The 144,179-nt window shown below is 34.0% G+C and overlaps 1 non-coding gene and 2 pseudogenes across 2 annotated transcripts; all 3 read left to right on the top strand.

Annotated features, from left to right (window-relative positions):
• The first annotated feature begins 47,323 nt into the window (after positions 1 to 47,323).
• Positions 47,324 to 50,409, top strand: LOC149534481 (uncharacterized; annotated as a pseudogene).
• Positions 50,410 to 63,421: 13,012 nt separating this feature from the next.
• LOC149534479 (uncharacterized) lies at positions 63,422 to 134,234 on the top strand (annotated as a pseudogene). The gene is made up of 4 exons (XR_016357190.1): positions 63,422 to 64,785; positions 129,828 to 131,177; positions 133,232 to 133,365; positions 133,461 to 134,234. The product of XR_016357190.1 is annotated as an uncharacterized LOC149534479 (transcript).
• Positions 97,378 to 97,453, top strand: LOC149534480 (small nucleolar RNA SNORD36). Its single transcript, XR_016358206.1, has one exon. It is a non-coding gene; the product is annotated as a small nucleolar RNA SNORD36 (small nucleolar RNA).
• Positions 134,235 to 144,179: the final 9,945 nt, after the last annotated feature.

Raw genomic sequence — 144,179 nt, 5'->3', positions numbered from 1 at the left:
CATGGCCCTATATAGTATATCCCCAACTAGTAAAGAAAAATCTTTTAGAGAACAACAAGGAATATAGGATAGTAAATGATGCATTTATATTTGCAACTATCTAGTTTATTGAGGGGATATATGCGAATAGGATGTTAGAGGAGGCATCAGCAAAGATTTCAAAAGTCAGAGCCTATTACATCTAATATCAAATATTCACTTATTTGAGGGTAGTAGGTACAACGATCAATCCCAAGAAGCTCCCTAGATATCCAAGTGATAGACTTATATTGTTGGAGATCACTCAATAACTCTTGTCTAGATACAACAGAGTAAGGAAGCAATACAAAATAACCTGGGTGTGGCCCATTACTATAGGACCATTGAGTGTGGTCTAGAGATAGGATATTCCATCTTTTGAGCCTAAGTAGAATCAATATCCTTGGATGAATATAACTCTCCTCTCCTTTAAATTGATAACATTGGAAGAGTATAGTATTTGGCTGGAAAGACATTTTAACATGAAGATGCAATTGAGGACCACTGGATGAATGTAGTAGATGACTATGATATTCATATAAGGGATTATTGGAGGATGAATCTCTATCCAAAGAGTAGTGCCTTGAAGATAAATATTCCTTTGAAGGTTATGTAGTAGGATACTGAGGATGTCCTTGATCCATTGTTCAATAGGGACAAGATTGGTGATCGACCCATTATGAATGCTGAGATTCATAAGGAAGAAAGCTTAGATATTAATCATAGGGCTTGTCATGTCATTAAACTAACCAAGGATTGGGTCAAGAGACCTTTAAAATTGGATCCAATTCCTCAAGTAGTAGTCATGCACACTATAGCCTATCCAAAAAAAGGTAGAGGAGCTAAGGTCACAGTGCCTACTTTTACAGCTCAGTCCCCAATGAGGTCAAAAAATAGTGCACCAACTTGACAGAGAATTTGGATATTATAGGGCTCAGAAAGGTAAAGGAAAGATGAAGAGAACTTCTCCCCAATAATTTGAGCTAAAATAGGAACCAACTCAAGCACCACCAAAGCCTAGGGCAAAAAATGTACAAGGATCTGAGAATGTTGAAGCTACACAGACTAGGACAATCCTCAAGTGCCACCAACTAAAAAAGGGAAAGGACGAGCTGAAGTAGAAGTACAAGAAGTGTCTCCACCTAAATAAGAGGTAAATTCCTCCCCATCCACTCCTAAGTGAAGAAAGATCAAGACTCTGATCAAGAGGAGAAAAAAGGTGATTAGGAGAGTTATTCATTTCCCATCAGTATTGAAATTTATCCTAGAAGGAGAGGAAGAAGAGGATGATAAGGACAAAAAAGATAACTTTCCTTTGAATAGAAGGACTCATCTTGCTAGAGACATGCAGTTGGAATGGAGAAGAAACTCCACAATTAATCTACCATCCATTCTTGAGTAGCCTATTTAGTCTACTACATCAGAAGATGAACTGCAATAATAGATTGATGTACAGGAGGGTGAAGGCACTAATGTCTTCTAGATATCAATTTTTTATTTTATGTTAGTTGACACTAAATTGGTGGGAGAAAAAATAGGGAAATGCCAACTAATCAACCTTAGTAGGAGGATTGGACTCAGTTACCATCATAGCCACAAGGACTTGAAGTAGCTCCGCCATCATTAATTCAAGTTACATTTTGTGTGGATAAAGGCTCAGATACTCCTCTTCCACCAAGAGATGAAGATCAATAGGTTCAAGAAGAATAGGAGGAAGATCCACAAAAAATATTTGTTGATGAAGTGTCAGAGGAAGGTAAAATATGTGAGCAACGTTCACAGACTACCCAAGACACAGAGGTGAGAACTATGGACTCCACAGATATAGAGATTGTTGGTGTGGATCTCTCACAAAAGGAGAAGACTCCAAAGAGGAGTGTTAAGGGGAAGAGCATAGCTGATCAAACTCATTTTTCATCAAAAGGAAAGTCTCTAATGGAGCATATTCCAAGATGGCTAAGAAAAGAGGTGATTAGAAACAAAAGGCAGTGATATGATGATGAGGAGGAAGGAATAAAATAATTGATTGAAGTTCTCAAAAAACCTGAGTCGCTGCCAAAAGATGCACATGCATTGGCCTTTATTATGAGTGATCAAAATCAATATTTATTTGATCATGTTTCTATCCCTCTTCTACATGTAGATGTTGAGGAATTTACTACAAAATATTATCAAATCAGGGAAGTTATGCATGGGAAACCAATGTTGGACACTGCTAAGTTGATGTTGACAACTAGGATTAAAGAAGTGTTTAGGCACTTAGAATAGGATGATACAAAATTGATAACACTTTAGAAATAGAATTAGATCCTAAAAGATATCTGAACAAATTTTTTGGTCCTTTAGATCCTAAAAATCTAGAAGAGACTTTGAATGCAGCATTGGAGAAAAGGGATAAGGTGACTATATAGTTGGATCCATTTTCTAAAGCTTGTCAACAATTGCGAGAAAGTTTTGAAGAAAAAGGTGTGTAGATTATATAGGGAAATCTTAAGCTACTACACCATATGTAGGATAATTTGGATAAGCTAGTGGCCATTTTGAATCAAGATTTTGGTTTGATGGACAAAGTGCATACCTAGGGTGAGGACATGCAAGTATTAAAATCAATCAAAGGCCAAATGTATCAGATGTTAATGGAAGAATATACAGAAGAAGAGTTAGATAAAATTGATGAATGGATAGAGAAGATTGTGTGTGGCAATAAAGTAATAGAAAAATTACATGCAAAGATTCATAAGCTCAAAGATCAAACCCAAGAGAAAATTTTGGAAGTAGAGAAACATTATAGTGATATGCACTTAGATATTTTTGAGGATGATTTAAGAGACAAATTGATGTCTATGGAATAAATTGTTGAATAGTTCTAAATGAATTTTAAAGAAGCTTGTAATGATGATGATATCAAAAAATTATTTAGAACTGAAGAAGCATTACTAGATTTAGATGTGAAACTGGCAGATTTTGTAGAGACTCACATCGAGGTGGGAAACTATAGGCAAAAAGTGAAGGACAAATATGAAGCCTTAGATTTTCTAGATTCAATTCAATTCACCAAGATTATTGAGAAATTCAAGAGAAAATATCCATACATAGCTTTGGTATGAAGGTGAACAAAACCCAGAAGCTAGAATTTTAGTTTTGACACTTGGTGAAATTTTGCATTTTTTGAACTTGCTTCCCAAGTGCACAAGTGCACTACTTTCAATGTGTGCTTTTTTAGAGGTGCAGAAATTTTTTTTGAAGAAGTAAGAGGTGCACCAATAGTTAACTACCAGTTTAGATTTAGAGCTTTCCATGCATCAAAAACGCATTCTGACGGCAATTTAACTCCGACAGACACCTAGTGAAGATGGAGCTTATATTTTCAGCACTTCTAGACACTCCTACATCATCTAAAGGCTTTCTTCTTCTTATTTTCTCATGTTTTCTTTTTAAGACATGTAAAGGCTCATGCATCCATTTAATGATATAAATATGGATGGAGTCCTACTTAGCACCAGTTAGATAGTTAGTTTGTACATAAATAGATTTGCATTATTAGTTTAGAAGCATATGTTTGCATAAAGATATCTCTCACTCTCAGCACAAATGAAGGAAAACATTTCTTATAAATTGAGGAATGTAATATGTATCCTAGGCCATCATTATTTTGATGCAATAATATATGCTTTTGGTGCTCGCATTTGGAGTGTCGTGATTCTTGCCTAAGTGTGTTATATTTTGTGAATGTACATTCATGAAGTGTAATTGAGCCAATAGTTTTATTGCATTATTCTAGTTGTGCGATCTTTTAATTCTAGTGTTTTCTATGGGTCTACAAATCCACTGATGTATTTAGTTTGAGAAGAGATCACCATATTGTTCCCATCGACGATTGCATTAGTGAAATTAAGGAAGCACTACTCCTATTTTCATTGGTTACCTACCAATCTTTCCAAAGTCTTAACTCACAAATTTATTATTTTTGTGGCTTATTTCCATTAGGGATTTACTTTTCAAGTCATTTGTTTAAACTTCTTGTTACCCTATCTTTGTTATTTTCTTTACTAACCCCATGGTTAAATTAGGAATTCATATAGTTGCATTGTTAGATTGCATTCAAATAAAAAATTAAAAATACAAAAATACAAAAAATATATTTCTTTTTTCTATGTTTTATTCTTTTGAAATAGCAAGCAAATTCTACATCTTATCTGAATTGTTCTAACTAACAAAGGCCTCCTTGTGAACAAATACATTTATCTTCAACTAAGTGAATTCTAGTAAGTCATAAGATCACCTTTGGAGTTGATCCTAGATCATCTTTTCAAGAGAGGAGTTTGAAAGGATTCCTATCATTAAGCATTGTGTAAAACAACAATTCAATAGGAGGCAAAATAGACTCTTTTTTAGGAGGTCTTTATTAACCTTTTTCAATCGGTTCCCACTTGATCGGTGTTAACATCCTTGATTAAATCAAATAGGGTAACTTCTCTATTCATAAGAACAAATGCATTGACTAGGGGAAAGCGAAAGGTGGAACTTATAAATCCTATAGATGACACCTTGATGTAGAATGACAAACTTCTTACCAATCTCTTTATCTGTAATGGGCACTCCTGGATGTCCCAAAAAACTAAACCAATTTGCTGAAAGGAATTTTGTCAAACAGTTTGCATTCAACCTCCTATTTCTCCATTTAATGTTTTAAACCCCTTATAACTCCAGAAATCAAATTTTTATTTGTTTTTTGTGTTTTGTGCATGGAATTGGTATCATACAACATAAACAAGAAAGAAACTACAATAATCTGCAAAGTGGAAATGAACTGTTGCTAATAAAATGTTATTTTCAGAATTCATAAAACCAAATACATGGCAAATTTATCAACTCACTAATTACTTCAGTAGTATTGACATAATACTCCAGCCCATGCTTTCGAACTTTCTACTACATTGCTTTGTCCTTCAATCAATCCACTACCTTCATAATATCATTCCCTCAAAGCGGCATAAGCATCAAAAAAGTAGTGAACAAGATATGAGCAAAATACCAAATCTGCTTGTAGCTGGAAATGCAACTAAATTGCCTAATAACAAAGCCAATAACAAAGAATTCCAAAGGCCAAACCCTAAGGGAATGACATCTAGAATGTTACAAGAGAGGATAGACGTCCTCAAATGCCAAGAACAGAGCTACAACTCACACACCAATTTCTTCTCATATTCAACCTTCCCTAATGAAGCCACAAATGCTCCCTTTTATTCTATTTTCAAGGGTCCGCTCAACTCATATGGGCAATGTGGGATAAAAGATGTGTAGTATATAAAACATATATTAAAATACCCCTTATGTCTCCCTTGGGTACACATCCCCATACAATAAATATTAAAGTAACACTTTAATATTTTACAATTAAATTAGACGTTACTTTAATAAAAGTTCAGGCATTAAAATGTATTAGCAATCGGACTTCGAATAATGCAAGTGATAGCTCATCAGAAAGCTCTCACTGAGGAGTATCAAATCCAATCACCAAAATTGACCTGCACTGTGTCTTGCTGACTTACTAAAAATAGTAAGTATGTTTGAAACTGAGTAAATCAACTTCGCTTTGGCCCAAACTAGAAATGACTAGGCCAAAACACTCTAGGATTCCATTAAACCCTTCATTAGCCCTCGGGACCTTGTAGAACAAGGCTAACACACACACACTTGGCCAACTGCTAAAATGGGGACATTACATTATCTTCCCTAATGTACTCAACATTTCTTTCCAAAGAGTATAGGAGATAAGATGGAATGGAAATAGGATCATTATTTCCAAGGTTACTAAGAAAAAAAAGGTGATAGAAGTAAAAGACAGTAAACTTACCTTCTAGTGTGAAGTACTTCATGTTGATATGGTGAATTGGGGGCCAGATTCATAGGAGATTCTCCCTTCTATAATTACCTTTCTTTCTTAGTGGTTTCTTATTTGGGGGTCAAAAGAAATGTTTGAGGCTTTCATGGTCAGATGATTTATTGGTTTTCTTCCACTTATGGCCAGTAGTGGAAACCTACATTGCCTTTGCAATGACATCCTCATTAATCTTGAAGGTAATGGCATTCATCATGACTTTGTGATCATTCTAGGAAGACACAAATTGCTTGGACATTCTCATCATACCCACCACCCATACTCTCCATTTAGGGAAAAATATCTCCCTCTTCATAGACAAAAATCACTTAAGGTTTCTTCTTGAAAGCTTCTTGATCTTTCTTAACTCAATTTATAGCTTAACACCACCCATATTGGATTATTGCATAGTAACAAGCAAAAGGTAAATATTTCTGAAAACAAAAGAAAAACCACTCTTAATACCAATTTAAAACCCAAATGTCTTGTTATTTGATGATGGTTTTAATAACCTATGTAACACCTCTTTCTAATCATCAAACACCCATTCACGAGAAATTTGAACATTAAAGTTGCAAGTAGTTTTGGTAACATTGCAAAATCTTAAATTAACTTTATTCTTAGAAATGCAATAATAGTTCTAATTAATATTAGGACACCCAAAAGGCTCATAATTTGTCATGAAATTTAGACTCCAATTTGTGAGATTTTATCGTATCATCATTTCCTCCATCTACATAGCCATGGTGACCCACAAACTCACCCTAATCAACATAGTCCTCTAGATTTGAATTGTTATCTTTGAGAGAGGATTATGCACATCATATTATATTTAATTTTTAAATTAATAATCTTAGTTCCATCTTTTGATTGATTAACATATTATATAAAAAATAGTTATCATTTTTAAAATTGTAGAATTTATTTTAAACTAGCATTCTTTACATTATAATTAATAATTAATATTTTAACAAATTTCTTTCTTAATTTTTTATAGGATAGAGCTTCATAATAATATCATTATAAAATTAATAAAATAAGTTTAATTTTAATATCAATGATTAATTTTCTTTCTAAATTTATTTGAACATAATAAAGCTCCCCAAAAAATATAATTCATAAATTTTTAAAAATTAAACCATTATAATTTTAATATCAATGGTTAAATGTTATTTCATTTTAATAATGTAATTTTATTTATTTTCCCTCTTTCTTTTACACAAATCAAATGTGATCTACAATTATATTTGCATTTCCCTCTTATAGTATTAATTAATTTAAAGCTAAAATATATTGGTTTGTAGAGGGTTGTCTACCTAGACCTAGAGTAAATATTAGCAAACCAAGAAATTGTTCTTATTTATATTCCAAAGAGTTAAAACATACTGACAATTCAAATACAAAGGTAATTGAACTTTTGATTTTGCTTGTTCAATATAGGAAACTATTATTTTACTAGTGTTACTCATGGGACTATAAACTATGATAGATTACTATTGTTACAAAAATAAAATTAGACATGTGTATTTAATATTTCAAGCAAACACTAGTAAAACACACACACACACACACACACACACACACACACACACACACACACACACACACATACACACACACACACACACACACACACACACACAAGCACACACAGAGGCACTAGATTCATTCTAGGTTCCTTGCACCACCTAGAATATTGCAGAGGTTATCCTTTGGTGTTGAATCCTCTCGAACCTCTTCTACGTCCAATCACCCTCTACCCAACATTCAACTCAAGGTCTCTCCATAATTATTTTAATTTTCTTCAATTTTTTAGGTGCTCTCTATCCTCCTCTCTTGTTCATTCTCAAGAACCATTTAAATACTTCTTCAAATAAGCGGAGAATATACATCGTGGGAAACAATCATCTAACCATAACGTATGTAGTAGTTTGATTTAATGAATAATCTATGTATTAAATCAAAATATTTCAACCTCCCATAGATAGATAGATAGATAGATATACATCTATATGTATATGTACATCTACATGTATATTGTGTGTGTGTGTGTGTGTGCGCGCGCGCGTGTGTGTGCATATAGATGTGCATATAGATATATATGTACATATACATATATGTATATCTATCATTTCTAATTTGTTAGATTCTCCCTATCCTCTTTTCCCCTTGCTTATTCTTGAGAGCCATTTAAATACTTCTCCAAATGAGTGGAGAATATACATCATGGGAGACAATTGTCTAAGCATAAGGTATGTAGTAGTTTGATTTTTAAAATAGTTTATTTATTAAATCAAAATATTTCAACCTCCTATTTATAGATAGATACATAGATATGAATACATATATATGTGTATGTATACACAGAAATAAAGACACACATAGAGAGAGATATGTGTGTACACGCACACACATACACACATGTATATGTACATATACACATGTATACACAACTATATGTGTGTGTGTGTGTGTGTGTGTGTGTGTATTCATATGTATACATGTGTATATATATATGTGTTTGTATGTATGTGTATGTATGTATATGTATGTGTATGTGTATGTGTATGTGTATGTGTATGTATATAGATATATAGATATATAAATACTCATATATGTATATGTATGTGTGTGTGTGTGTGTGTAAACACATGTGTACCTTGATTTTATCATAACATAGTATTCTTAAAGCTTAAGCACCAAGTAGTATTAATAATCCAATGTTAAGACTACCATCCCACTAACCACTAGGTCGTAGGTTCAAATATCTTAGGTTAGGCTAGATAGTTTTATTTTCTTTAACTACTTAAATTATATAGGCCTAGTATCAAGATATTTTCCATGGCTAATATTCACCAATTGGCTAATTCTAGAAATTTTGGCTAATAATTTAAGATTTAATGCAACCTGAATTGCCACATTTTCATAAAATTTAGTTCTAACATATTTGAAACTACTCAATGATTTATTTTATATAAAAAATTAAACTCAAAGATTCACCACAATATTAGTACATGATAAGGTTTGATTCACTAAAATATTATATATTATTGGATAAATTAAAATTAATTCACCAATAATTATCATTATTATTAGTTACTTTAGGGATATAACATTAATATTTTGTTTTCACTATTGATTTCAAATACAATGCAATGAACTTCATAATATTCCCTAAGGTGGAAAATACTCAATTTTAATTTGTATTATTCCATGATGATTAATGAACTTCCTATTATTATTGAGATTCATCAATATTTTCTACAAAAGAATTATTATTCGAAAACAATCACCAATATAAATAATATTTAAAATAAAAATTTGAGAGACTTGCCAATAGAAATTATTTTCTTTTTTTGAAAAAATGAAAAAATTTGCCAATATTTTATATATTTTTTTGGAGGTGGGTTTCTTAAAGTTTACTCTACCTAACATTTTAAGGAAAACTATTGTCACAAAAGTTTGCACCCTTGTCCAAAGTTTTCAACTAAGGACAACCTTGTGAAACATGGAAACAACTTGCAAGTTGTGGGACTTGAACTATGAGGTTGAATCTTTGGAGAATGCCAGCTTCCTTTACTATCAGGGTGCACCTAACTACAATTGAAGAGGAAAAGGGAGAATGAAAGCATGAAAGAAAATCTACCTAATCTAACCTAAGGGGTGATGCACCAAAATAAAGCATTTGATCCTATCTTTTTCCATAAATGCATACTTGAACTATTATGACACCAAAAGATATACACATCCAGACTTATTTAAATTTGATAGTCACATGTAGATCACATAACTAGATAAATGACTCAAGGAAGAAAAGATTCACTATATATCATTCACAAGTCAATAGATACAGTCATGCAAATTGCAGATAGCCACAAAATATTGAAGAGAGGCAAATAGATCTTGCATAGTCATCAATGGCTAAAGGAGATAAGGTAAAATGTCATTAGGTCTAGAGGAAAAGGAGATTTACAGTGAACTTGCAAAGCAATATCAGAGAAACATAGAAGATTCAACCCTAAGAAAGATTAGACAATCTTCCTTTATAGTTTAGGCATAACTAAGATATTTTCAACTGAAAGTTACTCCACAACCACTGCCATTAAGTATTGAAAGAACAATCAAGATGATCCAAACAATAGATTTGATCTGGTACACATGAAGAGGCATAAAAATTATGGAAACCCTGACTGGAGTAAACCTAAAGCGATAGAAATGACACCAATCAATGCCAAAATTCCTCAAAATGGACAATCAAGCAGTGGGAAGAGTGCCTCTGCTTTGTTTCTAGCAAAGAAATAACTCTAGAGTGGTTAATATCGATAAAAAAAATTGATCACACAAGAAACCCTATCTTTCTTCATTCTTGGTTCATGAATCAACAAAGTTAGTAGGTCAACCTGATCACACAACTGGAGAAAGCCACGTGGGCCAATTGTATTTTTTTTTTGCCACCTCACAGGGTCTTCACATGTTTGACCACTTTAACAAACTAATCATGCCACCTTTTAAACTTGATCATGATGGCTTACAATATTGTTAATTTTAATCGTGATGTCAACCTAACTGTGCCTACCAAATTGGGCCCATTGGGACATGTAGAAAATCCTCATTATGTCAGTATACTAAAGATCGATTATTTTTCTATAGCGACATAATGAGAGATGTTGATCTTCCTTCATCTAATGGCCTAAAAACATGTAACCAATTTATGGAATTTTCTAGAATCCAAACCATTTAGAACTCGTCTCTATGTCGACCTATCTAATAAGTCTTCACTTTTGAGGTTGGCCAATGAAAAAGAACCCACAATCCAAATGGCAAGTGCTCACTATGTTGCATAAAATAACTTCCTTGTAACTATGCAAAGTGACTAAGTGACAACTATAATGCCTAATCCTACTTGACTTTTTTGACATATTCTTTTAGGTCAATTTTCTTGTTGTGTTTTATAATTATTAGTACTTGGTTACTGGATTAGATTAAATGTATTTCATATTCAATTGATATTTGTGTTGAGTTATTAAGTTAATTCAGTTATTTCATGTGTTTATGTTTACTCTTTTCAATAATGATATAGGTATGTTTAGTTAGTTATTTCAGTTATCTCATGATGGTTAGATAGATGAATTATTTATATGTGTTTTCTATGGGATACTTACCCCATACTTAAATATGTATGGTGTGCATGTATGTTTTGTTTATGTTTGACATTTTTGATGTGGTTGAGAAAGGGAGTCATAGTCACCTGCTAGTCAGGATCTACACGATGCATCACTTTGTGCCATTGCCTATTTAGTTTAGAATATTGTGTCTGTACATGCATAAATTTTATGCAGATTGTAGGTACCAATTATTGACTTCCCTAAATTGCCAAGATGAGCATACTCTATTGTAGTATTTCAATGGTATAAGTGGGGAGATAACTCTTGAGTCCAAATTCTAAACCCTAAGCCAATTGTTGTGGAAAGTAGGACAAGTATCTGAGTTAGTTTACCTTTTTGAATTTGTCAAATGATATGAATTCGTGACTTTCACCCTAGAGTTTGACATTGTTCTTTGACTTTTAGTTGAGTTGTCATATTTGGTTTTGTGGGTCTGTTGTGATTTTCTCTTATAATTAAATCAAATTAAAAGATAACTTAATGATTTAATTTAATAGAAATTTTATAAAGAAATTTGATATTTCATCATATTTAATTAATTAAGAAATTAATTAAATAAAATAATTAGATTTAAAAGACTATATTAAAGTTCTTATTTTGATGTATTTATATTTATTTTATTTAATAATTATTATTTAGGATTTTTATTTTAATAGTAAACTCTAAATAATATTATTACTTGAATTAATAAATATATTATTAAAATGTCTTGTAATTAACTTGTGATAGAAAACATAAAATTTATAAAGATTTTTTTTATTGTTATTGCACAAAGTGTATGCAAGAAATTTAAAGATAAAGTTATAGTTCTAATTGTGGTGTAGTTATATTTATTTAATTTAATGATAATTATTTATGAGTTTTATTTTAAACAATAAACTCTAAATAATGTTATTAATTAAGTTAACAAATATATTATTAAAAATTTCTGTAAATTTAATTAAATAAAAGAATAAAATTTAAAGATAAAGTTATAGTTCTAATTTTGGCATATTCATAATTATTTAATTTAATAATAATTTATTTAAGATTTTTATTAATAAACTCTAAATTATTTTGTTTTATTTTTTAATTGGTAAGAGGCCAAAGCCAAGATTAATTATTATTATTTATAAAGCGCGCTCACGAATAGATTAGAACCTAAGACCTCTTCGATAAGATGCTCATAATTTACCCTTGTGTTGTAGGCTCTTGCCTTCTAAATAATTTTATTAGTTAAATTAATAAATATGATATTGAAAATATCTCCCGATTAATTTAAGTGAGAAATAAAATTAATTTAATAAAGATATTTTAGTTTAAATTACATAAACTTGTTGCACGAAAATTGAATATAGAAAATTCAATATTTAATTATATTTAATTAATTGAAAAATTAATTAAATTAAATAATTAAATTTAAAATATTAAATTAAAGTTCAAATTTTAGCATATTTATATTTATTTTATTTAATAATTATTATTTAAGATTTTTTTTAATAATAAACCCTAAATAATTTAATTACTTGAGTAATAAATATGATTTGAGTAAAAAGAAAATATTAAAATATGTGAATATTTGATTAATTAAAAACTAATTAAATTTATGCTTTAAAAAAAAAGTCTAAATTTAGAAGTCTAAACTAGAGGTCTAGATTTAGAAAATTGGTTAAAGAAAGATTAGAATATGATGTTATATTATTAATTAGAAATTAATTAAATATGTACTTCAATTTAAAATATTTATTTTAAAATTCTAATTTAGGAAGTTGGATAAAATGGAATTAAAATATTAAAAGATTAAAGATTAAATATTGTTCTATTATGATTATTTAATTAATAATTATTAAATTAGAGTTGCATTTAAATAAGGAGCTTTAATTATTCTTATTATTTTAAATAATAAAATATGTTTTAAATAGTGGTTACACTAATTAATAAGTGGAGGAAAAGAAAATATAAAAGAATATTTTAATTAAAAGGTTCTTTAAATGTGCGTGAAAGAATTAAATTTAACAAATTTGATTAAAGTTCTAATTTAGATGTATTTATATTTATTTTATTTAATAATAATTTACTTAGGAGTTTTATTTTTAATAAACTCTAAATAATATTATTAGTTATATTAATAAATATTATATTAAAAATGACATGATTTAATAAGAGAGAAAGCTTTAATTTAATAAAGTTTATGTTAATTAAATTGCATAAAGTGTGTGTATGAAAATTAAAATATAGTAATTAAAGACAAAGAGTTTTCACATGATTGCATGATCAAAGCCTTAATTTGGGGGGAAAACTCTTTATTAAGGAAATTAGAGCTCATTTCTAGACATACAGGTTTGGAGGAGCCAATTTTTGAAAAGAGGGTTTTCTAAGGAAAAGGAAGATTCTTATGTGTTTGTGCGTTCATTATTTTAGCATGAAATCTAGGTAGGGTCTTGTGGGTTTGTTCAGTAGTTGCTCATTCTTCAAATTCTTTTCTTCTTCATGTCTATTGTGTTTCTTTTTTCAGAAGTTCTCTGGGTTGAAACTCTTGTTTGAGAAAATTGATTTCAATTATGGAATTGTCTATGATTTAATCTAAAAACTTTTAGTAAATATTGAACTTTAAGGTTTTCAAATCCTAATGAATTATGAAATTCACCTTTTTATGCACTTTATGTGATGTGTGATTTACTAGTGTTGAGATTTTCAGGTTTGACTTAGCTTTGGCCAGTCAGGATATTTAGCAGAAGCTCGGGTGTTCTGTTTTGTGATGTCACGATGATGCTTTGATCTTGATCTTTTATACTCAACCATGGTAATGTGTCTGGTATGCTCTATGATGTGTATTGATCTATTGATTGTTATTGCTTTCCAGTGTTCTTTTGTGAAACTGAGGTGAATGGTGTTGACCCATCTTATATAACCTTTGAGTCTTCAATCAGTTGTATTTGGATTTCTTTCTAGTCACTTTTATAGGACTGAGGTGTTTGTATTTGTAAGAATTTGTAACGCCCCACCAAGGGATCCAAAAGAATTAACCTAAAGTTTTACTAGGTTTGCTAAACATTTTTTTTTTTAAAGTGATAAAGATAGATCATTCACATTAAACACATAGTAGCGAAAGCAATAACATGTAATCATCAACAAACATACATAACAGGTTACATTCCTTAAGGATCCCAAGACGTTGAGTCACATTTAAATTTAATTAATTCTAAGTCTAACAACTACCACATCCACATGAAAGAATAATAAGAAAGTCCAATGTCCATTTAATATACATTTTTTCCAAATGCTTCTTGGTAAATTAATTCGGAATGCGCAATCATCCACTGTACATGTCATAGGGTATGAAAGGCTAAAAGAATATACATAAGTAGAAATAAAGGTACATCATCCTCCAAGAATCCATGATGCAAAGTACAGTAAAATAAACGAAACCATATACCATACATGATACATCCATCAATCATAAAGGTATAACATCATAAAACAAAACTAACTAAATGCATGGTTCCTCCCAACTGTTAATAGCATCATTAGACCATCGTGGGCCCTAGCCATCCCCCATGCGTAACATCCCACGCCACCAAAGAGATCATCAGTACTATCATAATAGGGATGTAACATCTAAACATGCTACAACATATGCATAAATAAATCTAACATACTAGAATAAAGCATAAGTATACAACGTCATCTAATCATGATAAAAAAGTATACCAAGAAGCTCCAGCCACGGTGACTATGGACGGATCTCAATGGTAAGAGTAAAAGCACTACCACCCGACCGCGTGGAACCTAAATGGTCCACTCCCACCACGCTGAGGAGATAGTATCAAGTCCCAAACAAGATATCAAATCACATAAAATAAATACTCTCCAAGTCCAGGAAATCATAAAAGTATACTAACTCAAAGGTTCCAACACATAGATTGACATCTAGACCCAGAGGCACCACAAAGACATGTAGGAAACCTACTATGCAAGCGGGAAAGTGTCATCGCATGAATCATGTTAAAAGTTACCCAAGCAATCTGCTAGGAATCTCGGGTCCCCTGTGTTCTTGCGGCCACTAGTATCCTCTCATACTAACGAGGCATACTATGGAATGCAAGGTCACAACCAAGCGTTCTCTCTACCCCATTCTAGTCTATACTAGCACTCAAGGCATGGGAGAGAACATACAATTATCTTATTAGGTTCATTTTAATCCCCATTTAGTGTAAATGTTATCACTTATTAAAACAACTTACAATGGGTTTCTCCAGGCAACCTCTTAGGGCCCCGACCCCCATTGCAAGCAACTTCCTGACACTACACATAGATAACCTACCCTAGGCTCATGAAATCTCAATCAAAGAATCATAATAAAATCACCTCAGTCCTATACAAGCAATTGAAAAAATCATAAAAGATAAGCCACAATAATTACATTAGTTCTTCATGAGCAACTGATAAGCATCAAATAATAATCATGTGATCACAACAGTTCTAGATCAAAAACTGAAGGTATCAATGATAAATTATAATATCCATCGGTTCTCCAATGAGCAACCAGAAAGAATCCCAATAATAAATCACAATACTGATCGAGGACTCAAAAATGGTCAAGTCAAACATGTCACAACATGACATCATCAAGAGAAAACCATCCAAAACATCTCAGTCCTCTCAAAGCGACTAGAAGGCAAATTAAATATACTGATCGAGACTCAAAAATGGTTAAGTTAGGTATCTCAAATACATACACCTTAGCTTCCCACAAGGAAATTGGAAGGCAATAACAAACAGCAAATACAGTCATGTCATAGAGCATACTAACAAATCACCATGGTTGGGTTTAGAAAGATCGAGAACAAATCATCATATCACCACAATCACATAACCCCAAGCCTCTGGTAACAACCTAAGACTGGCCAACACTAAGTCAACCCCAAAACCCCAAAAGAACATAGACAGACATAGAAAATATCAAAGTTTTGGTTTGATTTAGAAAACACACTGTTGAATTAAAAGTAAGGTTTTCAGTTTTCAATAAGGTTTCAATCAAATATGTCTCATAATTTGCTCTTACAAATTATCTGTTAAATCTACAAGTCGTCCATTTATTTGACTCAAAAATATATGAAGTTACCCTCTTTATAAAAATCAATTCCTTGAAAGAATAATTGGAGGATAGCCATTCATTTACTTAAGTTATAGAAATAACGATTTATTAGAATAACTATAATCAATATTATTAATTATTAAAAATAATTTTAAACTCCATTAAATTAATTTCAATTATTAATTAAACTTAATTAAATTATCTTTAATTAATCAATTAATAATTATGTTTGCATTCACATAAATTAATATTTAGCATTACAAATTAGTCATTAATGAATACAACTATTTAAAAAGAATCTTTAATTAATCATATTTATTTATTATTAAATTTATTAAATTAATTAATTAATATTAATAAATTATTAATAAACTTCATTATTAATAATATTATAAATTAAAATAATAACTAAAATCTATATAAAACTATTAACAAACTACTTTAATTAAAATAATAATAAAAGTTTATAAAACTCTAAACATATCTTACTTTAAGATAAATTATTAATAAACTTTATGAAATGTTACTTTACTAAAGTATTAATAAAGGTTTATGAAACTTTAACATACTTTACATAACGTATGTGATTTAATAAAAACTAAATTCAAATTAATAATATTAAAGACTATTAACAAATTTATTAATAATAATAATAAAATTTTAATAACTAAAAACTTTGTAACTTTCAATCCTACACTTTATAATGAAAAGGGCCCCACTGTTATACCTATCGCAGGTACTCTTGCGGTCACATAAGCAGCAAGGTCGACCATTCATAAAGGTGAGGAGATTCATATATTTTTTTTAATTTATTATTATTATTGTTTGTCTAATTTTTTATTAATTTATGTTTAATTTAAACATTAAAAACAACTCCATCACCTATTGTATAAAAAGGTATATATATATATATTGTTTTAAAATTTTCATTTAAATATATATACATTTATTTTTTAATTCAATCATCATGTATTTTTTTTAATTAATACTTTCTATAAATAAAGTTTAATCAAATTAAATACCCTCCCCGCATAAAAATTTTAATGTATATATTTTTTTATAATTATTTTACAACATTAATCTGGTAGGAAATTACAACCAACCTTTTTTAAATTTCCAATCTAAAATTTTCTTTTTTAAAAAAAAATCTCAAAACTCTCCCCGATTAATTCTCTTTACTCCATTATAATTCAAACCCAAATCTCGATGTAATTCTAATTTCTTTCAGTTGTAAAAAAAGATTTCCTAAATAGTTTTTTTTTTCAATCAAGATTTATAGATGAAATCAAATAGCAAAAGATCCAGAATGAAAAATTGACACATTCGAGAAGATAAGTTCTTACAAATACGAAGTAGACAGGAATATCAACTTGCATAATTCAATCAGTAATCAAAACACAAGACCCTACTTGAACCTGATGCTAACACACGACCACTTAAGAATTGTGAGAAGATTTGCTTCCAAATTTCCGTCCCAATTTGTTTCCCAAAATTTGTGTCTAAAATTTGTGTCCAAAATTTGTTTCTACAACTCATGTCATCAAAATGAACCTTCAATTAGTAATAAAGGGTTCTCTCTCCTTAAATCAAGGGAACTAACTGTACATTCACTCGAAAGAACTCTATGCTTACTAGACTCAACTCTAAAATTATATTTTTAAGCACATTAAATGAATTTTTAAATAACTTTATTTAATTTTCACTTGACTTTTTTTTTAAAAATTAATTTATTACTTTAATCTCATGCACACTTTATGAAATTAAAATAACATTATTATTCTTATTTTATCTTTTAATTTAATTTTTATTATTTTAATCTCATGCACATATCATGCGAACTAAAATATTTTTAATAATTGAATATCTTTTCACTTTTATTTTTATTTTTAGAAACTTAATTGATAAATATTTATTAACTTAAATAACAATAATAATTTAGCATTTATTTAAAAATGAACTCTAAATATATTATTATTAAATTAAATAAATATTATCACGTTCTAAATTTAAACTTTTAACTTTTATCTCCAAATTTAATTCTTTTTATTTAATTAATTTCTCAATTAATTAAATATTAAAATGTCATAATAATTTTCATTAAATTAACTCATTAATTAATCTTTTAATTAGATTTAATTAATAGAAAATACATCAAAGACTCATAAAACAACATATGAAAACCCATAATAGAAAAACACATACCAAATCAAACAAAAGGGTTATAATCACGAATTAACGTCATCCGACACATTCGGAGGGTACTTGACTAAATACTTGTCCTAATTTTCAATTAGGACAAATGGCTAAAGGGTTTAGGATTTGGAGTTAAGATTTATCTCCCCTCTCTTACCATTGAGATACTACGATAGGGTACGCTCATCCTGGCAATTCAAGGAAGTCGATACCCGGTACCTGCAACCTGCATAAAATCCACGCATGTACAGACACAATATTCTAAGCTAAACAGGAAATGGCAAGAAGTGGTGCATCGTGTAGATCCCGACTAGCAGGTGACTACGACTCCCTTTCTTAACCACATCAGAAACACCATACATAAAGAAAATAAACAAGCACACCATACACATGCAAGTATGGGGTAAGTATCCATAAGAAAACACATGTGATAATAAACCATCAATATCTGAAAACATTGTATAATCATCATGCATATATGAAATATAGAGTAAAAATCAACTGAATCTAAGACAATATCTGATAAGCACCAAACAATACTACTAATCATTAAACATAAAATTAGCCTAAAAGACTTCGACAAAAATAACAGAAATGTGAACTAGGGGCAGGCACTACAGAATTTTCCTTAGGAAATATTCTCCCAAGATCAAAAGGCTCAACAAAAGCACAAGAAATAGGCCAATGTATGATCAATATAAAAATGAGAATGCTCTCTGTAATGTACAATACATGCTAGGAGTGCATGCATATAAAGGCCTTTTAGGAAGCACCTAGAATGTCTCTAGAAACAACTAGGAGATAAGATAAGCATCATGACAACTAAGCACATGCCTTATCCATCATTCTAGATGAGTGGATAAGAATGATAAGGTTGTAGACACCTTGTGCTTAGTCAGTGTGCTAACTCCTATGTTGTCAACATGACAACTCACTAGAGTACATCTACTCCTAGGTGACTAACTAAAAAATAATAAAATATGCATTAACCTAAGTAAACTTAAGTAAATACTTATTTACACCAACACCCCCCCTTAAGTGCAACTTAGGGGAATGCACTTAAGCTTATGAATGCATGATGGGTCCTGGCTACGAGGCCATGTTAGGTACCCATGTAAAAAAGAAATGTTATACAATGCAATCTCTTGTAAAACAGAGAAAAAGGGAAAACCTCATGGGAAAAACCCTCCTCCAAAAAGAGAGATATGTACAATAAAGAAGATGAGAGAGAAGAAGACCTCAAAAGAGGAAAAAATCCCTCCTAGAAGAGAGAAGAGAGAAGTCAAGGGACTCCCCTATCTACAACATCTTGCACCCCCAAGAGATCTCACAAATGAATGTACTTGACCTCAGTGAAGGATTGGTGAAGATATCGGTGACCTACTCTACTATAGGACAGTACTGTAATGCAATGATCTAGTCTTGTATTAGCTCTCTGATGTAGTGCATATGAACCCTAATGTGCTTGGTTTGTTGATGCTGAACTAGATGCTTAGAGATCTCAATAGCACTTTGATTGTCACAATAAATAATTGCAGGCTTAGGTAGATCAAATCCAAACTCCTCTAGGATATGTTGTAACCAAAGAACCTCTGTAGCTACATTGATAGTGTCTTGATACCCAACCTCAGTGGAAGAAAGTGAAACATTATTCTGCTTCTTACTCTACCAACAAATAGGGTCAGAACCAAGGTGAAACATGTAACCTGAAGTAGACTTGTGAGAATCAATTTCCCTTGCATATTTCGAGTCTATGTATCCAACAAAATGAATTCTTGTACTTGTTTCATAATGTATCCCATTTTTATGTATACCCTATATGTAGTGCAAGATGTGCTTGGTGGCATTCCAATGGAGCTCGTGTGGTTCTTGCACGAAGTGAGAAACCATGCCAACTACAAAAGCTATATTAGGGAGTGTATGTGTCAAGTAGATAAGGTTGTGGACTAACTATTTGTACAAGGTGGCATCACCAAGTGGAGTGGTGCACTTGGGCTCTAGATTGACACTTGAAAGAAAGGGAGTAGGAGTAGGCTTGCAATCACTCATGTGAAACCTAGAAAGAAAGTCAAGAGCATTCTTGGGCTAAGAAAGTGTGATCCCTAGTGAAGACTGTGTGATCTCAATACCAAGGAAGTAGTGTAGCAAACCCAAGTCTATCATAGAAAATTTTTCCTATAGAGAGGTCTTGATACTAGAAATGATGAATTAAGTGCTCCCTATAATGATCAAGTCATCTACATAAAGCACGAGTATCAAATGTGAGTCATCCCTCTGAAGAATGTAGACATTTGGATTAGAATGACACTTGGTGAATCCTACTGAGAGTAGGAAGGAATCCATCTTGGCATACCAAGCTCGAGGAGCCTGCTTAAGACCATAGATAGAGTTCTTCAATATGAAAATCATAGTAGAATCCTATATGAACCCCTATAGTTGCTCCATAGAAATCTCCTTGTAAATATCACTATTCAAAAAGGTACTCTTAACATCCATCTAGTGTACAGCCCAACCATGAGTTGTAGCAATAGCTAGTGTTAGGTGAATGGAGTTTATCTTGGTGATTGGTGCAAAAGTCTCTGTATAGTCAATGCCTGGTACCTACAAGAAACCTTTGGCTACTAGTCTAGCCTTATGCTTATCAATACTTCCATCTGCTACAAATTTGGTTCGATAGATCCACTTGCATCAAACCACATTTCTTCTCTTCGGAAGGGGAAATAAATCCCAAATTTTTTTTTATTATCAAGGAATTATATTCTTCCTCCATAGCCTTGTCCCATTCTAGAATACATGATGCTTCCTTAAATGACTGTGGATCTAAAGCAATAGCTATATAAGCATGTGGAAATGACTTGTGTTGTGACCTAGTCCTTTGAGTGTCTGAAGGATTACCTACCAATGAACCTACTGAATCAAGAATCTATTGTGCCCAAGGAGGTTTAGTGGAAGAAGAAGGAACGTCCTCAACTATTTTTGGACCCTATGAAGGTGGTGGCATGTGAGTCAAAGTTGATAGAATCTCAGCTTTCAAGTCACTATCATCACTATGATCACTATCCATGAAGGAGGAAGGAGGAGTTGAAAAATCCAAACTTGGACAATTTTCTTCAAAGTGAACACTCCTCTCATAAAAAAATTCACGAGTCTCTAGATCCATGAGTTTTTATGCCTTGAGATGGTCAGGATATCCAAAAAAGATGAATGGTTTTCTTTGAGGTTCTAAGGCCTTTCTCTTTTGTGGAGGTATCCTTACCCATGCTAGACACCCAAAAATTTTGAAGTGCTTTACACTTGGTTTTCTACCACACCATGCCTCAAAAGGTGTAATTCCATCTAAGGCCTTATGTGGACTTATGTTTTGGATGTAGTTGGCACAACACATGGCTTCTACCCAAAATACTTGATCTAGAGACTTATGTTGAAGCATGCAAGTGGTCATTTCCTTAAGGGTTCTATTCTTCCTTTTATCAACACCATTCTATTGCAATGTGTATACAACTGAATACCACGGTTGAGTGGGAATTTTTTGGCATTGATATATTTATTGAGTTTTTGCAGATGTTGGAGATTTGTCTTATATCCTATTTCTACAGAAGCATCTTTTACATTTTCATGGTGCACTTTGCTTTCTTCATGGTATATGGAGATGGTTGCATCTTGATGACTCACTGGGCTCTTGGTAAAGGTGTGGTTTATGCTTTTATTTGGCATGTTATCTTTTGTGTAAGGATGGTTTCATTTCTATGTCATGGTATACTCTTGATATGCATTTAGAGTTGTGACATGTTATAGTATGTTCATATGGAGCATGTTGTCTCTCTTGAGATGGTTAGATCATATTGTCATGTTTATATTCCTTAGGACATGGTTGGAACTTTGACATTCATCTTGGTTTAGATTCTTGGTATTGAGTACATTGATCATAAGCTGGATACTTCTTGACATTTCTATGTTGCATTTGGAGTTGGCATGGATTAATTGGTTATAGCTGTTCATGGATACTTAGAGATGGTGGTGATGTTTTTTTCTCTTGGATTAGAGAATTAATTTTTGGGACAGTTGATGGTTTCTGCAGGAAGTCCAAGGGGCAGTCACCTAATATGGACTTGAGAGGAGATTGTTCTTAGATGAGTCTTGGTTAGAGACTTGGATATCTTGATGAACATTCTCATTCCCCACTCTTGGTCTACTTATTGGTCTGCTACTTGAGAGGTATAGCCTATTGTTTCTCTCAGTTGCATTATATTTGTACTTATCTCTCATGGATATGGATCTTGAGCTATGGTACATGAGTTAGTTCTAGAGGGTTCATTTGAGAGATGGTTAAGCATTGGTTATCTCCATTTGCATATTTTGTTATGTTGTTTAAGTTTGGGAGATGGTTTTATATTGGGCATATTCCTTGGATTTAGAAATGGTTTATGAGTTTGGTCTTCTTGTGAGAGCCTTACATCCATAATTAGTTATATGGTATGGTTTGGGTGTTGTTGAGGCTTCTTGCTGGGGTTTTATGTAGGAGATCATACTTGCACAATTTACATCTAGAGGTGTGTGTAGAAGGACATGATACATGTTATGATTTGCATGGTTTCTCTTGGTCTTGGTTATCTTTCTGGATGTTTGGTTTCACTTACATTGGATTTGAGATTGGTTAGAGATCGTGATTGCTATTTTGTGCTCATGTATGTCATGTGAGAGATGACATGGTTATTCCTTTATCTCTTTCCTATGTTGGTTGTGGAGAACTTGGGAGAGTGTTGGAGACTTGTTATGAGATTTGTTTGTCCAAGTTATTGGTATATGTATTATGGATGTCCTTGAGACTACATGGATTCAATTCTTTGCATTTTTGTGAGTGGATTGGTTATAGATTTGATATGATCTTTTGCAGTGGGAGATTCTCGATATATATGTGGCAGGTATTGCTCTTGAGGCTCATGATTGTAGGTTACAAATTTGATATGTTGGTGATGTAAGATTCACTTGTTATACCTTTGGGGTATGGATAGTTGGATAGTTTGGCACTTGCTATGGGTGCTATTTCAGCTATAGATATTTTGACAACTACAGATACATGTGATTACCTTTGGATCAATTTTTTTGTGGTTGGCATTTCAGTTGGTATAGGATTTTATGATCTTCTAATGCAGTGGGTTGGATGGCTTTCTCTTTGGATGGCTTCTATGTATGTCCAGTGGCAGTAGCATAGTAGGAGGTGAGATCATTCATTTTTGAGATGTTGGATACTTTGATTTTGTTGTAGGTACCAGGATGGAGCACTTGACATACTTTGATCCATGATAGTGGATATCCTGGGAGGGATTGTTTCCTTTTTTATTTATGGGGTTATGGATTGACCCTATGCAATGTATACAATTGGGAGATTGTTGAAATAATGAGTGTTGCACACATTGCATAATATTGCTTAAATTTTATTATTTTATTTTATTATGTAATGTTGTATCTTAGAGCACCTAGATGGATGTACAACATGTAAAGATTCCCATAGGATATACTTGATGAGTTGTATTGTAACATTGTGATAATATTTTATGTAATTATTTAATATTGGGGAAAAGAATTAAATGCCCAATATTAAATGTGGGGTCAATGGGTTTAGGTAGCACATGGTTTATGCAATACCACTTGGTGGTTTTGTGGGACTTTGTACTATATAAGCAGCCACAAGGGTAGTTGTTGGTGTGACAAGGAGAAGACAAAAGGCAAGAGTCAAGCGGGACAAGGCTTGATAGGTTAGCCAAGGGAGCACTTGTGAAGGTTGGAAGCATGGCATGGGATGTGTGGATTCATGCTTGTTCACATGGACTACTCGGTGGTGGCTATGGCTTTGAAGGCTTTCATGGTTGTATTGCAATGGTGTTTTAGTTGAATAATACATGGTGATGGATGCTTTTGGAGGTTGGGGTTTTCCCTCAATGAGGGTTTCCCAAGGTATATCTTGTGTCACAATTTTTGTGGGTATGTCATCTATTCTCTTGCATGTGGATTTTAATTCCATATTTATTTCAGATCTATTATGGGTTATGTGGAAATGGTTATATTCTTTATTGCAAGTTACCTTACAAAAAGATCCTCCACTAGACCACACTACAATCATAGTTTTGTACAAACCCAGTCTTGGTGAGTATGGACGAACTTCAAAAGGCTATAGCTGAAATTACCAAGGAGAAGGTGAATCCACAAGAACCACCTTCTCATATCCAAATAGCTATAAGTGGACAACCCCAAGAGCAAGCTGCACAAGATACATTAGCTAGGGTTGACAGCACAGTCATAGTGACTTCAAGTGCCAAGGAGCCAGTAAAGGAACAAATAGGATAGATGGATACTTTTGTTCCTATAGCACAAGGACAAGGTGCACCACCTCAAATTACAGTAATTGATCAAGGTATAATAGAGGAGGAGACCCCTAAGGAGAAAGAACAAGAGGCAATACAAACTCTAATAAATTTTCCTACAATAGGGACCCCTACAGGAACAACTCAATAGCCAAGCACTAATGCAGTACCACTTCAAATATTAGCACCAGGCTTGAGCTCTACCAAAGTTGCAAGGGTACTTTACTATGTAGACCCTACTCTTGATGCAGAGATATTCATTCCTAGGTATGACTATAAAATTATGAATATAGATCAAATAAATGAAGTGCAATAGGCACTAGAGAAGAAGAAGAAACAAGAGATACTCAGAAACAAGTATAAGAAAAGGCAAGCCTTCATAAAAATTAAAGACATCTTTCTACATGAATTTAGCTTGCAAGTACCTAATGAAACTAAGCCCATAATGGAGCAACTAGCCAATATAGTGGACTAGGTACAGAATGAAGACCTAGACACAAATGCAAAATTATTAGAATGGTCTAAAAGAAAATTCTAGATGAAGGTAAATGAAAGAATATCCACTAAAATAGCACTCTCACAGGTGGAGCTAGTGAAAAAGATAGAAAAGGTAAAAGCAGTACTTGAGAATATATTCTCATTGTACTCAAAGTTTTGTGATTGATCATTATTCACACAAGAGACTGGCCAAAGAATACTGAGCTTGGAAAGGAAACTAAAAATATCAAGCATGCAATTACCTAAGGATCTAGCTCAGAGTGAGAAGCATTTTGCTATTATGCTTCACGCTCAAAAGGAACTAGTTGTGCTCATAGCAGATGAGGCTAACATAAAGGCCAAATTGATCCAAATACAATCGTCCATCACCCCTCACATGGAATTTTTGCAAAAGGAATTGGCCTATGTAGAGAATGTTTTGAAGAAAGACCCCAATCTTTCAACACTAGAAGACCTAGTTCACCTTGCAACTAAGACATCCATCTAGCTTAAAGCATTGGAGATTGCACTAGACAAATGGGATGTTGTTCTCAAGATCATAATGGAGGTAAATAAATCATTTTTGGCTAAATATTCTATTAATGTATAAGAACCCTTTGACATGAGTGTCAAAAAGGGGGAGATAATAAATTGGGGAAGATAACATTTTAGGAGAAATTTTTGAGATAAATGTATCTTGAGGAGATAAGGAGATAAATTTTGAAGCCAAAAGGATACAAATACTACAAGGGAAGATGTGTAAAAGTGGGAGTAAAAATAGAGCAGAGCAGATAAGGTAGAATGATAAGGCAAAGCATAATCAGCATGAGTCAAATCCAGCATAAGAAGTTTTGGATAGAGAAATGGCACATCAACTCAGGGGGAGTTACAAGTTTTGAGGTATAAATTATTTTACAAAATTTTGAACATTTTTGAAGTTTTTTATATGTACCAAGTAGAATCTATCTTATACTCAAAGAGATCAGATACATAATGTATAAGTTAAGTGTTTTGACACTCATGTCAAAGGATATTGTTGGTCTTAGATTAGTTTTGAAACTTGAGTGTCAACACACTTAAGAAATTTCTAAGTTGATGCTAAGTATAATATAGATGCTGAGCTATAGTATGTGCTAAGCCAAAAATCCAACATGTGCTGAACTATTCAGATCCCAAGTAGATAGATAGTGTTGAGCAAGTTTCAACTACTGAGTGACAATAGATGTCGAGTCACTATATGTGTCGAGTGAACTATAGGTGCCCAGCAAGAAAAAATTCCTACATGTGATGAGCATCAGTAATTATCAAGTGTTGAGTGACACTATATTATCATATGCATTTGTGCCTTCACAAAATCAAAGGTAAATCATGTTGCATGACAAGTATTAGACAGATTTCATATTCTAAAAGATAAGATTGAATCTTTTGAATTTCTTATGTACTCTGCATGCAACCAATGAAAAAAGTGTAATGTTAAAGAGGCAAAATGGATGAATCTTAACCATAGATTCATACCTAACCCTAAGTCACAAAATCTTTTTAAGAAGGACAAAGCCTCATGACTTAGTTGTTGAATCTAGAAGAGAGAAGAGTGGAATTGAGAGAAGAGTAGAAGAGCAAAAGGTGACTTAGTGAAATAGGGGTATTCACAGATTAGTTAAGTAGAATAGAGAATCAACATTTTGAGTAGAGACATATCATAGATTAGCAAGAATCAGAGCAGAAGGGATTCAACATCGATCTGAAATCAACAATAGCGGGTTGTAAGTAAATAGGTCAAACATTCTACTATACTTCCTAGCCATTATATTAGGAGAATGAAAATCCTATGGTGATAGGTTGGTTTAATAGCCATATTGTAAATCCTTTAACAGAGTGACATTCTAAGTGAATGTTTGTAAAATCCTTTAGACAAGTGCACTTCTAAAAGTCTGTTGAGCCTTTAACAGGGTAGGCCTCTCGTAGGATAGACCATTGATGATGGTCAAACTATTGTAACCATAATTAGTCACATATTGTTGTAGTGATAAGTTGTGGGTGTCATTCCTGCCCCAGTTTTACCTTCTCATTTTGGAAGGTTTCTAGGTGATCAAATCTTGTGTTATCTTCTTTCATGCATGTCTTTACTTTACTATTAATTATATATGTTACATGAATGTGATTAATTTCAGCTAGTGAATTCCAACAAAGTTGTCAATACTAACGAACCTATTTTCATGGCCTAGGGAGTAGCCATGATTGGTCTAGCAAGGTATGGTGGAAAATTGACAATTGGAGGAACAACTACTCCGTGTAAGGAAAATACCTAGCAAGTAGTATGTGAAGAAATTTGATTTCTAATAGGTGAGTGTTGTCTACTCTAACTTTTCTTGTCACCTTTTCAACTAGGGGTGTCGAGGATGGGGAAATCAAGTTTTGTAACCTTTTAAAAAATAGGGTCTTGCCCACCTTGCTCTTTGGTACTTCTACGGAACCTTTCTTGTTGTAAGATGTTAGGTTATTTTTTCCTTTGAGCTTCATGTTTGACTTGTCTTCTTTCTCTTCATATTTCTTTCCTCTAAATAGCTCTTTCTAATACTTCAGCCTTGAATTCTTCTTCTTTGAATATTTGGCTAGCATTTCTGTAGTGTTTTGTGTTCCTCCAATTTCTCCAAACAAATGTGGTAAGGGATGAAATTATATCTTCTTGGTCATCTTGAAATCCAACATTAGGTTGGAGCACTAGGACTATGTTCTCATGAGGTAGTACCATTTTCTCTCATGTTATAGGCTTATTAGTCAAGTGATTGTTTGTCTCCCCAACAGAGTCACCAAAAATGTATTTGTAAACAGATTGTTCTTTTGATTTAACTCTTAAAGACCCAAATTTTTGAACAACGTCTAGTTGCAATAGTTGGAAAGTTGTTTTGAAAAGACTAACTTTCCTCTGAATTCTTAGGTACAACTCCCTATTTCATAATAATTTTCAATGAATTATGTTTGTTTCTAAATCTAAAATGGGGTGTGTTCTTAACTCGAGAACAGAATTGGAAAACCAAGCTAGGCCTAAATAGGAACTAACATAGGCACAAATTGGTATTTTAAGATTAACTAAGCCTATGAATTCACACATCTTATGAACCCGCAAGGCATAATGATTCGATAATGCATGTTAACTAAAACTAAATTGGTACTAGTAGGAAACTAACCATAGAGATGAAAAGACTAGCTTGAAGAAAACACAAAATAAAATTCTCTTGAACCTATATGACAACAATACTATCACCTTTAGTTTGCTACCTCAAAATAGGGGAGTGAAGCTCTGTTCATTCCTTGGTTTAATTCAGACAAAAGAGAAAACACAAAATTTTAAAAAAAAATAGAATGGAATAGACAAAAATTGACACAAAATACCATTCAATTGTGTCTCTCCAACATCAAGTATTTCACACCAAAAATTAGTCAACCTTTTATTAATCTTTCAGTCTAGTACATATTGGATTTCAAGATAACTATTACAAAGGAATTTAAATTGGTGCATCTCTTTAGAAATGACAAATGACAAGGAGCCAATTTCTCCAATAAAATCATTACATCAAATTATGAAATGGGCAGAATATGAATCACTTCACTTTCATTTTTTTTTCTAATTCTGCCCTATAGGCCTTGGCAACAAGAATGATTCAAATCAATTCCTCATGCCTATGAACATGTATATTAGTATATCTTAAGAGCCATTTAGAATGCTCTCTAGCTAAATCTTTGACAACATTTAACCAATCTTGTATATCCTCCATGGTCACATGTACACATCCACCAAGTTATTGGAGCTTGAAAACTTTTTTCTGGTGACCAAAAGATAACCTTGTCAAACTATCTACTAAATTTGAGAATTTTGTTTGCATGATGGTTACTCCAATGATTCCCTTCCCTTGTCTAGTAGTCCATGATTTTGTATGTAGACCTATTAGGAGTTCATAATCTCTATCTTCATCTTTTCTCACTTTAGCTTTTGTTTCCTATAGTCCTTTCTCTACCACCATAATCAACTTAGACCTAAATTGTATGCTCCAGAGCCATTCAAATAAAGGCTCATCTTGTTTAGGTAGGATCTTTGCTTCCACAGCCTCCTTAGCCTTCATATGGATAACCATCTTTAGTAAAGAGAAACAATCTTTACTCGTAGCTTTCTCTACGGTTAGGGTGGCTCTATTTTTTGAAATGTTATCTTTCTTTATTTTGAGCCTCAATATTGCATTGTTGATCTTCTCTATGATGGTGAGCCATTCTAACTTGAGTTTCTTGGTCCACTCTTTGCCTATTTTCCCAAAGTGTTTATCTTCTTGGTGCTTAGAGATGAGTGGTTATATATTATTAGTAGTAGGGTCACTAGTGACCAACATTCCAGAGATACTCACCAATATGGTAACTAACTGCCTGATAAAGTTGTTGAATTCATGGATTTCTACCTTCATTCTAACTTTTGATAATTTAAGACTTTCAAGATGTCCTTGTATCACCTCATTTTTTACTTCCATAAGCCAACTTTGGTGTCATGTATGACCTCCCCAAGATCCATAGAATGTAGAGAAAAATCATCTACAGACATGTCTTCAATTCTTCCTTCTTTAGTGGGCTTTGCAATTTCCATCTTTAGATGCCCAATTTTAGGATCTTGTCTAAGAATGGACAAGGTCTTCTACTTTTTTACTTTTCTTAGTGTTGATTCAAAGTAGATAGCTAGAGATAAAGTTTCTTTGTTAGGAGATCCTTCATCTCTCTTTCTTTTTCTATCCAAGGTGTCCTCCAACCAGGAATCTATGTTGATCACCTTGGAGGTAGTCCCTAGAGCATCTATACTAAACATCTTTCTCTTGGCCAGAGTGAGTTTCTTTGTGGCTGAAGAAAAATGATTCTTTGGGGCTTGTCAAATAAGCTTTGAATAATCCAGCCTTTCTCTACATCTAAAGTCTTCTTTGTTGCCTTGTCAGATTTAGTTGACTCACTCTCACTACTTCCACCATCTCCTGGATCCACTACTTGCACTTGGAGACTAATCGACAAGAGAAGTGCAACACTTAAAAATGGGACTGGGCTGTTATGAGGTGAGAGGGAAAGAGTAATTGCACCTTCCTTTGATTCATCTTCCTTCTTTTCTTGGGCATTGCTGAAGTTTCGATCACTAGGAGGGAGTCATCCTAACAAGTTTTAGGTACAGGAATTCTTTTATCAAGAGGTTGATCAGCTCCATCCGATGATTGAAATAGACCTTGGGTAATGGCCAAGGTCACTCCTAATGTATCGCCTTAGGAGGATTGGCCATAGTTGTAATGAGGCCAACATATAGATGAGGAAAGAGCACATATAGAATGTATTGTAAAACTTTGTGGCATGGAGAGAATTGGACAAAATTTTGCATACCTCATGAGCCCAATCAATATATTGGGTGTCAGAGAAGGTGACTTACACTAAAAAGAAATATTTCTCAATGAAATTTGAAGCTTCTACCTCACCTTTTAGTCTATGTAGAAGGACCAAGATATCAATTATCTATGGTTTGAGATAAGTCCTAAACAAGGTCTTAGGAACCTTGCTCTTAGCACTCTGTGGTTTTTGGAACCATTTTTGCATGATTTCCTCTTTTTTGGAACCATTTTTGCATGATTTTGGGAACCATTTTTGGAACCTTGCTCTTTGCGGAGAACTCAAAAATGGCTCCTCCGAAGGTCAAATTTGAGAATTCCTTTCATTCTGGTACTCACAAGCAATTCACCATAGTTTTCTTATCAGTGGAAATCAACACTATGTTATTTGGTAATAGAATCAGCCTTGTCTTTGGGTTGTAATGGTGTATACATTCGTAGATCAACTTCGGGGCCTAAACTACAATTGGAAAACTAACTCCCTCGACCAACCCACATCCTTGGATCTTCTCAGTGATGGGATTAATCTTCTTAGACTTTACCCTCTTTTGAAAATCCTCCATGTTCTAGAAACAAAGAGAGGTATCTATGAAATTCTACAATTAGCATTTGATTCCATTCAACCTGTCGAAACCCATGAATATGGTTGCCATTGTTTTGATAATGAGATGTGAATTAATAAAGTAAAGGAAATGGTTAATGCAACAAATATTGGCATTTTGAAAAAATTATGCAATTAACAGAATAGTAGTTCAAAGAAAAAGTGGTAGTTATTCAACTGTTTATTTTTTCATATATATAGGAGCTAAGATTCATCTGTTGATCTTCAGAATTCATGCCACGCAAATGAATTGAATGAGAGATCCATTGAAATAGTAAATACAAGGGTTTAATGGATATCTAAGGGTCTTTTCATTGTTTGTTGGCTCAATGGTAACTTTATATCTCCCCATAACTTACTTTCCCATTTTCCTTTAAGTTTTGGGATGTTACCAATACAATACTCCATGGGAAAATATCTGTTGGGTTGAATTCTAATCATTAAATCTTTTCCCATAGTGTTTAGATTCTTTATATCATCATTCTGAGATGTTTTATGTACAAATTATGGATCAAATCTAATTGCTAGCTCGATTTTCATTAAAATTTGGGAAAGTGTCTTCATGGTTAAAAAACTTGCCAAGGAGAAGAAAATTTGTGTTTTTATACCAATGCTTCTTTTTTAATTGATCTTTAGACCATTTTCCTTTTTTGGTTTGGAAATGTCTAAGTGAGGTGCAAAAATTCTGTAGGGGCCCACTTATCATTTCTTTTCACTCTAAACTGCATTTTCAGACAACTAACTTCATGGGTTTGAAACCCACTGAAGAGAAGTTCATTCTAAGTTTTTTTCAAAGACAATTATGAGAGCCATGAGGATTCTTAACATTTTTTGTAGTCATAATTACAAAGTGGGCATCGATTCACCATAAGATATCTTGCTATTTTCTTATCTTTGATCTATGTGTGTCATTTGGTGCCTTTTGGGGAAAACCAACTTCATGGGTTAGGAACCCACCGAGGAGAAGTTGATTTCCTAATTTAAGCTAGCATCTCTTTCTATTGAAAAAGTGATAGGCCAAAAGCAGACATAACTTGTAATTGCTCATTGCATGAGTAACATGAATCTCCACCAAATTAGGCACTAACCTACCCATAAGATCACTTCAACAAAAAGAAAAACCACCCAGTTATGGAACAGGGAGAAGGGAAAAAGGAGAAATCCGATAGAGATTCATTCCACCTAAGAGGGATTAGACCTAGACTCAATCACAACTAAGAATTTAATCCTCACTATAACATGGGCATTCACTTTTGCTAATCGGTTAGAGGATGAAAAGTGGGGCAACATTATTCCAGATAATTGGCAAATTAAGGATGTGGTCTATAAGGTTGAAAACTCTAAACTATTGGCCAGGAAATATTTTAAATTGAAACCTTGTTCCCCATAGTGCCTGCTCCTAAGTTACATTTTTGCTAACATTGCCAAACTCTTTTAGGCTAGTTTTCTGTGCGATGATTAGTACTATTGTTTTGGAGATTATCAGATATTGTTCAAACTCAGTTTATTATATGATGAGATTATTTGGTACTTTGTATTTCATGTATGCATGATGATTATTCAGTGATTTCAATTATTGATTATGATTAGTTAGATGATTTCTTATCACATGTGTTTTCTTATGGATACTTACCCCATACTTGAATTTGTATGGTGTGCATGTTTGTTTCCTTTATGTATGGCATTTCTGATGTGGTTAAGGAAGGGAGTCATAGTCACCTGCTAGTCAGGATCTACACGATGCACCACTTCCTGCCATTGCCTATTTAGCTTAGAATATTGTGTCTATACATGCATGGATTTTATGCAGGTTGCAGGTGTTGAGTATCGACTTCCCTGAATTGCCAGGATGAGCATACCCTATCGCATTATCTCAATGGTAAGAGAGGGGAGATAAATTCTTAAGTCCAAATCCTAAACTTTTAAGCCATTTGTCATAATTGAAAATTAGGACAAGTATCTGAGTCAAGTTCCCTCTGAATGCGTCGAATGACATTAATTCATGATTATAACCCTTTTGTTTGATTTAGTATCTGTTTTGCTATGATGGGTTTTCATATGTTGCTTTAAGAGTCTTTGATGTATTTTCTATTAATTAAGTCTAATTAAAATATTAATTAATGGAAAATTATTATGATATTTGAATATTTAATTATATTTAATTAATTGAGAAATTAATTAAATAAAAGAAATTAAATTTGAAGATAAAATTTATAAGTCTAAATTTAGAATGTGATAATATTTATTTAATTTAATAATAATATATTTAGAGTTTATTTTTAAATAAATGCTAAATATTATTGTTATTTAAGTTAATATATATTTTATCAATTAAGTTTCTAAAATAAATTAAAAGTGGAAAAAGATATTAAATTTATAAAAAGATTCTAGTTCGCATGATACGTGCATGAGTTATAAATAAAAGAAATTAATTAAAAATATTAAACATGTGAATATAATAATGTTTTTTTTTTTTTAAGTACTAAATTAATTAAAAATAGAAGTCAAGTGAAAAATTAAATAAAGTAATTTAATAATTCACTTAACATGCATGAAATGAAAAAAGAAAAGATAAAGAAAGATTAATAAAAGTTAATTTTAGAGTTAACTCTGGTGAGCAAGGAGTCCTCTTAGGTGAATGCCCAATTTGTGCCTCAATTTGAGGAGAGAACTCCTTATTATCACTTGAGGGTTCACTTTCGTAGGAGAGGAATTTTGTACACAAATTCTTGGGAGATGAATTTTGGAAGCGAATTTCAAAAGGAGAATTCTACAAAAGATTTTTAGAGAAAAGTTCTTGAAGAGGAGTGAATTCTCTCACAGTTTTTGAGGATTGCATATTAGCATCAAGGTCAGGTAGGGTCTTGTGTTTTGATCACTAATTAATTTCGCAATTTTCCTTTCCTATCTTCATTGTGCCTGTGGATTGTAAATTCTAATTTTTTTCTATAGCGAATACTTGAACATTTCAATGTTGTAATTTTTAAATGCATGTCAATACTTTTTGTATACGTGAAGATGAGAGAAGTAATCAATATCCTTGTCTCATAGAGTAAAGGATTTATTATTTTTAAAACAGGGGAGGGTTTTGAGAATTATAAAAAAATAAAGAAAATATTTTATTGGAAATTTTGAATGGTTAAACATAATTTTTCTATCAGACTAATATTGTAAATATTATTTTAAAAATAATAATATATATATATATATATATATATATATATATTTATGATATTTCATTGGAAAGGAAATTGTTTATTTTAAATCTTAATATGAAAAAAATTAAAAAATAATAAATAAAAATTACCAAATAAAATTTAAACTATTTACATAGGCAAATTTTAATAAAAAAGAAATTTAAAAAAACCTACCCCCATATGTATATACGGTAGGCACACTGCTATCGGCAGTCATACCTACTGATGCAGGTTGACTGTGATAGCAGCCGTGCGCTACACACATTAGTATGCAGGCAGTGATGAATTAATCACTTGGTTCATATTTTTAATAAAAAAATTGAAACATGCCTTTTAAAAATAGTTAAAGTCGTATTTGGTTAAGGAAGGGAGTCATAAACAATGTTTTTATTTTAAGTTTTGTATAAATGTTATGAATTCTATTAATATTGTATTTCAATTTAATAATAATTTTATTAATATAAAATTTATTAATTAATAATTTTATTAATATGTTTTAATATGAATTTAATAATATTTTAATAATTATGTTAATATGTTTTAATGATAAATTTATTATTAATTTAATAAATTTCTTAATATTTGATATTTTAATAAATAATTAATAAATGAGTAAGATTTATTTTTATTTTATTTCTACATTATCAATTAGTTTAATTAAATGAAATTAATTAAAGTCTAATTAATATATGAGAGTAATTTGTGGAACATAGATTTATTTTAAAATGATGATATTGATAAAATTGTAATTATTTTATTTAAAATTATTAATTGTTACTTTTATAACTTAGATAAGTAAATGATTATCCTTAGATTTTTATAGAGTAATTATATAATTATTTAAATATAGAAATGGGTTAATTATAAGGGTTAATTCTGAAAACTTATTACTTGGAACATATGTTAAACTAGAAATTGGAACATTTAACTCAACCACATACTTTCTAACCAAACCAAACTATTAGATTATGATGTTTTCTATGTACTATTTGTGTTTTGGGGATTGTCTTAGTATTGACTAGTTTAGGTTGTTAAAAGAGGCTCAGGGGTTATGTGATTATGATATTATGATGAATTGTTCTCGATCTTTCTAAACCCAACCATGGTGATGTGATTAAGTATGCTCTATGATGTGATGTGTTTACTATTTGTTATTGCTTTCTAGTTTCTTTGTGTGAAGTTGAGGTGTATGTTTATGAGATACCTGACTTAACCATTTTCAAGTCTCAATCAGTTATATTTGATAACCATTTTTTATTCATCGATCAGTTATATTTGGGTTACTTTTAGTCACTTTGAGAGGGCTGAGATGTTTTGGATGATTTGTTCTTTATGTTGTCATGATGTGACATGTTTTGACTTGACCATTTTGGAGTCTTCGATCAGTATTATTTTGGGATGCTTTTTGGTTGCTCGTTGAGAACCATTGGATATTGTGATTTATCATTGATGCCTTCAATTGCTAATAAAGAACTGTTGTGATCATTATGATTATCTTTTGATGCTTATCAGTTGCTCATGGAGAATTGATGTTGATATTGTGGCTTATCTTTTGATGCTTTTTAGTCACTTGTATAGGACTGAGGTGATTTTATTATGATTATTTGATTTGTGATTTCATGAGCTTAGGGTAGGTTATCTATGTGTAGTGTCAGGAAGTGGCTTGCAATGGGGGACAGGGGCCCTAAGTGGCTCTGGGAATAACTCATTGTAAGTTGTTTTTAATAAGTGAAAATATTACACTAAATGGAGATTAAAATGAACCTAATAAGATAATTATATGTTCTCTCTCATGCCCTGAGTGCTAGTACAGACTAAGATGGGGTAGAGAGAACACTTAGTTAAAACCTTGCATTCTGTAGTATGCCTTGTCAGTACAAGAGGATACTAATGGCTGCAGGATCACTGGGGACCCAGGATTCCTAAAGGGATTTCTCGGGTAACTTCCAATGGAATTTTGCAATGACACTTTCCTGCTTACATAGTAGGTTTCCTATCTATCTATGTTGTGTCTCTGGGTCTAGATGTCAATCTATGTGTTGGAACCTTGAGTTAGTATACTTTTAGAATTTTTTGGACTTAGAGAGTACTTGTGTTATGTGGTTTGATATCCTATTTGGAACTTGAGACTATCTCCTTAGCATGGTGGCGGTGGGCCATTTAGGTTCCACATAGTCAGGTGGTAGTGCTTTTTACTCTTACCGCTGAGATCCATCTATAGTCATCATGGTTGGAGCTTCATGGTTCTTCTTATGCTGTATTTTGGTATGTTAGATTTCCTTATGATTATGTTGTAGTATATTTTAGGAGTGATGTCCCTATTACTATAGTACCAATGATCTTATCACTGACTTGGAATGTTACGCACGGGGGATGGCTAGGGCCCATGATGGTGTAATGATGCTATTGATGTGTTTTATGATGTTATATCTTTATGATGTATAGATGTATCATGTATGTTATTAGTTTCATTTACTTTATTGTACTTTGTATCATGGATTCGAGGATGACGGTGTATCATTATATGTATATTCTTTTAGCCTTTCATACCCTATGACATGTATAGTGGATGATTGAGCATTCCCGATTTCATTTGCCAAGAGGCATTCAGAACAAATGTATAGTATGGACTTTGGACTTTTCATTATTCTTTCATGTGGATATGGTAGTTATTAGACTTAGAATTAATTAAATTTAAATGTGACTCAACATCTTGGGATCCTTAAGGAATGTAACCTGTTATGTATGTTTACAATTGATTGTATGTTATTGCTTCTGCTACTATGTGTTTGTTGTCTATGATTATCTTTCTTACTTCAAAAAAAATATAGTTTGGTAAACTTAGTAAAACTTTAGGTTAATTTTTTTGGATCCCTTGGCGAGGTGTTACTTTCCCACTCTAGTTCAAACTTAATTTTTATGGTTCTGTGAGGGTGGGTCAAGTTGTTGTTGGTGACACTATAAGACATAGTCATAAAAGCCTCATTATGGCTTATTCTAGCAAATGTGGAGAAAATAGTAGTAATTTTTGCAAAGCTATGGGTCTATTTTGGGGGGTTAAATTTTCCAACCTATGGGATATTCAAATTTTGACTATGGATGGAGATTTATAGCTAATTATTGAGGATTTAAAAGGAAGAAATAGAGTTGGCTGGAATATATCCCAAATAATTAAGAATGGTTGTAGCTTTATATTGAGACTCTGGGATGTGTCTATTCAACACATGTATCATGAAGGAAATGGCTTGGTGGATGCGTTGGCATCAAGGGGACATGAAACCAAGGAGACATCCACTTGGGAAAATGTGAATGAGCTTCCATCTCATATTCAGGAATTAATTACAAAAGATACCGAATATTGATGAGATCTTTAATTAATGTTATTTATACGGCCTTTAGGATGGAAATTATTATTTAAGGTATCTTTCTAGAAGGTGACCATATAAGTATTAATTTGAATAGCACTATGATTGGATAGAAAAAGAGTGCTAAAGTTGGTAATACTTGCTAATAAGCAATATTTCATTAACCATTTTCCTCATATATCTCTCACTTCTTTGTCATAAAATTCCTTTTTTGCCAAACTATTGGTAGAGAAATAGAATATATGGTACCTCTTTAAAGACAGTATAATAATTCCTAAAAGTTATCAATTATGTGAAAAATGACATGTTTTGATTAATTATGCTACAAGAACTACAGGTGAACGAGTTGATGTGGAGCCGGCCACCCAAATGCACAAGTAGCTTGGAGGCTATTATTTTGCTATCTTATTTTGGAAAACTAGTTATGAAAATATCTTAACCAAATGATTGAGGCCTTATGTTATTTTGGCCATGTTTTGTTTTGTAATTAAAATATTGGCCAACAACCAAACTAAATTATGTATTTATCTATGTTTAGGATGAATATTGTCAACCATTATAGCTTAGTTAGTAGTTAGTTAGATATCCTTAACTTATATTAAGTATTGTTTAATCGCAAGACAATATGTTGATATATGAAAAAGCTTTGTTAAAACTATTTTTGTGAAGTACATTGCATTACTAAAGTGAAATTCCTATAGCAGTTGGTGTTAAGTCATCTCTTTCCATGTGAACCAGAGGAAGGGCCCCCTCTCAGGAAACCTGGTGAGATAGTTTTAATTGGATTATGAGTATGTATTTATTTTTATTTATTTCATCTATTTTTATTTATGGGTTAGTTGTAGATTGAATTAAGTATGTGTGTGAACGTCATTAGATGAATGAAATCTATATAACTCATGCCATATGCTCAATTACATTCTATTTACTCATAGGCTTAATCATTTGTTGAGTTATTGGTTCATGGCCATTTCCATTTGTCCATTCTGCTAATCATTATTTTTCTATCCATACCCCTATTTTGATAAAAATTAGATCATCCACTCTTAAAACTATTACCATTACATTACATTTGCACTACAATTCTCCTTGTTGCCATCCGCTATTTCCATTATAATTCATGTCCCACTTTTTCACCTAGACTCCAAACTATTGTAATAAACTTCCTATCATAACCAAACTTCTTGTAGCAAATCGAGTCTATCTTAAATTGTAATTGGACTAATCCTTAATAGCAACATTCATAAGGAATGGTATTTAATGCTTAATTGCTAGATACATGATTGTTATCATTACTTAATAGTGTGAAGATATCCTTTAGATTAAATATGAACATATATTATATACAAATTCATTTTTAGTTTGATTCTTAAATGTGTGGATTTTGATTTGGATGATTAAAAGCTTCTTAGTTTTTTTCTTAGCATGCAGTAACTTGCATTCAAAACCACTTGATTAATTATCTTCATCCCTTGATAAAATAACCATTATATCTCTCATTAGTTTGTGAACACTAGATTGACACTCTTAGAGTATTTTGGTTCAATTATATCTATAAATAATCCATCAAGTTAGACCTCAACTTTACCTAACACTATCCTAAATTGGTTCACCAATTTTTGCGAATTCGGTGGGATCATGTTAGAAGGGAAAGGATAGATATTTTTAGAATTAAAAGTACTCATATTGAGAAGAAAGAAAGAGGATTTTTAAATGTGGTACAAAGTACAAAAGATAATAATAGGTTTTTGGGGATCGAGCCTAATGAGTGGCATTATTTCTTGATGTCATTGTATTTGGGTATCTATCATTTCATTTTCTTAGGTTACAAGCTTCTAGGTGCTCTATCTAGTTTTTCTTGCCTTCATCTGAGTTGAGCTAGGGTTATGTTAGATATTTCAGAGGATTTTATTGAGTACTTGTGTGAGAGTGGGGAAATGGACAAGATCCTTGTTAATATTGAGCTAAGTACTATTGAAAACTGAAAAGAGACAACATGGATGTATTTAAGAGAGGATGATCTGATTCTATTTATGTGGTGCAATAAAGGATACAATGAAGAGATGTCTAAGCAATTTGTGAATTCTTCGACTAACAGAAGAGTGGTCGTAAATGTGATCTCATTTGAGATCAATGTAGATGCCATAGATAAAGTTGATGGTTTCTCCTTGGAGGGAAGAAAATTGAGGAAGAGAACCTGTGTCACTAATGAAATGAGTCTCAATCATATATTTTGACCTAGAGAAGGCCCTGTGTGAGATCATGGTGGGATTGTTAGAATAGAGATTCTAGATCCATGGAAGGAGGTTTTCTATTCTATTATGTGATATCTCATTCAATATGGTAGATTTCAAATTTTCTCCTATTACCATTTTCCCATATTAAATCTTTTTGAAATCATGACCCCATATCCTTCCCATTTCTCCTTCAGCATTCTATGGAAGATAATATCTTTAGAGTTAGGGAGAAGATTAGAAAAGTGAAACCCTGCACTATTCTACATTAGGCCTTTATGTATAAATTGGATGATTTTCATAATAACCTTTTCTCCATTTAGCATATAAATATGCAAGCAGTTCTTTCTAATCTGGCTCTTTCTATCTCTACCCCACAAATCTCTACTAAGGTGTTTTCCACTATGAAAACCAAAACCCTAAAACCCACCCTCTTAAACCACATCAAAATGGAGAAGGATATCCAGATTGTGGACTCAAATGTTAAAATTGAAGGTGGAAGAAGATAATCCCTAAGAAACAAGAAGAAGAGGGTCAATGTTGTCCTTGGACCTAAAATTGAAATTCCCCCTAATTCTAAATCCAGTAATAGTGGTAAGCGCAAACCACCTCCAAAAAAAAAAGCAAGAGCTCCTAGAGGAAATATATTAGTAAAGAGGAAGAAGAAATTTTTAGTTAGGGTAAGGGTCGGGATAGTGGTCAATTGATCCCTATTATGTCTCATGTCTTTAATACTCAAAAGGATAATACCCCTAATATGTCAAGGTTTGAGAAGGGGGATACTCTCATCTCACCCCAACATCCTACCAAAAAAGTTGATCAAGCCCTTGAGAGGGACAACCCACAATCCCCAACTACTAGTGTTCAAAATGAAGATTCATGGGTCACTTACAGAAACCTTAAAAGAATGGAGGAAAGAAAGAAGATCTTGGAGCAGATGTTTGATGATGTCACTAGGTTTTTTGTGAGGGTGATGCATTTGGCGACCTCCAACCTTCACCTTCTACATACGGAGAAAGGGGGCCTAACTTCTATAGTGGAAGCAGATACTACATGTTCACTATATAGGTTCTTGGTGGATGATTGGCTCCAACAACTACTAGATAAACCTGAGGGGAGGGAAAACATCAAGGGGAATTAGACCCTTTCGTTAAAGTTTTAGTTTTTGTTATGCTTACTATTGCAACTCCTGACCAATCAGGATTTTATTAATTTTACTTTATGCACTCACGTTTATTATAATTTTTTGTATTTTGACAATGTATATTGTCCATAGTTTTCTTTATCATAGTTGGGACACTTTAGTTGAAATTAAAAATGGGGTTTGGTTAATTTTGGATTTTCATAACTGTTATTTGTTTTGCAGCTTCCTATTATTCAGGTCATCCCCCATTTTTGGCTACTTCAAATTTCAAAAAATAATTAGGAAGGGGTTTTAAGCTTCCCTAATATACAATTCATTACATAGAAGTACATTAAGTTTCCACAAGTTACAATGCCATTTTGCAACTTCCAAAATAATACAAGAGTCGACTGCCAGTGAACATTTCACATGTTACTCTTCAAAAAGATCCCCAAAATGATCTTCAAGATGTGAAAACACGTACATATCATCACAAAAATGTCTTTAACCATGAGCTAAGTTCTCTTACCTTAATTTCATCTCACTCACTAGATATAGCCAAATATATTACAAAATGATCTATAACTTAGATAAAAACATGTGAAAATAGATGTAGTATCTAAAAACATCCTTGAATATGATCCTAATAATGCATAACTTAACCTATTGTTTTAGAACTCTGTCAACCAATCCAACCAGCACAATGTTCAAAATATGTCTGACATGTATACATAGAAATATTTATTGATGTATCAATGAAAAACCATGATCAATACAACACATAACCAGCATATCCAAGTGCTAACCACTTTTGCAATCCTAAAAATCTCCCCCTTTAGCATTGATGGCAACATGTAATGAAAAATTATCAATCCAAAAAGAATTTCTAAACATCTATTACTTCCTAAACAAACTCCCATTTGGAATATAATTTCCTAAATATCCTCAACATATAAAGCCTAAAAATATTCTCCTCCATAGGTATATATACTTTTGTTTTAGTTTCTCTCCCCCACATATATATGGGCTTTTCATGTATTAGTCTCCCTCATTGACATCAATGACAAATGTGTCAATATAATGCCAATTTTACAATCTAAAGTACTCTCAAATTATTTTACCTATGTTGGATAAAACCAATTGCTAATAGACAATGTTATACCAAAACATTCACAAGAGTTCTTGAATTAAATCTCCCCAAAAAAACCATTCCCCCATAGGAGTATCATCAATTATCTAGTCCAAAAGTATGAGTAATGCTCTGCTTATACTAGATTAATGTAGTCTTGTATCAATTAATCTGAGTCGAGTTGGGATATTACCACAAGCATATGCTAGAGGTACTCAAATGTACCCTTAGCCAATACTTTGGTAAAGATGTATGTAATGTGCTATTTTGTATTGATATATTCCAATCTAATTTCCTTTTCACCAACCTAAACTCTTAGAAAGTGATACTTAATAGAAATATGTTTTGTCTTTGAGCATAAAACTGGATTCTTTGACATGCTTATTACTTTTGTTAACATAATGAATAATAATAGGTTAGATAAAATGTCAATACCTATATCTATCATCATTTTCTTCATCTATATGATTTTATTACAATTGTTAGCTGCTGCCACATATTGTACTTCTATTGTAGATTGTTAAATACAATATTATTTCTTTCTCATCCAAGAAAGGTTGGTCTTCTTCCTAGAATGAATGCACCACTAGTTATGCACTTCCTATTATCAACATTTCCTTCCCAATTGGCATTAGTATATGTGCATAAAGTAAACTAATTAGACCTATCATACCATAACCCAAAATATGATGTTCCCTTCAAATATATGAATATCATTTTCATTGTTGCTAAATGTATCTCTTTAGGGTCTTCTTGATATCTTGCAACAATTCCAACTACATTTTCTATGTTTGACCTTGTGTGAGTTAGATATTGCACCCCTCCTATCATTAATATGGACCTTATTTGCATAACACTAGGAGATTCATCATTACTTGATAATTTGCATCATGTAACCATAGGTGTTCCAACAGGCTTAAAGTTTTCCAATCAAAATCTTGTTAACAAATCCTTAAGATACTTAGTTTGTGATATGAATATTCCATCCTTATTCTGATTTATTTTAAATCTCAAAAATTATTTCATCTCACCAATCATAGACATTTCAAACTCATTCTTCATTCTTTCTAAAACTATCTCACTAGCCTCATCATTGCCTCCAAAAATAACGTCATCAACAACTACTATAATGATCATTAATCTAGTTTAATTTATCCTTTAATACAAGCTATTGTCTACATTACTGTTCTTGAATCTAAAACTCAGTAAATGTTTGGCTCAAGGGAGAAAAAATAGGATAGATAAGAAGGTGACAAATAATAATTGTAGCATAAAAGCATAAGATGAGAGGCATAAGATATATGGAAATAGGGGGTGGATTTTTACTAGGACCTTTTCTTGTTTTTCATATTAGGGAAAGTGAAAAAAGGACCCTCAAGGATGTTAATTCTAAACTTGAGATTCTTTTTGAGATGTATGTTTAATGAAATACTTTCTAAATGATTTTATTTCCCTTTAATTGTATTATATTAATAGGCTTGATTAAGTGTTTTTCAAGTGCAAGTAAATTTACCAAAGGAGATATTTAAGAAAAGAATGGGCTTGTATAGTAGCTGAAAATGTACAATAATTTGATCTAAAATGAAGTGATAAATGTTTTGAAGTGATAAAATGATGTACAAAATTCATGTTGCAAGCTAATGAGGATTTGTGACCTACAAAGTGATATTTCTAGATTTTATAAATTTAGTGGTTAGTAGATAGGGACAACTTGGAGGTATAGGATGATTTGGAGGTCATAAATTACATAGGTAGTGGATTTGGTCATCCCTTACTTTCTTTGTACCTAAATTTGAGATCTAGATCCAAAACGTAAAACTTGAAACCCTAATTCTCTCATCTAAGTCATGCGGCTCTAAAACTTGCTTGAATGGGTGATGCCTTGGATGAATCTTTCTCTTAATGAATGCTTGATGAATAACTTAAGATGATTAAGCATGGTAAATTAATCCTTTTGTATATATATGATGACCAAATAAGAGGAGAAGACCTTCTTTATAATTATATTTCATAACAAAAACTAACAAGAGATGACTCAAGGTGGTGGGAAATAATTGAAAAACCCTAAATTAATCACATGATCTATGGCAAAATGACTTAGGTAAGGGACAACCTTGTCCCTTACCAAGGGTTAGGGACAAGGTATTCCCTTACCTCAGGGTTGCCAATGAGCTCAACCCTTACTCCCAAGAAATTTGAACCATAAAATGTACATCAATATCTCAAGGATGGAAAGATAATGATTAAAAAATGGTAGAAATTGAGAACAAGAACAATCAGAGAATAAGTGCATTCATGTACATAAGAGACTATTAAAGAGGGGTCAAAAAGGTCTTATAGTGTAAGTGCTTTCATTTTAAGATGGTATAATAGTGCTAGAATTACTCACATTTATGCCAGTTTTAAGATGGACAATGTCTATCTTACTACCATTGAGGTGGACGAAGGTATTAAAAAATACCTCTTACACAATTTATACTTCACCTCCCCATACAAAGAATAAGGGAAAATATATAGTTGAAGATTCTAGCAAAAATATTGAAGCCACACACTGCATTGTGGAAGTGAGTTGAAGAGTGAAGATTGATTTGTGTGAGTGGTGTATGAATAACATTGAATAAATAAACATAATAAAGAAGCAGGGGGAAATTTTAGACAATAGCTTCACTAAGATGACTTATTTGTCTGTGAAAGTCATGTACTCTTCTGCCACAACTTTATGTTTTTTCCAATAGTATGAGAGTAATTGGGAGGAGGATGTTGGTGGAGGCACCACTAAGAAGATATTCAGTTTCTTGGCCAAAGATTAGAAGTAGATGTTTCTTTCCGAGCCTAAGGAGGGAAAATAAATTCTTGATATGGTTATGGTGTTTTTATTTCCTTTTTGTTTTTATTTAAGTTCTATCTAGATCCTTGGGGATCATATGCTCTGGACTAGCCATGTATGGCTCTTGATCTTGAATTTTGTTTTACTATAGAAATCTTTATACAACCATAATGTCTTTAGTAATTTTAGTACTCTTACTAAAATTTTACTTAGTAGTTTTTGTATGTTTTACTAATTCTACATGATGTTTGTGGGTAGGGAGGGGTGTACGTGTTTGAAGTTTTTGATTAAACAATGGGATCTATTTTATATTAAGGAAAGTGATTTTCTAACTATTTTCTATTTATGAATTTATATGATTGTAGTTAATGTGTAGTAATTGTGGTGTTTGAGTCTCTCCCTCTTGTTGTTTTCTTAGGCTAGCCCCTTTTTGATGGCTCCTTTTAATAACAATAACATTTGACTATCTTTTCTTAACCATTTTTTTAAGAACTATTATTTTACAAATTTATTTGAATTTCTATAGTTTTTATTCCTATTATTTTTAAACTTTGAGAGTATGCACCTCAAATTACATACTAAGTACATATAAATATACAATCTAAACAAATTTCTTGTTAAATAAATTGGCATATTTCAAGATTTTTTTGTCCAATTCCATGGACTTAGCCTTTGCACCTTTATTGTTGTCAATTTACTTTAATTTGCATGTTATCTACTCTCATATTGTTATTTAAAAATAGTGATTAAATTAATACTTATGCAACACTTCGACCTGCGTTATAGTTAATAATGTGCACTCAATAGTTACTATCAAATAACTAGTAATAAGCATTTAGATGCTTGATAATAAGATATTATTAGTAGAAATTATATATATATATGCCACTATCACCTATAATTTAAATTTATGCATATTTTCGTAAATTTTGTTTATTGACTCTTTTCAAACTATTATAGCTTTGAATATCATAAAGAAATAAAATGTTTGATCCAATTAAATCTCCCAAAGTCTATGAAGTAACTATATCTTAAATATCATAGAAGATGTTATTATAGACATACATAATTGCTTTAGACATGGTGCCAATATTTAAAAATAATAATTTAAAAAAAAATTATAATTGAACAAATATTGTTACATTAAACAAAATAAAATGTAGAAATATTATTCATTTAGTATAACACTTGAAAAGTCGTTAAAAGAAAACAATTTTTTTTATTAAATAGCTAATAATGTAATACAACTTTGACCTTATTTATTTATTTTAATTTTTAATAAAAACGATTTCTGCATTTAAACTATTCCTTTATAGTTTGGACTATATAATTGTAAATTGAAAAGCACACCTAAATTAAAAATAGAGAGCATATAATAAAGCAAATGTTGCAGGGCTTTAAATGGTTATAATATAGTTTGGACATCGACTCGTTTGGCTTCCTTGAAAGATTTTTGGAGGACAGAAAGTGACTTTTGGCGTCAAGTCCACGTTGATCTATACCGCTCGCTTAAATCTTTCACCCTTACGTTTTGCGCGACACAAAACCAAGAAAATCGAAAAATTTACTCATGTTTCGATGTGCGCTTGTCAACACGAGTCCGTTTTTACACTACGTTGAAATGGGAGAAAAGAAAAATATATTGACTGCCCTTTTATTTAAATAATATGGTAAAATGATGCATCCTCTGCCCACTGTATTAAGTCTGACAACATTTCTGTAAGAAAAATGATTTTCCTTTTCCAAGACATATGCCGGAAATAATGGCCATCCTCCCTGGTTTGGTTGCTGGAAGATGAGGCCAAAACCGGGTTATCAGGAGTAAACGGATTATTGGCTTTCCAAATCACAAAATCAGGTTTTCGAAAACCTCATCATAAGATAAACTGGTTATGCCACAAATTCATCTTCCCCAAGGCCCCGTTTGGTTGCTGGAAGATGAGGGCCAAAACCGGGTTATCAGAAGCAAAACCAGGTTTTGCAAAAAAACTTTGGTGTTTGGTTGGTTAAAATTATAACCTGGTTTTCAATTTCATCTTCCAATTTTGGTCAAAAATTGGAAGAAGTTTCTTCCAACAAAAAGGTGGAATTCGAAATTAAAACCAGGTTTTGAATTTTATGACAGTTTTTTTAATAATATTGTGGGGTCCACAGTATATTCATCTTCCCTGTCAACCAAACGGACCATTGGCTTTCCAAACCACAAAACCAGGTTTTCGAAAACCTGGTTATAAGATAACCTGGTTATGTCAAAAAATCATCTTCCCCAACCAAACGGGACCCAACCAAACAAACGGAACCTTACTGCATTCTCACGTTCTTCCATTTGCTTCTCCACTGTTTTTCCCTCTCGCAAGATGGCCTTACTCTCCTTCAAATCAAGAATGGAGATTGGAGGGACACCCGGAATGCTTTGAGTAACTGGAATCAATCTCACCAAAATCCATGTTCTTGGACTGGTATCTCCTGCGATACTTTCAATACCGTTACCACTCTTAATCTCACGGGGGCCTCCATTTCTGGCAACTTGACTTCCGCGATATGTCCCCTTCCTAATCTAACTGCCCTCATTCTCCAAGACAATGGTTTCAGCGGTCCCTTCCCACGCGGCCTTTTGCATTGCAAGCGTTTACGAAAGCTCGATTTATCCAGCAACCAGTGTGTTGGGGCCCTGTCATCTACCATCTCCGAATTGAGTGAGTTGAGAGTACTCAACTTGGCATATAATAGCTTCTGTGGCTCTATCCCTCCAGCCTTGGTTATGTTGTCGAAGCTCAAAGCTCTCTTCCTCAACGACAATAGTTTGAATGGGGTATTCCCTAAATTTTTCGGGCATTTGGAGTCTCTGAAGAACTTCACTGTTATCGCCAATCCTCTGAGTCCTGGTGTGGTGCCCATAGAGCTTGGCAATTTAATGCACCTGCAGCAGTTGTGGCTATATAACTGTAATCTTGTGGGCGCAATCCCGACTTTCTTTGGCAATTTAACCCTGTTAGAGTGGTTGGATTTGTCGTGGAATCATCTCTCGGGCTCTATTCCAACCAGTTTAACGGCCCTCTCAAATCTGAGACAACTGTATCTCTATGACAACAATTTGTCTCGCCAAATTCCGGCCAACATTGGCCAACTCAGTAGCTTATCCAGTCTGGATTTCAGCGACATTCATCTTCGGGGCACAATTCCAGAGGGAGTCTCAAATCTGACGTATTTGAATTCTCTGCAGTTGTTCAAAAATCGACTTACCGGAGAGATACCTGCTGTGCTGAGCACGCAACGGCACTTGAGCTACTTGAAGCTGTTCCAAAACAAGCTCAAAGGATGGCTTCCCCAGGGTTTGGGTACCTTCTCAAACCTCGCTCACGTTGAAGTGTGGGAAAATGAATTGGAAGGTCCTCTGCCAGAGAATCTGTGTCGGGGAAGAGAGCTCTATGCTTTTTCCGGCTCTTCTAACAAATTCAGTGGTAGTCTGCCTTCATCCTTCACAGCCTGCAATTCTCTTCAATTTCTGGACATCAGCAACAATCGTCTGAGCGGCCAGATTACTCCTATACTATGGAGCGCCTCCAGTCTCCAAATATTAAACCTTAGCAACAATGTGTTTGAAGGCAAGATTTCACCTGCAATCGGCCAAGCGAAGAATCTGAATCGGTCGGATGTAAGAAACAACCAGTTCGAAGGAAGAATCCCTGCACATGTTGGACAGCTGCCTAAACTTCAAGTGTTCCAAGCCAGCAACAACCGGTTGACAGGGCGCATTCCCCTTGAGCTCGGGGCCTTGAGTTTGATCATAACTCTCGAGCTGGATCATAATTCTCTGTCAGGAGAAATTCCCAGGGAAATAATGTCGCTAAAGAAACTGAGTCAGCTCAATCTTTCTCACAACCGACTTACAGGCGAAATCCCTGCAGCTCTGAACGACATCATCAACATTCTTGATCTGTCAAATAATTTACTTTCTGGAAGGATTCCTCCGGAGTTGGGAAACATGAAGCTGGATGTTTTCAATGTCTCCAACAATGACTTGTCCGGACGTGTTCCTGAAGCGCTAGACCTTGTGGCTTACAAGGAGCGATTTCTGGGAAACCCGAAACTATGTGGTCAGAATTTGATGCTACCACCGTGTCCCTCTCCTCATAATTTGTCACGTCGGAGGTTAGCTACAATTCTGGTACCGCTTTTGCTTGTAGTGGCCGTGTTAGTCTGCTCCATTTGTCCGTGTTGCTCGTTTTACAGGAAGGCGAGCAGCGGGTCAACGTGGAAATTAACTCCATTCCACTCGACAGAAGTGGACATGATATACATCATCAAAAATTGGATGAAGAGTATCGTGATAGGATCCGGAAGTGCTGGAAAGGTTTACAAGGTCATTCTGAAGAAAGGGGAAGCGGTAGCCGTTAAGAAGATCCGCAACACTAGCAAACTACAAGGACGTTTTAACAGAAAAGATGAGCAAGAACACGAAGAGAATAAAGATGGGGACGTCGAGGTGGATACATTGGGGCTCATCCGGCACACCAATATAATAAAGCTTCTGGGTTGCATGACGAGTGAAGAGTCAGATTACAAGTTGTTGGTATATGAGTAAATGTCCAACGGTAGCCTGTTCGACCGTCTGCACGGTAGCCGAGGACCAGAAACGCTCCTGCCGTGGCCGACACGTTATAAGATCGCAGTGGGTGCAGCCCGTGGGCTGAGCTACATGCACCACGATTGCACGCCTCCAATTCTGCACAGGGACGTGAAATGCAGCAACATCTTGCTGGACGGGGAATTAGCGGCTAAAATTGCAGACTTTGGCTTGTCTAAAGTGGTTGATAGGTTGGAAGATGAGAATAGGGTGTCCAGTTATGTAGGGTCTCACGGATATATTGCTCCAGGTACGAATACTTCGTCTTCTCTGAATTCAATAATTCAGCTTTCATGAATCAATAATTTATTTTATACATGTAATTTATCTTTTCGTAATGTGGTGCGTGGAATATCTGGATAGACTAAGGGTGGACGAGAAGAGTGACGTGTACAGCTTCGGAGTGGTGGTGCTGGAGCTGGTGAGCGGGAGGAAAGCCACGGGTGAGGCAGAGTATGGAGAGGGCGTGGACACCGTGGGGTGGATACGCAACACTATCTGAATGCGTGGAGAAAGAGAAATGCATGGAACAGATGATGCACGTCTTACGTCTGGGTTTGCTTTGCACAAACAGAGAGCCAAACCAGCGGCCATGTATCAGACAAGTGGTGGAGATGCTAGTGGCATGGGATGGAAAACCGTTTCAGCATTTTGAATCGATCTCGGGTAGTCAATCCGAGAGCGAGAACCGAATGGTCAACTTTTCCAGATTAATGGACTTACAGAAATGATTTAATTTAGGTTGGTTTATCAACATTAGCGTTCGTTTTGTGCGTTCAAAAGTTTCAATTGTTAGTTGCTTTTCTTGTATATCCAGGTTTAAATGTATTTCTGTAATATTTTAGAAAGCGTGAGAAAATAATCGTCTTCTTTAATAGAGCTCCAATCTTGACTATATGTCACTGATATCTTAGTAGTTATGTTAAAAAATTAGTTTGCATGAATTGATTCATGGAGTATTAATCTGAATATATTTAAGTGGCATTTGTAATTGTCCTCTTCAAATAAAGGACTAATTTGAATTGTCATAGGACACTGAGGTTGAATGTATTAAAGTGATATATAACAGTTTTATTGAAATGATAGGTTTATTTCAATTGATTCATCGAATATTAATCTTGGATATATTTTAGTGATATTTTAATAGTCATGTTGAAATAATAGTCTTGCCTCAATCAATTCATAAAGCATTAATCTTGAATGTATTTTAGTAGTCATGTTAAAATAGTAATCTTGGTTCAATTGATTCATAGAGCATTAATCTTGAATGTATTTTACTGATATTTTAGTAGTCAAGTTGAAATTTGCTTCGATACATACAACATTAATCTTGAATGCATACTTTATTCATGTTTTAGTAGTCATGTTGAAATAACAATCTTATTTCAATTAATTCATACAACATTAATATAGAATGTATTTCAATATTTTAGTAGTAATGTTGAAATAATAGTCTTGACTCAATCGATTCATAGAGTATTAATCTTGAACTTATTTCAATGAATTCTAGTAGTCATGTTGAAATAACAATGTTGCCTCCACTAGTTCAAATGTATTCCATTGATATTTTAAGAGTCGCATTGAAATAATAGTCTTGCTCCAATTGATTCATAGAGCTTAATTAACATTCAATGAAGTTTTTTGACATTTTAATAGTCAAGTTGAATAGTCTTGCTTCAATTGATTCCTATTTATTAATTCTAAATATATTTCAATGATTACTAGTCATGTAGGAATAACAATATTGCTTTGAAATTGATTCATAGACAAACAATATTCAATGTATTTTAGTAGTCATGTTGATATATCAGTTCCATTTCAATTGATTTATAAAGAACTAATCTTGCTAGATGTATGTAGAACAAAGTCAAGGAAAGGAGATACTCTATTAGAAGAGACAAAATTTAATAATCTATTTGGCCATGTTTTGTATAAGAGGAATACTATTTTTTATTAGAGGATGTAGATTAAAGGTCAACAAAGTGAGTTTTTCAAATTGAAATCACCAATATCCTTATTTGGGGAGCATATGAAAGAGTATTTTAGACTACATTGTGTAAGAATGGCTCAATTAGCAAACTTCACTAATATAATCTAAAATGATCAAAGTTACTATCAAATGTTGATAGCCATAAAGATTTATGGTATTGTTAAATAAAATATTATATAATTGTATTTTAAAGAACTATTATATGCATTGCTTAGTCAGTATAACTATAAATAGTTATCATTCGGTTGGTTGATATTACCGTTAGGTACTCTTACTAACTTTCAAAAAAATTATTTTTGATACTTCATTGATTTTCACATTAATTAGAATATCAAAAGACACTCCATCATTACATAATAAGTAACAACCATAAGAGGGGTTAATCTATAGTTTAATTTTAAAGATATATATTTCATATTAATTTATTATAAAGGTAGTAGCTAAACGTCTAATACTTTTTAGATTTTAGCATAATGTTTGACTTAGTCATTTATTTAATTCATGATTTAGAAATAGAATTATAGATTATTTTCATTTATTATGTACTTCCTCTCTTTCTTTATCATGTGAGAGTTGTGTTTGATAATATTTAAAGATTAATAATGCCAAAATATTAATTTTTTACTCTAATGCTCCACTAAGGAACATGAAAAATGGTTAAATATGCATAATTATTCTTTAACTAATAGAATTATCACATGCATAATATGTGGTGACAATGCTAACAATATTATAACATAAACAAAATAATCATCCATAATCATGCACAAGCATAAGTCTTGACAAACATCCATGTGTTGCAACATGATTAGGCATAGAAGCTTACTAAAAAATTAATATTAATACAAGAAAGATAAGGAATGACTAATATCCTGAAAGCAATCAAGATTTGGAAACCAACTTATAATCTTAGAAGAATTGAAATGCAAGAAGAGGTGTTGATATGTGCATGCCCTAATCTCCAAGTGTAGATTATAAAAGATAAAAGTTCACAATCTAGAAAGCATAAAGAGTATAAAAGATGAAAGTTCACAATCTAGAGAGCATAAAAGTCTTACGTTGAGAGAACTGGTGCTAAAAGCTAGATAGTGGCACTAAAAGTTAGGTGCTGATGTGAAAAGTCTAGGTATTAAAACTCTAATGCACATACCAAGAAATAGAAATTTCTCATCCAATCAATGATTTATCTTAGCCTAGTAGGAGAATATATCATAATGTACATTCATGGATACTTAAACACCTAGAATTTACTGTGTTAACTTTAAAACACCTAGAATTTAACACGTAAACTGTGTTGACTCTATTGTATAGGTGAAAATTATCTAACTCAATATTTGGGAGTACTCAATATACATGTTCGATGTTGACTTCACTTAATGCATCAACTAATATGTCACTACTAATATATTGATAGTAGCTGGTAATGTTACCCATCAATGTGGTACCCTTATGCCCACCCCATCATACTTGTGGAGATGACCAAATGACCAAAGAAAAGAAGTAAACATAAAGGGGAATGTACTTAGATACTCATTCCATTCAATACATTTAGATTGCAGATAAATTAGTACTCACATAATATCATAGTAGTATGCGCCCCCTATGCCTAGTTGCTCACACCAGCTAATACACTATAACATGTGCACCTTATAGTGTGCACACCCTATAGCTTCTCGGCGACAATCTCTTCATTCGGGAAACCGGTCTCTTATGCCTCACCATGGGTGGCTTGAGAAAAATTTCCATCTTTACGACAATTCTTAGAACACTCTCTCCTTCATGCCCACTAAATGCGATTCTCTACTGCCTGATATACAAGATAGAAAAATGGTCAATGTGCTACTGCTTTTATCATTTTAATAATATGATATCATTGATTCCCTCTCCTTTTGCCAACTAAATGTGATTCTCCTTAAACATAATGTGTTTCCTTGCCTTGTCTTCATCTATCACTGCCGATTCCTCCTCTTCTTCCTGTGGTCACTTTCTTCCAACTTCCAAAATGTGTTTCTCGTACCCCTAAAGATGATTATAGTGACAACTATTAAGTTAGTTTTCTTAATTTGAGATGGAATAAAAGTTTTTTATTTTTTTAAATATTGTCTTTAATTATTGTTTCTTGAAGATAATATAATACCTTCAATTATCATATTTAATTAGTGTCTCTTAAAGGCTAGTTCCCTCCTTGTTAGTCTATAGTAGGTGAAGAGTAGTTGTAGTAGAATGCATGACCCTCACCAAGAAGTTAGCAACCCTATAATATTTGTCCTCCAAGTGCTCATTCTTCTTGATTAGGGTGGTTATGGACTCCTTCAATCTGGTAATATTCGAACTCCGCTGGTAATTTTCTCTTTTTCCCATTGTGCTTGCCTCCTTTTGGGTGTCACTACCCCTAGTATTCAAGAATCACCTCCCAAATGGGTCCCTCCTTGAGCCTCGCCTCCCAAATTACCCTCTCTGACTAATGACGTGATTGTACCCTACTCCCTCATATCGTCATCCTTATTAGACGCTGGAGTGTTAGTCTCAATTTTGAAAGTATTAGACACCCTAGATGGGAGAGGACTATCCTGCTCCCTAGCCATACCCCCTTCCTCTTTCCCTTAACTATCAGTCTCATCCTCCTCTTGTTCCACATAGTTCCTTCTAGTGGCTTTCCTTTTGGGTTTGGGGCCAATTTTCCAACCCGAGTTATTAGTGGACTTAGAATTGTCAGTTTTACCTTTACATAAGGTGGCCAAGGGCTTTTTCTCCCTAGATCTTTTACTTGATCCAATACTACCTTTCTTAGTAGTGGTTCTAGTGCTTTGAACATCAAGAACCACTATATTTTCCATTTTCAACTTTTTACCAGTAGTCAAAGATTCATTTTCAGTTTGGGTTTTGGAGGAAGGGGATAGTAAGTGGGCTAATTTAGTAATTCTAAGGGAGGAAGAGTTCAACTTAGTGATCTTGGGATGGAGACCTTTATTAAATTTAAATAGATGGTAAATTAGGGCTTAGTGGTAGACAATATAACATTTCCCTTCCTCACACTTTTTATGGATATTCCAAACACAATCTTCCATAGAATGAAGAAGCAAGGGAAAAATATACATTCCTTATTCCTAAAGTGATTAAGGATAGGGAAATGGTAGTAGTAGGACACCTTAACCCTGTCCTCAAGGGTGACATACCTCATGATAACATAACAAACCATATTCCATTGTTTTGGGAGCTTCTCTCTAGACAATCCACAATGCAAGCATACAAAGCCTTCATTGGGACAAAAGAAATTTTGCAAGCTTATCTTGTCCACAATTGTAAGCTGCTTCCTCAAGCTCTTACCCTCCATAACTAGACCCATAGCATTAGCATTTGGCTCCTTAGTGACTTCAAAGGAAACCCCATCAATGCTCACCTGCCAATTTTTTCCATGAGTTCACAAATTGCCATGTCAATTTTTCATCATGTCCTTTAATGCTTTCCATAAAAGGGATGAACCTACCTTCTTTTAGGTAGGTCCATGCATCCTTGTCATTCCTAACATTTTCTTCAGTTCTTGGTGGATCGGTCCTAGCATTGGCGTTCTCTGTGGATTCTTCCTCATATAGATCCACAACTAGATCATCCTTTCCCTCTTTCAACTCTGCATCCATACCACTCACACCCTATGACAACTTGCATAAAAATATCAAAGCCAAGCCCTTTCTCACTTGCCTATTCCAATCACAACAATGAAGGTTTTTGGTATTCAAAAAATACTTGTGCATCCCACTTAATTGATTAAAATCACAATTACTCTCCAACTACTAGGTCATCATATAAATATGTAGCCCAGCATCAAAGGCCACTGAATGTAGAAAAGTTGTGTTGTTTTGGTGTGCCAAAAATTACCCCAAATCTTGCCTAAGGTAGCGAACCTACAAAAATTTATTATTCTAATACTTAGAGAAGAAAAAAACTAAATAAATAATTGTTAAAAATAATAATAATAAATTTTAAACTATTTAATAAATAACTATTACTATGATGTTTACATGATTATAAAAATAAACATTCAGGTAAAGTTTATAAATGTTGTTTATGTTAGAATCTGATAAGATTAATAACCCAGAAAACTAGTGCAAAGAATAAATATCTAAACTATGAATGCAAATGATACAAAATCAAAATAGCATCATAGAGTTAGTCTCCAAGAGAGTAATGCAAATGCTGGAAGCAAAATAGCATTAAGAGGATGCAAACAATAAGAGATGCAATTGCAAGCCAGGTAGCATGCTTATATAGGCTAGGAAGAGGGAGGAGGTGGCAACACCAACCAATGAGGAGCAACCATCTGTCGGACTAAAGATAGCAAAGTATCTTCCCAAGATAGCTATGGATGCTCGCATGTAGGAAGGTGACACCTCACAACCATTCACCTAATAAAACATGCTTTATTAACCTAAGTGAGATTATTAAAAGTGTAGGAAAAACCTAGCAAAATAGGAAAAATAAAAAACTACACTAACACCCCCCCATAAGCGAAGCTTAGGTGGATGTAGAAATGGGTCCCGGCAAGTCAAGCCTGATGAGGTACCCATGTACATAAAATTCCCCCAAAAGAGAGAGAAAAGAGACTCCCCAAAGAAAATTAGGACTCCAAGTGAGAGGAAGCGGCCCCCCCAAAAGATGAAGCATCCCATACCCCTAGCAAAGCTTGCAAATTTTGTCCGGTAGATCCACTTACATCGAATAATTTTTCTTCCCTTAGAAAAAAGGGACAAGATCCCAAGTGTGGTTCCTCATCAAGCAACTATACTCTTCCTGCATAGCTGTATCCCACTCAAAAATACCAAAAGCCTCATGAAAGGACCGTGGATTTGAGGTAGTAGCAATGAAGATATCTAGAGCATCTTGGAATTCTGAACGCGTCTGCTTAGTGTTTGATGGATCCCCAACCCAATCACCTGCAAACTAAAAGGTCTATCTAGCCAAACTGGACCAAAAGATGGAGAATCTAGAGGAGAATCATCAACCTATGAATGATGACTAGGAGAGGAAGGAGGTGAGTCCTCTGAATCACTCTCTGATCAAAAGTGGAGGTAGATGACTATTCAAGTGAATCTGACCCATTAGAAGATCTATCATGTATTCCAAGTGACTCCAATGTCAAAGTAGAAGGCAACCCTATGACAATGCTCTACTGGTTAAGCTAATGTAAGTAGTGAAAGTCAAGATGGCCAAACCGCTCATGCCATAATCTGCTCAAATCATTAAAGTGAGTGAGCAAAACAGTCAAAGGAGGATTAGAAACAAAGTGAGAAAACATATAGAGTTGTGACTAATGATCTGCTCTCACAACTGCAACTGTAGAATCATTGTGCAACTCACGTATCTCCACTGAATTAGGAGTGAACTCAACCCGCTTGCCTAAACTTGTGTGAGTGATCTGGTGTACCGATAGGAGATTAGTTGACAATGAGGGTACATAAGGAACATCATGGAATGTACCATCCCCCACATTAACAGACCCTCTCCCACTCACCTCAACAAGAGTGTTATCACCCATCAAAATAGAAGGCATAGTACATGGCTCCAAGGATGCAAGTTCTTCCTTAGATGAAGCCATGTGGTGTGAAGCACTCGAATCAAGAACCCAAGTGGATGGTGAGGAAGCAATTGCAAAAAGGGCCTTGCCCTTTCCTTTCCCCTTGTTGTTTTCTTTTTCCTTGTTGGACCCTTCATTAGAACTTTGTTTGATAGACTTAGGAACACTGATATTATTCTTCTCAAGAATGTATGTCAAGTGATCAAGTTGTTTCTGCAAATATTTATGTTCATCATGGCCAGGTCTTTTACAATAGGCACATTTGACCTTTTCTTTCTTAGGCTTATCACCCTTGGAAGATGGTGTATCAATAGTTTCTTTTGAAGAAACCAGCATCTGATCCTTCTTCTCCTCGCTATTCTTTTGTTTCTTGTCCTTACTATTGTTGTTACTACTTTGTTCTTGTTGTTCTTTTGTGCCTAGGTTGGTAGCCAAGGCATGTGACTTAGAGGACTTAAGAATGCACATCTGGATTAGCTTGTCCTATTCTCGAGTGAGATTGATAGCAAAATCATCTAAAGATGGCATGGTGAATTGAGTACCAAGTGCACCCTTAGTAGCATAGAAGGTAGAGACAAACACAGAATATTCTGAACTTAGGTTAAAGAGAATACTAAGAATCAGTTGTTCATCTTTCTTATCAATTCCACATTGTTTTAACTGTAGCCTTAGTGATTTCAATTTGGTGAAGAAATCTTGGATTGTGTTGAAATTGTCTGGACTCAAACTAATTAATTCATTTTCCAACATATGACCCCTCATTGAATCTTGTGTGCCAAATAGTGTTTCTAGCTTTGTCCATACTTCATTTGGTGTATCCAAAGACTCAATGTGAAATAGCAAGTGTTAAACCAATTAGGCTTATCTTCATCTTTAGCAGGTTCAATTTCAAGTCCCATAGTTATCCTATTTAATCCAGCTTTCCTTAAGTGAATTGTCATGCATGATTTCCAATCAAAGTAATTGTATGGAGTTAGGATGCGCATATTTTTTTGATCCATGATGAAGAAATGCTAGAAAGAAGAGAACCCAGCCACGACAATGCCCCCCCCCCCCCCCCTCTTTACTCAATCAAAGAACCCCCCCCCCCTAAAGAAATATGATTTGGCACTTTATTTTAGTGCGTTTACAACTACCACTAGAAAGAAATACTTAGTGGTCTTGATTTCAATGCATTACATACCCTCATGAAGAGCATATGCTAAAAGTAAAAATTGGGCACAATAATCAAGGAAACAAATAGCACCACTACGATCTACTCAAAAAATAATGCACTTTCAAAACAAGAATTGCCTCGATACGAGGTCGTATGAGAAAGTTATGATCCTTTGAAGTTTCCAAAACGAGAACTGTGCACAGTCACGACTAAGAATCTGCATTTTTTGAAGAATTCATGCATGAAAATCAAAAAACAACTCCACTAGTGGATAGAGCACAAAAAAAATAGCCAAGTTCATAACAAGAATCATCAAAATCAGAGTCTGTATGAGCAAGAACGAGACATTTGAAAACTGCATTCAAATCTACGACTACCAATGGAGAGGGGTATTGCTGTAGCTTTCCGTGCTAGATCTTGCAAAATATATAGATTGCATGCAAAATCTAAAAGATACCTAGATAGTTTTTTGGCACTGTGAACAAAACCCAGAAAGCGTTTTCCTTGTTGATGTACAAAAGATGTTGTTGTAGTGTAAATCAAACGCCTTTAACAGTAAAAAATGGCTCCAAAAATCAAGAAATGACCCCAGCAACCAAAATATGACATGCAAATGCTGGATCAGCTTCCTAAGTCCATCAATGGCATGCTGGAACCTGCAATACTGATTGAAACCTCCAAATATGCAAGTTGGTTGTCAGATTTGAGATTGAAACCCTAGAAAAAAACTATTTTTGTCAAAAAAATTCTGATTCTCAGGATCATCCAAAGATGCAAGAGAAGAGCATACTTCATTTTTCAAAAAACTATAATAAAGTTTATTACCCCCCCTAAATCTCTCAAATAAGGAAACTAAAATCTATTCTTGCACATAGAAAAGCTCTGATACCATGTTAGAATCTGATAAGATTAATAACTCAGAAAACTAGTGCAAAGAATAAATATCTAAACTATGAATGCAAATGATACAAAATCAAAATAGCATCATAGAGTTAGTCTCCAAGAGAGTAATGCAAATGCTGAAAATAAAATAGCATTAAGAGGATGCAAAAAATAAGAGATGCAAATACAAGCCAGGTAGTATGCTTATATAGGCTAGGAAGAGGGAGGAGGTGGCAACACCAACCAATGAGGAGCAACCATCTATCGGACTAAAGATAGCAAAGTATCTTCCCAAGATAGCTATGGATGCTCACATGTAGGAAGGTGACACCTCACAACCATTCACCTAATAAGACATGCTTTATTAACCAAAGCGAGATTATTAAAAGTGTAGGAAAAACCTAGCAAAATAGGAAAAATAAAAAACTACACTAACAATTTATTGAATCAATAGATATGAAATGAGTAAGAGAAATCATTCAACTAAGAGATGTGGAATGAAGAAGAGTCTAAGGGGAAAATAACATAATTTAAATAATTATTTTTAATTCTTATTTTTAGAATTTTATTTTTCAGCTAATTAATTTTAATATAATGCATTTAAATCAATATTTGACATCATCATATATCTAACATATTATTTTTAATATTTTAAATAATTTTTCAAAGAAATTATAATATTGATAATAGATAAATACATTTGATCATAATACATAAAAATAATTTATAGAATTTTTTGAAAATATATTCTTTTAGAAAAAAATATGTTTATTTAGTCTTTAAAAAATTAAAAATTAAAAAAAATTATTTAACTTATATAAGTTCTTAAAATTTATTAAAAGATATGTTAAAATTATATAAGACATTACATTTCAAATTTAAAATGATTTTTAGAAGATATAATTTATGGTATAAGACAAAATTATAATAGATCATGTTGTTTCAATGACATGGTTGACCTTGGCCTCCATTTTTATAATATATGTATCATATCTACATGCATGATACTCATATAAATACCTATGCTATAGATATACATACATATAAATCTAATATTTTGATATATATCTAAATACTCATATATCTTCGGTAATGATATAGATCAACATACATGATTCTTAGATCATGTATGTAGAATTGATATTTAGTATTCATATAAAATCAAAGACCTATAAGTTAGGTATTTCAGGTTTGTGTTGCATAGACCTCCATTTATTTTGATAAATCTACCAATTCAACATTTTATTACAACAATGCAATTTAAATTCATCCTCATTAGATGATGCTCTCTACAATAAAATTTTGGCATATAATGACTCTTTAATAACTTCTTTTAATTTTGCAAACATTCAAATTAACTTGTACATTAGCTTCAACCTAGTTAAAAGGTATTGTGTTACAAATAGGAAAAATTTATAAGACTAAAGATGCACTTTAGATATCAACCATCATAGAATATGCTTTGTTTGCAACTATATTTCCTCTCCTTCAAGTGATGAGGTCCCCCATTTGTGGCCTCACTGGTTCATAGCTCCAGGTCAAAGCGTTTAACCCTATTTAAAAAAAGAGTTGCATCTAAGCAATTTGTCATTTTAAAGCTGACTATTAAGGTGTGTTGTCTTTGTTGGTTTATAGACTCAAGTATTTATGTATTTTATTATTTTATGTTGTTAGCATATGCTATGTAAGTTGTATTTCCTTGCTCCTACAATTTATTGTATTTTGTATTTCTTTTATTCTCTTAGCTTCACTTTTTGGAGATACTAATGTTGGAATGTATAAAACTAACTATCATTTAGTTTGTAACTATTTAATCCTAATAAAATGGAAAAAACTATGATTTCTTTATGCAAGATTCAAGTTACTTTCCATCTATCTATGTTGAAGAAGCAACATTGGTTTCCAACATTCTTCCTTTTGCATCTTTTATATTTTTGTTTATGTATGCAACATTTTCTAATTTGTTGAAATTACTTGAAATGGTACAAATGACATAGAATGTTACTTCCACTTCTATATAAATAAACTCACCTTTTTCAGTGCAAATACATTAGTAAAAATATTGTAACATGATTATACCTAAATGAAACAAGAGCTATGAAAGAGCTATAGTCCCTGCCTTTTGTAAACAAGAAAAAATAGATTGGTTTTCTTGTTAAAGCATAGTGATTCAATAGAAAACATAAACAAAGGCTACAAAATTATTACCACCAAAGCATTAAAGTTATTTGGCTGATCACTATTATTGCCGATAATATATAAAAGATCACCATTTTGAATTTGTGAGTATATTGCCTAACAAAAATATTATTTTTACTATTTAATTTATGTGCAAACATTTAATAGTAATTGACAATTATTTTAAATTGAATAAAATTTAGATTAATTTGTCACATTCGCAATGATTTACATAGAAAACATGAAGAATAGAATTGAGAAAATACATTTACAGTAAAACTACATTACAAATATAAGTAATTTTTTTATTAGTTTAAATAAAATTTAAGGAAGAAACTTATATTTAATTTTTACTATTTTCAATAAACAGTATTTTTATCATATTCTTTATCTAAATAACAAATATTAAGATGAATAATTGTTAATTTTATATTTTACAAATGTATAAAAATTTATGAATTGAAAAAAAAACAGAAGATTTTAAAAATAGTGAAATTCTATTTGTTTAAAAAACTACTCAAAAACTAATTTACACATATATTTACCAAACCAACAATTCAGTTAAAACTAAATAATAAAAATTACATAAAATGTTAATTTTAAGGAGTGTTATGGACTTTGAAGTGATCAAAGACTAATATGGTAGCATATGTAATACAAAATCCATGTAGAAGCTTTGAGAAGAAGATAAATTCCAATTCCTTTTCTTTCGAAAATCTTGCTTCTATGTTTATGCAAACCCTAGACAAATAAATAGTTTGAAGTTAAGCTTTTGTTTAATTTTTGTAGGAGACTTGATTATTAGTTTTTATGTGTCTAGTTGCTACTTAAAATTTATGCATCGCGAAGCTTCTGAAATGAAACTAATATATTTTTGTCCTTCAAAAAAATGCACCTATGAAATCATAAATACACTACCTAAATGTACATTGTTGAATCTCTTTGTGAGAAATCATAAATGTGGTATGTATGGTCCCTTGAGATGAATTAAACGGGGGAAATTCTGTCAGTAGTTGTGTTCTGCATAGTTCTGTGCATGGAAGTGTTGTGATCTACTTTCCCTTCCTACAGGACACCGTTAAAAACCCCTCCACCAATTACTGCAAAAATCTCAAGGATGATTGGGAACCAGGAAACAAGAGTTGTGGCAGCAATCGACTCCTTCCTTCTTTGCCTTGGAAATGGAGTTATTTGGACATTAAATCTGCCCTATTATATATCGATTGGAAAAATCAGAGTTAGACCATTTGAATTGTTTGCTTGCATGAGCATTGTTTGTTTGCAATTTGGGATTATTCCACAAATTTAAGCCAACATAAATTTGATTTCAGAAATAATTTTTACGTCTGCAGCTTTTAAAAGTAATTCTTATGTGTTGGGTTTCTCAAGAATTAGTTACAATTGACCTATTTTTCAGTATTATACACTAATTTTCTTGGAACAAAAGAACAAATGGTGATGCTTCAATGCTTAAGGATCACAAAAATGGGGTGATTGTCATTGCAAAAACTTCTAGATGCTTCAAGATGTGGCAAATGTTTAATTTTTGAATTTTTCTTATAATTTTAGAAGATTATTATAGAGATTTATTTTCCCTCTAATTTTTCTATAAGAAAAATAATTTTACCCCTACTAAAATTGTTGTTAGCCAACCAAAAGTTAGAAATTGCTTATTGAATATTAACTTAAAAATAAAATGATTTTTAAACCTTGGAAACTCACTAGTTTTTATTGTAAAAATTATTTAGGACCACCACTTGCCTATTAGTTCCCTGCCTATAGATTGCGAAAATCTACTCTTCATTCGCACATCCTTCGGCGAATACAAACCTTTGATCCAAAATATCACCCGATCAGTTTTAAATAAAAAGAGCGCGGGTTCCACGTAATTAGTAGATACGGCAATATGCGTAAACTTGACGCTAGTTTAGCGGGCCATGTATACTCTTTTGAACTGGTCATTCACGTTCCCACTTGTACTGCCTGATTAGTCACATCTTTCATTCACTCTTTATTTTTGAAGATATCCGGAAGATTTTAAAAAATATTTTCTTATTTTATTTTGGTCCAGTCCAAAATTTTCTACCCTCTGTTGGACTTTGAGAAGAAAAACTTACCTATCAACGAGCCTTAAATCTGAAAGCTGCTCCCGACATTTCTCCAAGGAGTGCTTTTTCTTTTGCCAGAATATCAAGATAATATGGCAGCAGTAATGGTCACCCGGTCTTTCTCTTTCTTTTGCTGCATTCTCACCTTTCTGCTTATGCTTTTTCCCTGCACTTCCGTCTCGCTGGATGGCTTTATTCTGCTTCAAATAAAAAAAGAAGATTGGAAGGACACTTGGAATGCTTTGAGCGACTGGAATGAGTCTCACCCAAATCCATGCGCTTGGACTGGAATCTCCTGCGATGCTTTCAACACCGTCACCACTGTTGATCTCACGGGGCTCTCCATTTCTGGCAACCTCACTTCCGCCTTATGCGCCGCCCTTCCTAATCTCACTTCCTTGACTCTCCATGACAATGCCTTCACTGGTCCCTTCCCAGCTGGACTTCTGCGTTGCAAGCGTTTGCAGAAGCTCGATTTGTCGAACAATCACTTCGCTGGAACGCTGCCCACTCGCATCTCCGAATTGAGCGAGTTGAGAGCGTTGAACTTGGCAAATAATGCTTTCAGCGGCCCCATTCCTCCAGCGTTCCGAATGCTGCGAAAGCTCGAAGCTCTCTTCTTCCACGACAATCTTTTGAGCGGGCCATTTCCTAATTTCGTCGGGCATTTGGAGTCTCTGAAGAACTTCACAATTGGCGGCAATCCTCTGAGTCCTGGTGTGCTACCCACGGAGCTTGGCAATTTAAAGCACCTGCAACAGTTATGGCTATATAACTGCAACCTTGTGGGCGAGATTCCGACTTTCTTTGGCAATTTAACCCAGTTAGAGTGGTTGGATTTGTCGCAGAATCATCTCTCGCGTTCTATTCCAGACAGTTTAATGGTTCTTGAGAGTTTGAGAGAACTTTATCTCTATGACAACAATCTGTCTGGACGGATTCCGGCCAACATTGGCCAACTGAAGAGCATGGAGAGTCTGGATTTCAGCGACAATCAGCTTCGCGGAACAATTCCCGAGGGAGTCTCAAATCTGACGTATTTAAATTCTCTGCACTTGTTCAACAATCGACTTACTGGAGAGATACCTTCTGAGCTCGGCAATCTACGATGTTTCAGTTACTTGAAGCTGTTCAGCAACAAGCTCAGTGGATGGCTTCCACAGGGTTTGGGTACCTTCTCAAACCTCGCTCACGTGGAAGTGTGGGAAAATGAATTGGAAGGTCCTCTGCCAGAGAATCTGTGTCGGGGAGGAGAGCTCTATGCCTTTTCTGGCAGTTTTAACAAATTCAGTGGTAGTCTGCCTTCGTCGTTCGCAGCCTGCAATTCTCTTCAATTTCTGGACATCAGCAACAATCGTCTGAGTGGCCAGATTCCTCCTGGACTATGGGGCGCCTCCAGTCTCCAGATATTAAACCTTAGCAGAAATGAATTTGAAGGCAAGATTTCACCTGCAATGGGCGAAGCGAATAATCTATTTCGGTTGGATGTAAGCCACAACCACCTAAGCGGCAAGATTATTGTTTAGATGTTGCTTTATTTCAACTATAATGTAAGACTTATAAGGTAGTTTTGAAAAACCTTTGAAAAAATTCCTCTTGCTAAGTTTATTGTTTAGGTGTTGCTTTGTTTCAATCTTAACAAGTGCCACTAGCCGTAAGTTAATTTAATAGCTAGAAAATAGCGAGAGAAAAATTTAATATATTTTAATTAATAGTCTCTTAATATTTTAGTTCTAAATTTTGGTGAATGATAAGATTGCTTGGTAAATTGATTTTGTTGTACAAGAAGTTTAAGAAATAAAAACTATGTACAATTATTTTTCAAAATATCATGTGTAGAAGTGGTAAGAATAATATTAATACAAGATTTATTATAATTTGATTGAAATTCAATTCATCTTATAAATATTTTTTTATCAAAATAATTATATGCTTTTAAAAATGATAATAACTAGTTACTTGAGGTTTAATAATTTTAGATTTATAGGTTGTTAATGCATTTTAATATTGCATTTAAAATTAGGAGAGAAATAGTGATTATTGTCATTTTCTAAACGTTTATAAAATTGATTACTAAAGTTGATAATTAGATAAATTGATTTTGAGGAAAGTTTACATAAAGTAAAAATAAATTTTAAAATTTTTTAAATTTTGAAATTTATCATTCAAATTGCTTACATATTAAATATTTGAAAAATAATATTTTCTAATATGAAAATATTTATAATTAATAATAATTTTTTATTTATCACATTTACTATTATAACTTTATTCAATAAGTTTTATGAGTTTTATATATGTAATAATAGTAGTGGTTCCTAAAAATCTATTTCAATAAGACCCAAAATATTTGAGCCAATCAAACTCAAGTAAAATATATTTCATAATTTTAGAAATTAAAAATCTAACATATAAATATTAGAAAGTTTAAAACTTATAATTAAAAATAGAAATACTTATAGTTCATTCATTGAAGTAGAAAAAGTTAATCACTAGTTAGATGGAAGTGACTGCAATAGTATATTGCCTATAGAAAATACAATAATTATGTGATACAAAGTTTCACAGATAAAAAGCCCTATTTTAAAAAATTGAATACTTGATTTCAACAAATATGATTTAATATATTTTTGTAGATCTTTTTTGAATTTTAAATTATCTTAATTCATGAAAATTTATGTCAAAGGATAAATAATTTATTTTTTAAAGAAACAAATATGTTTTTTTATGTAGAGGGAAAACTCAAGGCTAAATCATAAGGCAAGGTATAATTTCTTCTTTTTTTCTCTATGTTAGGCTTATTAGAATATTTAAGAGGACTATAAAAGAGAATTATGAGTAACGATTTTACGATGTTTTTTACGTGCAACAAAATATTGATAGGCTGGTAGAGGAGGAGAGGAAGAGTGTGGTCATGAGAAATTTGCAAAAGGATGCAATAAATTATTGAATAAAATGAATATTAGAAGAACAATAAATGGGTGCAGAGAGAAAACATTGATTTTTAATTTTACAATGGTGTTGGAAAGGGAATTTTTTTGGCAAAGTTATGTGTTGAATTGAATAGTATAGTAGAACATTGAGCATATATAACATGGAAAAGAGTTGCATCCTCCAAAAAGTAACAATATTTATTAGCATTTTTTTTGGCATAGTAACTTGTAACATCTAGGTTAGAAGAATGATATAGAAAGTAGTGTAAAGAACTACCTAAAAATGTGAGATAGCAAGGGAAAATAAAGTGAAGAAGAGGAAGCAAATAGGTGAAGGAATAAGATATTGTCAAAAAGGTAAAATCTATATCTAAGGCACTTGGACTCAAGAAGCTTGGGTCAGATTCTAGGTTGCCTCCATACCCATCAAATTCATGGGATCAAGGTGTGTTGGGTCACATTCTAGGATGCTTCTATACCCATCAAATTCTAGATTGCAAAATAATTTTGAATTCTAAATTTTCAGAGATTTCTGGGTGTTTTTTAGGTTATTGACATCTCAAAAATGCATGCAAATGTCATAACCTTGCTATATGATTATGAGAAAAGGTTTGGGTACCATTTTAGATGTAGAAAATATAATTTTCTACTAAAAATTGGCTTCAAATTGATCACCTAAAATTAAAAAAATGTGATTTAGAATTTTTAAACAACTCATAAAGTTGTATTTCTATTGAAAGCTTCAACATCTTGCTTGATTTTTATATTCATACCCAGAAGCTTATGTCAAATCTCATAATAAATATGAATGCCAACTTGTTCTTAAGAAACTCTTTACTCTGGCATTCATTAACATCATGCTACATTTTATCATTTTATATCCTCACCATTGAGTCTTTGCTATGACCAATAAATAAGAATCCACATTTGCTTTATATTTCCACTGTCCACTTGTGCTCAATAATCAATGGGACATAATCCACCCCACACAATAGATGACCAGTAATAAGGTGACATGATATTCATGTACTAAAGCTAATATTTTTTCCATAATGGATGTCTTGCTTGGAGACCTCTATGAAACAATGATATCAAAAATATATATCATATTTCATAAGTTGAGCAATAATATACATATAAATCCAATGGATGTTATTTTACTATGTTATAAATTTATATTTGAGCATCCATCATAATATATACTTGTTGATGTGTGGTAGCCTCAGTTGGGTAAACCTATATATGATTATATACAAGATATAGTTATATATGTGTGTTTATTATTGTATGAGATAAATTTATATTGTTATAATAATATTATAACTATGGTTATAATATTAATTATTAATTAAAAAATAGATATGTCCCTTAAAGGGACATATCTATTCATTGCTTACACTTATTTATATGAGGAGAGTTGTCTTTGGAACACATATACCAATATGGCAATGCAGCTACATTTGCATTGATCTCTAGAAAAACAACATGGTATTAGAGCCATGTTGCAAATGTAGGAAAGAAGTATGAACAAATATCAAGAAAATAAAAGTAATTAAAGAGATTATATTTATGATGGAGAAATACCCATGGATACAGACTATGTGAGTAAGTTCTCATTCAAAGCAATGAAATAGGGAGAATGAGGAGAACACAATGACAGTCATTACATGAGAACAATAAGATTTAAATGATTTCCAAAATGGGTGCATTTGATATTAAAGAATGTATAGGAATCTCCTACTTCCATCAACTTAGTGAGTATATATAGGAGATTCCCCTTAATTCAGCACAACATTCATAAGAAATAATCTATCTGGTTGCAATCTGAATTGTAGAAGTATCTAGAGTTTGAGAGAAAGGTAATTTTCTTAGAATAAATTCATATTATGGGTGATATAATCCTTTTGGAGACAATGAAATGAATGCATAAAAATTAGAGAGGCATTATAGCCAATATTGAAACCACCTCAAGTAGAGATGAGGGGCAGATACTTAACATTCTTATAGTCAGCATACAAAATGATAAACGTTATCACATCAACTACTATAGATTACACATGGAAAACTGATCGCGTCTCATTTAAACAATTTCAAGATCATTCCACAAATTATCAACCCGTCTTTGATATACAAATGTCAATGGATAAATTATCCTTGTCACTAAAAAGATATTAAAAAAAAAAAGGAATGTTGATTGCAAAGTGGCAAACCATTAATGGGAGTACCATTATTGAATGCACTACGTAATTGCATTTAATCTTTCTTGTGTAAAAGTTTTATCACCAAATGGTTAACACGAAACTTTACACATCTACAAGAAAAATTACCTAATCAAGAGGGGATCGAAGAACAAGGATTGTAGGGGAAGGAATGTCCCTCAAACAACAATTAACCTATGAATCGATGGATAAATAAGGACATGACTGCATATGGTTTGGAAGTAGGAAAATAATAAATTTACCTACAACATGGAATTTAATAAGGCAGACATTTTAGGAATGCGTGTATTAAACTGCGAGAGATTTTTTTTATAGGAGTTCAGGTACCACACTGATAAGGGGTGTTCATGTGTATACCTTTGAATGCAATCATTATATCCACCAAGGAAACTACTAAAGAGGACATAGTCTTAGAGGCATCGAGCATCGAACCTTAAGGTATATGTATAAAGATATGATTTTGGACATTTTATTATATATTTGTTTCTATAGCCTATGATATGTTATAGTTAAAAATATGTATGTTCAACAATAGATAATGTTATTTGTTTAGAATATTGTGAAATATAATAGTTTTATATATATATATATACATAGATACATTCATTAAAACTGATGTATGATTTAAATTTATGTTTGTTAAACATAAAGAGATTCATTATGAGAATATAAAAGGTAAATATGATGTGCAACTATATTTTACTTCTATACATCATTATGTATTATGATATTGAAAAGATAAAATAAACATAGTTATGTTATAATCATTAATGTTGTTAGTAACAAGCATGAGTTAAATTTCTAACATCTTAATGAATGTTAGCAATCTTATTTCAATATATACATTAAGAGCTATATAGCTTGATATTTTCCTCTAAGAATGTTATTATTGGCAGGGAGAGATTGAGATTTAGAGGGAGCTTGACATTTCGTTATGGGCAACCTTGAAAGAGAGGGAGCAATATAGAGGATATGATTTAGTCAACCTTTGGTGATCTTGATCATATTTATTTAGAGGGAGTAAACCATGATGAGATGCATACTCCAGTGATCAATAAATTGTCATAGTCAAGAGGACCAGGATTCATACATCGTGACCATGTGATTTTAATGGGCCTACCCCCTGTGTACATCATGAGGAAGTGGTGACTTCCACGTGATCATCACTTATATTTGGAGAAGTTGTTGTAAGGTGATGATCTTGCAATAACTTGTATTATGAGATCAAATAAATTGAGTAAATGGTAAATGTCTTGCATCTCAACATTCAGGAAGACCATTACTCGGAGTATTTGGTGAATAACATTGATATTATAGGAGGCCAATACTCTTGATATTAGATGTGATATCAAACCTTATTTTTTAGTAATTGGTGAATATTGTATGATATTCAAGGAGACTAATACTCATAATATTAGATGTGATATCACAACTTATTTGAGTACTGGGTGAATATCATATGTCGATATTCTGGGAGATCAATACTCTTGATATCAAATGCAATATCAAAACCCTATTTGAGTAATTGGTGAATATCATATGTTAATATTTTTGAAGACCAATACTCATAATATCAAATGTGATATCAAAATGTTGAATATCTTCTGATCAAAGACATTCTTATATCAATTGAGGAGATATATGATCATGTGTTTTTCCTCCCTAGCTAAGAGGGAGTGTTGATGTGTGCTATCTTCAGTTGGATAAACCTATATATAATTATCTATGAGATATAATTATATATTTTTGTTTATTATTATATGAGATAAATTAATATTATAATAATATAATAACTATGGTTCTAATATTAATTATTAATTAAAAAATAGATATGTCCCTTAAAGGGGACATGGCTTACACTTATTTATATAAGAAGAGCTACCTTTGGAACACATATACCAATATGGAAATGCAACTACATTTGAAGTGATCTCTAAAAAAAACAACAATAGCCTTTAATGTTATTTGCACACTATATCATCAAAAAATGGAAGCACTTCCATTTAGGACTAGTTTAACTCTTTGAGTAGGTGTTCTGGGGTCATGTCAAGAACCTTGAATGGCTATTTGATTGGATCTAGCTTTTTACCCCCATTCTTCTTCTCTTTTCCCTATTTTGAACCCTATTTTGACAACCTTTTCTAAAGGTTTGAGATCTTTGACCTTTTAGGCCAAGGATGACCTTCTGGGTCAAGATCGACCTCAACCTTGACCTAGGTCAAGGAAAACCTTGATGCTAACCTAGGTCAGAATCAACCTTGACCCTAACCTTAGGTCCAAATTTCAAGTTCCAGAGGTTTCAAGATATCTAGCTTTGGAAAGTTTCATTTCCTACTTCTATGTTGGTTGTTTTAGCTTTCATAATGGTAAAATCTTAAATTGTATTTAATTTAGGTCCATTTCTAGGGGTTAATTTTTAATTTGAATTTAATTCTCCTATGTCAGCTTGTTTAGAATTTTTTTTCCTAGATTATTACAAAAGGAAGCCTCTCTAGAAGTTTGTGTCACATCCACTTTTCACAAGGAATCTAGAGATATATTTTTCATGATCAAGCATCTGCCTTCCATTGAATTCAAGCATAAGTGAAATCAAGTGATCAAGAAAGGAGAAGGAAAGCATTCGAGGATTCACGAATCCAAGCATTCAAGAATTCAATTCATCAAGGTGATCCATTTATAGCTATTGAAGGATAAAATCTCTTTGGAGCCCTCTTGTTGAAGATTATAACATCCACATTCATTCAAGCCTCTTTCTATTCCAAGATTCATTCAAGATTGGTGTTGAAGATCTAATACAATTGATTTGAGAAATCCTACATTCAATTATACATTTATTTGGAGCATCCATACTTTTGGATTCAAGGATTCAAATCCTCTACAAGGATTTCAACATAAGTAAGGTGAATAGTTCCATTTACTTTGTTTATCTAATATTACACTTTCAATTCCATTTTTAAATGTTAATTCCAAACCAAGTTTTGACCAAGACAAACCCCTCATTAAAATAAAAAAAACCCTTTTTCTTGTAGGAGTAGGTGTGTGACATTGAATATCAGTGCAGATTTGAGTACCCTTTTTGACAAACTTTTGGGATACACGAACAAAATTTCCATCGGAGCAGTACAAGTCAAGGTCAGAAATAAAGAGCTAAGATCTTACCTCGGCTTTGGGTCAAAGTCGACCTTCTTCAAAAGAAAAAAGGTTTATAGGTTTTTTTTTGTTTCTGCATTTCTAGTCCAAATCTGGTTGTAAAATTTCCCAAAATTGTATACAAACATTAGAAAACAATATTTTTTTAGTTTTACTCTACTTTACGGTTAGTATTTTTTTTTGATTCAATACATACATTTTATAACAAGAGATAATTTTTTCTTCTCTATTCATATTCTCCATAGATTGATTCTTTTGTGCATTAGCCTGTTTGGTTAATCGATTTGGATCTCTCCTTTGGAAATTTGGATTTAGAGGTAGATCTTATATACCTTTCATTCTTCTACATTTAGATGAACACTCATTGTTCATCTTACATTTTGGTGAACCCGCAATAGACAACTCTTTCTTTTATAGTGATAGATCTTAAATGTACTAGATTTTTTTAATGTGTTTGCATCTCATATAAAGTAAAAATACAAAAATATTCATTTCTTCATGCTTTCTATTTTATTAGTTTAGATCATTTTCTTTCCATTAGTATATGAGCTTTACTACCTTTAGTTCTACTTATAATATTCTAGTTAGAAGAAGTCATAGACTTATGGGTGCCTTTGATCCCAAGTCTTCATCTCCTTTCCTTAGGATCCCGAATGATAATTTGATTATTCATGATTCCAATCCTATTATGGAGAAAAAATATTCTCACTAATCTAATGATGAGGATGATGCTTTAAGATGTCCTCCTAAACAAGTTCAAAAACTTTCAATTGAACTTGATAAAATGGGTAATTGGCTTATTCAAGAAAACCATAATCAAGATTCTATTCAAGCTATAGAGGCTCTTAAGAAAGTCCTTTGTGATAATGATCAAGGTGTTAATCTCTTGCATGGTATCACTCACCTTATGCATTTAAACGTTAAACCTTTAGCTCAAGAAGCTCAAGATATAAGATATATTCCTCTAGTTACTAGTGTCAAACCTTTTTCAGTTCCTTTACCTAGTTTTTGTAGTTATACCCCTCCTTTGGTGACTACAAGAATTCCCTCTCTTTTGATGAGTGTTCCTCTAGTATCCCTCTGTACATCACAACCTTCTTACCATAATGTTCCTTTTGCCTATTCCAATCCTCTTGCAACTATGGTTCCAAGTGTTCCTCTATTTGTGTCTTCCATTCCTATCATTTCTTACATTTTACCTAATGTTTCTAATGTTGTTGTGCTTACTATTTCTTCTAATGCTTCAACAATTATTAGTTTAGCTCAAAGTGTATCATCTTTACAACAACAACAACTTTCTTCTTTAACTCAAAACAACTTTAGCATTCCTACATGTGACATGGGAAGTCCTCTATCCTTAGATATCATTCATATCATGTTCCTTAGCAAGTTGATATGCCTCGTCTTGAGAATCACAATGGAAAAGGAGACCCTATTTCTCATGTTAAATGACCATAGGATTTTAGCCAAGTTGTTTTCTCTAACTCTTTGTGATAAGGCCTTGCAATGGTTTTATTCCTTGCCTCCTTATTCTATTAACTCTTTTCCCAAACTTGCCAATGCCTTTATTTAATAATTTTAAAATAACATTGGTTTGCAAGTGTCTTTAAATACTTTAATGCATTGTAAACAAAACACTGAGGAAAAATTGACTAAATTCATTGGGATATTTAAGCATTTACATGCTCATATTTCTTATCATGTTCTTGGTATTGATATTCAACATATGTTTATTTCAAATTTGCAAAAGGATATTCGAGATAAGATTCTTCTTACTTAATTTAGGTCTCTTTTCAACAACTTTGTGCAACACTTCATCATTATCAATTACAAGTGAGCCAATTTTAGAGAAACACTTCAATGGCTCTTGTTCCAATTGATAAGAGTGATGCTTCTCCTAATCAAAACAAATTTCAAAGACCTATCAACTATGTCAAGATAGAAAAACAAGCGAATCCAATTGCTAATCAAGTTGTTTGTGTATCTCATAATACTACTTTTGTATCCACTTCTTTTCATTTGAATCATACATTTACTCCTCTCTCTAAATCTTTATATTCTATTATGAATAGATTGTTAACTACTAGTATGATTACTTTACCTCCTATTCAAACTTTTTTACCTACTACAATTTTATCTTAATTTTTTGATCCTAATGCTTTTTGTCAATGCCATCATCAGAATGGCCATGATGCTAAGAAGTGTTATTCTTTAAAACATAAGGTTCAAGACTTGATTGATTCTAATGCCTTATCTATTGATAATTTTCATGGTAGTGGGAACAATTTTGTATCTCCTCCTGACCAAAACCTTCAAATCTATACAAATCCTTTACCTACACATGATACTAATGCCATTGCTCAACCATCTTCTATGGATATTGTTTATGATTCAAAGATGGATGATCTTAATCATATTTTCAACCATGTGGAGCATGTTTATTTATCACAATACATATCTCAGCCTTAACCTCAAAGTCACCCTCATATTCAACCTCAAGTCACACAACACCTTCAATTTAAACTAATAACTTAACCCAAACCTTGAAAAAAAAAAAGAATATAAGACCTTAAGAAGTCTTGATTACCTTTGATGATTGTGAGATTATTAAAGCTCCTGATGGTCCTCTTTACATTTATGCTAAGATTGCTAAGATAACTACATGCGGTTGTCTAGTTGATCTTGCATCTTTAGTCAATGTTATTACTAAAGAAAATATTTTTATGAAATGCTTGCAAGATGATTCTTATGATACATTTGATGTGTGGATTCAAACTTGTAATGGTTTTTTTTATTTATTATTTGGTTCTATTGATTTTTCGGTTGAACTTTGTGTTAAAATTGTGAACACTACCTTTGTTGTTGTTCCTACTTCTCATCAATTTCAAGTTAAGCTTGGGTTGCCTTCATTGAATGTCATGCATGTTTTTGCTTCTCCTATTCATAAGTGTCTTAAATTAATTAATGATGAAGAAGTGAAGATGATTAACCATAGTTTATATCAACCTTCTAGGCCTAGGGATTGTGCTACACTTGATTTCTTTTGGCCTTCAATACTTAACTCAAGTTCTTCTCGACCTAGTAATATTTTCCCCCCATATCAAGCCTATAAACATCACAATATTATCAAGTTAAGCATGCCTCTGATGGATCTTAATTATGGTATTTTTCCTACACCTTCCATACCTCCTTTATCTATGGCTTTTGGTTATATTACTCAAGCTCCTACTATTTCTTGTCAGTCTCCTTAGAATCCTATTAACCCTCTTATAGAATTTGTGAAGGATATGGTAGTTGTTCCTCCTAGTTCTCAACATGTTTCAAACAAGACAAAATATAATCAATCTGCTAATGAACATCGTGCTCAAGCTAAGGCTCGTACTTCTGTTATTCAAAGTTCTTTACCTTATTTTGATCAATCTATACATGATGTGTTAGAAGAATTTAATGCTAACAATGAGGTTAATATGCAAGATTATGATGATTCTATTTGTATCTTAGATTCTATTTTGATTAATCTGGATGAAGAAGATACTCTTGACAATGCCAATGATGTTAATGATGAATATAAGACTATTGAAATTGATATTAATTTACCTAAAATGCTTTCATCACAATTGATAATTACACCTAGTATCAAACATGATGATTCTCAAGACGATCCTTGTTTGGAATTGGCTATCATTCCTACTATGTTGGATATAGTCCCTCTTGCGAGTTACCCACCTTCCCTAAATGATATAGAACAACATTGGAAGAGTAGGCGGCACACTTGATTGGCTAGGCCTTCATGGTAGCCTTTTGCCTATTTATTTTTCATACTGTGCTTCTCCCTTAATGTATTTGCTAAATGTTTGTTAGATTCTTTTTGATGACCCTTGTTTCTCTATTGGTACAAGGTGATAAAAGAATTGAATTAATTGTGCTACTCCTCTATATGTATCTATTTTTCTTCTATATGTTGTTTCATGTTATGTTTTACTTGTACTTTTGTTTGTAAAAGTTTCCTTGTATAACCTACTTGGATTTGTGACTTGGTAGCACTGATTCTTTTTGGTCTCCATGTCATGGTCTAAAAAGACTCTTCTTCATAACTCTTCTATGTTCTTTTCTCCATTGTGACTGTAGTTCTACTTTCTTTGGGGAATGATGTCAATTCATTTGCAATGATATCATATATGTATGTATGTATGTAATTTATGATCATATTGACCCCATGGAAGGTAGGTCCCTTATACGTTCTGTGTATGTTTATGTGGTATTTCCCTTGATTTTGTCTTCATTTGGGGTCATCTCATAGTGGAATCGTAATCAATGGAGTTTTTTATGTTTTTGTTCAAGTTATTGCTCCTATTAAAGTGTTAGCAATGAATTTAATGTGGGGGCATACACTCTACTCACTTATTGCACACACACACTTTCAATATACATATATTTTTCAAGGTACTTCTCTCCCTTTATGGATTAGTGACTAATCCTTAAAACATGATTTTTTCTTTTTATAGGATCTCTTGATCCCTCTATTTTCAAAAAAAATTGATCCTTTAAGGTCAAAGCTATCCTTAAGGTTAGATCTCTTTTGCTTTTGGTTTTACTCTTATAGAATAGAATAATCCTAAGGGTGAATCTTTGATGGGTTGACTAGTGAGTAGCCACATTCACTAGGTGGTTCAATTATGTCTTTCCAGTTGCATTGATTCCTTGTGTGGTTCACAACGGTACATAAGTTCTCATTGGGTGAGGTAATCACACTCTCTCTCTTTCTCTCTTTTCTAGAGATGTCTCTCTAATTGTGATCTTGGAATTGATGAATACTTGAGTCCCTAGGAGCTTGAGAGTTTCTTCTATCCCTTTGATTTCAATAATATTATCTTTTCATTATGAGTTCCTTTACCAAGATTTTTCATTGAGTCCATACTCTTGTTAAAGTGGGGGCTAAATGTATTGTCAAAAAATGGAAGCACTTCCATTTAGGCCTAGTTTAGCCCTTTGAGAAGGTGGTTTGGGATCATGTCAAGTGCCTTGAATGGGTATTTAACTAGATCTAACTTTTTCCCTTATTCTACTTCTCTTTCCCCTATTTCCAACTCTTTTTTGGTAGCCTTTTCTAAAGGTCTGAGATCTTTGACCTTTTGGGTCAATGATGACCTTTTGGGTCAAGGTCGACCTCAACTTTGACCTTGGTCAAGGATAACCTCAACCCTGACCTAGATCAAAGTCGACCTCAACCCTGACCTTAGGTCCAAATTTCAAGTTTTAGAGGTTTTCGGATATCAGGCTTCAGAAAGTTTCATTTAACGCTTCTGGGTTAGCTATTTCATATTTCAAAATGGTAAACTCTTAAATTGTATTTAATTTAGGTCCATTTCTAGGGGTTAAGGCTTAATTGGAATTTAATTCTACTATGTCATCCTCTCTAGAAGTTTTTGTCCTAGATTAGTATAAAAGGAAGCCTTTCTCTCTCAATCCACTTTTCCCTCAACCTTCTTTGCACCAAAACCATAAATTCAAAAGTCTAAAAAAAAACTAAAACCCTACTTTGAAAATTGAAATTGACTCCTTCAAAAACTTGTAGATCTTCTCCTATGCAAAGGAAGAATCAATTTTTATTTTTTGGGATAGGGGTCTTGGTCAATCCCTAGTGTAGGAGTTAATCTTGAGATGAGAAAGCATGTGAAAGTAAGACAAATGTAAATATTCACCTTACTTGTCAAATATCTATGGATGGATTTAGATCCAATATCTACAAACATCCATAGATACTTATATATAGATGAATGATGTAGAATGAGGATGTAGGATGTGTCCACAAATTAAATACATCTACAAGTTCCAAATCATAGATCAATAGATGTAAGTATGTTTTTGAATGTTTGTGCAAAGTTGATGAATGTGGATATCCTTGATGGTCAAATCCACTACCCCTAACGAAGAAAGAAGCTAGATATTGAGTAGGAAATACATGAATTATGATGTGAAATGAGGGCCTTCAATAAATCATTTCTTGCTAAACACAAACTCCTTAAATGCACCTTGAAAGCTTTCTTGCAAATGAACTTGATGAAATACTTATAGCTTGTATCAATATAATTGATAGATGTTATAGGGATGAAATGGATAATAATGAATGGTCAAATGAAGTGAGTCCTTTTATAGAGATTTCAAAATTAAAAGCAAAAGGGCTAATTGCACTAGATAGGAAACAAACTTAAGAACCCCAAAATGGGTCTAGGGTCCTAAGGAAAAATGTCTTAGGTTGAGATTGGCCTTGACCTAGGAGACCTCTTGCATTGGGATGCTCTTTGGAATGTTGGGGATGGAAAAAATTGGTCAGATTAGGACAAAAACTTGGAAAAAAGATAGCAGATCAAGCATAAATGCATCCAATTTCTAGGAGATTTTGAAAATGGAGGGATAATAAGTCTTACAAAGCAAATGTATATTTCTTAAGATGGTACAAGGAAGAGCATAGTTTTATTTCCATACTTCTTAAAGGGATAAACCTTATTCTCTTGATGATAATTGTCCCTCCTAAATCCATTAAAAATTTTCATAAGCATATCTACATGCTAAAGGGGAAGAAAAATAGTAGATCATGAAGGGAAATGAAACTATTCATGTGTCCATGCAAATTATCAATTATAGAACATGATGGTTAATATTGAAAGTATTGTTGCACATTTATGCAAATGGAGAAGCTATAAGAATATGTAATTGGCAAGAATAAAGTAAATTAATCATGAAAGTAGGTGACAACATTTAATTGGCAACAAGATCATCAAATTCTTGCACCATCTCAAAGGACAATTGCCTCCTATCCCTAATATTCCAACCCGGATCATGACTAGATGCCCATTTGGCTAAACAATCAGCAGTTCTATTCCATTCACGAGGAATATAGGTGAACCTAATGAACTGAAAAGAGGAAGAGAAGAAAAGAATCAGCTTAACAACAGTGGCCAGCTGCCAACTAACATCCTCAAGCTCTTGCAAGAATTTGATGATCTTGTAATTGCCAAAAATATTTGTGTTAGATTATTATACATCAAAGTAGGTGACAAAATTTAAAATGAAATGGAAAAAAAACAAATTACTCATGGAGGTGAAATGGGAAGAACAAAAAATTGTTTGAACCAAATGACGTACTATTAGATGTATTTTAACACCATAGATATATATATATATATATATATATATATATATAGAGAGAGAGAGAGAGAGAGAGAGAGAGAGAGAGAGCTCATAGTTGTCTTTAAATCCTAAAACACTTTTACCATCCTAGAAATTTCTTGTCTTGTACACAATATGTTTAATAATAGAAATGGTCAATTCATTATAGAAGATTCAATATGAATTATGAGATTTGGAACTAATTGGTCTTTCTTTGTTGTGTGTACTATTTTGTTCAAGTTGTATTAAAATACTTATTTACTTCACTATAAATAAAGAGTTGCACACTAATACTTTTACTATTATTCATGCTAACTCAATTCATAAATTATGCTTTTCCAAATTTAAAAGAATCAATCTTTCTACATTAGTGTAATGAATTACATGAGGATTATGGAGTTAATAGAAAATCTCCAACTTTTTAATTTAATTTTTTTATAGAAATCTTTATCTTCTATTATTTATAAATATGATGTTGTCTTTCATATATAACATTTATGCTTTCATTTTATAATTTTTTAAAAATAAGTAATTGAATTCAACTATAGTTTGATACAATGTTAAGTAAGAAATATAAGAATCAATTATAAAATGAAACTATAGGAATTTTGGAAATCAATCATTTTGTTTATGCAATCTAATTTAAATTGACAAAATGTCTAAAGCAAGAGGTAATTCAATGACAAGGCCACTTATGTAAGAGGATGATACTTCAGAAATAGTAGTCAATTCTAAGAAAATTATTAAAAAACAAAATTAAATTGTAAAATACTAGAGGGTAAGGTATGTACAACTTGTTTGTAGTGCTGAGCGTCTCTCAAAAAAGAATACAAGGAAGTTCCATATTATTGTCACATATATCAACCCAAAAACTATAGCATAGTATCATAGACTATAAATCCCCTTCCCTTTCCTTTTCTTATATAGTTCAATTGAAAATTATAATGTTAATTTAATAAACAAAGATACTAGCCATGAACTTCAATTTCTCCTAATCACGACTCCTCTATCAATTAAAATGTTTTTATAGTATTTGTCTATTAAAAGTCATTAATTTTCAGCGACCCATGAATTGGTAGGGATTATTTCAGACTTCCATAAATATTAAATGTATTTCTCTATAAACCCACCCCTTTCTGTTGCAATGATTACTTTTATAATTATAATCAACTAAATTAGAGGAAGATAATTGAAGTTAGAACTCCCTAAATTTCCGCACTCAGATACAGAGTAATCCTGTGAAGGACACGACAGCCACTTCCCATGAAAAAGCCGTGACGAGCACTACAAATTGTCGTTTCGTGGCCGTGCCATTTAATAAAAGTATTCCCTGGCGGTGGTCCCGTGATTTATTGTTTAGTACCATCAGTTAAATTGACTGCCACTGATTGATCGTGTGGCCCGCAGAGAAAAGGAGAAGATTCGGTCGCTTTGTATGATGATGCGAACGCCGTGGAAGACCCGCTAAATTAAAAAAAGTCGACACATAATGAGCGACCCGAAAGACTCGCTACTTGGAGTCTCCCTGCATCGCTATCACCTTACTAGTTACCTCTTCAACTTTCCAATTTGTTAAGCACTTTAAACTTTCGCTGTGTGTTTTCTTAAATATTAGTGAGAAGTTTATTTTGTCGAAAAGCCGAGAGAAACAACTAGAAATTGGGTACTTAAATAGCCAGCATGGAATTCGATGGTTGTATTGGTAGTTTTTGTATATGTTTGTAAGATGTGTAAATTGAGCGAAATGGTTACGTAGCAACTAGATTGTACCTTTGTTTTATTTATTAAAAAAATTAAATATCATAAAACAATTGTAGTGTGGTTTTCAAATTAATTTTAAAATGCAAACAATTTATCACTTCAAGTGCATTTTCATTGCTGTCCCTGTGAATTGATAGGCTACAATTCTAGAAAATTGTCAATATGACAATTAAATTTATTACTAAGTCGATAATATTTGTCATAGGTATTAGAGTCATTTCAGAAAAGGGACATTTCAGTGGTATTAGAGCCATGATCTTGCCAGCCTAAAAGTTTGTAGAAATTTGCATGTCAGTTTTGACAACTACCTAGATCTTGCATTTCAGTTTTGAGAACTACCCAAATCTTGCATGTCATAATTTATGGTTGCATGTTGCTTCTAATCAGCTGCATGTCAAAATTTATGGTTGCATGCTACTTCTAATCATTTGCATGTTAGTTCTTGGTGAATTTGGTGGTTGTAGAAGTTTGCATGTCAGTTTTGACAACTACCCAGATCTTGCATGTCAATTTTGAAAACTACCCAGATCTTGCATGTCAGTTTTGACAACTACCCAAATCTTGCATGTCATAATTTATGATTGCATGTTGCTTCTAATCAGCTACATGTCAAAATTTATGGTTGCATGCTACTTCTAATCATTTGCATGTTAGTTCTTAGTGAATTTGGTGGTTGCATGTTGCTTCTAATCAGCTGCATGTCAAAATCTATGGTTTCATGCTACTTCTAATCATTTGCATGTTAGTTCTTGGTGTTTGAAGAAGTTATATCCTATTGGGGTTACACTCTACTTTATCCAGAATGGACAGGTATAGTACAGAGTCTCAGAGGACACGATCTTGGACAATTGATATCCAGAGTCAAAATAGTAGAAAGGATGGTTATTTAGACATTCTAGATAAACTTATGAAAATAAGCCATGACATGTCTGAACAGTTGGTTGAGCACCACTGTATAATGAATGACATGTTGTCCAACCCAGCTAAGGTGGATAAGTTGACTGTATTTCTATTTGGCAAATTTTCTCATAGGACAGATGACACAATTCTCAAGAACTTGCATGAGGAGTTTGAGAAACTAACTGATAGCCAGGTAGAGGTCTCAGATTCTACTCTGCCACAGGAGCTGGTGGGAAAGGATATTACATAGATTGATAGTAATGGTCAACTTGATACTCAAATTGAGACAATTGTTTACAGGTCGTCAAAGGGTGATGCCACAGGTATTCAGGATGGTATAGTTACAACAGGTAGTGACTACAATGTAGTGGGTTCAGATGATGATTATGAGGATGTTGTTGTGCAGGATGGTGAGATACCTGGTAGAGATGAGCAGACATTGAGCATTCATGACTTTGCTGAGAAAGAGTACCAGGCACAGTTAGATGCTTCATCACATGAGGTTGAGGCTGGTAGTACTTCACATGATTTGTCTAGCCAGCTGAAGGTGAACAAAGATAGTATTGTGACTTCATTATCTCATCATGACAGGTATGTGGAGTTAGTTGGTATTGGTCATATTACTCAGGTGAGGAGTTTGCTTGAGTTACCAGTTGATTCTAGTTTACGGATATGGACTCGAGATTGTTATATTAGCATTTGGGATTCAGTTGACTGGAGATCTTTAACACTTTTTGGTAGCAGTGTTTGTTTGGGTGCTATCATGGATTTGATTAGCAGATTATGCGGTGTTGTCTTTTCTTGTGCCAGTATCTTGTCTGATGTTGGTATTAGTTTTTATACAGCGATGTTGGACTTTGTTCATATATCCAGTCGACCATACTTGCTGGAATGTGTTGATGATATTTCATATTTGGCAGTGTGTATAGATGAGTCCCAGGATCATATTGGCATTGATGACATCCAAGAGGATGCAGTGGGCAGTTTTGAAGACTTAGTTTCCTTGGGTATAGAGGAGTTGGATAGTAATGCTAATGTTTTTGATACTCTGTATGTTGATATGAGTTTTATATTTGATTCACAGGATATGGATGGTAATACTCTAGAGACTAGTAACTTTGAGGATACTCCTTTAGACAGTGCATCAGAGGAGGTTTGTAGGAGATAGTCAAGCCAGTGCCATCATGTGTTTAATCAGTTGAGAGTTAGTGACCGAGACATTGCTATCACTTGCCAGCATTTCGATGCTGCTCGTCAGTTGTTAGCAGTTTATGGATGGGGTTCTCCTACTAGTGATGAGCAGGGAGGTAGTTATCTTTCCTTGACAGAGTTCCACTCTTTATGGGAGGCTATCCAGATTCTGAGACAGGATTATATGTAGTTGGTAGCCGACAGAGATTATCTTATGAAGTGGGGCAGTACAGCATATGATGCATTGTTGGCCAAGGAAGATGAGGTGAGTGAGCTTACTGAGCAGCTTGAGGTGACTTTTGAGATTCTTGAGAGTACACAGTTGGCTTTCAAGGAGTCACAGTTTCATTTGGCTAAGGTGACCATGGAGTTAGAGCGACTACAGTCTTTACCTGATTCTATATAGTCACAAGCTGTGGTGTTTGGTGACCCAAGGATGTCCATGGCTGAGATTGTCAGAGACAGTGGAGATGGGGATGCATCCATTCTTGATACTAACATTAGCCTATCATGTTCATTCCCACTAGAGTCAGGTTCAGTTGAGTTGGGTGTTGTAGCATATTGTTGTATGCCTGACATTGTGGTGGCCTCTAGTATTGATGGCATAGAGACTAGAGATGTATCAAAGATCATGTGTGATGTTGGTGAGTCGACAGTTGGCATGGTTCCTGCTAGTAATACTACTCCCTTGGTGATATCTTCGGAGGTAGTAGTCAGTTCCAACATGGTTAATGATCAATTGCAGTTAGTTTCATCTGGATTACAGTCTGAGCCACTAACTGAGATTAGCGCATTCTATCGGCATTACACTGTGAGGTACGCTCATCAATTTACCTTTGATGACCATGTTGATGAGATAATGATACAGAGATGTACTTTGGTTCCTAGTGCTTATCATCAGTTATGGGACAATTTGATGCCTCAAGATGAGAGTTGTGATGGGCATGACATGGTGATAGGTTCTCCAGTTGACAACTTGATAATATGTGACTTAGAGCAGGAGTTTGGGAGTGATGCTTCAGTGGGTGTTGTTATTGATTCTACTCCTTTGGCTATGACATCTCCTGACTTAGCTAGTGATCCGTCATAGTGGGTTGTATCACTTGTTAATGGTGAGCTATTGACTGAGTTTGGTTTTTTTAATCAACATTATATTGCAGGGTATGTACATCAGTTAGCATTTGATCCTTGTTTTGAGGAGTTGATGGCAGGAAAATTTGGTTTGGATTCCATTTCTTACTCTTTATCTTGTAATTTCTTTTCACCATCAGTAGTGCATGGGAGTTATGGTTATGAGATAGTGGTCGGTGATTTGCAGAGTTGTGTTGACTGCAGGAGTTGTACAATGTGTGGATTCTCCATACTTGGTACAGTTTCATTCGAGAGCGTTCACCATTGTTGCAGAGTTGGATTGTACATTCCGTATAGGCCAGTAGGATGCGTTGATGGTATTTACTGTGTTGGTAGTTTGATTTGTCCACTTTACTTGGGTTCTGATGTTCTAAGATTTTGTGTCTCATGGGTTTTTGACTATGGTGGTGGTGATTTTGGAGTTTGGTTGAGCTATAATTCTCAGTTTGATTATGGATTCCTCTTGGTCATATTGCAGAGGATATTGCAGGAGCCTGTGTTAATTGGAAGTAGTATAGTTCATGACTACATTTGGGATCCAGGTGGATTGATTGGTTTATTGTTCAGCCATTGCTTGAGGACAAGCAATGTTTGGGAGGGGAGGACTTGTCATGTCCCCTTTTCAAATAATAAAAAAATTATAATCTTTGCTAAGGCAGGCAGGCCCAAGAAAGTGAAGTTTCAGAAAAAGGGGGTTAATCTTTGGAAACCGTTGGACTAATAAATGAAATTATTATTAAAATATGTTTCATTAACCTCTCTTGGACGTGAGTTACGGTTATGGCCTCTTTTAAGGGGTTTGGAGGCATTTTGGGCAGATTCCAGAACTTTATTTTTGCTCATTCTTTGTTATTCTTCAGAGGCTGCCAAACCTGTGGAGAAGGAGACCCAAGAACGAGAGTTTGCAGGTTTCCAGGGAGACCCAAGAATGGGAGTTTGCAGGTTTCCAAGAAGGCTAAGGACGGGAGTTTGAAGCCATTCCATGTGCATGCTCATATAGAGTTTGCCTTTGTGCTGAACAGTGCAGATTTGTGGGTTTTCGGGTGTGTTTCTTGTATGAGTTTGGTATTTTCAGTTGAGTATTTCATATCAGTTTGGGTTGCTGCTGTATTTCAGAATTTAAGGTGTTAAAATAGAGCTGAATATATGTATTGAGACGTGATTAAACTTCTGAGATAGATTATTAGTGTTTTTGTGGTGTTTCTGGGCATTTTTGTGTTAATTTCGGGAGCCCGATGAACATAGTTTTTGTCCTACATTTGAGAACTATTGTGTAAAGGATATATGGATCTAGAAATGTCATTTTTTAGGCTGTTATGCTGCTGAAATTTCTGTAAAAATTTCCACTTTTAGATTTATTAATAATAGGTGAAGCTGTGAAGCTTTTGGCACAATTTCTGGCATACCCGATTTGGGGTTTCTTGAGAAATTTGGTGGATCTTTGTGATATTAGTTGTTTGATCTTGAAAATCTGATTAGAGGTTGGGAATATCATATAAAATCAGAAAAGGGACATTTCAATGGATTAGTGACTAATCCTTAAAACATGATTTTTTCTTTTTATAGGATCTCTTGATCCCTCTATTTTCAAAAAAAATTGATCCTTTAAGGTCAAAGCTGTCCTTAAGGCTAGATCTCTTTTGCTTTTGGTTTTACTCTTATAGAATAGAATAATCCTAAGGGTGAATCTTTGATGGGTTGACTAGTGAGTAGCCACATTCACTAGGTGGTTCAATTATGTCTTTCCAGTTGCGTTGATTCCTTGTGTGGTTCACAACGGTACATAAGTTCTCATTGGGTGAGGTAATCACACACTCTCTCTTTCTCTCTTTTCTAGAGATGTCTCTCTAATTGTGATCTTGGAATTGATAAATACTTGAGTCCCTGGGAGCTTGAGAGTTTCTTCTATCCCTTTGATTTCAATAATATTATCTTTTCATTACGAGTTCCTTTACCAAGATTTTTCATTGAGTCCATACTCTTGTTAAAGTGGGGGCTAAATGTATTGTCAAAAAATGGAAGCACTTCCATTTAGGACTAGTTTAGCCCTTTGAGAAGGTGGTCTGGGATCATGTCAAGTGCCTTGAATGGGTATTTAACTAGATTTGACTTTTTCCCTTATTCTACTTCTCTTTCCCCTATTTCCAACTCTTTTTTGGCAGCCTTTTCTAAAGTTATGAGATCTTTGACCTTTTGGGTCAAGGTCGACCTCAACTTTGACCTTGGTCAAGGATAACCTCAACCCTTACCTAGATCAAAGTCGACCTCAACCCTGACCTTAGGTCCAAATTTCAAGTTTTAGAGGTTTTCGGATATCAGGCTTCAGAAAGTTTCATTTAACGCTTCTGGGTTAGCTATTTCAGATTTCAGAATGGTAAACTCTTAAATTGTATTTAATTTAGGTCCATTTCTAGGGGTTAAGGCTTAATTGGAATTTAATTCTACTATGTCATCCTCTCTAGAAGTTTTTGTCCTAGATTAGTATAAAAGGAAGCCTTTCTCTCTCAATCCACTTTTCCCTCAACCTTCTTTGCACCAAAACCATAAATTCAAAAGTCTAACAAAAAACTAAAACCCTACTTTGAAAATTGAAATTCACTCCTTCAAAAACTTGTATATCTTCTCCTATGCAAAGGAAGAATCAATTTTTATTTTTTGGTATAGGGGTCTTGGTCAATCCCTAGTGTAGGAGTTAATCTTGAGATGAGAAAGCATGTGAAAGTAAGACGAATGTAAATATTCACCTTACTTGTCAAATATCTATGGATGGATTTAGATCCAATATCTACAAACATCCATAGATACTTATATATAGATGAATGATGTAGAATGAGGATGTAGGATGTGTCCACAAATTAAATACATCTACAAGTTCCAAATCATAGATCAATAGGTGTAAGTATGTTTTTGAATGTTTGTGCAAAGTTGATGAATGTGGATATCCTTGATGGTCAAATCCACTACCCCTAACGAAGAAAGAAGCTAGATATTGAGCAGGAAATACATGAATGATGATGTGAAATGAGGGCCTTCAATAAATCATTTCTTGCTAAACACAAACTCCTTAAATGCACCTTGAAAGCTTTCTTGCAAATGAACTTGATGAAATACTTATAGCTTGTATCAATATAATTGATAGATGTTATAGGGATGAAATGGATAATAATGAATGGTCAAATGAAGTGAGTCCTTTTATAGAGATTTCAAAATCAAAAGCAAAAGGGTTAATTGCACTAGATAGGAAACAAACTTAAGAACCCCAAAATGGGTCTAGGGTCCTAAGGAAAAATGTCTTAGGTTGAGATTGGCCTTGACCTAGGAGACCTCTTGCATTGGGATGCTCTTTGGAATGTTGGGGATGGAAAAAATTGGTCAGATTAGGACAAAAACTTGGAAAAAAGATAGCAGATCAAGCATAAATGCATCCAATTTCTAGGAGATTTTGAAAATGGAGGGATAATAAGTCTTACAAAGCAAATGTATATTTCTTAAGATGGTACAAGGAAGAACATAGTTTTATTTCCATACTTCTTAAAGGGATAAACCTTATTCTCTTGATGATAATTGTCCCTCCTAAATCCATTAAAAAATTTCATAAGCATATCTACATGCTAAAGGGGAAGAAAAATAGTAGATCATGAAGGGAAATGAAACTATTCATGTGTCCATGCAAATTATCAATTATAGAACATGATGGTTAATATTGAAAGTATTGTTGCACATTTATGCAAATGGAGAAGCTATAAGAATATGTAATTGGCAAGAATAAAGTAAATTAATCATGAACATAATGAGTGAGTCTATTAATAATGCAAGGCTCTTATCAATCTCATCATCATCTAACTCTTGATGGTTAGATGATTAAAACAATATTCTTACTCTTCGAGTCAATCCAACATTTAAGGAGATTACGTAAACCATGGTATAGCCAAAATAAGTGCAAAAGTTTAATTCACCAATACATAAAAAGAAAAAAGAAAAGAGTTAATTAATTGAAGGATCATACAAGTTTTCAAATATTTAAAACCAAGAACATTAGAAGTAGAAGTGGTACTAAGTGAAATAAATAGAAGGGTAGAAATGAATGGTTGAGGAAAACATTTTATTCATAAATAACTCTATATTTTACAAAATAACTGTGTCAAAGATCTCATTGAGTGCTTGTTTAGAAAAATATTTGTGTTAGATTATTATACATCAAAGTAGGTGACAAAATTTAAAATGAAATGGAAAAAAAACAAATTACTCATGGAGGTGAAATGGGAAGAACAAAAAATTTTTTGAACCAAATGACGTACTATTAGATGTATTTTAACACCATAGACATATATATATATATATATATAGAGAGAGAGAGAGAGAGAGAGAGAGAGAGAGAGAGAGCTCATAGTTGTCTTTAAATCCTAAAACACTTTTACCATCCTAGAAATCTCTTGTCTTGTACACAATATGTTTAATAATAGAAATGGTCAATTCATTATAGAAGATTCAATATGAATTATAAGATTTGGAACTAATTGGTCTTTCTTTGTTGTGTGTACTATTTTGTTCAAGTTCTATTAAAATACTTATTTACTTCACTATAAATAAAGAGTTGCACACTAATACTTTTACTATTATTCATGCTAACTCAATTCATAAATTATGCTTTTCCAAATTTAAAAGAATCAATCTTTCTACATTAGTGTAATGAATTACATGAGGATTATGGAGTTAATAGAAAATCTCCAACTTTTTAATTTAATTTTTTTATAGAAATCTTTATCTTCTATTATTTATAAATATGATGTTGTCTTTCATATATAACATTTATGCTTTCATTTTATAATTTTTTAAAAATAAGTAATTGAATTCAACTATAGTTTGATACAATGTTAAGTAAGAAATATAAGAATCAATTATAAAATGAAACAATAGGAATTTTGGAATCCAATCATTTTGTTTATGCAATCTAATTTAAATTGACAAAATGTCTAAAGCAAGAGGCAATTCAATGACAAGGCCACTTATGTAAGAGGAGGATACTTCAGAAATAGTAGTCAATTCTAAGAAAATTATCAAAAAAAAAAAATTAAATTGTAAAATACTAGGGGGTAAGGTATGTACAACTTGTTTGTAGTGCTGAGCGTCTCTCAAAAAAGAAAACAAGGAAGTTCCATATCATTGTTACATATATCAACCCAAAAACTATAGCATAGTATCATAGACTATAAATCCCCTTCCCTTTCCTTTTCTTATATAGTTTAATTGAAAATTATAATGTTAATTTTATAAACAAAGATGCTAGCCATGAACTTCAATTTCTCCTAATCACGACTCCTCTATCAATTAAAATGTTTTTATAGTATTTGTCTATTAAAAGTCATTAATTTTCAGCGACCCATGAATTGGTAGGGATTATTTCAGACTTCCATAAATATTAAATGTATTTCTCTATAAACCCACCCCTTTCTGTTGCAAGGATTACTTTTATAATTATAATCAACTAAATTAGAGGAAGATAATTGAAGTTAGAACTCCCTAAATTTCCGCACTCAGATACAGAGTAATCCTGTAAAGGACGCGACAGCCACTTCCCATGAAAAAGCCGTGATGAGCACTACAAATTGTCGTTTCGTGGCCGTGCCATTTAATAAAAGTATTCCCTGGCGGTGGGCCCGTGATTTATTGTTTAGTACCATCAGTTAAATTGACTGCCACTGATTGATCGTGTGGCCCGCAGAGAAAAGGAGAAGATTCGGTCGCTTTGTATGATGATGCGAACGCCGTGGAAGACCCGCTAAATTAAAAAAAGTCGACACATAATGAGCGACCCGAAAGACTCGCTACTTGGAGTCTCCCTGCATCGCTATCACCTTCCTAGTCACCTCTTCAGCTTTCCAATTTGTTAAGCACTTCAAACTTTCGCTGTGTGTTTTTCCAAATATTAGTGAGAAGTTTATTTTTTCGAAAAGCCGAGAGAAACAACTAGAAATTGGGTACTTAAATAGCCAGCATGGAATTCGATGTAAATTTAGCGAAATGGTTACGTATTCCGTATTTTCAAGATTTTATATTCCACATTTTCTGTAATACTGGCCTATGCTAATTTTGGTAGGAATAAAAATTAATTTCACTCAATCAAAAATATAAAATATATGTCATGTCATTAATGATAATTTATGTAATGTATTGATAACAAGTTTATCTTTTTACAATTACCACATGTAATTAGATTTTTCCCGACAAACGAAAAGATGTCATTTCATTAATGACAATTTTATATCATTCATTAATGACAACTTTATTTTTTTTTACAATTGAGTTAGTTAGATTTTTTTTTTAAATATCATTTTGATGTGTATTTTTACAATATTAGAGTTAAATATAATTACATTAATAAATATCATTTATTGACATTCTTTGTATTGATAAATGACTGAAGCCTTAGGATTATATTGATAAAATAAAATAAAATTACAAGTATCTCTATTCAAACAAGCACTGGTAGAAAAGATCAGAGAAGAAACCTCTAGTCTAGCTTGGGACCGAGGTCTTATACGAAGTACAAATTTAAAAGGGGCATACCCTAGTCTTAATTTTTTGAAAAGAAAAATTTTAATGCTTGGATTCATGATGTAAAACATCATTAATATTTGAAAATATGAGCATTTTCCCTTATCACATTTGGGGTCTTAAAAAGGCATTCCTTCTTTTACTTCTAGGTTTAGCCTTGCTAGAAGTTCTGACAAGTAGGAAGGTACTCTAGTTGTCAAATGAAACATCTCACTCCATCGAAACAAATTAAGTTTAAATATTACTCATTCCTATCTCTTCTACAATTTATAAGAACTTCATGCTCACTAGAAACAGTCGTCCTTGAATACTATTCAATATTCTATGATTTAAACATCTAACTCTTTTTTAACTACTTCTCTTAAGGTATTGTTAGGATTTACATCTAAATTTATGTTTAAATGAAAATAAACTTGACATTGAAATATTTAACCAAAGTATTCCAAAATCAAATTCATGATTCTAGAAAGAGTAAAACTAGTTCTAACATGTTAAAAGAATTTCGGGAGAAGGATTAAAAAAGTAGTAATCTCTAATATTTAAAAGAGATGACCGAAAATGAGTAAAACAATATAATTATCCTTAATAATGTCAGTGTTGTTTATGTCTTAGTAAGAAGTTTGTGAATTTGATTTGTTTTAGGGTCTAGACCTAAATTTCCAACCAATTCATTCACCCATAATCTATATCAAAAAATAGAGGATACCAAATGGTCTAATCAACCTTTATATCAATATAATGATATTCCTAAATTGCACATGAGAGGCATCAAGAATTTTTGAGAATTGTTGAGAACTAGAAAAATCTCAAACAATAGAGAATAACAGTAAGAAATTAATAGAACATATATAGATAGGATCCGAATTGAGTCATCACTTGCAAATTTTGATATTAATTATCCAGTCAATTACATAATCCATAATGATGATATCAGACAAGAACTAGGAGACTAGAACATTAAGACCCTCTTGGCTTGATATACAAAAACCAAGGAACTAGGATTGCAATACTAAAGAAAAAAGTCAAATACAAGTACTCTGTTGTGAGATGATAATCTAGGGGAAGTCCAAAAGAACAACAACAAAATAAAGGGTAGAGGAAACAAGATCTAAACCAACCAAATATGACCACAAGAGGGGCAAGAGACCAAAAAGAAACCCAAAACCTACACACACTAGACAAAAATAGAGAACCATACGAGGCAGATGGAGAACCACAATGAAAACAAAAAAAAACCTTAATCAATAGACCCCTAAGGATATATGTATCACCACCAAAAAGGAAAGGAGACAAAAGCCATTACATATCCTCCTCTTGCTTACCAAAAACCATGATCATATCATCCATTTCCTCTAAGTCTACTAACACAATTCCTAGTGCAAGAACATATGTCATCTTCTCCATACTTGATTTATACATATTCAAAAGGGAGAACTCAAGCTTGTGAAGGTCGCCAAATTCTACTTTTGGCTCAATGTAGGAGTCAAAGATATGTAGATAATGAAACATTCATGCATTATCCATGTCCATGACAATACCCCTCAAATGAAGTAGAAAGTTTATGCTAGCCTCCATCTTAGGCCATAAAAGTTTGAACTGAATAACAATCAAGATATATAAAATGAGATACCTATCATTTATTGACATATTATTTAACTTCAAAGAAAAATTAACATAAATGAAATCAATTAAGTTAATAATAATCCAATTGATTTTTTAAAATAATATATAGAAATTGTCAATTTTGTATTAAATGGTCTAACATAATTTTCAAATTAAATTTTTTAGAATTTATTTAATTTTTAACTTGTTAAAAAAACTAAATTAATCATGCTACTATTAATATGTTACTTATTGCAACAATAAGATTTAAAAACTTGATCAAAATGTAAACTTAATCACAATCCAACTCACACATAAATTATTCAATACATAAACTCAAAAAAAACATTTGAAGATAGGAGAATAATTTTAATAATAGTGCATATATGACTTGTCTAAACTTAAAAATTTATGAGCCCCCTCTATAGGGCAACAATCTAAGCACTCACAATTTTGCCTGCTCAAATCACAAAGCCCTATACATTTTTTAAGATCCAAATGCATTGCACTATTGATAGGAACTTTAACACTTTGTGTTACTTGTTTAAAGAAATGATTTAAAAGCAATTCTAATTGACAAAGTTTTATCACATTAATAAAGTTTTGGTTTGGTATAGATTAATATTGGAATTTTTTTTATTGTTAAAAAATAATTATTGTAATATATGCACTGGACTCCTCCTCCCTATGGAGTTTTGAAAATTAACACTGATGGCTCTTCTCGTGGGAATCCTGGTCCAGCTGGTATTGGCGGAGTGGCTCGTTGTAGTTCTGGGGATGTTAAATTTTTCTTCTCAGTTCATAAGGGTGATTATCTAACAATCTCATGGAAGCTCAAGCTATTTTATATGCTGTGGAACAGTGTTGCTTGCGGGGATGGAGTAAGATTATATGTGAGTCTGATTCCCAGGTGGTGGTGAACATGCTTTCTTCGCAAGAGCTTGAGGATGTTAGTTGGCAGCTGGCCACTATTGTTAAGCTGATTCTTTTCTTCTCTTCCTCTTTTCAATTCATTAGGTTCACCTATATTCTGTTAGATTAGGTGAAAAACTAATCTCCCAAGAACACTTGCATGCATAAACCTGTCACATGGATGAAGCAAAGAACAGAGGCAAGGAAAAATCAAGGAGGCCAAAAAGCTAGATCCATCTTATGGACATGCAAAGAGCAATCTCACATATAATCCAATAAGTGAAATTTTAAAATACAAAGAGGTGAATCCTTATAAAGGAATCACGAAACCCGAAAAGGGAAACTAAAGCCTTAAAAAAGCTAGGGTTGCACAATATAATTAATAAAATATTAATTATATGCACCTACAAGATAGCTTAAGAAAACTAGAGTAAGAGGCAACTTAATTAATTAAATCAAAGTGATTTAATTAATAAGTTAGAACAAATAATTACTCTAACACCCCCCCTTAAGCGAAGCTTGGGAGGAAGCTAACCTAGCACAGCTATGAAAGAGAATTGGGTCCCGGCAACAAGGCCAGATCAGGTACCCAATCACAACAAAATCTCTATAAAGAGGAGAAATAGAGAAAACCACATGGGAAAAACCCTACTCCAAAAAGAGATAGCAAAGAATGTTCCAGAAGAAGGAACAAAGAGATCAAAAGAGAATCATTGAAGCATGAAGAACCGCAAAACTCTGTCAAAATGCTGATCTGTAGAACCTCCATGGAAATAGAAGGCACGAACCATCAACCAAAGAAGCATAGAACAACAATATAACCTCCCCTTAAGGCAGGTGAGGTGACAGGCAGCTGAAAAGATGGGCCAAGAATCTCCTACAACACAGGAGCCAAACACATCGAGAGTGAGGTACAAAACACCAATAAAGGCACGTGCCATCGACACTGCATGAGGAATTAGAGAAAGAGGGCCTATAAGTGGCAAACAACTATCCCCCCCATGGCACTTTATAAAATAGTGCGAGTACAACGAATCACAATGATGAAAAGGATCCCGAAATGCAAGAGTGGCACTTTATCTCAGTGCGTTGCATAAAGATGCTTACAATGAATATAAAAAATGATCAGAAAAAACATAAGGCTGAAATAACAGAAGGTAAAGCCCAAAATGAAGCAACTGAAGCAACAAAATCGATCCCCGGACCTGAAACAAACAAGATATCCACCAGAATGCTAAAATGCAAAAGATTGAATAGGATGTGCCTAGAACAGAATCTGGAACAACAACCAGCATCACTAGAAAGAGCATAGAAAGAGCTTTTCAACGATATAAAGAAGTCCAAAATCGGAGATCGGAAGCTCAAGATACGCCTCCCAGAGTGCAAAATAGAACATCTAGCTTTGACTGCCAAAATAGGCAACCAAATTGTATCAAAAGTTCAAATAACTAGCACCATCATGACGGGCTCGGAAAGAGCTTTCCGACGATATAAGATTCATCAAAAAATACCTCCGTATGACAAAGATATGGCCAAAAAACCACAAACAGCTTTTAAAACAAAACAAATTATAGAAATGATGATTTGAAAGCCGTCAAATTTCAGCCCAAAGATGGATGATGTCAGCACCTACGGCTGTCAGACCTACTTCAGTACCTTGCTGATGTTACTTCTCTGTCATACTATGCTGATGCAGCGTCCTTTGTTTGGAAGATTTTGAAAATGTTTTTTTAAACAAAAAACAAAAAACTTTGAAGAATTTTTGCAAAAAAAGCAAACGCTTTTTTAATAAAAACTCATGAGCCTTTTTTAATAAAGCCTTTTGATTTTATGATTAATTTTTTTAATAAAAAAATAAATCTTTTCTTCGGAAAGCGTGCCCAAATCTGGAACAAATTTTTGCATCAAATTTCAACTGTGTCCAAATTGGACAAATTTTATATGGAAACAGGGGTTTTTGGGTGCTACGAATCCAACGGTGAGGTCCATTTGGGCTCAAAATGCACCGAAAAAATGACCCCTCCAAATCCAATACAAAATAACTCTAAAAATTGAAACCCTCTGAAAAATGCAACTTCTGAAATGCTTCAACAAACCACGAACAGCGAGCAACAAGCTTGCTCTGATACCATGTTAGATTAGGTGAAAAACTAATCTCCCAAGAACACTTCCATGCATAAACCTGTCACATGGATGAAGCAAAGAACAGAGGCAAGGAAAAATCAAGGAGGCCAAAAAGCCAGATCCATCTTATGGACATGCAAAGAGCAATCTCACATATAATCCAATAAGTGAAATTTTAAAATACAAAGAGGTGAATCCTTATAAAGGAATCATGAAACCCGAAAAGGGAAACTAAAGCCTTAAAAAAGCTAGGGTTGCACAATATAATTAATAAAATATTAATTATATGCACCTACAAGATAGCTTAAGAAAACTAGAGTAATAGGCAACTTAATTAATTAAATCAAAGTGATTTAATTAATAAGTTAGAACAAATAATTACTCTAACATATTCCTCGTGAATGGAATAGAACTGCTGTTTGTTTAGCCAAATGGGCATCTAGTCATGATCCGGGTTGGAATATTAGGGATAGGAGGCAATTGTCCTTTGAGATGGTGCAAGAATTTGATGATCTTGTTGCTCAGGATCGAGCTCCTTGTTGAGCTCTCCTTGTTGTACTCCTTTCTGTCTTAATAAATTTTTACCCCTCTTTTTGCAAAAAAAATATATATATAATTTTAAAAAGTAAATGAGAGATGCAAAGCATTAAAATTCTTATCAATCATATATTTCATTTAGAGCTATGATTGTGTGAAATTAAAGTAGATTGATGCCTTACCAATTCATTTTCACTTTAAACTAAAATAATAAAATATTTTGAATCTCTTGTTACAATTAATGGAAACTTAACACACTTTAAATCTACATGTCACATGTCTTTCCTAGTCAATGCACAACTTATAAATGAAGTATCATCAACTATCAACTATCATTGATGCTTAATTTCTCAAATGCATGAATTTCAGATAGTTGGCGATAATTTTCTTTCTTAATTCAACCACTAAGCATGTTTGTAAAAGCTCTTAAGAAGATAGATGTTGCATTTCTTTGTATAGAACTAACACATTTAAGTAATTTTGTATACTTGCATATGCATCTTGTTTCTAGTACTCTAGTATGAGCTAACCTAGATAATGGGATGTGAATAACAAGTTAAAATACTTGCAAAATGCCAACAAAATAACTAGTCATAATATTTAAGCTGATAGGCTTCTCCTATGGAGCTAAGGCTCTAAAATAAATGCATTTAGTGTATCATGCATAGTCAGCTGTCTCGCGCAAAAATTAGAATGCGTTTAATTATGTTAGCAGATTTTCCCTCACCATCGCATATGTAATGTGCTATGCTTTTTTGCCTTATTTAGCTCATCATTTATCTTCTAGTCATTCAAATATTCCACAAATGACTAAGTCTTCAAATTCTTCATTTATGACTCTCTGTGTCTCTAATGCATCACTTAGCACATAAAACACATTTGTGCTGCCACTAATGACTTAGTCTTACAGTCAAGTGGGATTCTCCACATCATAGGATGCTAGAGGAGTCCAATACACAACTAGGTCACTAGAAGCAAGCTGATTAATCACATATGCATTCATTCAATAGTCAACTGGGTTAATTCTAGAAAGGTGCAAGATTCAGCAGATTGCTCCCTTTATACTCTCATAGTCTATTGCTATAGATGCCATGGTAGAGCATTATACATGGGAGGTGCATGGTGTGTCAAAAATGCCTAGTTTTGTCTCTGAACAAGGAAGCCTGTAACACTTAGTCTTATGTGGGCTCCTTCACATGCACTGGGTGTTTGAATGCCTCTCACTTAGAATTGTAACCACACTAGTTTGAACTATTCCAAAAGATGTCACTATAAATAAATAAACATAGTTTCCTCTCCCTTCACCTCCAAATTCATATTCATCTTCATAATCTAAAGTTGAGCATCACTTTCATCTTCATAAAATTGTTGCCATTATAGAGTGCAAGGTGCACTTCCCTTGGGACATTCTAGGTTTGTTGGTGTTCTTGTTTACTTTGATGAGATAGAAAAATAGAATTATATAGATGCCCTTAGATAAGTTGATGATTCTAAAGAGCTTTAAAGATGATGGATCTCTCTTAGTTCCATTCCTGTAAATTTGTAAGAAAAATAGGTTTCTAATGTTCTGTTTAAATAGATGAGTGTGGAATCGCAAGCAGGCTTTTTTCTTATAGGTTTAGATTCTTGTGTGGATGATGCAAATACTATGCATCTAATTTCTATTGATGCATAAAAATTTGAGCTTTTTAAAACAAACGCACAAAGTAGTTGTAAATTTTTGCATACTTAGAATTTTTGCTACTCCTTCCACATATTTGATGGAAATTTGGTTTGTCAAGAAGAAAAATGCAGAGGGTGTGCTTTAACAATCCAACACCAATGTTAATTTGAGGAAAGTTACGACTTATGAGTATTGATGCATTTTCTTTGTAGTTTTTAATTATCTAGTCACTTTTAGGTGTCTTAGGTGAAGGCGAGTCTTGATGCTCATTGGTTTCATTAATTCTTTTTCTTAAACTATTTTGGTTCATCAGTTGTGTCTTATGCCAGAAAATATAATCAATGTCGATAGTCCATAGTCTTTTCCCTATAAAACCAAAGTAGAAAAGGGATAAATATTGAATGCCTGGAGGATTAGAGTTAAGCGACAACAAAAAGGTCTAAATGTATTTAGGACAGAGAAAACTTGATGATGATATAAGCAGGTACTAACTGGAATAGATTTTTTTTTAGAAAAATTATGGTTGATAAGATTCGATGTAGAATAATGAATTTGAAGGCTTGCAATTTTGAGTGTTTGGTTTCATCATAAATATGAATATTGGTATCCTAAGTTTATAAAAAGTATTTAATATGATTGTAGAGTGGGAACAATCATTTATCTTTAATTATACACGGGGAAATGGAATTTGAAAACCAAAGAGGGGTGATTGGTCATTGAATGTTGTTTAGATAAATCAAGCATTTTAAAAAATAATCATCATAGATTGGCTCTTACCCTAGGGTTGGTTCCATTAGTACATATGGCATTAAGATTTTGAATGTAGGCTTGGACATTTTGGGGTATGAAACATATTCTCAATCATCACACACTTCCTTTACCAACACAGGTAACACATCACCAAACAAGGAAAAATAAGCCAAAGAGGTATAGAGATCAGCTGATAAGAAGCAAACGACATTAGCAAGAATAGGATGCAGATGAAGGCAACAATTAAATCCCATGAATACATAGTTAAGATAACATCATTTGACCATCTATAACTGCCATTGATAAATTTTCTCAAAGCTAATCGAAGACTAGTTGTAGTCGATCAATCATTTGAGCTCCCACATAGTTCACCTACATATAATGAATTTTGAATTTCTTCTTCCCAAATTGAAGCTTAAAATTGCTTAAACAATAGATAAATCTCCAAATTGAAATGAATCTTATAAGAAAAACATATAAAATAGCTAATTCAATTTTACTATTTTTTCACAAATATAGAAGTAGAAACTAATCTTGTTTGCCATATAACTTTTAAAACTTTAAGAAAACACTTTATGGTCTATTGTAATATAAATGAAGAGTGAATCCCGATTAGTGTGCACTATGATGGAGCGACTATACATTATTTTTGTTCACACATAATTGTATAGAATTTAGAATGTTAAAATTAATTTAGTCATTACAATGTAGGATATTATAAATTTATAGTAATTTGATGAGAATATTTCTATAATCTATATTATTATTATTAGTTCTCTGTAATGGACACCCAGGAATACCCAAACGCTGAACCGAGGCTGAAATTATATTAATGCTAAGAATGCTACAATCAATTACAAAGAGATGTATTCAAAAGGCCAAACCCTAAGGGAATGATGTCTAGAATGTTACAACAGAGAATGAATGTCCTCTATTGCCAAAAAAAGGAGTGTGATTCACACATCCAAGCTCTTATCAAATGCAAGTCATAATCATCCGATGATCAGCAATGAGATTTTCAGCCCTATTTATCCTTTTCTTCATCCTTCTGGAAGGAACTAAAACATTAATTAATTGCAAGAGCTAGAAGCTTCCTCCTTCCAATAATTAATGCATACCCTAGAAATTCCTCCCTTGTAATTAATAATTAAATTAATTAAATACAAAGTCACCTTTTAATTTTTAATTGAATGACTTTATAAGAAATTAATTCAATTTCTTCTTATCCTCCACTTAGACTTTGGAGAACGTGAAGGCTAAAACATGGGAACATTATAGGTTTTCCCTCCTTGAAATTGCTTGTCCTCAAGCAATCTTAGTCCTGTTCCTATTTGTTGTAGCACCTACTCACTCTCCCAAGTAGCATCTTCCTTTGGTAGATATTTTCATTTGACTAAATATTCTTTAATCAACCTGCTTCATAGAGTTCTTTCCCTAGTATCTATAATAGCCTCAGGAATTAATACAAGCTTTCCCTCCTCATCTAATGGTGGTAATTTTGCTAAAGGCACAACTCTTTGTCTGATGGATTTATTAAGCCTTGACACATGAAACACATTATCCACCCGACTATCCTCTAGAAGCTCTATCTCATAAGCAACCTCACCCACCTTGCATATCACTTTGTAGGGGCCATAAAACCTAGGCTTCAACTTCTCTGCTCTTCTTTTCTTGAGTGATGACTTTCTATATGGTTGTAGCCTCAAGTAAACCATATCCCCAAATTCAAAACTATGCTCTATCCAGTGTTGGTTAGCATACAATTTTTGCTGATTTTGGGCTTGCTATATATTCTCCTTGAGCACCCTCAAAATATCCTGACTATCCTGCAAGAAGTTTTTTGCTTTGGGCACTCTACTATCTTCCAAAACCAGATCCATGAAACTAGGTGCTTCATAACCATACAGTGCCATGAATGGAGTCATCTTAATGGACATATGATAAGTGGTGTTATAACAGTACTCTCCCATATGTAGCCATTTGACCCAAGCCCTCTATTGTGTAGTCACATAGTTCCTCAGATATCCTTCCACCCATTTATTCACAATCTCTATCTACTCATCTATCTGTGGATGATAACTAGTGCTAGGTGTAAGTTCAGTACCACGCAACCTAAACAACACTTGCCAAAAAGTGCTCATGAATTTACTATCCCTATCACTAACAATGAAAGTAGGTAGCCCATGTAATCTAAATATCTCTTTGAAGAAAAGATCAGCCACCTGTGCTGCTGTATAAGTGGATGGAATAGCAAAGAAGTGAGAAAACTTCATCAATCAGTCAACTATCACATAGATGCAATCTTTCCCTTGTACTCGGGGTAACCTGGTGATGAAGTCCATGGAAATACTTTCCCATTTCCTATTCGGAATGGGCAAAGGTTGTAACAACCCTGCAGGATATGTGTGCTCTCCCTTATTCTGCTAGCAAATTGCACACTCCCTAACATACTTTTGAACATCATCCTTGAGCCCTTTCCATGTGAACCACTCACAGATCTACCTGTAGGTCTTAAAGACCCTTGGATGTCTAGCTGTAGATGCATCATGAAATGCCTTCAATATTACTTCCTTAAAATGTGATGAAGGAATCAAATATATCCTGCCCTGAAACTTTATCAATCCATCCATCACCACATAGCAATCATCATGTATGGTGCCTATAATTACTCCAAAAGCCCAAGTGTCCCTCGCATATTCTTCAATGATCTTATTTCTCCAAACTCTTGTAATCTCGACTAGAGCACAAATATCAGGCCTCCTAGATAAGGCATCTGCAACCACATTCTTCTTACCTTTGACAAACTCAATGTCAAAGTCATAAGCTTGTAACTTCGTGATCCACTTATGTTGTCTATCATTCAAATCACGTTGGTTCATGAAGTACTTGAAGTTGTTGTGATTGGTTTTGATAACAAACTTTCCCCCAACTAGGTAGGACCTAAACTTGGCCAATGCATGCATTATAGCCAACATCTCCTGATCATAGATGGAATAGCTCATCTCCACTCCATGGAGCTTCTTGCTCTCAAAAAAAATGGGATGCTTCTCCTACATTAAGACCGCCCCGATCCCATCTCCTAATACATCACAATGAAGCTCAAATGGCTTTGTGAAATTTGGTAGAGCTAGTACTAGACATGATGACATCACCTTCTTGAAATGATCAAAGCTTCTCTGAGCTGCCTCTGTCCATGTGAAAGACCCTTTCTTGGTAAGGTCTGTCAAGGGTGTAGCAAGCTGTGAAAATCTTTTAACAAATCTCTTGTAAAATCCACAGAGACCAAGGAATCCCTTAAGCTATGTAAGATTCGTAGGAGTAGGCCAATAAGCAATAGCCCTAATCTTTTTAGGATCTACCCGAACTCCATCTACACTGATAATATGTCCAAGGTATAGTAGCTCAGTCATCCCAAACTCGCACTTAGATTCCTTGGCATACAATGATTCCTTTTCGAAAGTAGACAACACCATCTCAAGATGTTGTAAATGCTCCTCCCAAGTCTTACTAAAGACTAAAATGTCATCAAAGAAAATAAAAAAAAATCTCCTAAGCTTCTCCCTAAATACCTGATTCATGCAACTTTGGAATGTAGCAGGGGCATTGGTTAGCCCAAATGGCATAACGAAAAACTCGAAGTGACCATAGTAACACTGAAAAGTTGTCTTCTCAATGTCCTCCTCCCTCATCCTGATTTGATGATATCCTGACCATAGATCAATCTTTGTAAAAAAACATGCACCATGTAACTCATCAATCAGCTCATCTATTTGTGGGATGGGATATCTGTTCTTAATGGTCTTCTTGTTTAATGCCCTATAATCAATGCACATGCACATTGTCCCATCCTTCTTCTTTACCAACACTACTGTTGAAGCAAAGGGACTCTTACTAGGCCTAATATGCCCTATTTCCAACAACTCCTTAATTTTCTTCTCTGTGTCATCCTTATGTTTCTTAGGATGATGATAGGGAGTAATCATGACTAGTTTGGCTCCCTCCTCAAGCTCAATAACATGCTCTATTCCTCTGTTAGGAGGAACCCCATGCAAAACCTTGCCAACCTTAGTGTGCCTATCAAGTATCTCCTAAATCTCTAGTGGATGAGTCTTCACTTGTGGCTCTTGTGAAGTTGGCATAGTGAAACATTCTGCTGCCCACTCTATGTTATCATGCTGAAAAAGTCGTTGCATTTTTCTCAAGGAAACTACTATGCAACTTCCATCTGAAAGTCCCCTAAGTACCACAGTTCTTCCCTTATGCTAAAGCTTCATCTCCAATTTTTCTAGGTTAAATGTGAACTCTACTAGGGAGGCTATCCATACTATGCCAAGGATGACATCATAGTCTCCCATGTCTACCACATAGAACTCATCTTTCAACTCATAGCCATCTCCAAACCTGATGCGAAGATTAGATATCTTCTGAGTGCATAATAGTTTGCCACCATTAGCTACCATAACCCTAAGTCCGGCATGCTCCTCAGTCTACAAACCTCTCTTGGCTACAAATTGTGTGTCTATAAACTTATGTGTAGCCCCAGTGTCAATGAGTGAGATCACTTTCTGCCCTTGGATAGTACCTCTAACCCTAAATGTGATTGCCTTCTGAGCCCTTGTTAATCGTGCTAATGACTTCTCATCCTCAGGAATGTTACTCTCCTCAATACTGCTATCCTCATCTGAATCAGAGTGCTGGTCCTCCCTTTCTGACTGTGACTCTTCTACTGAGAAATACTCCATTTGATTTTCCTTAGCCTTGAGGGGACACTTATGAGATAATTCCCAAGGCTTTCTACAATGAAAACATAACTTCTTCTTTCTTAAATAGTTCAAAGTTTCATTCTCCAACTTATCTCTTTTGGGCTAAGCATCCTTGTGAAAAGGTTTTTTGTCCTTCTCCTTGCCCCTTTTCATATAAGAATCATTGTGCTAAAATTTGCTCCTAAATGAAGAAGGTGCTAAGTCATGAGCCTTTTTAGTGGCCTTTTGTAATGTACCTGGGTCATGTCCCTTGACCCAACCTCACAAGGGTTCTGAGAGTCCATCCATGAACAACACTATTAATCTCCTCTCTAAAATATCTATGACCAACATAGCTAACCTCTGAAACTCACTGATATATGTTTCAACTGATCCCCACTGCTTGAGTTGTGCCAACTCCTTAAATTGTAATTCAGGATCCCTAGTATCAAATCTCTCTATGAGCTTCTTACTGAACTCCTCATAAGATGTGATCTTGTTATGTCCCAAGGTTACCATGCCATGGTGCCACCACTCATGTGCCAGTCCATCCAAGTGAATAGTTGCATATTTTATAGCCTCCTCTTCAAGCATAGGATTTAGCTGCAAGTAAGTATCCATCTTCTGCACCCAAGCTCGTGCAATCATCTTCCCAAAAGAATCATAATATGGTAAAGAAAGTTTCCCCACTTTCTTTCTTAGCTCAAAGTTTTGACTTCTTCCTCCTGATCTGGGCATGTGTCTCATCCTCAAGTCCAAGTAATCTCTGAGAGAGATATCTGCCTGAAACTCTGGCCCACTCACCTCCCAATCCCTCCTAAACTAATCCTGTAACTTTGTAATCTATGGTTCATTAATTAGTTGAACTGGTTCTCTGGGTGGGAAGGTGGGTAGAAAGGGTCTCGAGTTGGTTGTTCGAGCTGGCCATGCAACATGTCTAAAGTTATCAGCCTCATTGCCATTATTATTACCATTAATGTTGTTTTGGCCTTCATTTTCATTGCCCCTATTATTATTGTTGCCATTGTTGGCATCACCTAGATTAATATTGATGCCCATTTGTCTAGCCATTAGCTACATCATTGTATCCATTCGCATATCCATTCACCTATTATGCTCCTCTAATGAACTCAGTAACCTAAGCATTACATTTTCTTGATCTAGACCAGTACTCCTATCATCTCGATCATCCATATTGCTGTCTTGTTCAAAGAATGCCTCCTCTGTGTCTGTATGACTGGATTGTATGTCCCTCTACACAGATGAACTATCTCATTCATTATGTGAGTCAGAACTCCTACTTTGTCTTGCTCTGGTATTGCAAAAATTATAAAGCCCTTGTCGCATGCTCAAACATGGATGTTAAAGATCTTCATAGGATGGCAGAACTTATAGCTCTAATACCACTGTAATGGACACCCAAGAATGCCCAAAAGCTGAACCAAGGCTGAAATTATATTAATGTTGAGAATGCTGCAATCAATTACAAAGAGATGTGTTTCAAAGGCCAAACCCTAAGGGAATGATGTCTAGAATGTTACAACAGAGAATGAACGTCCTCTATTGCCAAAAAAAGGAGTGTGATTCACACATCCAAGCTCTTATCAAATGCAAGTCATAATCATCTGATGTTCAGCAATGAGACTTTTAGCCCTATTTATCCTTTTCTTCATCCTTGTGGAAGGAACTAAAACATTAATTAATTGCAAGAGCTAGACGCTTCCTCCTTCCAATAATTAATGCATACCCTAGAAATTTCTCCCTTGTAATTAATAATTAAATTAATTAAATATAAAACCGTGTCACCTTTTAATTTTTAATTGAATGACTTTATAAGAAATTAATTCAATTTCTTCTTATCCTCCACTTAGACTTTGGAGAACGCAAAGGCTAAAACATGGGAACATTACATTCTCTTTATATTTTAATATCAAGATCAAAGATTTTATATATACCATATCATCTTTCAATGCATATCGAGTTTTTTCTTAGTTACATTAATAAATAATATATTATTAGTTTATATATATATATATATATATATATAGTCAATCTTATAATAGGGTTTTTGGTCTATTTTAGGGAAGATAAAATTATTACTCTATTTTAAGAGATGAAAACTAATTTTTGAGCCATTCTATTATATAATAAATATAAATATAAATGATTGTATAACTCAAAAGAATAAATTTTGGAGTGTAGACATAACTTAAAATTTTAGAACGAAGAGGAATTTGACTTTTCTTTTCTTTTTCAAATCAATTTGTCTTCATAAAGTTAGTATTTTAGTATTTTGAAGAAAAATCAAATTTCTCAATTTATTTTTTCTAATTTCCCTTTTTGTTAACTAGAACTATACAATAGTGCACATGGCGAGCACGAGTGATGGTTGAGGAGGCTTTCAAAATTTGAATTTTGAAACGGCAGGATCCCTCCAGATTGCCGAGATCGAATCCCTGGACTGGAGCACGAGTTGTAGAAGGAGGACAGTCAGGGTCTACGTATAGGGGAGCAATCAAAAAATGCTGATGGGGACCTATATGCTCCCCCCAAGGAAGTGGAAAAGATTCCTTTGATTCCTAAAGGAGGTCAGTCAACCAAATGGTCATCCCTTTTTGGTATCAAGCCCTCAAGTAAGTCTTCTTTCCCACCTGTTAAGATTCTTCCAGAGACAAAGAAAGGTTCTTGTGTCATTGCAATCACAGACAAAATTGTGGATCACAGCATTTGATCCATGCCTTCTACCTTGATTGGTAAATTTTTGGGGTCTAGACCAAATATTGATGTTGTGAGGAATTTTATTAAGAAGAAATGGGATCTTAAAGGTCAGGTTTCTGTTATTGCTATGGCTAAGGGTTTTCTATCTTTTGAGTTCACTTGCATGGAAGATCTTTCTTCCATTCTCAGTGAATGTCAATGGGCAATTGGTCATTCCACTTTGGTCCTCCAGAAGTGGTCCTCCAAACTGAATCTGAATGACTCTTTTTTTGTCCAAGCTCTTGTTTGAGTTAGATTACTTGAACTACCTTTAAAATACTGGAATGAGGATGTTTTTGTGAGGCTAGCAAAATCTTTTGGAGAACTTCTTTCTATTGATCCAATCACTGCCTATAAAAGATGCCTCAACTATGAATGCATTTGCATAGGGGTAAGAGAAGGAATGAACATGCCAGAAATCATGATTTTCCACTCCAAACTCAGGTTGCATGTCTAAAAATTGATCTACAAAACTGTGCCTTTTGCATGCTTCCTTTGTTTGAAGGCTGGTTAGAAAGCAAATCAGTGCCCAAAAACTATGAAGCAGAAAAGTCAGAAAAGTAAGGTTCCTGCTAACTTGGCCAAAACAAAGAAGAAATCCAAACCCACTAGAACCTTCGTCAAGGGAAGGAAGAAACTAATATGGAGATACAAACCTACTAAGAAACCTGAGATCTAGGATGGCAAGGAGGTTGAGAATAACTCTGCTAAGTAGGATGGAGTCCAAGGCGATGGTAACTACCCATCCCACTCTACTTTGGATTCTCAGGTCAGTCCCCATGGTAGTAATCCAAAGGAGCCTTTGAAGGATGAACCAATTATTGTGACTATAGCTATGGTAGAAGATAATGTGATTCCTGCAAAGGAGCAGAAGAAAGGAAGGCAGGAGACACCCCAGATGGAGATTCCAATGATATTTGACTCAGACCCCTCGAATGAAGTAGTCAGTAATGGGCTTGGGTAGGTCGGATTTCTAGGGCCTCTGATGAATAGGGTAGTATCCAAAGATATAGGGACTAAGATCATAGAGTTTATAAATAACTCTTCCCCAAAAAAGATTTCACGATGGGAAGAATGGATTGACAACTGTTCTCAAGATAATAACAATGGCTAGAATATGGTTAAAAGAAAGAAGAAGAACTGTAATCATCCTCCTCTATCACCTGCAACAACAAGAAGTAGAGTTAAGGCCGATGTTGGGGGTAAAATCAAGTCTCCAAGAAAGAAAAACATGAACTAGCTTTTGTAGCAAGAGGCCAAAAAGAACTTGGCAGACAGGAGCTAGAGAACCATTAAGGAATACTTTGGAAAGAAATAAAGATCATCTCTTGGAATATAAGGGGCCTAAATGGGGCTCACAAACATGAGTTAGTTAGGAACATGATCAGATACCAAAGACCATATTTTTTATTGATTCAAGAAACCAAGATGAGAAAAGAAGTGGTAGGAAAGATCTCCTTCAACAAAAACATGAGTTGTGAGGCCACAGACTCAGAGGGAGCTATAGGAAGGGTGTTGATCCTCTATAATAGCAAGGCTTAATAGATTTTTACTATCTATAATGCTGGTAACACCCTCCTTTTCAAGGTGTCCAACATATAGAGTAATGATTCTTGGTTTATTATAAACCTTTATGCTCCCAATTCCAAAAGGGAGAGAAAGGTTTTTTGGGCTTAGCTTATAGAGACTATCAATTCCAACAATATAAAAAAAGTGATTATAATGGGGGATTTCAATTCTCCCCTAACTAATGATGAAAAAAGTGGAGGGATTTCCCCGTATCAAGAGAGTAAGTTAGACCTTTCAAACTTCATTAACAACTTGGATTTAATGGATCTTGATCTCATGGGGGGTAGATTCACTTGGTCTAATAGGAGATTTGGGAGGGATTGTATCCAGGTCTGTCTTGATAGAGCCATCATTTACCCTGTTTGGCTGCAAACTCACTCTTGTAGGCTTTCTCTTCTCCCTAGAATGGGATCAGACCACTCCCCCATCTCTCTCTCTTTGTTTGTCCCCTTACTTTCAAAAGGTCCTTCCCTTTCCATTTTGAGAAAATGTGGATTTCTCATCCAGCTTTGGAAGGTAAGATTTCTTCATGGTGGAACATCGAGGTGGAGGGTACTGCTATGTTTAGGGTGGCCCAAAAGTTGAAGAACATGAAAAGAAATATCAAAATCTAGAATAAAATTGACTTTGGCCACATTTTCTAGGAAAAGGATGAGAGGACTAATCAACTTTGCATTATCAAGGAAATGATATAGCTAGATGGATATAATGATTAGAACTAGTTGGAGGAAAGGTCTATTCTTTCTGATCTTCATAACATCATCACCACGGAAGAACACTTTTGGAAGTAGAGATCAAGAGTAAATTGGCTTAAAGAAGGAGATCGAAACACCAAGTTCTTCCACTTAACCACCTTAAAACATAGGATTGTTAATAAGATTTCTAGCATTAGGAAAGGATAGGCTTTTTTATCTAAGGATAATGAGATAGTGGATGAAGCAGTGCAGTTCTTCTCTACTGTCCTCTCTAAGGATCACACTCTCTCGAGACCTAATCAAGAGGATACTCCATCCACTATTCCCACTATTTTACAAGCCCACCATAACTCAATGCAGAAAGCTATTTCTACCCCAGAGGAAGTTTTTCAAGCTCTCTCTTCTCTTTCGAGTGATAAGGCCTTTGGCCCGAATGGTTTCTCGACTTTCTTCTTCCAAGTTTATTGGGAAGTAGTTAAAGGGGATATTGTGAAGGCCGTGTAGGAATTCTTCAGGGCCATAAACCTTTTGAAAGAACTCAATGCCACTTTCCTGGTCCTCATTTAGAAAACCCTAGGGGCAGATTCAATGGGTAAGTTTAGGCCCATCAGCCTCTATAATTCTTTCTAAAAAATCATCTCCAAGGTCCTTACTTCTAGCCTTCTTAAAGTTCTCCACCTGATCATCTCCCCTCAACAAACTGGCTTTGTCCCAGGGAGATAGATTTTAGACTCTATTATCATGGTGCATGAGGTGATTCACTCTTTTGAAGCTAGGAAGAGGGAAGGTTTCCTTCTCAAGTTTGATATGTCCAAAGCTTATGATAGGGTGGATTGGAATTTCCTTATGGTAGTCCTCCAAGCTATTGGCTTTGATTCCTAGGTTTGTAAACTCATCTCTTAGCTTATTTCTTTCCCTTAATTATCTGTTCTAGTTAATGGCTTCCATTCAAACTTCTTTTTCCCTTTAAGAGGGTTGAGACAAGGTGATCCCCTATCCCCTATTCTAGACTGATTTTAAGCAAAAGATAGGATTAAAGTTTACAAGGAATCAAGCCTTCGTCTGGTCATCTTTCTTTCACCCACCAACAATTTGTGGATGGCACTATCTTGGGGGCTGAGGCTATAGTCTAGGAGGCTAGAGAGTTCAAGGGCTTGCTAAATACTTATGCTAGGGGTTTTGGCTAGGCTATTAACTAGGACAAGAGTTCAGTTTACTTCGTCAATACTCTGCTAGAGAGACAGAGGAAAATTGCTCGAATCTTGGGAAGTGATATTCGCACCCTTCTTGCAAGTTATCTTGGTATACCTTTAGGTTCCAAACCCCTAGAATATTTTTGGAATAGCATCATAGATAGATTCAACAAGAAACTTGCGAGCTGGAAAGGTGCATCTCTCAACTAGGCAGGTAAATGCACTCTGGTGAAATCTATATTCCTAAACCTCCCCACTTACACCTTAAGCCTCTTTGGGATTCTGACCAAGCAAGCTAAGAGAATGGAGAAGATTTAGAGGAACTTTTGCTGGATAGGGGTTGAAGAGCATAAAAGATATCATTTAGTTGCCTAGGACCATGTTTTCCTTCCCAAATGTTATGGAGGCCTTGGTATTAGAAAAATTAGACATCTAAACAATGCCCTTTTAGCCAAATAGATATGGTGCATCTTTCAGTGTATAGAAGAATGGATGGATATCATGATTGAAAAATATCTAAGAAGGCAGTCGCTTAGCCTCTTGCTTCATGAGGTTGATATCCCTCAAGAATCTTACATTTGGAATGGGACCATAAAGGCTATGACTTTGGCTAAGTCAAAGGCTAAATGGAAAGTTAGTAAAGGCAAGAATATCTTATTTTGGTAGGACAACTGGACTAGCTAGGGAACTCTTATAGACCACCCTAATTATGGTAGATGGGTAGAGCTATGCATAAGAAGATATGGCCTGAAAGTCAATGATTATAGAATAGGTAATAGATGACAGGACTTTTCTTTGATATCCCAAGTTCTTAATTCTCTAATGATTAGCCTAAATGCTATTCCAATAAATAATAGGGAGGACAAAGTCATGTGGGGAAGTAACTTGAATGGCCATTACTCTGTTGCCTTTGGATAGTTTTCTTTGTGGGATAGAATGGAGAAACCCATATGGGCAAAGGCATGGATCCCTAGTCTTACCCCAAAAATCAATATATTTTTTTGGCTTTTGCTCCAAGACAAAATCCTTACTCTGGACAATCTAGCTAAGCATGGTCAGCCTATCCCCAATAGATGTAGTTTATGTAAGCATGCCTTGGAAATGGTCAACCATTTATTTATTCATTGTCCTTATTCCTCTAATGTTTGTAACCTTCTTACCAGGGACTTTGGGGTTAGCTAGTGCCCCTAGGCCAACTTTCAAGATTTCTTTAACCAATGGAGGAGTTTACATAATGGCTTAATTTTCCAAATTATTGGCTCCTAGTCCCTTCTACATTTCTATTGGAGTATTTGGAAAGAGTGGAATAACTAAATCTTCAGAGATAGGAAACCCCAGAGTTTGTCATAGCCAAGAAAATTGAAGGACTAATGAAGGAGAACTTCACCACCACTAAGGAAGGGAATATTGAAGATGGAAGGAACAACAAACAAAGGAAAATGGAAAGGGATAGGAAAAGACAAGAGGCCAGGTGGTCTTTTCCCCCTAAAAATTGGTTTAAGGCCAACTTTGATGGGGCTACTAAAGGGAATCTAGGTCTTGCAAGTAGTGGTGGCATCATCAAAAACAACTACGGGGGAGGAGTTGTGGCTTTTTCCTACACGCTTGGACATCAAATGAATCATTTTGTTGAAGCGAATGTTGCTAGTCACATACTTAAGCTAGCCTTGGCTTCTGGGATTGAGAATCTATGGTTGGAGGGGGACTCATTAAACATCATTAATTGTCTTAATGGCCACACTAAGCCCTCGTGGACAATTGAAAATATAGTTGAGGAATTAAAGTCTGATTTGAGCAAGTTCAACAAGACCTACATTAGCCATGTGTATAGGGAGGCCAATTTGGTTACTAATTGGTTCACTAATGAAGTGGTCACCAAGAATGTGGAGATGACGTGGCATGTCGGCAACATTTTTCGAGGAAATAAATAATTTATTATTGTAATATCACATCTAGGGAAGTATTAGAAATATTCAAAATAAATGATGGAAAGATTTACAAGATTGCACATAGGAGGGGGAGTTATTAAAAATCATGCAAAACTCTTTTCAAAGCATTATAACATGTATGTACGACATGTTTTATGGGTTCTTTTGAATACTACCATTAATACTGGTATTTTCGATAACACCTTAGGGTCACGCAACTTGAAGAAAGCTGAGGTTTGTAACAAATTTGTGAGCAAGTGGGGGCTTTTAGTATCAGAGGAAATAATGGTGGGAGAGAGAAACAAGAGGGAGCCATTGGGAGAGGTAGGGAAATGGAAGGAGAAACTGAAGGTTTGGCGCAAACTAGAAAAGGGTAAAATTTCTCACTTCTAGGAGAAGCTCCATGGTTTTGATGTGGGGATAACCAAGGTTATAGTGGATTCCTAGAAAAATGGGAGAGTCAAAATTGATGGGGTCTCCCACCATGTCAATGCAGAATTTATTGCCCGATTTTCTGAAATCCCTCTAGAAGGGACCAATTTTTTCAGAGATAAGAAAATGTCGACAAATGCTATCAAAGTTTTTGCAAAGGATGAAAAGGAACTAAATAATCTTGTCAAGCTGGAGATGTACTATGAGATGGAGTCAATCAAAAAGCTATGGAGGTATGTTCTCAGGATCATCATTGAGTATATTTCCCTAGACCCCAGATTTGATACGATAAGAACACATCATTTTGTCTTTCTTAATCATTTTAGGCATAAAATCAAAATCTCTTTTCCTTTTTACCTCTTCACCTCCATCAACAAGGGTATTGAGGGTTTCAAGAGAAAACCCACTGCTAATACAACTCTTCAAGAGGGATTACTCCTCCTAGTTTATGAGTATTTGATGGCTCAAACCAAGGGAAAATCCCTTGGTGATGCTGGGTGTGTTTCTGAGGAAACTGGGAGCTTAGATTCCAAAGATGTGTAGAGCATAAAATAAAAAGAAGAGGTGTCCAAATCCAAAGAAGAAAAGAAAACCTCTACCTGCATTCCCTGTAGAAAGAGCCCAAGAGGTTTACCCCTCATTCCCCCTAAGCCTAAGCTTAGGAGGAGGAGGAGGATAGTGAGGATGATGAGGACACTGATTCGGAGGAAGAGGAGAAAGAGGAGGATGATGAGAAGGAGGAGAAGAAGGGGAGAGATAGTGAAAAGGAGGAGGAGGATTTTGCTAACATGTCGGGGAATCCTAAGAAAACGAAAGTAGCCAAGGCTTTTGACACCAAAGACCAAATTCCTGGCCCTAGTCCCACATCCTCCCCGAATGTAGACATTCTTGGAAAAGAGAGTGGGGAGGTGATAATGAGAAATAGGAGGAGGTCTTGGAGGAATTTTAATTCAAATAAAGCCAAACTGGGGATTGTCAGCGAGCCTTTGAATATTCAAGTGATGGAGGACATTAATGGTAGAAGCCACTATGATGATCTTATTGATCTAGCTCTGGTGGTTATCTTAGATAACACAAGGGAAACTGGGCTTAACCTTTTAAACAACGCTAGGAATAACATGATAAACAACTTCTGGTCTATCAAATGGCTATTCCATGAAATTGAAGAACTCAAAGGGAGAAGAAGCTAAGAAGGTGACCAAAAAAGAGGCAATGACTAGGGGCACAATGAAGAGGACAAAAGCTAGGAAGAACAACATTGCAACATCTAGGATCACAAGGCCGACCAGGAGGAAAGAATCACCAAGGTTGAACAAAGAATCCAAAAGATGGAGATCTTCCACTAATACCTAGCAAATTAGGTGATTTCCACCCTGAACACCCTGAATGAAAATATTAACAGCATGGGTGGATCACTCATTAGTGCTGGTTTTGGTAGGGAGATTCTGGAGAAGTCCAACTTGGAAAGTGGGCAGGCTAAGGATTATCAGAAAGAAACCAGGGATTAGGTGGATGGTCAGATTCAAGACTAGGAGGACACGATCAATAGGAAGACCATAGAAGCTACAGAATCCTTGTAGGTTCTCAATAAAGAGAATTGATAGTTAGGTTGTTGTCTAGTTCTTTCCTAGAGTTGTTGGTCCTTTTTTGTTCTTGTCTTGCCGGTCTTTTGTTCTTGGCTACAGGCTAGTTTTTATGTTTGGCTTTTGTTAAGCCTATTTCGTTCATGTTGGACATTTCTGAATATTTCTATTTCTGATATGCTGTAATACTTTCAGGTTTCAAGATCCCTGTAAAACCTATTTTACTTAATCAAAAACTAGAACTATACACAAATGAAGGAATTTTAATGAATCTAAATAAACAACTGACCTCAATGTTACAACAAACAATTAAAAATATTCCTTTCAAGAAATTATTATTATCCATACGTGCCCTATTCCAATATCCTTATTATCATTATTGAGATTACCCATATTTAATGCTAGGGACTTGTACCTTATTTGAAGAAATTTAAACATCTGTAATAATTATACAATTAAAATAATTGATATCATATTTAAAATACAACTTACTAATTACAAAAGCAAAACTAACAACTAACAACTTTTAAAAGTCCCAAAATCAAACTAAAGACTAAGAGCTAAAGACCAAAACAATTGAGAACAAAAACCTAAAAATGACTAAAAAAGTCAATAAACCTTGAAAATGAGAAAATCGATGCAACTACAATTTAAAATAGAATACAAGAATCACAACATAAATAAATATGCAAGAATTTATATAAACAAATCATAAATGGACTAAAAGATAATTCATAAATCAAAATAAATATCATAGTTCTTTTCTTTCACATTGTAAATATCAAGGAAATGGGCATGAGTTTATTTGAAGAGGGAGGGAGGGGGAGGGGTGGGGGGGTGGTTTCCACATAGCTAGGGTATCTATTTCATAGAGGAAATGATAGTTAGAAGATAAATCTATCTCTATTTAATCCTACTCTTCATTACCTTTAACCTTTATTAATGTGTATCCTATTTTGTTGTCCATATATGTTGTAGCACACTTTGAGAACCGTAATGGGCAACTATGCAACTATGAAGACTCTAAATATCTAGATGGGATTCATATTTGACCTACATTCATTTTTGAGAGATATCCAAAAATGTAAAGTAATCTATAAATAAAAACATAATTATAACTATCATTTCTTGTGTCCCTTATGTGTTTATCTTTTCTTTTGTTAATTTTTATTGTTCCTATGAAGATGTTTTATTTATTAATGAAGAGACAAGCAGATGTAAGTAGGTTTAACTTTTTCTCAATATTATGTCCTTTGTAGATATTCATTTTTGTATTCCTTTGAAGCGCATGTCCTCATTTTGTCTTTCAATTTTTATATATTTTTATCAGATATCAAGTAGTGATGGGTTTGAATACCCATTTAAGTAATGGGCCATAGGGTTTAATTGCAAAAAACTAAAATCTTATTATCAATTTGATCTATGAATGTCATTTGGTGACAAGATAAATACATGTTCCAAATATCAGTATTACGTTTGCCTTTTTATTATCAGGTTTTTTGATACTTCAAATATATTTTCAATTCTTGTTATTTTACCAATGTGATAAAAAGCCCTTTAGGGAACAACCATAACCTTATTTGAATTGAACTTTCCTTCTCTTTTTAGCACTTTTGGAAAATGAAAAAAAAACTCTACAATATTATTAGAAAGAAAGAAGAAGTTTGATTGCTCACTTTGATAAGGTATGTTTTTCGTTTTCACTTCCTCTCTTCAATACACTTTTCCTTTCTTCAATTACCTAAACTAATAATGTCATTTATTTTTTGAAAATTTTATCTACTTCTCTTTTACAAGTTCACTAGTTGTAGCAAAGGAATGAACAAAGTCATTTTGACTTGTCATACACAAGATTTACTACTGAACTTCAAATAATTGCATCGGTCAAATTTTATGGGAAATCCTACAAGTTTTACACATACAAAAACATTGCACTATCAAATTTGGCATGCTTAACACAGTTATATTGATAAACCATTATTCATCTTCAAAAATACCTTTTTTGTTAAGAACTTTTTGACCACTGTAGCCATTATTGTTTCATGATCAACAATTATTTATGCAATTTCATACAATGTTAATATCCATAAAATACTCTATCGACTTATCCCTTGAACCTCTTACAGGTACAAGTGCTAGTTTCTATAGCAATGTTAAAATGAATTGGATAGTTTATGAAAACTAGATGATGGCCTACCACACATATTCTTTCTCAACTCCATATTGAAGCATTCATCAATGCCCTAACTTTGTCTTCAAGAATTCTTGACAAAAAAGTATTGAATTCCCTCTTCGATAATCCCATACCCAATAATCATAAGAACATGATTCATGTCTTACAACCTCAAATAGCCTCAATTCCTACTCAAACTTCTTTGACTTACAACTCTTTATTTTTTATAAAACAAATTGAACAATTTCCTTTAAAAAAAAAATTACTGCTCTTAGATACGATAGTATTTATTTCTTGGTATCAACATTTCAAATCATCACTATAAGGTCACTTTTCTATTTCTTGTAATCTCTAAATCTTGATGCTAAATCATAAAGTGTGATAAAAAGTAGGGTGCAAAAATAACAAATTTCCTATCTATGAATTTGGTGAAATTATTTCCAAAATATATAATTTTCTTGTAGCCTTTTTATTGGTAGCCTCAAGTGTTCTGGTGGGGTTGTAACATTCAATTAATAAGTTAGTATATTTATAGTTAGCAAAGATTCCCCAATTATTCATGAAATTTATTTTCTCCTATATCAATACGTTCCTTCATAAGCAAAATGGAATACATGAAATTATGTGGAAACTTAAAAATTGAACAAGATCCATAATGGAATTGATTTTTACTAGGATTACTATAACAACTTCTCTCTAGTCTATCCATGGTAAAACACAAGTAAACTTCATAAGTTATGAAGAAATCACACAAATACATTATTTTAATTCTACAAACTTTTAATGTTTACAAAAGGCATATAAGGCATTAGGGCGTAATAGTTTTGCACTACCTTGATTTTTATATGTTTTCTGATGAAGTACAAATTTTTAACATGTATAGGCTATAGTAAATGAAAAATTAACTGATCTACCTTGATATGAGAAAAAATAAGAGTCTACTACTTAAAGAATCATAGAATGATAGATCTAACTATATTGGATTCTTAAAAAAGTTGTGTTACAAAACAATGGTACACCTAGAGACACACTAATAGGTGGAAAGACCAATTTAAAATGTTTAGTAAATAGTAGGCTATGCATAATGAGAGTATAACCAATCTACTTTTGAATATGAAAAAAGAGGTTTTACATTTTAGGTCTAACTCTCTAGGTTTTATAATTGTTTCAAAGAAGCTCTTCTAAAAATAATATTGAATTAAGTCCATCATATATGTATGAAAAAATGGATTATTGATCATAAAATTTGTTTGAAAGATTCTACAACATTTCCAAATTGAAATTGTGAATGTTCTTCTAATATATACATAGGAGGCTACCTAATCATACTCAACTAAATAATTTCTAGTCTCATTTCTATCTAAATCATATAGATGTGAATAACTATTTAAAGAAAGTCACATTATAGAATAGGATTTTTTTAGAAGAAATATGTACAACTTTTGTTTTTACCATTAAATTCATTGAGAACTTTAATGATATCATTCAATGTTCATTTGAAAGAACTTTTAAATCTACTTCTTAAAATATGTTCTACATTAAAATTTATATAAAGTAATAACCAAAAGAATGTTTACCTAAACCATATTCATTTTAATGAACTAAGGCTTTTCCCAAACTAGCTCCCAACACTTTGTTCAATGGATTTCAAGATTCCCTCCACTAAAGAAAGGAACGAAGCCTAATCACAATCATTGAAAATAAGAATCTTCAATATTGTTTTCCAAGAGAACATAGATGGAGCCAAGCTGCGACACATTCCATTTGACGTCCAAAATATATCTTGCACTTCATATTGGTGTACAAACAAAAAAATACTATAATAACAAGAGCTCTAAGAGAGAGCCTACATCCTTGCCTCTTATTATTTAGGGTTTATAAATAAAATTTTAAGCACCATTTTGTATCAGCTATTTATGATTTATAAATAAATTTGTAAGTACCATTTTATACAAGGACTAGCATTATACAACTTATTTGTAACACCACTCTATGAAACCTTGTGAGAGTAGAGGTATCAATATTGATATATTGTCCTCATATTTCTTTTTTTTCTTAATTCTAGGGTGGTTATTACAAAATATTTATCATTTTATAAGTATTGAATTTTTTTTCATTACTGGAGACTTTGAGGAATTAGATATAAACAAGACTTTATAGGTACTATTTCTAGACACCTACAAGCCACATGGAAACTAGAGACTTATGAATATCTATTCATAAGGTTAGTACACAATTGATTATGTTTGGTACAAGAAGGCCAATAAAAAGAATCATAAAATATTAGGGTAAAAATAATGAATAAAATATTGGGGTGAAATTTAGAAACTCAAATGTCAACATAAACCCATCACATGATAGTTTAATACTCATACAATATAGTAAATGCCTTGTGCATCACAATATATCCACTCACCCTAGGCTTGAAAACTAATTATTAGAGAAACAAATCCGATACATCATTTCACTAGATTTAATGTGGCAAATAATTTCATTTTGGTTGTCTACTTCTACACTATCTTAAGCTTTTAGTATCTCATCTATCATGGGAAGATATTCTACCAGGTTGTTGTTCTATCATAGCTTCATTTTGAATGTTAAAATAAAGCTTACTATCATTATACATATACATATACATATACATATACATATACATATATCTATGTATGTGTGTGTGTGTGTGTGTGTGTGTGTGTGTGTGTGTGTGTGTGTGTGTGTGTGTATGTGTATGTATATGTACATATATACATATATACATATGTATATACATATATACATATATACATATGTATATACATATATACATATATATATGTATATATGTTTATATATATATGTATATATACATATATGTATATATGTGTATATATATATATGTATATATATGTGTATATATATGTATATGTGTGTATATATATGTATATACATACATATATATGTATGTATATATATATATGTATGTATATATATATATATGTATATATATATATATATATATATACACACACACACACACACACACACACACACACACACACACACACACACACACACACACACACACACATGTGTGTGTGTGTGTGTGTGTGTGTGTGTAGTATAAATCTTATGTTCCTTATATATATTTCTATACAAATAGTCAAATCTTCAAGCTAGTATACGTTTCTCCATCTTTTGGTTGAATAGGTGAAGTTTGGTACATATAGACAAATTTCTAATGCACTTTACCTATGATGGAGTATACTAAGTGGGGTATTCCTTCAATTCTAGATTTTCACCACCATATATCTTGACCATATTTGGCCAATATTGTTTCAATTATGTATAAGAAAAAGAAGAATTCACATGGACATACGAGAAAACAATTTTAAGTTATTAATAAAGAAGACAATATAAGCTCATTGGAGATGATGAATTCTTTCCAAAGAGAGTGAAATGTTAATTTTTTTCATTTAAATTTTAAATTATACTACACGAAAACCCAAGCATCCAAAAGAAGAATTCAAAAAAATAATAACATGGCTATGATTTGCAAATAATATATTGATAATTTCAGTCAAGTTGGTGAGAAATTGAATGGTTTCTATATTTGAATGGATACATAATCCAAATTTGACCTTAAGCCTTTACATTGTATTCATTGATTATTACAAGTAAAAAATATAGCCCTTCTTTCAAAAAAAAATCAGAAATTAGTTATAATAAAAAACCGCCTCTCAAAAAATTGCAATACATAGATAAACTAGTTTCAAATATTAATAGTTCATAGATACTTTGAATGACAAATGATGGAAAAAGAGCATTGTTAGTCTATAAAATCATCTATAATAATAAAACACCTCTTAGAAAATTTCAATACCTAGAGAAATTAGTTTCAAATATTCATAGTTCATAGAAACTATGAACGTAGAAAGATTGGAAAAGAGCATTGCTAGTCTAAACGATCACCTTTAATGGGGATAACTATAAGCAAAAAAAAGAGAGAAGATCTATCAAAAATAAGTAGGGCATCTTACTAAATACTGCACACGATTTCAAAAATTTGAAAGATTGTTGACATGCTACCTTACACCAAAATATAGAAGCTTTAGAGTTTGTTTAGCAGCTTGATATGCCCCAGATAGTCATTTCTTGGATTGCACTTCAACTATTAATTTTTTTTCCTTGGTACCTTATGTATCATACTTATAGGTAGAACCTTTCCAATAGTGCAGCAGTGGGCCTTGTATTTCAATTGCATTTTCTCTATTTTCAATTGAAAATAATATCGATTTTCTTAAAAGATTTTGGCTATTTGGTCCCATATATTTTTGTAGGCCATCTTCTTACAATTTGGCCATTATATTTTGGATATGATAATACAAAATTCAAAATTGACGATTGTATCTTGGAATTTTAAGCCCATTTGTATAACATAAAAATTAACTAAATAATTATCTCTAGTTCACTCCACTGCAATAAAAAAAAATTCATTTCCATTCTATCAGATATTCTGATTCCACTTCAAGGTGTTCTCAAATGCCATGTTTGACAAGGCTATGACTAATCTGATAGATTCTAATACCACTTCAATGTGTTGTAAAATTTAATGTTTTCAAGGCTATGACGAAACACACCATCCTCTTCTTTGTGTCTACCTCCTCTCACCCATCTTTCTCATCACACTCACCACATCTTCCCTTCATGCAATGAGCCAAAATCCTAACACCTCAATCTAGACATTGTTTAGAGAGATTGACCATTATCTCTCACCTATCCTTTTCTGTAGGCTAAATGTGGAAGGATAGACAATGCACAATTATACATGTCCTTGCATGTATGTTAAGCCAACTAAAAATAAATTATTTTAAATAAGTTTTAAAGGAAACAACAATGTATACAAAATCACTGATAAAAAATAGTTATAACTAAAATATATACCATTCAAAGAAATTATCTTAATTCTAACGAAGCTTTTATGGTAATAAGAATCTTAACAAATTCATATTTCATTAATACAACAATTTAGAAATTCAATCTGTATTGATACACCATTAAAATTTTCAACTTTAATATGTCACCATTAGGACATTTAGATGTAATACATAATTGAATTCAAGACAACTCGCATCTTCAAGAGCCCAAAAGGGACCATATAAATCCTTTCATTCCATATAATCTATAAATTCTAAACTCAATATATGTTGTTTGTTTTTTTATTATTCATGCCAACTTATTCTTGTTGGTCTGATAAATTAGTATTGTACTTTTTAGAGAATTAACAATTATAGAATACTTTTGAATAATATTCACTAGAAAATAGCATAGCATAGCTTTGCTAACCTCCATGCCAACCTATTATGATAAGTACATTTGAAGTAAACCAAGAATTGAACAATTGCTCTACACGATAAAAATAAACACATATCAAACCCCTTTCCTATTCAATTCATGGAATTTCCTTATTCAAATAGCTATGTATTCACTTTTTTCACTCATTAAATAAGAATAGCACTAGTGACTACTCTCATTCCCAAGTGACCATTTGAAAATTACTAAATCTCTTTTTGTTAACTTCAACCATATTTTTCATTGAATCAACTCTAGAAAGGATTAAATTTATTACATAATGAGGGGAAGAGCCTAGCTCTAGAAAGGCTAAAATCATGTTGAAAAAATGAAATGGTCAATATGATAGGAATGCTAGCTTATTAACTCATAATATTCTAAAGAATTGGGAGATTAAAGTCACTTTGTGTTGCCATCTCAATCAAGGCATTGAAGGTTCCATCATGTCCTCGTAGTGCAATTCTTAGGTAATCCACTCATTTATTCTATAATTTTTAATGCCCCCAAAAGAGCTTCCCAATCAACTCATTCTACCAAAGTCTAGAATAGTTCTAAATATAATAGTACATCAACAAGTTCCATCGATTCTAGATATATAATTTCCCAGAAGGAAAGGGAAAAAATATAGCTTACAAAGAAAACCAATCATACCCAAATCACTACTAGCTGAGTAATGCTCATACCCTATAATGGTTCTAAATTCTCTTGGAAAGCTTGAGCTCTCAGTTTTCTCCCGCCTCTACCTTCTTACCCTGTTGGTTGCTCCTTTGCCTTTATCCTACAGCTAGAGGAGGAAAGAAGAAAGCTAGATCAAAATAAATGCTCGAAATGACATCTATCGAGTTCAATCCAATAGAATTCATTTTCTAATGTAGTAAAATAAAAGCATCAAGCTTCAATGCAAATGGAAAATACAATGAACATAAAGATCAATATACAAAAAAAAATATCAAACCTAAGAATTCAAATGTAGCTATGGGGTATTCCATAATCTTTGTTTCTTTCTCTGCTTGTGGTGCTATAACTCTGTCACTAGTTTTCTACTTGTGCTAAGAATGATAGTTGTAGAATCTAAAATATGATCTATAACTTAAAATGCCTTGAAACACAAGGTGCTATGATGTAATCTTTGTGAAGAAACCATGAAACTTAGTATACGATTTATTCATCTTGGCTATCCCAGCAACCACCTAAATAGAAAACTTGACAAGCCACAAATGAACATGATTCCTTCCAAGGGAAGTTTAATGTTCACACTCAACTTCATTAAAAAATGGAACCATATTCCAGTAGCTCATAGAAGTAGATAACTTCAAAATTTAGAGAAAACACATGAATGAAGAATGTATTTTGAAAGAAAAGACAAGTGAAATGTCTGCAAAATGCCACTTAGCCATTCTGCCATCTCCTATTAGTGGTCCATGTAATTCACCAAAAAATGCCATCTGTATCATTGTGCATAACCTCTGTCTACATATAATTAACATGTAGAATCCATAAAATTTTGAGTGTTATTAGAATAATATATTTTTGTTACGTGGAAATATAGACAATGCATAATTGTAACAGTATTTCCATGTATGTTAAGCATGGAAGCATAGATGATGTACATGAACAATTTTATGAATGCCACATGTAATTCATATTTTATCAAATTTGATGATTGATAAAAGAAAATGCCATGGGTAAAAATAGTTCTAAGCAATTAAAAAATAAATATAACATATTAAAAATCAACTAATTAAATAAAGTGAGCAAGACCATAGGTTAATTTTTACTTTAGTATTTTCAATAGTAAACTAATTGAAAAAAAGACATTTGAAAACTTTAGTCTCCTAACCAATGACAAGACTAATAAAATAGTATTGATATCTTAAATAAATCTATCTAAAGAAATGCCGATAGATATCTATTATAAGCATGATTAAAATTTAATTTACTACATCTAAAAATATTTTTATTTTCATTCTTTTTTTTGCACTTAATTTTTTTCATTTTTTGCCTCTTTTTTGCATGCACTTAAGTTTTCTTTAAATGATTATTTATATCTCTTAATTTATAATTTTTTCAAATATTTTATGGACCATTTATTAAACTTTAAAAAAACAATACTGTATTTATAATAAATATTAAGATCTTGACATGTAGATGGTTGTCAAATTTAACCTAGAAAGTAAATGTTTACATTAACACACTCACACCTTCCCACTCCACCCATTCTGCCATTGTAGAATGCCTATTGATATTAATAAACATGTAAGAACAGACCAAAATACCTATACCTATTCATAGTTTAAGTAGTCAAATTTAAAATGCACACTTTAAAGTGGGCTTGTTGATGTTACGTTGACCGTCATTGACGCTATTTGAACTCAATTCATTGCATCTTCCATTTTCTTTCTTTTTCAGCTTTGAGTGGGCAAGTCCAGAGATTTGTACCCTCCTTTGGAACTTGCCCAGAAAAACATTCTTTCAAGCAGCCTTATAAGTCTGAAAGAGCTTTCCTAAAATCTATGCAAGCAGAACATTTTCTTTTGCTAAAATTTATAATGGCACCAATAATACCCATCCACGCTCTCACTCTCTTTTGCTGCATAATGCTCATCTTCTTATTTTTGTGTCTCCCCTCCACTTCCCTCTCGCATGATGGCATTGTTCTACTTCAAATTAAATATGGAAATTGGAGGGACACCTGAAATGCTTTGAGTGACTAGAATGAGTCTAAACCAAATCCATGTGTTTGGATGGGAATATCCTACAATTCTTTCAATACCGTTACCGCTATTAATCTCACGGGGCTCTCCATTTCTGGCAACTTATCTTTCACCCTATGCGTCCTTCCTAACCTCACTTCCTTGACTCTTTGATCCAATGCTTTCACCGGTCCCTTCTGTTAATTATTGTTATTTGGATAGCTGTTATTTCTGACCCGAAAATAGCAGTAGTATTTATGGGTAGCTTGGACAGTTGTTTGTCCTTATCTATGTATAGCAGCATTAGTTATGGGTAGTTTGGACAATGGTTTGTCCACTTGCCAAGAATTAGTAAATGGTTATTGCAAGGATAATTATTTACTAATTTTAGTGATTCCCTTTTGGACACCTTGCAACCAATTCTATTATTGGTTGTCGAGTTGTCTTAATCTCAGCCGTTGGTTTGATTTAATCTTGGTCGTTGGTTTTTCCAATAGGGTAGTATAAAAAGGGGTCATTGGGTCATTTGGAGAAACAAGTTTTGGAGAAGCAATTTGCAGTGATAGCAAATTGTCTTGCAGTGTTAGCAAGGGTGTAGTGTTAGCGTGGGGATAGAAGTGGGGAATATTAGCGGGAGAAATTAGGAGATTGTTAGAGTTCTGCCAGTGAGAGGCAAGGAATTTTGTATCTCTTGATTTGCTAAAGTTTAATATAATTCCTCATCTGTAGAATTGGTTTTCCCTTAGGGGTTTTTCCAAGGAAAATTTCTTCGAAAATATTGTGTTCATTGTGTTGCGCATTTCTTTCCGTATTTTAAAAGTGAAGTTGCAGTTGTGTTATTTTTTGATATTAGTTGAAAATTTATTTTCAGCAGTTTAATAATCGTTTATGATAGGAGATTAATAATTAGTGACTGCAATAGTTATTTTTTCACATGGTATCAGAGCATTGTTAAGGGTAGAAGAGTTTTTCCCTAGGAAAGAAATTTTAATCTCTTTAGATTTATTATTGCTTTAAACCTTTGAGATGGCTTCAGCTGGTTTGAGAGATCAGGATAGATTGGATGGTGCCTCAAATTTTGGTGTCTGGAAGGCCAGAATTTCTTTATTGTTGGAAGAGAATGGTATTAAGGATTATGCTACCAGTGTTGTACCTGTACCAACGGATGCAACACAGCTTGCAGCATATAGAAAGGATGATGCCAAGGCGAGGAGGATAATCCTTGATGGTGTCAAGGATCATATTGTTCCACATATCTTGGAGTTAGATACAACAAAGAAGATTTGGGATGCCATTCTAAATCTATACCAGAATGCTACCACCAACAGGAAGTTGTTTCTCAGAGAGAAGCTAAAGAATACCTGGATGAATTAGGGAGAAGACTTCACAAGTTACCTCACCAGGCTCAAACTTGTCAAGGATGAGTTAGCAGCTGTTGGAGATAGCCCTAGTGATGATGAGCTAGTGAGAATAGCCCTAAATGGGTTTACTAAACAATGGAGTGTCTTTGTTCAAGTTGTCAGTGGACGAGATACTTTATCGAGTTGGGATCGACTATGGACTAATTTCACTCAGGAGGAGTTTAGACTAAGTCTTGTCAATGGGGCTAACAAGAGTAAAAAAAAAGAGGTGGAACAAGAGAATGCTTCCCTAGCGGGTAAAGGGAAAGAAAAGAAGGGATTTAGAAAAGGATCAAATTCACAAAGTGAAAAGAAGAAGGACCTTTCTAAGGTCAAGTTCTTTGGATGTCACGAGTTTGGCCACTATGTCAGTGATTGCCCAGAGAGGAAGAAGGGTAAGAAGCAGGTGGAAGCTTCAGCAAGTGCAGAAGAACTCTCTAGTAGAATGGAAGATGAGTTTGCACTCATAGCTTGTATGGTTAGCTCAACCTCATAGTGTGTTTGGTATATAGATAGTGGGGCGTCATTTCATATGATAGGAGTTAGAGAGTACTTCTCCAGTTACAAGGAGGAGGACACCAACATCCAGATTTCTATGGGAAACTTGTCCAAACTCAACCCTGTTGGGAAAGGGACTGTTCAGTTTCAGAGGGAGAATGGAAAGATAATTCCACTTCATGATGTGTTATATGTGCCAGGCTTAGGTATGAATTTGATTTCTGTATCTGTTCTTCAGGATAGGGGGTATAATGTACTCTTTAGAGGCACAAATGTGTTGATTAAGCACAAGGATTGGAAATCACCCATAACTATTGGAGTTAGGAGTGGTCGCCTTTATAAATTGCAGTTTGATACTCCTAAGGCACTTATAAGCAACATTAATTCTAGAGATCTTGGAGAGCTATAGCATAGGAGGATGGGCCATATTCATCATGGAGCACTTAGATTTCTTCGTGAGACTGTGATAGGTGTTCCAGAGGTGAGCACAGAGCATGACGATGTATGTAAGGGATGTGTATTGGGAAAGTTTGCGAAAGCATCTTTTCCAAGGAGTGACACCAGATCTAAGGGTATTCTTGATCTAGTACATTCAGATGTTTGTGGACCAATGTCGACGAAATCTCTCAGAGGATATGAGTACTATGTTACTTTTATTGATGATTTCTCTAGAAAGACCTGGATATACTTCTTGAAGACAAAGGATGAGGTTTTTAGTTGATTCCAAGAGTTCAAGGCTCTTATGGAGAACTCGATAGGAAAGAAGATAAAGGTTCTTCGGTCAGACAATGGAGGCAAGTACAAAGGAAATGTCTTCCAGGAGTTCTACAATAGATAAGGAATCAAGAGAGAATAGACTATTCCTTACAATCCACAGTAGAATGGAGTTGCTGAGAGGAAGAACCATTCTATATTAGAGGTAGCAAGAGCTATGCTACATGACCAGGACATGCCCCGTTACTTATGGGCAGAGGCGTGTAATACATCAATCTACATTCAGAATAGAGTTCCACACAAGGTGCTAGGGAAGATGACACCAGAGGAGGCTTTCACAGGGAAGAAGCCAGATGTTAGTCACTTTAGGATATTTGAGAGTTTGGCATATTGCCATTTTCCTGAAGATACACGTACAAAGTTAGATCAGACTGCAGAGAGGGGGTACTTTGTTGGGTATAGTGAGACCTCAAAGGCATACAGGATTTTCATTCTGGGGACTAAAAGAATTATTGTCAGACAGGATGTCAAGTTCTTGGAGGACAAGGCATTCAGGAGATCCAGAGATTTGCTAGCAGATGATTAGAGTGAGCAGCCAACAGAAGCTCCAAGACCAAGTCAAGGGCAGAAAAACTCAAGTACAGTTACCAGTGCGAGTGTAGACTCAATTAGTGAAGATTCACAGAGTATGGAGCAACAGGTGCAATAAGAAATGCATTTAGAAGACTTAGAGGTTGACATTTCATCCTCTACAGTTGGCAGCAGGAACCATGTGGTTCCAGATACACAAAGGGATACTTAAGAGTTTGTGGGAGCTCCTAGGAAGAGTACTAGACAGTGAAGACAATCAACCAAGTTCAATGACTACGTGGCATTAGTTAGTTAGTTGGTAGATAGTGAGCCTTCTAGCTATCAGGAAGTTGCAAAACATTAGGTATGGTGAGATGCTATGGTTGAGGAATATTCTTCAATAATGCAAAATGATGTGTGGGAGGTGGTACCTAGACCAACAAATAGGGCTGTAGTTGGATCACGCTGGATCTATAAGATAAAGCATGGTGTAGATGGTAGCATCGAGAAATACAAGGTGAGGTTCATGGCAAAGGGGTTCTCTCAGAAGGAGGGAATAGACTATGAGGAGACATTTGCTCCAGTTGCCAAGTATACTTCTATACGAGCTGTAATCTCACTTGCAGCACAGATGGGATGGAAAATCCATCAAATGGATGTCAAGATAGCATTCCTTAATGGTGAGTTGAAGGAGGAGGTATACATAGAACAACCAGAAGGCTTTGTAGCACACAACAAAGAGACTCACATGTGCAGATTGAAGAAAGCATTGTACAGACTCAAGCAGGCTCCTAGAGTGTGGTATGAGCGCATTGATACATACTTGCAGAAAATGGGCTTTGTGAAGAGTGAAGCAGATGCTAACCTCTACTACTTGATGGTTGGGGTGAGATTCTCATTCTTGTTCTTTATGTGGATGACCTATTTCTTACAAGTTCACTACGACTCATAGTGGATTGCAAGAGGAACCTTGTAGAAGAGTTCGAGATGAAGGATTTAGGACTTATGCACTACTTTCTAGGCATGGAAGTGTGGCAGACAGATGGGGAGATTTTCCTTGGTCAAGGAAAATATTGCATTGAAATCTTGAAGAAATTTGGGATGGAGGATTGCAAAGCCATGTCTACACCTATGATCACGAATTGGAAAAAGGTAGATACAACTAAGGAGAAAGATGTAGATCCCACTTCATATAGACAATTGATTGGTTCGCTTATGTATTTGGTCAACACTAGAACATATATAGCATTTGCAGTAAACTCTCTTAGTCAGTTCATGGTTGAACCAAAGAGAATGCATTGGATAGCGGCTAAGCATGTGCTAAGTTACTTGCGTGGTACAGTCGAGTATGGGATCAGATATGTTCGAGGTGAAGGTATCAGGTTGATAGGCTATATTGACGCAGATTGGGCAGGAAGTGCAACAGACAAAAGGAGCACTTCAGGGTGTTGTTTCAGCTTGGGATCAGAAGTTGTATCTTGGTTCAGTAGGAAGCAGAAGTCTGTGGCTCTAAGTTTAGCAGAAGCAGAATACATAGCAGTTAGCATGGCGACATTTGAAGCTATATGGCTTTGGAAGTTGTTAGTAGCCTTTTTTGGTCAGAAGGTTGAGACTACTGTGATACATTGTGACAATCAGAGTTGCATCAAGTTGTTTGGGAATCCAGTGTTTCATGATAGGTCTAAATATATAGATATCAGATATCACTTCATCAGGGATTGTGTACAACGAGGTATTGTTCGACTACAATACATACCTATAGATGAGCAGGTAGCAGACATTCTGACGAAGGCTTTGGGAAAGGCCAAATTTATCTTTTTTAGAGATAAGATGGGTGTCATGTAGAACAGTTTCCTCGCTAAGAGGGAGTGTTAATTATTGTTAGTTGGACAACTGTTATTTCTGACCCAAAAATAGCAGTAGTATTTATGGGTAGCTTGGACAGCTGTTCGTCCTTATCTATGTATAGCAGCATTAGTTATGGGTAGTTTGGATAGCTGTTTATCCACTTGCCAAGAATTAGTAAATGGTTATTGCAAGGGTAATTATTTACTAATTTTAGTGATTCCCTTTTGGACACCTTGCAACCAATTCTATTATTGGCTGTCGAGTTGTCTTAATTTCAGCTGTTGGTTTGATTTAATCTCGGTCGTTGGTTTTTCCAATAGGGTAGTATAAAAAGGGGTCATTGGGTCATTTGGAGAAACAAGTTTTGGAGAATCAATTTGCAGTGATAGCAAATTGTCTTGCAGTGTTAGCAAGGGTGCAATGTTAGCGTGGGGATAGCAGTGGGGAATATCAGCGGGAGAAATTAGGAGATTGTCGGAGTTTTGCCAGTGAGAGGCAATGAATTTTGTATCTCTTGATTTGCTGAAGTTTAATATAATTCCTCATCTTTAGAACTGGGTTTTCCCTTAGGGGTTTTTTCAGGGACAATTTGTCCGAAAATATTGTGTTCATTGTGTTGCGCATTTCTTTCCGTATTTTAAAAGTGAAGTTGCAGTTGTGTTATTTTTCGATATTAGTTGGAAATTTATTTTCAGCAGTTTAATAATCGTTTATGATAGGAGATTAATAATCAGTGACTGCAATAGTTTTTTTTTCACACCTTCCCCCACACCCTCCTCCATTGCAAGCATTTGCGAAAGCTCGATTTGTCAAACAACCACTTCGCTGGAATGCTGCCCACTCGTGTCTCGGAGTTGAGCGAGTTGAACTTGGCAAATAATGCCTTCAGTGGCCCCATTCCTCCAACTTTTGGTACACTACCAAAGCTCAAAGCTCTCTTTTTCCACGAAAATAGTTTGAGTGGACCATTCCCTACTTTTGTATGGAATTTAAAGTCTTTGAAGAACCTCACGCTTGACAACAATCCTCTGACCCCTGCTGTGCTTCCCAGTGAACTTGCAAATTTAAAGCAACTGTAGCAATTGTGGATGCGAAACTGCAATCTTGTGGGCGGAGTGCCAAGTTTCTTGGGCAATCTAACTCACCTGGAGGAGTTGGAATTATCGCAAAATCATCTATCGGGAGCTATTCCTACCACTTTGATGGCTCTCGAGAATTTGAGAGAACTGTCTCTCTACGGCAACAATTTGTCTGGCCGAATTCCGGGCAACATTGGGCAACTGAGGAGCATAGAAAGCATGGATTTGAGCGAGAATCAGCTTCAGGGCATAATTCCCGAGGGAGTCTACAATCTGACATATTTTTTTTCTTTGCATTTGTTTATTAATGGGCTAACGGGAGAAATACCTGCTGAGCTTGGCAAGCTACGACACTTGAGCTACTTGAAGCTGTTCCAAAACAAGCTCAACGTATGGTTGCCCCAGACTTTGGGCAGCTTCTCAAACCTCACTCACGTTGAAGTGTGGGAAAATGATTTGGAAGGACCTCTGCCAGAGAATCTGTGTAGCGGGGGATTGCTCTACTCTTTTTATGGCTTTTCAAACAAATTTAGTGGTACTCTGCCTTCGTCCCTCCAAGACTGTAATTCTCTAGAGTATCTAAATATTGAGAACAATCGTCTGAGGGGTGAGATTCCACCTGGACTATGGGGAGCTTCCAGTCTCATGGAGCTGATTCTCAGCGACAATATGTTTGAAGGCCTGATTTCAGCTGAAATCGGCGGAGCAAAGAATCTGAGTCGGGTGGAGATGAGCGATAACCGATTCGAAGGAAGAGTCCTTGCACAAGTTGGGCGGCTGACAAATCGACAAGTGTTCAAAGCCAGTCGCAATTTTTTGTCAAGCCCGATTCTCCATGAGCTCGGGGCCTTGAATTCGATCAGTATTCTCCAGCTGGACCATAATTCTCTGTCAGGAGAAATTCCAAAGGAAATAATGTCGCTAAAGAAACTGAGTCAGCTCAATCTGGGTCACAATCGACTTACAGGCGAAATCCCAACACTTCTGAACGACAACATAAACAGTTTTGATTTGTCCAACAATTTGCTCTGTGGTACAATCCCCTCCGAATTAGGACGCCTGAAACCAACAGTTTTCAATGTATCTAACAATGACTTCTCTGGAGGCATTCCCGACGCCCTCGATATCTTAGCTTACAAGGATGCCTTTCTGGGGAATCCAAAGTTATGTGGTGATCAGAACTTGATGCTTCCTCCCTGTTCCTCTCCTCATAAGTTGTCACGTCAGAGCTTACCTGCCATTCTGCTATCAATTTTACTTATAGTGATCTCCATCTTGTGCTCCATTTGTCTGTGTTACTTCTTGTTTTTCAGTAAGCCAAGCAGTTGGCCATTGTGGAAAGTGACTTCATTCCACTCGGTGGATGTGGATGAGTTATACATCATTGACAATTTGAAGGAGACTAACATGATTGGATCCGACGGTGCTGGAAAAGTTTACAAGGTCATTCTCCCCAACAGGAAAACGGTAGCCGTTAAGAAGATCAACAAGCGAGCAAATCAACAGGTAGTTTGAAAACAAAAGGCGAGGTCGAAGAAAGTACAAGTGCAGAAGTAGAGGTGGACACGTTGGGGCTCATCCAGCACAACATCTTCAAGCTTCTCTATTGCATATCGAGTGAAGAGTCGGATTACAAGCTGTTGGTATACGAGTTCATGCCCAACGACAGCTTGTTCGACTGTCTGCACGGTGGCCTTGAACGAGGAACGCCGCTCGAATGGTCGACACGTTGTGGGATCGCTCTTGACATGGCTCGTGGGCTGAGTTACATGCACCATGATTGCTCCCCTTCAATATTACACAGGGATGTCACATCTAAAGGAGGTGGATAGAGTGGATTAAAGACAAACATGAATGCAATGATAAACATTCAAATCAATAAGCAAAACACAAAGACATCAAGTTGTGCTACAACACTTCATATTCATTAACATAACTAAACTCCATTACAAATCCTCAGAAATCTTTAGAATGCTACAACATTCTATCCACTCATGATCCACAATGAGAAACCCAAAATGGGCTCTACTGATCCACCATGATCAGATAAACATCTGATACCTAAATTCTTACATAATTTCTCTATTTATAGAGGTGAGAACTCTCTCTAGAATACACCAAACATTTTACACATGTTGTATTATATTATAATATTTCATGTATTAAAAATATGGGCTGCTTCTATACTGTAGCCGGGACAGCTGTTTAATGTGGACGCCTTCATTGTCTGATATTTACTTTGGACGGTGGATGGACGACTGAGTTGGGCTGGACGGTGGACTGGTTGTCTATATTAATGGCAGAAATTAATACTGCCAACACTCCCCCTTAATTTCTGTCATTAATGCTACTGCATTTATATTGTTTTCCCTCATTATAATTATTTCAGGTTTTACGGCTTACCCCTAACCTATGCAATTATGAAGTGGTTTCAAGCTCACCACAAACTTCTCAAACATTATACAAATGGTTTCAAGATCACCATAAACTTTGCACTCCAATTGTTTACAAACCAAGCATTCATTGGTTCTACTGACCATGAATTATCACTACGGGAAAATTATCATCACTTTGGCTTTTCTCCTTCTTGACCTGCATCAAACTAATTATTGAGTCCATATAAAAAGAAATCCATCTACCGAGATACATGGGTGCCCAGCCGCTATACTCGCCAGTTCTATAGGAATCCTTTTCACATACATGGTTCATCAATATGTCAAACATAAAACCTTTAGAGTGTCGGGCACAACCGATAATGCACCACATACATTCACATAGCCCATTAAAAATCATCACTAATTCAATTTTAATCACTTGGTTGGGGAATACGAATACAACCAAATTCTGTTACATGACCACTATCGAGAACATCGTATCTTTCACAATTAGACAGACAAATTTTCACTTCCAATCCCAACACTTATATCCAAGCAACACATATAGAGACCTTTGCATCATGACAACCAACTCACCACCAATCCAACCTACTTTCAGTTACTACAACCACAACTAAGTTCAATAACTATTCTATAACATCAAACACACATACTTAAACACAAAGACATAATAAACATTTCCATGATCCAAATCTTCCATGCCATGTGTATGCATTCTTTGGCACTCCCACTTGCATAGAGATGCTCCACATGCTTCTAATTTATGACTTTGGCTTCCTTCTTTTCATGGCTTGTTTATTTCTCATCGTAGTTTCCTAATTTGTTCTTCTCTTTATTCTTGCAAGAGATAACTTCAAATGTTGTTGCCTATTGGGCTACAATGCCACAACACTCTTCACTAGTTTTAAGCTCGTCAAACTCTACATGATCTCTAGCATCATCTCCCATTAGCTCTGATACCACTTGAAGGAGGTGGATAGAGTGGATCAAAGAAAAACATGAATGCAATGATAAACATTCAAATCAATAAGCAAAACACAAAGACATCAAGTTGTGCTACAACACTTCATACTCATTAACATAACTAAACTCCATTACAAATCCTCATAAATCTTTAGAATGCTACAACATTCTATCCACTCATGGTGCACAATGAGAAACCCAAAATGGGCTCTACTGATCCACCATGATCAGATAAACATCTGATACCTAAATTCTTACATAATGCCTCTATTTATAGAGGTGAGAACTCTCTCTAGAATACACCAAACATTTTACACATGTTATATTATATTATAATATTTCATGTATTAAAAATATGGGCGGCTTCTATACTGTAGCTGGGATGGCTGTTTAATGTGGACAGCTTCATTGTCTGATATTTACTTTGGACGGTGGATGGACGGCTGAGTTGGGCTGGACGGTGGACTAGTTGTCTATATTAATGGCAGAAATTAATACCGCCAACAACATCCAGCAACATCTTGCTAGACGGTTATATTGGGGCTAAAATTGCAGATTTTGGCGTATGCATAGTGCTTGATAGGTTGGGGGAGGAATACACAGTATCTAGTTATGTTGGGTTGCATGGGTATATAGCCCCAGGTACGAACAATTTATTGTCTTCATATTCTAACATTTAAAGTACTCCGTATAGCTTATCTCATTTATTGTTCTTTTTTTTGAAATGTGGCGAGTAGAGTACGTGGAGAGGTTGAGGGTGGACGAGAAAAGTGACGTGCACAGCTTCGGAGTGGTGTTATTGGAGCTGGCAAGCGGGAGGAAAGCGACGGGTGAGGCTGATTACGGAGAAGGCATGGACATCGTGGGGTGGACACGCGACACAATTTTGATGGGCGAAGGGGAGATGGAAGTGTTGGATTCGCATGTGGTCAATGAGAAATGCACAGAGCAAATGTTGTGCGTGTTACGTGTAGGTTTGATGTGTATGAGCAGAGGGCCAAATCAGCGGCCTTGTATGAGAAAAGTTGTGGGAAAATTAGAGGAATGCAGTATGGACAAGAGTAAGGAGAGAGGGGATAAAAAATTGTTTCAGCATCTTGAAAGGGTTTCGAGTAAACATTCGGAGACAGAGAACGATGTGGTGTTGTTCCTAAACAAACGGACTTCTACGTGATAAATTGTCGGCATCCAATTTTGTCTCAGAGGAATCTCAACATCGGTAATGTATAACATAAAGAGACCTAGGCTACAATAAATTTATAAACGCATGTAAAATGTGAGGGGAAAGATCTTTAGTTTAGGCTAAAATAAGAAGAAGGGGATGAGTAGGCGGGCCGCACTATAAAAGAGCCAGGGTCGGGCACGAATGTTATGTATAGAAGATTGGGTTTGGTTGGTGGCCGAATCACTCAACTCGCTCCGACCAAGGTTGGAATCAATCAACAATCGTATTATCTTTGTATATTTAATGGTGTAAATATTTACAATATTTTAGTGATTTATTTTTAAAATGATGTGATATTAAAATAGTTTATTATACAAAAACGAATGTAAAGGTACTTGAGAAGTAATTTCTTTATCATTGTGATAGACATATATTTCCAAGTACTTGATTGCATATTATTTCATTTTCTTATATCAAATATGTACATCTCTTGAACTCTTGTCATATGATATGAGGCATTAAGAAGCATGCTCTTGATTGAAATATTTTCTTGGAATTAAAATTCAATCCCTTAGTCATGTTCACCTTGTAAAAATACGATTCTTAATCCCTTTTATTTCATGTATTTTTTGGTAATCATTCTACCTCATAAAAATCCATATTTTCCAAAAATAAAAGTATTGATCCTCCACAGGGAGTGGTTGCATAATTAGAACAATAGTATAGCGGGTTTCCATAATCATATGACTGCCCCAATAGTTTTGGAATTATCATAAAACGATTTATATTTATTAAGCGCTGAGTATTTATTTAGCCATTACAATTTAATTAACTAATATTCATAGGAATTATATCTCAATTATTGTTTTCCATCAAACTAAAAATGAATGTAATCATTTCATATTATATATCCTTGTATAAATCCATGCCAAATAGCTAAATAAGCATAATAATTTCTACAACATATTAATATTGCACAATTAAACACTTAGTACATGCAACTTTGAATATCATACCCATGATATAGATACCCTTCTCGTCGCTCTCGCAAGTTTTTTTGACAAATAAGAGGTTTTGTGGGAAAATGATGTCCCACCCCTATAATAATAAAATAAAACTATTTATACATGAGTGTGAGTCAAGGGATAAACCCCTTTACAATCTAGATGGATGCAACCCCTACTCTAAAAGGGGAGTTTGGCTATTGCAAATTCTAGTACGCATTTTATGTCAACACCTTTGAAAGTTATATTTAATTTACAATTGTAAATCTTAATCATTTATTAATAGGTCATAGATTAAATTAGTAGATATTTTGTGTGTTTTGTTTGTACTACAAGGAAGCCCTATTTTATGGGGGAATTGTATTACAATTATATAGGATGAGAGTCTATTATGTATTGAGTTGTCGCCAAATCTAAATTGGTGATATTTGTGTGAGAAACTTATTCTCCAACTATTTTGTAATCCTTAGTTAATTTTGACTAGTATTTTTTGAGTGGCTATTAGAGTCTTAGTTGGAAAAGGTGCTCCAATTTATTGTCTATCTACTAAAATTGTTAAATAATAAATATTATGAATATATCATTCACAAAATTAACATAAATTAGAAATTAGAATAAAAATTAATATAATCATTCTTTCATTTATATTATAAGATCTAATATATCAACTATTATTTATAAATTTTAAATATGAACTATAGATCGACATTTATGGTATGATAGTAATTGAAATTCATTATTTAAATTTAAATTAAATGAAAAAACTAGATAAAATATCTAACCGACTTGCTAATTGTGCCTCCTCTCACTTTTCAATTTAAATCTTGAAATATAGTAAAAACATTCCTTTGTACTTTAATGTAGGGTATAAATTGAAAAGCACATACTTGTGTGGTTACATTTTGTGGGTATGTACATAGGTAGCAAATGAGTGGACCAAATATTTTGAAGCTTAGGTCAAACAATTTAGTCCAAAGTCACGTTTGGCATATTTTGGAGATTGGTCATTTAGCAAGTCTCATATTCGTTTGGCATAGTTTAGTGGAAAAGAGACTTCAACTTCTACTGTCCACTTGCATCTCTCTTTCTTTCACTCAGGCTTTCATTTATTTTCACACTAAAACAACGCTACGAAAAGTGAGGAGCCTTTCCTCTCTTCTTTGCACCCTCATCAGTGCTAATCAATTTCTTTCCAAACTATGTTGCTCTGGCCAAAGCAATGAATTACTAAATATATTGTCATCCTGACACTTAATCCATTTTCAATGTTGGAGCCACACACTTAGAGAGACTTGATCCTTGGTGGACTTTTTAAGAACCTTTCAATGTTGGAAACACACACTTAGAGAGATTTGATCCTTGGTGGACTTTTTAAGAACCTTTCAAATTAACTGTAAACCAAGGGTCCATTGATTTAAGTGTAAGGAATCTTGCAACAAAAAATATATTACCATTTCCACATAACCCATAATAGATCTGAAATAAATATACAATTACAATCCACATGCAAGAGAATAGACAACATACCCATGAAATGTGATGCAGGAGCATCCTAAGCTTTCTAGCAATCCTGTATGTTGGAGGGATTTTGGTGTGTAGTTGTGGTGCTCGGTCACTATTGTGCTTTGTTTATGCTTGGGAGCTTGGCACACTCTGGTAGCTTGACGTACATTGAGATGCTCAACAATGCTTGAGAGTTCAACATGGTCTTGGAGCTTGGCATGGTCTTTGGAACTCAGCATGGTCTATGGATTTTGACAATGTCTGTGGTGCTCGGTAGGCTTTGGGAGCTTGATAGTGCTTATGAATTTATTGATGCTCAGTTTGGTTTTCTTTGGCACCCAACTTTGTCTTGGTTCTTGTTGGTGCCAAGTTGTTTGTGAGCCAACTTTTGGCATTTAATTTCTGTAGGGGTATTTAATTTGTGTTGTAGTTGACTTGTGACTCAAAATATATTTAATTTGAGGGATTTAATTTAATTTGTAATGAACTAGGCTAACTTGTGGTGTAGTTGTGTATAAGTAGGGGGTTTTGAAGAGTCTTTAGGTAGTGGTATTGATCATCCATCTTAAAGAAGAGGATGAAGGGTAGATGTGAATTTTGAAGGGCTAGTAGCTGTGGCTTGAGAACTAGAGGATTACTTGGTGGACCTGAGGGTACAAGTGTGGATTCTTCTTGGTGTTTTTGTCCATTTGTGGATTTGGACTAGTTGAGATTGATATTGAAATTGTAAGTTGGATCTTGTGGGATCTTGTAGAATTGATATTGTAATTAATGTTTATATTTGGCCCTAACCCGAAAGGCCTTAGAACTAGGCATATTGCATGTAATCAGTTATTTTTATGAATAAATAGTTGTGATTTGGTATCAGATCTTGCATTATCAATGCTTTGTTGTTTTTTATCCAAGTTGTGGGGTTATTTGTTAGGGGTTAGGACATCTCCTTTGGGGATTCTCCTACTTTGTGTTGCATTAGGTGGTATCAGAGTGAAGGTTTGCTAAGTGTGTAGATAGATTGCCAAAGGTGAGGCAGTTTACACGAGGATTTGCAGAGAAGGTTGATCTTGTGGTGTTGATTGATCTTTTGGATTAGTAGATCTATTGCTTAGGGTTTACAAAATTTTTGGAAGATGCCTCCAAGAAGATTGGACCCTAGGGGAATTTATGATCTTAGTGATGCTATGCAAGAAAGGATCTCAAAAAAGATTAGAGAGAAATTTAGATCTAAGATTGCATTGATGAAGAGTGACATGATTGTTGAAATTGTGAGTGCTTTAGGTGGTATACCTAGGCATGTGGGTACTAAAGATGGCTATGAGGAAGTTGTTGAAGATTTTGAAGTTACTAGATCTAGCGGTGAGGACAAAACTGATCGTGTGGAGAGACCTATTAGAACTAGCGCTGGTTAGTTTGCTTGACCTGGATCTCAGTTGAAGTTGAAGCATAAGATGGAGGTTTCTAATTTTTCAGGTACTTTGACTCCTGAAGACCTATTGATTAGATTGGTGAATTGGAAGACTACTTTGAGCTTGAGGATATTAAAGATCCACTCAAAGTGAGGTTGGCACAAATTAAGTTGAAAAGACATGTTTCTCTTTGGTGGAAGAAACTGCAAAGAGATAGAGAAGAAGAAGGTGAAATGAAGAGCACTAGATGGAGGTTGATGGTGACTCAATTGAAAGATCATTTTTGCTGATTATGAACTTGAGTTGTGTAAGAGGTTGCAAAATCTAAAATAGAAAGTGGAATTCTACAGTTGACTATTCAATCTCGACACAAAGAATTTTATGAGGAAAAGGTAGCTTGGTGCATTAATGGTTTGAGATTCAATTCAAGATTTGGTTGGTATGCTAAATATTTCTTCAATTGAGGATGCTTATCAATATGCTCTGAAGGTAGATGATAAGTTGAAGAGGAAAAGTCAAGGTAATGCTAGAGGGAAGGAGAAGTAGGATAGCTTGACACAAGCTAAATTGAGTGTTGAAGCTGAACCAAAACCTATTGATTAGAAGATGAGGATAGGTGGAGGTGGGTTTAGAGGTAATTATTTCAAATGTGGTCAAGAAGGGCATAGATCTTTTGAATGTCTGCATTGTAGAACATTTGCTATTGTGAATGAGGTTGCAGTCCAGGACAATCAACTTGAGCAAGGAGAGATTTTTCTAGCTTGACGAGTATTGGTTGGTCGGAGGACATTAGATTCTTGTTAGAGGACTAGTTTTCTCAGAGCTTGTTGTAAGACTAGTGGTAAAATCTACACTGTGATTGTGGATGGTGGTAGTGCATGCACCCTAAAATGATCACCCAAACTATGGGCCCCCATTATTAAATTTATCAATTTATCAATTTCTTGAATCAATGGTTTGCAATATTTTATTAAATCAATTCAAATCAATTTCCTTGATCAAATTCAATTATTTCATTTCCTAAGGTTGTTCATTTTATCCTAAGTCTTATTGAATTAAAAGAAAATCTCCCTTTTAATTAAATAAAATAAGTCCCCATTTAATTAAAAGAGTAAGCATCCCCACCATCACTAATTTAAGTCCCCAATCTAGTCGAAGATCAAGATTGAGAGCTAGTAGCACGTAAGGTATAAAAAGCACTAGTCCTAGCAGTTGGAGGTCTTTAGGTAATAAGTTTATGTTTGCCCAGGACTTGTAGTGATTTACCGACAAGGTTTTAGTAGCACTCATTGAAGGAGCTGTTGGAAAGTCACCACCTCACCTAACATCCCTTCTGGTTCCAGCTTCAGAGCTTGTTGCTTGAGCATATTCATAGTTAGTAGTAGTAGTCTAAGTAGCAAAATATGTGTAGGAATAGGTTGATTGACCGGTGTACCATCTATATGGTACGACATGGTCCAACATCATGTATTTTAAACAAGGTGGTCCCCTATAGAAACAATGGGCATATCAAATTGGCCCATTCTATCTATATATAATACAATTGACATCTTCTCTAAATTCATTAATCAATAGGCTAAGCAACATGCACAAGCTCATAAATAAGTGACCAACCGTAGGAGAAGCATACTAGGCTATGATATTTTAATTAATTAAGAGAAAAACCCCTCTTTTAATTTAATTAAATATTTCCTATTTAATTAAAAGAACTTTCTCCCTTTTAATTAAATAAATCTCCACTTAAAGAAGAAATAAAATAATTAAAAATTAAAAATTCCTCTACACTTAAATGCACATTTTTCTAAGTGGGATTTCATTTAATTCTTTTCCTATTTTCTCATTAGTGGATCTTTATTTCATACAAATCATTCTTTTTCTAGCCCTTGATTAAATATTTTTTCCTCTTAATCTTGATCATCCAATCTTCTTTATAACGGAGAGCCCTCTCCTCATTTTTTACATACACACACTCTAGGCTATTGTTATGCTACAAGTTTGGAGAGCGATTTTTGAAGGAGTTTGAATACTAAAGCTTTTTGTGAAAAACTTCTATCTTCTTGTCTTCTTCTCTCATGCATCCATGTCTTCCATCATCATGATCCATCCTTGCATTTTTATACTAGCTTAGATCTTGCTTTCATAGATTTGATCTTGCATTGTTTTGTATTGATATCATATAGATTAGCTTTCATCTCCATTTGTATGCATATTGGATTTTTGAATCTCTCATTTTATGGTGTGGTTGCATGGGCACAAACTAGGTCAAACTAAGGGCCTCCATTACAAACCATTACACTTCATGAATAGAGAGCTATGAGCCACCATTCGAGACCTCATTCTTGAGCAATCTTGGATATAATGACTCATAGAAGTGTGCTCACATTGTAAGCATACAGGTAGTATTGATAACCTTATTGCTAAGGAGATGGTTTAGAAACTTGGTTTTAAGAGAGCGAGACATCCTTATCCTTATAATATTGGTTGGTTGCAAGGTGAGCATGCTTTGGAAGTGAGGGAGCAATGCCTTGTTAATTTCCAGATTGGGCAGTATAAGGATCAAGCATTGTGTGATATTGTGGACATGAACAGTTGTCATGTGTTACTTGGTAGACCTTGGAATTATGATTGCAAGGTTGTGCATGAATGTGTTAGGAATGTGTTTATTGTTGAGAAAGGTGGTAGGAAGTAGTCCCTAATTCCTTTGCAAAATGAAGAGCTTAGTAGGAGGAGCCTAAGTATTGGTAGATGAGTTGAGTTGGTAGATTTTGAAAGGGTTGGAGATTAGTATGGAAAGTAGACCTATAGCACACCTAAGATGGATGTGAAGAATTGTAAGAAGAACAAGGGAAATAATCTACAAGTTGAAGACTTGCAGGATATGTATGTGGAGAACTAGTTTGGGATTTGTGTTGAATCCCAAAAGATGTTCTTCCAACTACTAGAACATCTTTTTTAACTTGGGTGTCTGATGCAGGAGCATACAAAGCTTTCTGGAAATCCTACATGTTAGAGGGATTTTGGTGTGTACTTGTGGTGCTCGTTCACTATTGGGGTTAGATTGTGCTTGGGAGCTCAGCATGCTCTGGGAGCTTGATGTACAATGAGATGCTTGACAATGCTTGGGAGCTTGACATGGTCTTTGGAACTCGACATAGTCAATGGAGTTCGATAATGTCTGTGGTGCTTGAAATGTACTGAGAGCTCGACAGTGCTTGTGAATTTGTTGATGCTTGGTTTGGTTTTGTTTGGCACTCGACTTGGTCTTGGTTCTTATTGGTGCCAAGTTGTCTATGAGCCAATTTTTGGCATTTAATTTCTGTATGGGTATTTAATTTGTGTTGTAGTTGACTTGTGGCTCAACATATATTTAATGTGAGTGATTTAATTTAATTTTTAATGAACTAGGTTGTCTTGTGGCTTAGTTGGGTATAAGTAGGGGGTTTTGTAGAGTCTTTAGGTAGTGATATTGATCATCCAGCTTGAAGAAGAGGATAAGGGGTAGATGCAAATTTTGAAGGGCTAGTAGCTACGGCTTGAGAACTAGACGATTACTTGGTGGACATGAGGGTACAAGTGTGGATTCTTATTGGTGTACTTATCTAGTTGTGGATCTGAACTACTTATGATTAGGATTAAGATTGTGAGTTGGATCTTGTGGGATCTTGTAGAACTAATATTGTAATTATTGTCTGTATTTGGCCCTAACCTAGAAGGCCTTACAACTAGAAATATTGCATGTAATCAATTATTTTTATGTTAAAAAAGAGTTGTGATTTGTTATCAGATCTTGCATTATTGTTTCTTTGTTGTGTTGTTTCCATAGTGTGACCTTATATGCTAGGGGTTAGGACATCTCCTTTGGGGATTCTCCTACCTTGTACTATATCAAAATGTGACACAACATATATCCAAGGAAAATCTTATTGAGAGAAAAACCCAACGTCCAAAAGTGTCCATCACCTTGTATTATTTAGTAAAAAACCATTGCAATACAACCATGGAAGCTTTCAATCCATAGCCACAACCAGACAATCTATGTTAATAAGCATGAATCCACACATCTCTTGCCATTCTTCCAACCTTCACAAATTCTCTGTTGGCTAACCTATCAAGTCTTATCTTTCTTGACTTCCCTTTTTGCCTTTTGCCCTTCTCATACAACAACTACCCTTGTGGTTGCTTATATAGTAGCAAGCTCCCACAACATCACCTAGTGGTATTACATAAACCATGTGCTAAAACCATGAGAAACCAAACCCCTATTAACCCACATTTAATACTGGACATTTAATTATTTTTCCCTAATATTAAATAATTACATCATATATTATCACAATGTTGTAATACAACTCATCAAGTATATCCCATGATAATTTCTCCATGTTGCACATCCATTAAGGTGCTCCTAGGTACAACATTACATAATAAAATAAAATAATACAATATAATAATATTATGCAATGTTTTCAACACATATAATCTCAACAATCTCCCTCTTGTTGTATACTATGTAATTTGGAGCCACATAAATGAACAAGGAAATAAGCCCTCTTTCACATCCACCATCATAGATCACAGTACACCATGTGCTCTATCCTGGTACCCATAAAAAAATCAAAGTATCTAGCATCTCAAACATGAATGATCCCACCTCCTATTATGCCATTGCCATCAGACATACATATAAGCCATCCAAAGAGAAAGCCACCCAACATAACACATAAGAGTCATAAAATCATGTACCAACTGAAATGTCAAGCACAAACACTTGATCCAAAGGAAATCACATGTATCTATAGTTATCAAAATCCACAGCTAAAATAGCACCCACAACAAGTACTAAACCCATCCAAATATCCATATGTCCAAAGATATACCGAGTGAATCTCACATCATCAAGATATCCAATCTATAACCTAGAATTACAAGCCTCAAGAGAAATAACTACTACATATATACATAGAAGATCCCACTACAAAAGATAATGTCAAATATATAACCAATCCACTCACAACATCTCATAGAAGTGTGTGTGCACTAGGATGGTGTTCAATTTAGTGGACACCACACAAAAAATACCCAAAAATGTTAATAACCCAATCAAGTTGTTTAAAATTTTAAAAAGCACCTAGAATTGGTTACCAAGCTTGGCAAAAATACATAACAATCAAAACTCGGCTGGGTTCCAAGGATGAAAAAACTCTTCAAAACCCGATTAGGTTATTCAAAACCTGATCAAGTTTTGAAGAAATAAAAAAGCCTAAACTTTCACATTTGGAGTCTGATTGACTCTATTCAAAATGCATTGGAAAGCTATTGAAGATCTCTATAACATGATGTAGATAACTCAATCCTATGTCATAATTTTTTTAATATTCAGGATCAATTTGAATTAAGCATAGTTTGAAATAGGTAGTTATTGTTTTCCAAATATGTAATCAATAGGTAAACATGAATGCTAACATATTTTAAATTTTATCTCTTTCCAAAAAATACACTCACTCACTCACTAACTAAATAACCCCTAATATATATCTCTTAATAACTCCCAAGTTATCACATTATTTAACTAGCTCCTAACCCCTCTCTCTCTCTCTCACACACATTACCCTTATGTGTTGTCTCTCTCTAAGTAATCCCCAAGACCCCCCCCTCTCTCTCTCCCTCTCACACACACATTTCCCCCCTCTCTCTCCATCCTATCCCAGTCTCTGCATATTTCTCACTCTCTCTATCCATTTCCAATCCCCTCTCACTCTCTTCATCTTATCCCCTAATCTCTCTCTCTCTCTCTCTCACACACACACACACACACACACTCATTACCCTTAAGTATTGTCTATCTTTGACTAATCCCTAAGCCCCCCTCCTCTCTCCATCCTATCCCATTCTCTCCATCTTTCTCACTCTCTTTTTCCATGTCCAATCCCCTCTCACTCTCTCCCACTCCCACTCTCTCTCTCTCTCTCTCTCTCTCTCTCTCTCTCTCTCTCTCTCTCTCTCTCTCTCATACCCCCCCATCTCTCTCTCTCTCACATTACCCTTAAGTGTTGTCTTTCTTTGAGTAATCCCTTAGACACCCCCCTCTCTCTCATTTCTCCCCCCCCTCTCTCCATCCTATCCCATTCTCTCCATATTTTATCACTCTCTCTGTCCATGTCCAACCCTCTCCCTCTCTCTCTCTCTCTCTCTCTCTCTCTCTCTCTCTCTCTCTCTCTCTCTCTCTCTCTCCCTCTTCTTATCCCTCTCTCTCTCTCTATCCTAACCCCTAATCTCTCTCTCTCTCTCTCTCTCTCTCTCTCTCTCACACACACACACACACACACACACACACACACACACACACACACATACACACACATCCCTCTATCTCCATCACTT

Source organism: Cupressus sempervirens, chromosome 10 (assembly GCF_028749045.1).
Source record: "Cupressus sempervirens isolate cs-2001-9-10 chromosome 10, ASM2874904v1, whole genome shotgun sequence".
NCBI classification, from domain to species: Eukaryota; Viridiplantae; Streptophyta; class Pinopsida; order Cupressales; family Cupressaceae; genus Cupressus; species Cupressus sempervirens.
This window is presented reverse-complemented; position numbering and strand designations above follow the sequence as displayed.